Genomic DNA, 121,896 nt, shown 5'->3' on the forward strand with positions numbered 1-121,896 from the left:
GCAGAGAGCATTACTTTTTCCTACTGGGATGGAAACGAAGGCAAAGAGGGGTGCAGTAGCCAGCTGATTATCCCAAAGCAAGCCAGGAGGAAAGGTACAGTTAGAGCACAGGGGCTAGGCTGACCTCTTCCCACATGCTGGGGCTGACTGCTGCCATTTCTGTTGTCTCCCCTGGGATGGGGGCTGGTGGACAGGCAGCAGATGACCCTCTTTCCTCAGCTCCAACTGCCCATTGCAGCGTTAGCCGTGGCTGGCATGTGTGTCTGCAGAGGAATTCAAACAGTACTTGCAAGAAAACAAAGCAGAGCAAACGGCTTTTGTTGAAAAGCAGCTGGCAAACTCCAGTGGCTGGAGCCAGAAGCCCTTTTAGGGCAAGTGACGGTTCCCCTTCTCCCTTAGGGAAGAAGGATCTGCTACAACAGAGGCTCCTCTGTCATGGGAGGTTAGCAAAGGAATCTGGTGTACATTTTACCTGAGTAACGACTCAGATTTTTGGTTTGCAGCCCTGCTGTAAATCACATTTCCATGTGGGTGGGATGATCCGGACAGCTCCAGCACTGCCGAAGAAAACCTGTCCGTGCTGGCTGGCCAGGGTAATTTGGCCAATAGCAAGTCAAAGTCGGCATCCCTTGGGTGTTTGTGAGGGGGCCATTGCTGGGTCCTGCCTCAGGGGAACCCATGACCTCAGCTCTCTCCGGCTGTGTCCCCTGATCTGTCTTTTCCATCAAGGTAAAGTGGGAGTAAGATAATATCCCTAGGATTTGGTAACCATCTGTGTCAGGGCCAGCTTTAGTCACAGCAGTTGCTTTCAGGCAGGAAATTGCTGAGGACAGCAAATCATCCTGACAATAAGCATCCCACAAACCTGTTGCCTCTTCCTCGAGCTTCACCCTGCGCCTGCTTCATCTGCATCTACACAGCCGCTGCCGGTGCAGGAGGCAGGAATGCGGAGAGGGCAGCAGCAGAAAGCTTCCCTGGGCTCCCTCCTCCCCCGGCGGGGCCTCCGTGAAGAAGTGACAGGGTGCAGAGAGGGGGATCACACCAAAGAAGCTTCCAGAGTCAGGAAGTTATTTTTTCCTCATTCTTGAGAAGCAAATATCACATGACCTGTGCAATGGAAAAGCTCTTCTCAGCACACGTTGAACAGCATTGAGAAGTGAAGAGTCAGCACAAAACTGTGTTGGCAGTTGACATTTCATGAGCACATTGCCAACAGGCTCAGCTGAGAGAGCTGAGGAGACCCTGGAGCAGGACAGCCCCTTTGCCTCCCCCAGCATGGTGCCTCTGGGGGTGCAAGATATTGTCATGTGAGCAAGACAGAAAGCTGTGGACCAAAGTCACCCCTGCTCCATATGGAAACTGGTGCCTTGTCCCCAGCACGGTTTCCTGTTGGCACAGAATTTAAGGAGGTGACACTAAAGTGTAGGGGGTAAAAGCTATTCCTGGTCCTCTGGAGAGGGTTTTTGACTACATTTTGTTCTGGAGGTGTAAGTTTGCTGTTCCATCCACAGCCTGCCCTGCTCTAACATTGTAAAGGTGACACGGGGATGCTTGGACAAGCTCTTACTATAGCTCACCACAAGGAGAAGGGGCAGTGCTTACCCTGCCAGTGCACTAAATTAAATTACCTGGTTGCAGCACTAATGCACAAAACCTGTTGCTTCCTTTGGGAGACTCTGGGAGCTGAGAAGTTGGAGGCAATGAGTCATTTGCAGTGTAGCAGAGAAGCCATTCGTTGCCTGCCTGCATTGAAAGATATCTGGCTGCCTGTGCTGTGTGCTTTCAGTTCAGGCTGGAAGTGAGATAGCAAAGCCTGCTGTGTTTGGGAATGGCAACCCCTTGGAGCAGGAGATGAAATGCTAAGGGAGAAAGAGAAGAAGGTGGTGGAGGGATAAACAGGTGACCAAGTCTCGTAATGTAGCATTCAGGAACCTCAGTAGAAAGTGAGACTCCTAGGCTTTCATTCCTGCTGTCATGAATATTTCAAGGTTTCTATAATGATTCTTGAATGTAAAATGCAAAACAGTTGTGGGAGTAAGGGCATGGTGTCCTGGACTTCTCCCTCTGAGATGAATCCCAGACCATTTCATTATTACATAAAGGTGACCAACACCCACAGCAAAATGCAAGCAGAAATGCTGATATCTTCCAGTATCGGCTGCTACCTTGCTGTCAGGCCAATATTGAGAGAGGTACGAATTGGCTGCAGTCACAGAAATGAAGGTGTGGACTCTGAAACCTAATGATAACATATTTCTTCCAGAGTAACAATGAAAGTGCTTATCACAGCTAACTGGATGAAAGAAATGTTTTAAGATAAATGACAGCAGCTGAGAGACTGCTTTTTTCTTTCTTTTTCCTTTTTTTTTTTTTTTGTACAGTTGCCCAGAACTGTTTAGAAAGAATTCAGACACACCCAAAGAGTCTCACATTGTTAGATTGGGCCAAGAAATAGATTTTCTTCACTAAAAATGATTCTGTGGAATAATGGGAAGTGCAACCAGGAGCTGAAAGTCTTGGGAGATGAGAGGCTGAAAGTATACTTGGCAAAGGTGATTTCTTCTTTTGCTTTTTACTGCTGAAACACCCATTTTTTTGCTGGTTGAAAATGAAAAAATTGATAATGGAAATGTCCATTTGCCCCTTTTTCTATGTCATTTTCTTCCCAGGGTGGAAAGAAAACAAAGATAAACCCCTGCTCCATCAGTGATCATGAGGTTTGGAGTCAACCTTTTAGTCACATGCCTGATTCTGGCACTCACTGTAAGCGTGGGGAGGTCTGAATTAACTGGCAAAACAGCACAAAAGCAGGACTTGAGCTTGATTTTGGTAGGTAGAGTTAGAAAGCAGAAAAGCAGTGTGTTCATTCCTATGTGTACTTCAGGCAGAGCCTAGAGAAGCTTGGAAAGTCCCAGCAGCAGCTGCAGGTCTGGCTGGCCATGGAGCAGAGCTTACAGCAGCTTGCCAAGGAGTTACCTGGGGCCTCGCCTCTGTCATCTGGGCTTAATGAGCCCAGTCTTCTTGGCCCTGAAGGGCTCTGCCCCTGTAATTTGTGCGTGCCCATGTCAGGACCAAGACGTTTTCCCACTGCAGCACAGAACAGCCCCATGGGCTGCTTTCTGCCTGTCCTCAGAGATGAACAAGGCAACAGCTGAACGCCGCAGAACACAGCGGCTGAGAGTTAAATCAGGAACAAGCAAAGCTTTGCCTTATTGTAGCTCTTTGCTCTTGCAGAGTGCTCACCAAGCTGCACTAATGCTCCAGCTGAGTCTGGAGGGGACATGTGGGAGGACTCCTGCAGCTGTCCAGCCGGGGTTCGAAGCCAGAGCTGACTGTCAGCCCAGCTGGGCAGCACCAGCCCTCTCCCCTGCACTGGCTTGGCTCAGCCTGGGAGAAGTCCAGCAGCCAGCACAGGTGTTGGAGGACTGCAGGTATCCAGTCAGGTTGCCACCTCGCCCCTGGCCTTCTTCATCTTCAGGAAACATCTTTCACTCTGCACATACTCCAAAGCTTGAAGCTGCTGTGTGTTTCTCAGAGAGATGTTTCCCTAATGCTATTTCCCAAGGTGGTAGTATAATGTTTTTCCTCGCAGATAGATCACAACCTCAGGCGGAGTGCAACATCAGACGTGGGTTCATTTATGAAAAAAATTGGCATACTCTTCTGTCAAGCAACAGTTAAAAGAAAATCTGCAAAGGGATTAGCTGCCATACACTCTGGGGCTTGCTGACAGATGTCCCGAAAATCTGGAAATGTGTTGATCTATCTTTACACAGGGTTTTTGGTTTTTTTTCTAGTTCTCTCTCCTTCTCCCTCTCCTCATCCATCTTCCCAGGGCACACAAATGGGAATTCCTTCAAATCCACGGAGCTTCCTGGGAAGTGCCTGGATGCAATTCACGGATTGGCATACAGGTCCTAGGGTGCAATCTGGGCTCAGTTAAACCCAAAACCTCACTCTTGTTAGATGCCAGCTTTCCTGCAAAGGCAGCAGTGCTGCTTTGTGCCAGGGCAGTTAGGGTTTTCTTTCTGTTCCAACTGCAACCTCTCAGCTCATTTTAAAGGAGCTTAAATGTTGGCCATTAAATATAAATATCTTCTTTTTCCTCTGGGTGAAACTGATGTTCAAAACTTCGCGGTGTAAATAAGGTCTGGAGAAAATGTTTTAGGCAATGATTCTGTGAAAATAAATGGCTCTGGCCATTCCTCCCCACTTCAGACCAGAGCTCTGGGTGTATCTCCTCTCCCTTTCACAATGTGGCAGAGGAGCTTTGACCTAATTGTGATGTTCCCCCAAGCACACCTTCAGGCTTAAGACCCTGAGTTCTGTGGATTGTGTTGCGTGATCTTGGGCAAATCACATAGGATGATTTTTTTTAAAGTGCTTTCTGTTTCTGGATGGTTTGACTCTGCTCAATCTGAAATGCTCAGGCGGCCTCTGAGAAGAGGAGGATGTGGATACAGCCCCCTCTCTTTGAGCCATACAGTCTTTTCTGTTCTCCAGCTCTGGCCCAAGTCACTGACCTCAGGGAGACAGTCACTCCCGCAACTGTGGTTAAATCTCCCCCTCCTCTCCTCCCTCCACCATCTCTTTCCCTCCCCTACAGGAAGGAAATAATTTCTGCTAATTTATGGAGGAGTCAGGAGTCTCCTGCCTTGCTGAAAACAAGACGGGGGCCTGCCTTGCTCTGTTGAGTCCAGTCCCTTTTGTTGCTTTAGTTTGTTACCATTAGCACACAGGTTGGTGCCTGCTCTAAAATCTAAACGTTGCAAATCTGTTCTGTACCTTGTTCCCTCTCCTACCTGCTAATCAGACGAGTGGGGTAAATCCCCACTAGGTCCAGAACTTGAGGGTGTGCAGTGTTTTGTCCTGAAAAAGGACCAGCTTTCTTATTTCATAACGTACATAAGTTGCATTTCTGCCAAACCTCTTTTCTCTGAGGGCCAGACGATAGCTTAACTCCACTGTTCATCTGTGGGTCACGGGGAGCCTGTGCACATCGGGCAAGCAGCATGTTCAGAGTTTGGATGTTGATGTCACTCTGCTTCCCTCGGGCGAAGGACGCAGCTCTCAGTCACAGCTGTTGTATTACAGCAGCCTCTGGCAAGCCAGAGGTTTGGGATGCATCTACCCTGATGGCCCTCGGCCACACAGCAGCCGCCCAGTCTTGCGTCTCGCTCAGGCACCCGTTGTGCTTCTTCCAGAAAAGGCAGGAGCATGGCAAGTGCCTGTGACTTGGTACGAGCACGGAGCAGCCCAGCAAACAGCAGCACGTGGGATCACTTCCCCTTCTCCCGCAGCCCAGTCTCAAGCCCTGCCTGCCAAGGCGAGCCATGGGGAAGCAAGTCCAAGCACACTGCTGGCAGTGACCGAGCAACAAGAAAGACGGCGGTGTGGGTTGCGACCTAATGAGTGTATCATCAGCATGGCCTGAGTCATGGCCGTCTGCCTCCAGCTATTACAGCTGCCCCCTGCCAAAGAGCAGCCGCGTGGCCTGACCAAAATGATCCTGCTGCTGCTGAGGACGGCGCTCCTGAATGACTCAGTTGTGCTGGGAGTACAAGGCAGCCCAGATCTGTCTTCCTGGAAAGCTGCTTCACAGTAACCTTGTGCTTGAAACAGTTTTGTCTTTGAGGGGACTGTGGTGCTCGTTTCCATTCAGCCACATGAATAAACCACACGGACTGACAGACATCCACAGGGAGCCACAGCCCCACCACGTGAGCCTGAAACACCAGAGCCAAGCCTGAGGGAGGGCTGGCTGCCTCCTTAGGCTGGAGAAAGTGTCCTGCCCGAGCCTCAGTTTCTCCACTGATGCAGAAGTGAGGCTGATGTTTTCCCCAGAAGACCAGAAGGTGTTTGTGAAGTCCTCTGAAGAAGGGCGCTCTCGTGAGCACCAAGCTATTTTTATTATTGGGGTCAGGGAGGAGAACACACGCAAAGGTGATGAAGCTCTCGAAACACAGGTTCCCATTAATAGTCTTCAGGACACACAGTCCTTATTATAATCTAATTTGACTGGAATTGGATTAATCTTATAATGCTATAATGTCATTTCCACGGTCTTTTTATGTTTTTATTGTTACTATGCATTAATGCAGTACTCTGCAAGAGCTCTGAGAAGAGGATGTGAGTTTAGTGAATCTCTGATAACATTTTTGCAGGGCATGCTTATGCTCCTGTTAGGCTTGTATGCTATAAAGTCACATAGTGCCTGGAAAATAGCAAGAATTCACATAAATGCATCTTGAATTATCTTCCAACAGGCTCCACTGCCAAAAGCAATGTATTCAGAGCCAAGACACGAGGCTTGTCCCTGACCTGTCCCGGGAGCTCACCTGAATCATGCCAGTGTTTTCATCTCTGTTTCTTCATCTGAAGATGGAAATAATGTGTCCATATAGGAATGTCATGAATCTGAGGTCTATATCCCTTGCCATCTAGAAAAACTACCTTGTTTATCACCAAGCTTTAATACTTCCTTTTTTTGTTGAGTTTAACCTGCCTGTGCCCTGTATTTCTTAATTTGCCTTTTTTTCTTTTGCTATTATTCATTTTTCTAGTTATACATCTTTTGGAGCAATAGAGGAAATGATCTTTATCCTGCACCAATTTAAAGATGTTGGACGTTTACTTCAAAGTAGCTCCACTGTTCTTGCTCTGAATACTCATGGACTTGTCCATGAGGACTTATAATAGGACAAATGTGACAAATATTGGGTAAGCTGAGCAATATTACAGTGGATGACATTTCAGTCCTCAAATCACCTAAGAGAAAAGCCAAATAGACTAGTATTTTCTATGAACTCTTATCAACACCTCTGTTCCTTTTCCAAGTCTCACTTGAAGGCAGTGTTGATGCAATTAAAGCTTAAGGGCCAAAGCGTGAGCTTCGTTTTCAGTGCAAGTACAACAATAACCCTTTCTCTCCCAGATCTCTGGTTATTCTGTTCTTTGGTTCCTCTGCTCAGAGAGAGTGGCAAAGCTGCAAATTAAGCCTCCCACTCTGAAAATGGCATGCTTAACATTATTAGCCTGCAGAAACAGAATTTGCTGGGTCACTAGGAGCTGGCTACCAATGCATCTGCCACGACAGCCACGTTGGGAAGCAAGTCCATATGGTAATCCAGACAGCTTCTGACTTCTGCTGGGTACAGCTTCTAAGGACTTGGCATCTTTTATTAGACAGTTTGGGTTTGTGCTGTTTTCTGCCTTTCTGTGGCATAAAAGGGTTGGGTTCCTACATTTGCATCACCAACACTTCACTGGGGGATACTCCGTAGGCAGAAGGGTCTCTTGTAGAGGATCCTTGCAGGATGGGAGCACTAGGAGTGTACCTCATTCTGCTAGTGCTGTCACTTCTGGCCTCTTTCTTATTTTTGTAAGCAAACAAGCAACTGGGAGTTTCATTTGGAAGGAAATTTGAACCCCTTGAGAAGGGCTTTCTCATTCTCGTTTTATTTACAAACAACCTCAAACCCAGTCCAGTGTTGCCATATTTATGCATTTCAGAGTTTCCTGGATGTACTTTTAATGCAGTTCTGCCATTGACACACTGTGGTGTTGATTGACTGGGCAGCATCCCAAGTGCAGCAGTGCTTGCACATGGGGAGGGCTCACATCTGGCAACCTGGCATTAATACCAGCCCTGGATTCGGGTCTCGGCAACAGCACATCGCAGCGGGACGGTCACGAGTTGATAGAAACTTGCAAAGCTCGGCTGTTATTTCTGATTTGCACGGGAACAAAAGGGCGCATTTATACCATGTCCCAAGACGCCGGGTTTCCGAGGAGCGCCCGAGGACTCTCTCTTTTTTCTCCCCCCCCATAAAACAAAGGAACCCGGTTTATCCCTACAGCTCTTTCACGACCTCGGCTTCACCCCCGAGCCCCACGCCGCAACCTTTCCAAAGCCGCCGCGCTCCGCAGCCCGTCCCAGCAGCGCCGCTCGCCGGGGGCAGCCCCGGGCCGTGCGCGCCGGGCCGGGGGGAGCGGGCGGCGGCGGGGCGGGCCGGGGGCGGGGTCTGGCGGCGCGGAGGAAGCGCCGGGCACCCCGCGGCGGCGGCGGCAGCGCTGAACAGGCGGGCGGGCGGGCAGGTGAGGGTGGCGGGCCGGGGCAAGCCGTGGGGCGCGGCGCCCCGCTTATTTTTGTAACTTTGCGGGGTGGGGTCTTTTTGTTGTCGCTTTGTGGCCCCCCCACTCCCCCTTCCCGCACCTTCCCCGTGCTCTTTTTTTTCCGCCCCTTGGAGGAGACGTTTTTTCCTCGCTTTCCTCCTGCCTCTCCCGCGGGAGCCGTCGGCGCGGGGGGGAGGCGCGGCGGCCGCCCCGCTGCGGGGGCGATGCCCTCGCCTGCCTTGGCGCCTCCCCGTGCCGGCCCCGCCGCCTTCCCTTTGTGCCGCCGGGCCCGGCGCGACGCCTGCCCCGGGAGCCGGCGCCCCGCGGCGCCCCGCGGCGGGAGGTAAGGGCGGCCGCCGCCCCGCGCCCCGGCAGCCATGCGGACCCTGCGGCCGCAGCTCGCCTCCCTGCTGCTCCTCGGTAAGTGCCCGGCGCCGGCGGGGACGGGCGGGACGGGACGGGACCCCCGGTGGGCGCCGTCCCTCGCAGGGCGTCCGGGAGGATCACCCCTTGCCAGTGCCAAGCGCCTGTCCTCAGTTGTTGTCACTGCCCGCGCTGCTCCTGTGGTCGGAGGGAGGAGTGGCGGAAGAAATCCCCCGTAAATATGTGTGTGTGTATATATATATATATATATATATATATATATGTATAAAGTAAATCAGGGTTTCACCTCCATCCGCAGCACCCCGGTGACCATTCCTTGCCGTGCCCCGGGGCGCGGCGCGGGGTCCGGCCGGGGCGTGGGGGCGGTGGGAGCAGAGGGGACGGGCGGGTCCGCGCCGGGCACCGGCTGCAACTTGGGAAGGAAAGCGGCCGTCCAGGGGCTGCTGCTGCTGGGGTCGGGGAGTGTCTCGGACGGCAATCGTAAGGGTAGGGAGTTACACGGGTCTGTGCTGAGCTTGCACAATGAAAGCAGAGAAAATGCCTGGGGTAAGGTAGGCTGCAGAAACAAAGTGCTCTGCTTGGCTCTCGAAGAGCGCGTTGAAATGTAGAGGGAAGGCAGTCCGTGCTGCCGTGAAATGCAATTTGATTGCTTTGTGCTGCCTCTCAAAGTCCTCCTGTAGTCCCTTCTCTCTGCCGGCGTTTTGTACCCTGTGAACCGTTAAACGTGTGGTTTTGTCCCGTCCCACAAGTGCCTGCCCCAGGGATGACTGTATGCAGTTCTGCAAAGCCCTTTGGGATCCCAGTGCTGGGTGAGAGAGGCTGCAGGAATGCGGGATTCCTTCCTACAAATTTGGGAAAAGCAGAATACAAGACAATTGAAATGCCTCTTAGGCTTTTTGCTGCAGACCATGTGCGAGGTTTAAGTACTGATGAGTTGATAGGAACATTTGTGGAAAATACAGCTCGGCACCTTCATGCTGCTTTCTGCCTGTGTATGTACAGAGCAACCTCGGAGCTGTTTTGATTTGCCTTTTCATTGCTATGATTTTCTGCTGGCATTAATACTATTGAGAGAAGAAGCGGCAAGGCTGGCAATTTTACTGTCTTGAGAACTGTCACATACATACCTGCTCTGCCAATTTGGAAACAAGATCTGTACTAGAATTGCAGTCATGCTTCCACGTCTGTAATTTGTGTGTGTGTGGTTTTTTTTTTTCATGTGCTCTGCCTGTCTTTAGCAAAGAGAGAGCGAACTCTGAAATGGTTTTGGAGGTGGTTCAAACTTCCCCTAACCACTAGCTTGCTTCCTTGGGTTCCCTGGAAAAAAAAGCCATCTCCGAGCTAAGTTTATCCAGGGTGCCTTTGCTCCGTGAGTGCAGGGAGGCTGTCGTAGCCCGCAAGGTGGGTGTAGGCAGAGGGCACAGCGCTTGCTGCCTTGGCTTCACACGCTCCATCCCTGCTGTTGAAGAACAATAACACCATTCTGGATTAGGGATTCCTAATATGGAGCGCTCGGGTCTGTGGGTCGGTGCGCGCTCCGGAGCACGCCCAGCTGCTGCGGCGGAGGAGCAGCAGAGGGCATCCCTCCTCCTGCCGAGGGCATCCCTCCTCCTGCCGAGGGCATCCCTCCTCCTGCCGAGGGCTCCCCGCCGCTGGAACCCGCCAGCCCTGCGCTCCACACCCCGTGCTGGAGCTCACCCGGCGCCCGGCCCGCTGCCGAGGCCGCCCCGACCCCCTGCTTGCAGGAATTAGCTTTCTGCCTTTGACCTAAAACTGGCTCTAACCTGCCTTCATCCTCCCCGGGGGACGAGCTGCGAGGTGTCATCTGTCGCTTTGGAGGATCGGTTGCTTTTTAGTGGTTCCCAAATCCCATGGACGTATCTAGTTCGTAAAAACATCGTGCTGGGCTCCTTGTGCTGATTGTGAGGCTGTTTTTAAGGGCAGGATGTGTACCACGTGTATGCCTGGAGTTACTTTTCTTTTCCTTCTTTTCACCTGGACTTCTTTAGCCGGTTGGTCCATGCTTGCCAAGCTGCCAGTTTTGATAAAGCTGGGGATGTGTAATAGTGCCTCAAAGCCACGAGTCACACAGAAGTGTGACAAGGTAGCCCCTTGTAAAACTGAGACATCATTTGACTTAGTGGAGTAAAAATGCCTCTTTTGTAACATAAATCTGACAGACTAGAAAAGGAGTGTTGTTTGCTGTTAAACAAGTAAGATTAATGCTAGAATATGAGTCAAATACTATGGGTCAAATATGCAGAAAAAGAAATGCAACTCGTTCTTTCCTTTCCCTTCTGCAAACTCATTTAAAATCACTGAAGGAGGAATTGTGGTATGGAAAGAGATGGTGGGTGATTTAATATAATATATCAAGTGTTAACTACCTACCAAAATCCAAGTTAACTGTGAAACCAGGGTCTGAAAACCCACATCTGGCGTGTGGGTGTAACATTTGTAGAACTCTGCTGTTTTTTCGCCCCCCTCTTGCTGCAGTGTTTGTTACAGGGTTCTTTAAACAAGTGGCACTTCATCACAGCAAGTACAAAATGGGAAAATAGAGCAAGTGCTGTAAATAATCCTCATGCAGCAATGAGACCATTAATACTTGTGCCAGCCAGTGCTAATCCTATGTGTAGTTGCAAGATTTACCTCCTTTTTTTTTTTTTGCAGGGATGCAAAGTCTGATACTCCTCATATTTATAGTGTAATATATAGGAAACACAATAGGCTTCTAGGGAACGCTGAACTCATTCATGTCAGTGACTGGTTTATGAATAGTTCTGCTTTTGAGTCTCTTGCAGTCTCCAGAATACCACCTGTGAATGCAATTTATGACTCTTTGTGTTCAAACATTGCATATGTATATATGTACATAGACTCATTACCCTGTTCCTCTCTCTATTCATGCATAGTAATTGGTGATTTATTTGTGATTCCTAGAGGGGAGCAGAGCGTGCATAAGGTCTTGAAGCTGCAGCTCACTTGTAAATGGCACGTTGGAGTGAAATACCCATGCCGAGGTGACTCTTGGAGAATGAAGGGATGATCTTCCAGGCCTGTCCCCTGGAGGGGAAGGGGTTGGCTGGGAAGCAGCAGTGTGCACTTGGCTGCCACTCAAGAGTTCTGCTCCTGCACCTTCCTGCTCTCCTGCTGCTTGCCCAGGCACACAGGCTGAGGGGGCCAGTGGCTGACACACAAATCTAGGTGCAGTAGGGCCTGAGGGCTGCTTGGCTGGAGGGGAACATATGGATGAAACAGCGCAGTGGGTGTTTGCACACAGGGGCTTTGGGGTTGTTTTTGTTTACCACAGCTAGCGGCCCAGGGATGTTGCTGGCGCCTCATCTGCTCCTCAGTGCATTGTTAGCAGCAGTGGCCAAGATCGTGCTCTCTCCATCTGCGTCTGCCCGAAGTCCTCCGCCGCGAGCTTCGTTTTGCGAGCCAATTCCACTGCCCTCGTGCCTGTGCTTGCTGCCTCGGGATTGCTGTGGCGCGCAGTGCCGGACCGGGACTGATCCCGAGCGTGCCGGGGTGGGCTGTGACTCTGCTTCACTTGGGGAATGTGCTGGACGAGGGCTCTGCACACAGCCCTGGCCATTGCCTCATTTCTGCGTGGGGCTGAGGTGGCTCACTGGGTTTCCCCAAGGTGGGAGGCTGCTGTGGCCGTAGGAGCCAGGCTGGCAGGCTCTGCTCCTGCTCGTCCCCAAATATAATTCTGCATGGGTAAACTCCCTCTTGCAGTCTTGGTCAGACTGTCTGACATCCTGAGGCTCCTGCAAATCCTGTTTATTTACACAGGAGGTTTTGGTTTATGCGAATTGTTGTCTTTTAGTTGACCTTCCGTCAAGTTAGATGTCTTTATTAAAGCAGTCTTTATTGCAAATCGAATGTGTGCTTAGAACACTTCTACCAGACCCATTATATAAAGTGAAAGGCAGAATAAACAGTGCTGCACACCACAGGGAAGGAAGGGGGTGGGGAGAGAGATGGTCATAGGGAGAACATTGCTCAGTGTTGGGAGGTTTGTTGAGGTGTTTTTTTTAACCAGGAAATTGCCTTTTTTGGAAAAAAAAAAATCTTTTAAAGTTTTTTCTTTTGGTCTCTCGTGGTTTCTTTCTTACCCTTACAAAACTAGTCATGGGTTCTGTCATTGATTTAAAGGTTATACAGTCTAGTTTGAAGCCAGAGGTGTTTTCATTGGTTTACCTTAGGTGAATCAGAGTGCTGTAACCTGAAAGAGTGCTCTTTGCTGTCTGATAGTTAGCAATGTGCATACCCTGCCCAGGAACTTCAAGCACTAGAAAAATCACCTGAAAGGAAGAGGAGGATTTTTCAGCACAATAGGGTTTTCTTATTGTTGCTAGCGTTCCTCAGCTCATGATTTGACTTGTCAACTGGTATCAAGGGTGTTTAGGCCCTCCAGCCAGTGTCTGGAAAACTGTATTGTGATTTGCCTCTGGCTTTGAAGTTCCTAAATACTTCTTAATGATAACCTTCTAAATTGGTTTTGACTCCATTTTTATATTGGCATTTCTTTCCTAGTCGAATAAAATCTTCTTAAGGAATAGTTCTCTGCATTAGAATATATGGGGACGTTTAGCATCTGTTTCTTATCAGCCATGGAGAGGCTAAAATGGAGCCTTTCCTGACAGAGCTGGGTTTGATCACATTGCAAGGCAAAGAAATGGAGCCTGCAGCTGCTTTTGGTGAGTCTGGGGCATCTCTGTGCATCTCTGTCATGTCCAGCTCTAACCTCTTGCTCACCCTGTCTCCATCAGGAGCATGTTTCAGATGATGTAAGCCAGTAAGCTTTTTCTTGTTAGGTTTAATTAATGAATGGCAATGGGACTAGAGGAAGTCTTGCCTTTCTGGCTGTTGCTAAAGTCGCATTTCAGTAAGTAATTGGACATGAGCACAAAACCAGACCATCTCAGCTAAGTGATGGGAAGCCCTTCTTGGAAAGGGAGAGGCTTTGACACTGAGGACTTGTACCATTGCTGTACAGTACTTACACAAATGCCAAAAAGCAGGGGTGCTCCTGAAAGGAGATGTTCCAGCCTGGTTCCTGCCTGGTGTGGCAGGCAGGGGAGGGTGCAGGTCAGGCTGCTCCCGTGAGGACCCATTGGAGGGACTTGATTGATCTCAAAGCCGACGTGGCAAACCCGATAAACACCTAGAGGGACTGTGTGTATGCGTGTCTGACATGAAAGTAGATCTGTTTTTCACTTGGTCCTGCAGATATTTGTGGGGTCCCAAGGGAACGGGGTGCTGAGGAGGCAGGTGGCTAGAGGGCATGGCAAGGTCATCTGGCTGGGTTACCCCGGTTTGCTGGGGTGTGCATGCTCCGTGTCCCAGGGCCTCATTACTGTGGGTCCAAGGATGTGTGACCAGTTCTCAGTCCTCCAGTGAGTCCAGTGCTTGATCCACCCACTCCCTTAAGTGTTACCAGCTCCTGGCAGAGGCTGCCTGCTCTGTGCTGCTTGGTGTTTAATCTGTAGTTTCTGGCAGAAACCACTGCCTGAGCCCTCCTATGGCTCCTCCTTTTTGATTTTTATTCTGGTGCTGGTAGTTCCTTGGTGTTTCTAGGTCCATTTCCAGCTCTTAGTGGGCAACGATCCACAGGGAAGCAAGGCGTGGTGCACTGTAAAGTGGAGGAGTGGGAAAAGGATCACAGCCTGATGGAATGATTCGGATTGGAAGGGACCTTAAAGATCATCTACTTCCACACTCCCTCCCTGTCATGGGCAGGGATGCCACCCACTACACCAGGTTGCTCTGGGCACATCCAACCTGGCCTTGAGTGCTTCCAGGGATGGGGCATCCACAGCTTCTCTAGGCAGCCTGTTCCAGTGCCCCTGCACCCTCTGAGTAAAGAATTTCCTCCTAACATCTAATCTAAGTCTCCCCTTTTTTTGTTTAAAACTGTTCCCCCTTGTCCTATCATTATCTGGCTGTCTGTAAAGTTGTTCTCCATCGTTTCTATAAGTCCCCTTTGAGTACTGAAAGGCTGCAGTGATGTTTCCCTGGAGCCCTCTCTTCTCCAGGCTGTAAAAAAGATGAGCCAAGGGAAGGCATTAGGAGGAGAAGGAAGGTGAAGAACCCAACTGGTAAGAAAGATAGAGGAGAACAGGCTCTGAAGGATCGATCTTGCCAAATGCCAGGCTTTACAACATGCCCATTGCTTTTCAAGTGTCAAAGAATCCTGAGTACAAAAGAAACTCAGACAGTGAGGATCTGTCTGTATTTGTCTTGTTCCTGGGCAGTGTACTTACTACTCCTCTTAGCTGACTTCTTTCCAAACAAGATACTGATTCCATCTGGACTTGAAAAATCATCTAGCACTTCTCCTGTGTCTTCTGATTTTGGCAAGACTTAAGACATTGCTGGTCAGGAGGGGATGAGGTTGCTGCCGAAATACAGGAATAAGGAGATTCCAGTGCAGTTTCTGGTGACAAGGTTGGCCCTGTTGGGATCCAGAGGAGCATCTGGGGCAGCTGCACAGGCATTAGCACTGCCAAGCATTTCACTATTGCCAGTTGTTTGCTTTGGTGTTCTGGGTATTGTTTTTCTGCCCCTTGCAAAACAGCTCATCAAGCTCTGGTATGTTTGGAGGTGATTTTTGATAGCTGTTGTGGCACTGCTAAGTTTTGGGGGTTTTTTTAGCTAGTGGCATGAGTCTGGAATTGCTGTCATTTGCCTGGTGTTCCCTGCTCTGCTCACGGAAGCTGACAGTTCTGCTTCCCAGCAAATATGGGAAGAATTGCCCTCTGGAGTCCCTGTGATTACAGGGGGAATAACAGGGAGTGGTGGTGCATCTGGGGGTTTTTTGGGGTGGTTTTCTTGGTCGTTCGTCCTGCGTTGCGTTCCTGATGTGTCTGCCTGAGGCCTGCTGTCGCTTTTATGGCTTTTGGGCTTTGTATGGAAGTTGATAAGCTTGTCAAAGGGAGATGGGAGCAGGGAGTGAGGTAGATCTATTTTTCAACAGACTCTGTAGAGCTAAATGTCTGTTCTGTGTTTGAGAGGTGCTCAGCACTGACCCAGGCTGCTGTGAAATGGGTGGTTTCTGAAGCTTTTAGAGAAATGGAGGCTTGAAGATGAGATACTGAGCCCCAAAATAGCAGTTTTTGGTTGCTTCTTTGGGAAAAAAGGGCTCTGATGTCTCATGACAGCAAGGTTATTAAGATTTGGCTGCTTAGATAAATTGAGCTTTTGTCATCTTGGATTAATCATTTTGTCTCCATTCAGCATCAGCACCATGAACATAGGAATCCTCCAAAACTCTGAAAGGGAAGCTGGACCTTGAGTATGAGTATGAGAAGGCAGCCGTTTGTTGCCAGAAGTCATGCAGAAGCTCAATACTCTGGAAAATCATACTTCTGGAAGCTGGCACTTATTAACTCGAGTTACCCAGTACCTAGGATCCAGCCAAAGGGCTCTGGCTGGCTGCCAAACTGAAATTACCAACCTGGGTGTCAGGCCTTGTTGGTTCCTTCTTGATAGCTTGAAGTAGGAGCTTCCCAACAAGCATGTGTGTGCCAGCCTCTCTTCTAGTCATATTTCTCCTTACAGCTTTGTAAAGTATTTGAGGTAATTATAGTACTTACTAGTATTTATTCCGTTCTGAGCAATTATCTGAATGCCTTTATCTCCGGTGTGCTTTCAAAGTGCTCTGCCCCCCTCTCACCATATCATTTCATTTCATCTCATCTCCCTGACTCAGTGCTTTCTGCTCCTTCCCTTCTCATACAGTCCTTGGCCCTCAGCTTCTTCCACCCTCCTGAATACGCTGTCAGGGTTTGCTTTCCCCTCCTGGAGGTTCCCATACCCCATTTTCCCGCTCTGCTGTCTGATCCCATTAGGGAGGAGGGATGTGTCCCCCACATCCTTCTTGTGGGGGATGATTGCTTAACCATCCTGCCAGGTGCTAAGGCGCTTTCCAAGGAAGGACACAGATACCAAGAGAAACTGGGCTGGCATGGTGCCATCTCCCAGCTTTCTGCTGGCTGCTTGTGGCCTGCAGACAGTATCTTGAGAGCTCCTGCTGAAGGGTTTGACCTTTATGCCTGCAGTGTTATCCGGCGCCTACAGCAGGAGTCACAGCGTGCAAATTCCAGTGCTTTCTTCTAACTTGTGATATAATTGTAGGCAAGTCACTCTGTCTCTGTTCTTGACTCCTTGAAGTAGAGAGAGTGGCTGAAAAAGGTGTCATGGGATCTTTTGGGGAGGAAATACGCAGTGTTAGGGCTGAGGTCTCGCTTGCTGTCTGTAAGCAAACAGGCTGCTTTTTTTTCTTATACATGGAAGAAAACGGAAAAGATTGTTGTGCCCTCATTGATTTCACTCTTGGTGTTAGAAAAAGAAGAAAACTGATTTTTATTTTGGGCTCTATGGTGCTACATACCTGCACAAGCTCTCTTGCTTATCCTACTTGAATGAGAGCTCTCCTTGCCCACCCCATTAGGCTGGTGGGGCACAGCCCATGTGACTGTAGCGTGGAGCTGCTGTGATTCATCCCAGCCATTAGTGCTACAGCAGCACAGTTAATCTATGGGTTGCTGGCATGCCAGGAGCTGTTACATCCAATCAATCCCATGCCATGAGCTAGTTGGCAGTTAAATCTAATCTAGAGTGTGTAGCTGCCAAATGCTTGAAGTTCGCCAAGCACTTACTCCTTTCTGCTGTAAATGAGTTGGACTTGAACAAGATCAGTTTCAGGTGCCTTTCCTTCAAGTAGGACTCAGAGTTCACCCTCACATACCTGTACTGCAGAGGGGCAAAAGTTGTCCAGAGTCCAAAGGGCTACAAGGAGGGTGTAAATCTACCTGCTCGTCTTCATATTTAGATATCAAAGCATGCTTTTCTCATCTCACGTTGCTTTATCTCCCACCTCTTCCCTTTGCCTAGATGTGAGGAGAGGTGTGTTCAGAGGTGACCTCTCAGATACTGCTGTCATCATGAGAGCATGGAGGGACCTTGTCTTGGTTCTTTTATATGTATGAGTCTTGCCTGAGAGGGCTAGTTTTTATTTTTATTTCCTACTTTCTGCCGCTCTTACACCTCATCCACTCTTGAATTTTCCAGCTGTGCCTGCAGGGTCCCTCTGCAGATGCTACCCTGTGGCTGCCAAGCGAAGGAAGGCTAGCACTGACTCAGTGGTTATTCTGATTTGTGCCTGGCTCTGGTGTTTGGACAAATTTTTTTTCTTTTAGTCTTTGCAGGGAAGAATGTGTCTGCAAATGTGTGGTGGGAAGGAGGTTTGTTTTCTCCTGGAGCAGTGGGGAAAGCTCTCTGAGACTGCCCTGAGCCGCATGGGGTAGTGTAGAAGCTGTTGTCACCCTTCTTCGGGCTCTTGCCTGGATCCCATTGGATTTTTTAGACTGGCTCATTTTGGAGGAGAGTGTAGGGAGGAGAGGGGTGAGTGTGAGGAAAGATTTGCTGTGTGTCAAATGCCTAATAGCTGCTCTAGCAGATCCACTGGGATACGTTACTAAAAGCATCCTAATGATCTCAGTGTAATGGGTTTGAGCCTTGGAAGCCTGCATGCTGGGAAGGGGATCCCAGGGCCTTGTGCTTGGCTCCTGGAGGATGAGGGCAGGGTTCCTGGCAGCAGACAGGGCAGGCAGCAGGAGCTGCCTCAGAATCACAGAATTGATTAGGCTGGAAAAACCCTCTGAAGTCATCAAGTCCAACCTATGACCAACCACCACCACGTCCACCAGACCATGGCACTGAGTGCTGTGTCCAGTGGCTCTTAGACACTCTCAGAGGTGGTGACTCCACCACCTCCCTGGGAAGCCCATTCCAATGTTTAATCAGCCTCTTTAGGGTACCCATCCTTCCGAGAGGAAGTGTCAGAGGGGAGCCATATGCAGGGCTTTGGCGTGGCAGAAAAATGACTCAGTGGGAGGCTTGGCCAAGCACCAACAACTACTGCTGTTACCTCAGAAATGTAGATTACCAGAGGCTGCAGTTGTGTGGGTGCCAACTAAGTCCCTAAAGAGATGTAATCTGAGGAAAGTAATTTTCCCTACAGAGATATCTGGGTGTTGGTGGAAGGGCAAGATGTGCAGAGGAGCATGACTATAGCTGATACCAGCAGCCTCTAAACCTGGCTGCTGGCAGCACATGTGGTAAAGAGATGTGCTGGGGAATGTGGCTCCCACCCCAGCTGCAGGAGCAGCACCCAGCTCTGCTGCTCCCATTTCTCTAACCACTGCTGTTCCTCAGGTGGCATCATGCAACCTCCTTCTCCTGGCACTGGTGGTGGCCTGGGAAAGAGGTGGGCTGTTTCTTACCTGCAGAAATGATGGGAGCAAGGGTCATGTGAGAAAGGAGGGTTCATCAGTCCTGGAAGGTACCAGTGGAGCCATGAAGGCCCCTGAGATATAGGTGGGGATGATGAAGAGGGGGTAGAAATCAGGGTGGGAGACAGCAGCAGTCCAGTTTTCCAGTGGATGGATGGACAGATGTAAAAGAAATGCATGTACATGATCCTGAAAGTGCTGCAGTAGAGATTCTCCATAGTTACTGGGGTGATCAGCATCGTTTTCTAAATCATCCTCCGTATGTGGATGCGAATCTTGAGTGTGGGTAGGGTGAAGTGAGGCTTCTGGGGAAGTATGCTAGTGGGAGGCCAAAAATAAATTATCAAAAGAAAGAATTGAGAAATTAACAAAGCTAAACGGATGTATGCAGCTCTAAGAAAAGGGTGTCGTTTTTGAAAGCATATTTTTGAAAATCTATTTGCTTAGTCATCTTACAGATAACTTAGCTATTTTTGCCTTCTTTGCTCTGATGACACTTCACTGTCTATATAATAGGTTTAGCATCTGCATTCTTTTCTAGTGTAAAGGGAAAATATATCTGCTAATTTTGAGTTGGCTTTGTAGAATTGCTTTAACTCTTGGCTGTGAAATAAATAAGATACTGGTCTTAAAACTATTTTAAAGGAGAATAGTTGGCATTATTTTCCTTCTAACCCATCTTTTTGACCCATCTGCCATGTCTGCAATTGAATTTCAATAGAGAATATATACCCTTGCTGTTTCATGTGTAATAATAACTGTGCCCTCAACTGCTCCAGACATTAAAGTGGTGATGTTTGGGTTCAGCACAGTAATGTGCTGGGGAATGAATGCAAGATCAAGGGCATTTGCAGGTTTTTATTTCTCTGTGTTTGCAGGGGCTGTGGCACTGCTAGTGGGTTGCTCACAAATGGTGTCTTAGATTACTTCTTCTGCAGGCAGCAAGGTTTGCATCTTGCCATTCCTATTTGATCTGCAAGTGGTGATGAGAGCTGTATACTTGAATTCAGATTTTCTGAGTAGCAGTCTGCAGTCATTAGGGCAGCACTTAGACCCCAGAGGCTTCTTCCATGTTTTCATCCTGTTTCAGTAACCGTGTCTCTTGTTATCTTGTTCCTGAATATTTTCTCTAGTAAGAGGACGCTGTTTGTTGCAGCTGTTAAACCTCAAATGTCTTGAATCTCCCTTAGGGAAGAGAGGGGAGAGTTCCTGAGGTTTCTGTTTAAGTAGACTATAGAAACACCTACATGTCTTTCCCAAGTATACAGCCAGGAGGTATTATTGGTGCTGTCTTGACCAGCTGATGGAATCTGGCTGGTTTGGCCTGTGATTCCTCCCTCTTGCTGGCTCGCTGTGTTGAAGGGGTTTAGTAAGGAAACAGGGATAACAGGGATTCTTTTTTCTTTTTTTTTTTTTTTTTTTCTTTTTTTTGTTTTGTTTTGTTTTTGGCATGCAGTGGTACTGGATGGCTCTGGTTGCTTTTGTCAGAGCAGTGTAGCTAGGAGGTGTCAAAGGAAATTAGGGATGTTTGTTCGGTTTCCTGGCTGGATATACTATGTGGGTTTTGGAGAAATGTGCATTGAATAAACATTGGGTAAATCTCCTAGGACTAGCACCCCCTGGGAGCAGTGTTGGGAGCTGTGCTTTTCTTCATGGCAGGATTTAAAAAGAAACGTTTGTATGGGAAGAGTTTTGTGCCCCGTGTTTGGTTCCCGTTGGTTCAGTGATTTTTAATGTTCCTCCGTCTGTTCCCTTTAAAGCCAGCTGGCCAACCTTAGGAGAGGATTATCTCAGTAAAATTCTCCAAAGCCTATATTGCCGTCAGAATTCTTTGTTTCCTGCTCTTTCACAGTGCCGGAAGCGTAGCCCAGACCCAGGCCTGACCATTGCCACATTTAAAATGTTGGGGCCAGCCCTTGGGATTGCTGGAGCCCCTTGGGAGATGGGCTGTGCCCCATCCGTGCCGCTTTGCTGGGTGGCTGTGGGTGAGAGGGCGTGCCCCGGGCAGAGCCAGCGGGGACAGACACTGCCAGGAAGGGCAGGAGCTCTGTCACAGGTGGTGACAGCTCAGCACCTTTACCCAGCGTGACCTGGCCTAAGATGGGAATCGCCATGGTCCCCTCACCCCTGCTGCTCCCACGGGTCATCCTCCCTCCTCACTGGAGGATCCAGGGGATGCTGTGGTGGCAGGAAGCCCTGACCAAGTGACAGGCGCCCCAGGGCCTGGCGGGGAGCAGGCGGCTGTGTGGGCATGGAGGCACCTTCCCAGCCAGGGATGGCTTGGCTTGGGCTCCAGGGCTGGCTTCTGTGCTTTGGGACATTGACCAGGAGCAGCCAAGTGCCTGTGGTACCCAAGCCTTGCCTCACGAGCTTGTGCAGGACATTTGATTTTGCCTTCGTCTTGGGAGGTGGCGTTTCACAGCTGCTCTAGGCAGGTACTCAAAAAGCTGTGCTAGTGGGTGCAACCTGTGTCAACCCTCACCACCTGCAGTCTGCTGCCATGAGATGAGGATGGGGATGGCCTCAGCAGCTCCTTTGGGACTGCTGTCCCAGCTTCCTGGCCCTGCAGCCCTCCCTTCTCCCTGTCTTTGTGCTGGTCTCCTCCAGCTCTATCAGTCTCCGACAGATCTGGAGCGTGTGTGGTGTTTTGGTGCAGCTGCTGTATCTGTTCAGCTTGCATCAGTTGGTTGCTGTTAAGGCTTATAATCAGTGTAAAATCTCGGGGGTGCAGCTATTTACAGAAAAAAACCAACCTACTGCACCCTTCCAGACTTGCATCAAACAAGAGTTTTATTCTCATTAATTGAATTCCTCTAGAGTCTGATGACTTGGGCATGTTGAAATCAGATAAATAAAACCCTCCCTCTCTGGTAGCTGCGTAAGCCTTTCCTTAACTCCCTGATCAGAGGGGTCTAGGCTTTGCTAAGTAAGTAGCTGCAGATGAAAACTTCTGCATACATCTGCTCATTGGGGAGTGTAGGCAGGAGGATGCTCAGAGTGGTGTATCAGCAGAGGAAAGATTTACCTCATCCCCCACCTTTCCTTTTCTCAGTTGATTAGGAGAGGTTTTTTTGTTTAGTGACAAATGCTGTTTAGTCACCCTCATACATGTTGTCTGTGTCTAGAAGCTGGGACTCTGCTTTCTTTCAGACTCTCAGATAAACCTGCAGCCCTGCACAGTGGCAAGTCTGCTCTTGCTGAAGTCAGGGTGCATCGCCTTTGGAGCATCTCTTGGGCCATGCTGCCCCATCTCATCCTGTGGATGCTGAGATGCATTGCTCTGGGAGGTAGAAAGGCATTGGGGCTGGTGCCCGACATGTGGTGTTGCTGAGCTGATTCTGTAATCCTGAAAAAATCCAACTTGCAGCTTTTCCCAGACTCCATACATCAAATGAGACTTGCAGTCATTAAGGTTGTGTCCCTTTGCTCTGTTGTGTCTCTCGTGTGTTGTTCCTGTCTTGGTGCTGAAGGCTGGGGCCCCTCTTGTTCAGCAGATGTTGTTGGTTAGTCCAGAGTCATTCCTCCCTGTGCCTGGATCACCCATGCTGTAACAAGGTACCTGGCTTTGCCAGCCAGGCTTTTGCATGTCTTGATTTTCAGCCAGCACTGCTCCACCCCTTCAGGGTCTTTCTGTTTTTCTCCTCCCCTGCCACTCCTGGTTCTGCATCCTGGACTTGGATTTCCCCCCACTCCTCTTCTATCAGTATTTCTGCCCCATAGCTGTTTACACCACCAATACAGTGGCATCTCCCCCCATCCCTGGGACACTTTTTCTGCCCTCTCTCCCATCTCCACCATCTGCTGCTTCTGCTCCTGCTGTCATGCAGTGGTGTAGGGGCGTCATGAGTCCTCTGCCCATTCTGACGTCTCCACTCAGAGCTTGGCCTCTTCCCTCTACCTTGTCCCTTGTAAGTACTTTTAACTTTTTCTCCACTGAATGCTGATGGTGATATTCCCCCCAAGCTTGGATAGCCCCTTTTCCACCTTCAGATTTGCTTCTCAAACTGTAGCAACTTTATGAAGAGAACTGGCACACAAATGAGAGTCTGTCTTTACCTGTTGGTTTGCCCTGTCCTGCTTTCCTTCTCCACGCTTTTCACGAAGGTAGAATTTCTAACCTTTTTTCCTTGTCTTAAGGGTCCCAACTTGTTTTCCCTTGTCTCTGTCATTTGTTTTCCTACTCATAGCCTCTCTCCCTCAATGCAAAGCTGCTTTATCTCCTCCTCCTCCAGCAGCTGCTGTGTCCTTTGCAAGCCCCATGGGATGCACTGTCTGGAGCTTTTGCCTCCCAGCCCTCTGCCAGTTTAGTCTGTCTCTGTGATTTACTTCACAAGGGCTTTCTTAATAGCCCCCACTGCTCTACATCTGGGTTGTGATGAAATGTTACCTTTCTTGACTTTGTAATTGACCTTGCAATAACCAGTTTTGGTCTCTTTCTGGAGAGATCCTCTAAGTTCTATTGTCTGTCTTTTCCTGCCTTGCTGACAGAGCTTTTCTTATGATCTCATGAGTTTACCCTGTATACCAGCTTCAGGGCTTGTGTTTGTGTGGCTGCAAGGGGCCTATTCTGTCACCCTGTCCACCTCTTCCTGCAGTCCCTGCCTCTTTGTAGTTTTGTCCACTCATAAAAACTGGAGTGGCCTCTCTCTGCTGAGAGATCTCGTATTTCTGTTCACTTCAAAATTTTAACCTTTGTCTCTGGTGCTTACTTACATGCACAGGCACGCACCTGGGTCTTTCTGGAGTGTAAGCTACAGCATTTCCTATCCATCTCTGCCTCTGAAATTCATTCAGGTTTTTTGTTGTCTGCCGATTCCCCTGAACTCTCAAATTAGTTCCTCCTCCTCTGCTGTGCCAAATGCAAGATGTGTGTCTTCCCTTTTAAAGCCATTCTTAGCCTTGTTCTACCTTGTCTTTTTAGTGCTTCTTCCCTCCGTGGTTTTTGATTCCCAGCCTGTGCCTCTCATTGTGTTTCCTCAGGCTGGGTTCTCAGAGAAAGAGGGCTTATCTGATCATACTGCCTCTGCCACCCCTTTCCGGATAACCTGGAAGCCCTTTGGCCAATTTTACGCAAATTTGACAGGCGTAGAGAGCTTGGAAACAAACGAGTTCCTGCAAGCCTTGTGAAGAGTAGGTAGCTGAGTCAGGGCAGTGACAGGGGACTGAAGGAGACCCTTTTCTTCAAGGGCTTCAGCAGAGCCTCCAAATGACTGTGCCAGCTGTAGGAGAAGCTCCAGCTGGAGCTTGCAGTCAAGTCATTAGTCTCAGAGACAGCCTCCCTCCTGAAGGCATGGGAGGCTAGGCTTCATTAAGTCTCCTGCTTTTAGGGTTGTTTGCTAAAAGTGGTGGCTTGGAAAACTTTTATTTTACTCTGTGTGATGGGGAGTAACCTGCAGCAAGCACCTGCAGCACTTTTTCACTTGCTGCCTTTGCACAAGGCCTGTTAAGAGACCTGCCATCAGGGTCTCCCAGCAGAGAGAGACCTTGGCGCTTCCTCACACGCTTCCCTGCTCTCCTTCCCTGCCCTCTCTTGACCCATTTGCTGGCATTCTGAAGGTGCTGTCTCTCACAATGTGGCTGAGCTGGTGGAATTTCCCTGCTGCTAAATGGAAGGGTTGTTTGCTCCTGTCCCCCAAAGAAAAAAGTGTTCATGCTCTATTGGTGAAAACCAGTAACTCTTTCCTTGGGTCATTCTTTTTTCAGCTCATGTGGAGGTCAAGCATGGGGAGAGGAGTGTGTGTATGTTGCTAGGAATAAAGTGAGTGGGGAAGCAAGACTGCTTTTTTTGCCATGGCAGCTGGTAACTAGATCAGCTTAACTGCATTGTGAAACCACATTTTTAAATTGAATCTCCTGGGATGAGGGTGTTTTTGCCACTCTTCTCTCTGTAGAGAATCTGTTGCAGTGAGGCTGCTCTGAGCAGGTGCTTGGTGCTGAGCTAAGGTAACTGAGCCTACAGCAGTGGTGAATGAATGCAGTCCTTATGGAGAGTCCTTCATGGAACAGTTGAGGTTGGAAGGGACCTTTGGAGATCATCTGGTCCGAGCCTCCTGCAGGTTGCTCAGGATCATGTCCAGACAGTTTTGAATATCTCCAGGGATGGAGGCTCCGCAGTCTCTTTGGGCAGCCTGTGTGCAGTTACCCCTCACAGTTGTGGGTTGGTTTTGTTTGTTTGTTTAGTATAAAAAGTGTTTTCCTGTGCTTTCCAGCTGGTCAGTTCCCTCTGGTGCGTGGGCTTGTTCCTCCTCAGGGAGGAGAATCTCATCTGATTGTCCTTTTTACTCACTGGTAGTAGTACTGTGCTTAGGAGGGAATGACTGTACCTTTCTCCCTCCCAGCCTGGAAGAAATAGTAACATAAATGCTTCTGCATCCCCTTTTTTGTTTTGTTTTGCTCTGTTTTCCTTTCCAAATGCCAGAAAGCTCCTGTCCTCCCATTTGAAATGAGAGCCTTGGTGACAACTGCTGATAGTCTGTGTAGCATGTCAAACTAATAAATTACAGTGTATGCAGACAAGGAGTTCTAACATCTTAATTAGCAATAAAAAGGCAGCAGGTAGCTGAAGAATCTCCCTACATCTCTGTCTGTCTTTCAGGGATGCTGTCTTGACTGAATCACTGAAGTTTTGAGAGGCAGCATGTTGCTGCTGGTTAGTGAACAGGGAAGAATCCAGATGAGTTTGTGGGGAGGAAATGGAAACTGTCTGCTGTTATATGGCTGTACTTCATATTCCTGTGATCCTTTATGGTGGGATGGGTGTAGTGGGTTCAGTTTGTAACTGGGCAATTCTTATCTCATAGAAGGTAAATAAGTAAGTAATGAGTATTTTGAACCAAAACCACTACAGTGGGAAAACTATCTTGGAGAAATGCATGCTTTTAGCCAGTACACTTGACTTTGGGGATGAGTCAATTTGCTGCTTACTTGAAAGCTCTTTCTGCTGAAGGAGTGAGTACAAGATGGCAGCTTTGCCTTGCAAATTGAGTGTTCTCTCGTGCTAATGGTCACGGCTGAGGGGCACAAATGCTTCTTTAGCATGCCAGAAGGAAGAGGAAGAGATTGCCCCGGCTGCATTCTCTCCTAGATATTACACTTGTGAGCTTTTTTTTTAGTGTCATTTCTGCAGAGCTGTGTGCTCCAAAGGAGGTGAGGAGCAGGTGCAGACCCATGGCTAAGGATACAGCTGGAGTGCTGGAGAAATGGTGTTCTCTGGGAGGTAGGAGGGAATGTGCAGCAGGGCACTTTGTCACCAGCTCTTCCAGCTTGTCAATATTTAACAGATTGTTGTTAGGTTTCTCTCTCTGGAAGGTAATCAATTCGGGGTTAAGCAATTAATAAATGGCTGCCTGAGGCTTCCAGTTTGGAGGTGAAAAAGAGATGCTCTGGCCATGCCTGGAAGAACAAAGATGCAGGTCAAGGTTGTAGAGAAAATAAGGATGCTGGACTCCTAAGTGTCATCTGTACCAAAGCAAGGGAAAATCTGGAGTCACTTGGAGCAAGGGGAAGGGCAAGAAACCAAATAAACAACTTCAAGGAGTGTGGAAAGATGGGCCAAAACACTCTTTGGAGGTGGAGGGAGGTGCTTTATGTCTGTCCTTCCTCCCTGTGTTTTAAATAAAGAGAACGAGAAGCCTTGGTTTTCGTGAGGAAAAATAAATTTCAGGGAGGGTAAGAAACCAGGCTCTCCATGCATCAGAAATATTTTAAGAGATCTCATGAAAGAGAGGGAATTCCTTTAATGAAAGGCTGGATAGTAAATGCTGTTTCCTCTTGGCAAGGATAATGTGAAGGTGAGATTTGGGACTCTACACTCTTTTCTCCTGGGAGAGTATTTTAAGCATCTGGGATGTTATGAGGTGAATTACAGCAATAATAGGGACATTCTGTTCTTTAATATTGGAAGGGATTGCAGAGCGTGCAGGAAAATGAAAAAAGAAGTGACATTAAAACGTTATTGACTGTGAAACAAAATGAAGTTTCTTATTGTCTGAGAGTGAGTGATAGCACGGGGAATAATGTTTGACAATTCTTAGAGTGACCCTGGATGTTGAACATATAGGACTTGAAGACTAAAGAAGGATAATAAAAGGAAATACAGGGGCTGGAGGGCATAATGAACTATGTCAGAAATTTCCTACCTAGCTTTGAAGCTCCAAACAATTTCATTTCACCCCCTCCTTGTGATAGGCTGGGAACACATACCAGCTAAGGGTTCAGCAGTCCAAAATGCGTGTTGGTGCTTCATAGCTTTGGTACTAGAATGGCAGTGCTGAATCTTTTAGAGGTCTGGGAGCAGTACTGGAGACACCAGGATAAATGGTGTGTCCTTACATGTATTTTAAGAGCTAAAAGAACACAAGAAAAAGCACACATAGGAATCTTAGGAGACTTCACTTTTTGTGCAGGTCTGCACTAAATCTTACAGGGAGTACCTGTGGTGACAGTTTCAAAACTCAGGCTGGGGAGGTAGTAATGAAGCCATCACTGCTTTTCATTGGAAATTATAAAAGTAGGCATTGCCTTGGGCATTCCAGCAGACCACTGTAAATGGTGCTGTGTATTGTAGTGCTTAACCAGACCTGGAACCAGCAGCAGTGATACAAGTCACTAGGGCATGTATTCAGTAAGGGCTGTAAGGAAGAAGAAACTCCTAAGGATAAGGGACGAGGAGCAGTGCAAGTTAGAAGTACTGCGTGGGCACTCCAACACTTCCTGCCTGCATACTCCCAATATAAGCATAATCTGCCAGGGAGCTTCTGCTCGCGTGTTCTTCCCAAAGTGATAAGGATAGAGTATGTGAAGAACATGCTGATCTGAGAGGTGAAAAAGGGCTGCAAAGGTCATGTTCTGACCTTGGAGGAAGAGAAATAGTTGATTAAATGATTCACAGGACAAGCTCTACTTTAAGTACAGAAAAGAGCCTGTAGTGCTGTTGGAGCTTTGTGCCATTCTGGGGGGTTAGGTCAAAACTTCGGTGAGTACAAGGATTGCAGGTTATAAGGGATTCTTTTTTTCTCGGCATCTTTGCAGGAAAACAGTAAAACTGCAATAAGCAGTAGGTGTGTCGCACAAAGGTATTTGAGCCCCCAACAGTCATTTACCATTATGAATCTGAACCAGCAGGGCAGCCAGCTCAGTCTGTCCCTTGTGCACCAGCATGTGTTGTTACTCACCTTTTAAATGTGCTTCAAAGCCCTTGTGAAGTAGGGAGGCTGAGCACCACGAGCTCCAGAGCTCAGGGATCTGTGTGCAGAAGGACTGCCCAGCCATCCTCCTTCCTCTGGTTATTATGGGTATTGCTCCTTTTTTCTGACCGCAGGCGTGGCTGGCTAGCTTCTGGACGCAGAGTACTTGGACTTTTCAAAGTAAAGCTGTACTAGATTAAAGAGTAGTTTCAGGCTTCGGTGCAGCAAAGTAACTTTAAATATACTTTCTGGTGGGATAGTTGAGAATGATAGAACTGTAAGAGCAGGGAGATCTTGTATCATGCATCCCCTGGGACAGGTTCATCTCTGCCTTATGGTATCCTCGAAGAAAGTAAATGTCTATTAGAGGAAGCTGTAGTGTGAGATGCCTCAGTCTCACAAAGCAGTCTTTCTGGTGCCTTGCTTTCCTAGCTCCTGGGAAATGGGCATGTAGCTAGCTCCCATGACCAGTCTGAGTCTCTGCTTTCAAGTCCAAGCCTATTGTTTCTTGTCTTCACAGAGTCCAGTGTAGATAACGAATTATTCTTTCATCCTTTCAGCATTTTTAGAAGTTTAAAGGTTGTAGTAATACAGATGATCTGTGGCTCAAGAATATGCTGTGATGTTAAAACTAGCACATTTTAACGTGCCTAATTGTAGAACAGGGAAGGAGCAGTTAGAGGAATGTGACACCCATATAGGATGTAGTTTGCTTAAAAAACGGGGGGAAGAAATCACAATTCACACTGTGCATCTGCAGAATACCAATGCCATAGTGGGGAAAATAAGGAAGTCTTCTGTCAGTATAAGGGCCAGATCTGAGAAGAACCAAAGGATGTAAAATGGCTCTGATCTTGGCGAGGGGGTTGGATGTCTGGCTGGATGCATAATTATAGCAGAGGTACAAGACCTCTTTTACAGTCAGAACTTGGGAAGCTAGTCACAGGCCACAACAATCTATGGTGATTAAAAGAAATGTCACCTCTTTCATATTTATTGAAAACATTTTTCTTAAAAGACAGTAAACATCTGCTGTGGAAGTGAGCGGCTGTGAGACAGAGCAGCGAGCAGAGCTGAGGGAAGGCAGTGTTGTTGGAAGAACAAAGAGCTGCTTTGGCGGCTCCTGTCTAGTTTGCCCATGCTTTGATATTCCCCCACTGATTGTGATATTTCCATACCAATTATTGTATAAATTGCTCCTGGCTGACCTCGCCACTTAGCCATCCTTAGTTGGCCCAGTAGTGGGAGGAATTTGAATGAGGAATAAATAGCTTTATGAGTTGGTTTAGGAAGGATGGTCCGTGTACTGGGAGTGGCAGGATGGTGGCAGGAATGGATGAGGAAGAGGATAGGGGATCGGGTATCCTTTTGGTGGTACCATTTAAACATTAAAGCAAAAGGGTGGAGAATAGGGACAGAGTTGTTCTGCAGGTGGCTCCAGCCAGCCTTTCAGTACACTAAGCTCTCTTGGCATGACAAAAAATACACCAAACAAAACACTGTATTTTCCCAGAATGAGGCTTTACAGTCTTGGGGGGGTGGGGGGGCTTACCACATGTTTTCTTCTGATAGCATTGTTTTTGTCCATCTGGCAGCAGGTTGCAGTGTAGGGAAGATTGTTCCTGCTGTGACTCATTTATGCAAAAATTAAGCTCAAACCTAATTTTCAGTTGCGTGCCTTTAACAGGAGACTTCACAGAATAGCAGGTATGTGTTGCTTAAAGATTGTCTCTGTTTTGGCATTGCCTGGTGGGGCAGAGTCTCCCTCAGAGATTTTATTAGTCTTCAGCCTATGGGAAAAAAATAATGATGGCTTCCTGGGAGAGCGTTCTCAGTGGCAGGACAACGGTGAGCTTGGAAGAGCCTTCTTGAAATGAATTACTGTTTTGTGGGTATCAGCCCTGCTGTGGAGGCCAGAGAAAAAGCAGGGACTAAGTAATGGGCTGGGTTTGGCAAGACCTGTCTGCATCCTCCTTGGGTGACAGAAGGGAGAGAGGAAGGGCCATCCCCTGGGAGGCCTCATGCATAAGTGAGACCGAAAAATTAATCTGAATTAAGATGTAATATGAGCTCGGAGGATGATAACTGTCCCTGAGTAATCCACTGGAAGCAAAGGCCTGTGCAGGGTGCAGTGCTCCTGCTTTGGGGCAGGGGAGTGGGAGCGCTGAGGAGGGGTGATGCCACAGCCTGCAGGACACAGGGAGCAGCAGGACATGGGGAACAGCAGGGGGAAGTCTGCTGGCACTTGCCTCACCTCAGATGGCACCATCCCATGCATTGGAGTGCAGGGGCTGGCCGGGTGGTCAGCCTGGGCTCCTGCATATCCCCTACCCCCCCCAGGACCTGCAGGAGGGCAGCAGTAGCCACAGCCTGTGGTGCACTTGCACCTGCTCTTGGGTTGAGCTTGCCTGGAGCATCCCTCAAGCTTGGAATTAGACACTTTAGCATAACTGCCCTTTAGCACTTATGTCTGAATTGTCTTCGTTACTGGGGACTTTCTGCCAGGTCCTGTGGTCTGCCACAGATGCTAATTTGTCATAGCCAAGTAGGATTTATGCATGCTCCCCTTCCTTTCTCTGCATAGGGGCACAAGCTCCCATGTCAGTTCTGAGGATGTTTTGAGGGAACCCATTCAGTTGTTCAGAGCAGAAATAGTCATGCTTTTCGAGAAGAAGCTGAAATGCTAAGGTTTTTAGCTTCTGTTGTAGCATAACCAAGGCATAGTGTGCAGACCAGATGTGACCCACGTTGTTGAAGAGTACAGTCTGTAATGACATGGGTCATGAAGGGGCACAAGGACAGCTGTACCACTTCAGAGTAAATCCTGCACCTTGCTCAGCATCATGCCTCAAAAAGCTGTAAGCAGGCAGCTATGCACTTGCAGCTTGTTTTGGGAGCCTTATGAACCTGATGTCATTTACCTATTTAGTAGCCCTCCTTCAAGTGCTTGTCCCACTCGCATTTTGACCCATGTAAACTTTTTCCATACCCCCAATATCCTTTGGCAAGGGCATCCACAGATCTGCTGTGTGCAGCTGCAAAAATTGCCTCGCTTGTTATAAATCTGGATCTGGCCAGTCTTGGTTGATGGCCTTTGGTTTTTAAACTAGAAGAGATGATAAAGGGTCAAATTCTTGACTGTCCTTGCTATGGTTATGTATTTGTGAAAAAACCTTTACCAGATCCCCTTCAAGTCACCTTTTTTTTTTTCCCAGACTCCATTATTTTTTGACAGAGAAGCCATTCCCTAGTGTTTATCCTCATTGTTGCTCTTCTCTTGACACTTTCTCAGGAGCACCTGTGAGTTGAACAAACAAAAGCGACAACAACAAAACCCAGATGTGTTGCTGTGTATTTGTGAAAGGGAGAGGGATCTCTTTGGAAGTGTGTTCTGTCTAGCAACTGTAGTCAAAGGCACAAAGTAATTTTTAAAGGAAATTTAGGATTAGTACTGTCAGTTATTGACAAATAGTACTTTAGAGCTTCTCAGTGAAGGAAAGCTGCTGTAAAGCCGCAGGGGTAGAAACATCCCCTCAAACTACGTAATCCATTTGGTGTTTAGCACTATTAGCCCTGTGCTTATAGAAGATATCTATGCCAAGAAGATATTTATATGAAGACCTTTTTAGTTGCTCTCTAGTGATTAGAAACGCACGATAATACTCATAAGAGCTCAAGTTTCTCCTTTGGATTAAACAACTACTGGCAATGATTATTGATATCTAAGATAACTACAGTGGCTGTAGTGCCTTTGGATGTGGTGCAGACATGACCCGTATGGTCTGAGATGGGGAGAATATTTGTGCAAGAAGGCTCTTCGTCAGTCTGTCATGCGTTTTTATTTATTCTTTTAATCTGTCAATGCTGTGGCAGAGTTTCTGTGTGCTCAGGCATCCCCTCTTCCATTACACCCACCTGTCCCTTGCAATAAGCCATGAGTCAATGTTCTCAGGAAGATTTTGCACGCCTGTTCTTCTGAAAGGGACCTGAAGGTCCACCTTCTTCCCAGAGGGTAAGTGTTTGGCACTTTCTGAAATAGTGCATCTTCAAAGTACTTCAGCTCAGGCACCTGAAATGACCAGTTGCATGTGAAAAACCTGAGCTCTGAGCTCTGTGTGTGTCTCCGTGGAAAGGTCAGATCTTGCCCAAATTATCTGAGGTTGCTGTGAGGATACAGGTTTTGCAAAGACACAGTGTACTCAGAAGCTGAGCTGCAGCACTGCTGGGGGAGATGCCTGGCTGGCAGGGATGCTTGATGCTCCTTTCTTGCTCCTTTCTTTCTTGGAGAGGCATTGAAATCCTGGCTGTGGTGTGACAAGGGAGACTTGAGTGAGTATGTGACTCTGACATTGCATTTTTCTCTTTCCTTTTGCTGGCTTTTTGGAGCTGTTTCCCATGACATTTGCAGTGGCCCTGGAGCCTGCTGGGTGGGTTGGCATAGGGGAGGTGCAGGTACTGGGCATCTGAGGTCCCTGGGTCCTGCACTGTCCCTTGCTGCTTGAGTCCAACCACCTGGCTGCATGTCCCCTCTTGCCACTGCTCTTATCCCCCTGTGCACCTCCGGGGCCTGGGAGATGGGTGAGCTGAGAGCTGCCTGGCTGTTGTTTGGCTTGCTCCTAGCTCAAAAGGCTGTCAACAACAGCCCAGATCTGTAGGGGATAAGGATCAGGGAATGGCTTCCTCCTTATTGCATGGGATTTGCTGTCTTTTGGAAAAAAACAGATGCACAAACCTATAATTTCTTATTAATTTTAAAGTAGCACTTGGCTTGCTACCTCCTCCCTATCAGCCCTTGCGTTGTCAGTAAATTATATTGGATTTGCAATTAAAAGCCAGCTGTGTCAGTGCAGTACCAGCCAAATGCCACCATCACTGTCTCCTGGGCATCCTAAGGAAGGTGTGGAGCACACAGTTCTTCCTGCAGTGAGCTCTTCTCTCACTTTAGGAGGGAATGAGAAGAGTTTAAATGGGATCTCAGACACATTATTTTTGTTAATCAGAGCTCTTGCTCGCTAAGAAATGCAGTTCCTGTGTGTTGTGGATGTAGCAATTCCCAGAGCTTGCAAAATGCCAAACATCATGCAAAGGGTAACTGTTTGAGGACAACATGTACTGGTGGATGTCTGCCTCAGGCTGATTGTTTTTCTTGTTTCCTTTCTTGATTAAAATAGTTTCAGAGAAGTATTTCTGCTTCTGCTGTTTGGGTTTTTTTAAAGGTGTTGAAAAGCATTTGTGCCCAGCTGTGTTGGAGCAGGAGTTCACGGCCAGGCACAGGGAACAGCACTGTGGATGTGCTGCTCCTTGCCCCTCTGGAGATCTAGCCTGTTCATCCAGCTTCTGAGCCTTTGTGTCTCACCTCTGGGACAGAAACCTGCTGCAAGTGGTAACAAAAGCCTGACTGTTTTGTCTTCTATGGAGCTGGGCAGGACTTTCTCTGCACTGTCTTCCTTCTGTCCCTCAGCTTCTTAGGCTCCTGGAGCCAGAAAGGGAAACCAGGAGCTCTTTGGCTCTTAACTCTCTCTCACTTTTGGCTGCATTAGGAAGGTGCAGCAGTCCAGTGCAAGAGGGAATAGAAGAGGAGGAATGTAGAAAGTGGGTCTCTTCAGAACCTGATGGAGGACTCCAGGTAGAGTTACAATCAAGGTCCTAAAAGCTATTGACAAGGGAAGAAGGAAGCCCACATTAGTGCTGGCCATGAGGGTGGTGAGATTTGACATCTACCAAAAATCTGTGCTGTGGGTCCCCAGTGTTGTGAACTTCCAGTGAGCTTTGGAAAGTCCGATACACATCTCTGATAAAATGCTTTTTCAACCGGATAGTTGGAAAACTCCTATGTAAAAAATCCAGCACCATGGATTTTTATCAGGATTAAAAGCCTGATAAACAAAGTTGTGCACTTAGCTGAGAAATGCTTGAATGAGTGTCATGTGTGCAACTTTTAATTCCTTCCAGTGCATATTTGCCTTGTGGTGCAATTTTAATTGTCATTGCATGTGGGATATCTGTATGCTGTAGCAAGACTACATGTGCATACAAAAATTGGATTATGAGCTGTCTTTAGGTATGTAATAAAGATCTTGTCCTTCCTGCTGCTTTGAAAACAGTTTCCTTCAAAGGCTGTAGTATTTGCTTTGTCCTTTGGCATTTGTGGGGTGAGAGAAGAGGCTGTCTGCACCTTAGATGTGTTAGTTGTCTCTAGCAGTATCTTTCCCCAGGATGAAGAGATTGGTACAGCAAACAGTGGGGGAGTGTTTGCCTCTGTTGTTCCTCTCCCTGCTTGTTTCAAATGTGCTAGCTTTCCCTGTCCTCCCCTTAAATCACATTATTTCATAAAGAGTAAAAAGAAACATAATTTGGAGCAGCAGCAAGCTGAGCCCAAGTTAATAGTTTGAATTGCACTCCATCTGTTCAGCTGCATGCCCTGATGGATGTGCTGAACCTATTTTTCACAATTTGTTTTAAGCTGCTAAGAACCATCTCTCCTGGCTCCAGTCCAGGCTGGCTGTGGAGAAAAACTTCATATCTGGACATCGATGTCCAGAGGTTTATTGAATCAATAAACCCCAGATTCAAGGCTACCTCTTCCCCTGCAAGATGCCAGTTTTTGAAAGGTTAAATTCTTCTCTGGACTTGAGCATTGTTATTGAAAATTAGAGGAGAGGGGGAAGCCCCCAACATACACACACACAGAGAGGATGAAATTTGCAAACGTGATTATGCAGGACCTGCTTTAAATCGGCTTATTGCTGTTTTATGATGGCAAGCAAGCAGTCACAGAAGCCAGGATTGGCCTTGCCATGTGTGCGTGCTGCGGGTAACTCAATAACCGATGAACACCCACCGTGGTCTCCAGACCTCGAGCCTTTGATGTAGCAACAAACAAGATAGATTGCTGTAATTTATCTGGCCCCTGGAGGGCTGTGTTGGTAATGTGCCATGAGCCCAAGGGCCAGCCATCCATAATCTGTGTAAAAATACAGCGGATCGCAGTCACCGTGCTGCGCGGCTGTCTTTGTTTTGTGCTGCGCACGTTTGCGTGTGTACGGCGCACGGTGCTGGGCCCTGACTTCAGCAGCTGGGGCACTGAGCTCTAGTGTAAAGTGCCCACTCCCTCCATTAACTTTAATTGGTTTTGTTATGTACTAAATGCACACCTTTCAGACAGGCTTGGGAAGGCAGTGCTGGAAACCTGATATTTCTCTGTGTGCCTTTACAAGTGTAAGAGAGAACAGAGAAGATGTGCTGGGTTTGGGGAAAAAGAATGGGATTTTTGTACCAGCTGAGGCCTCTGGTGGGTTTGCTGATGGAGGACGAGTGCCTGGGGCATTGGAGTTGGGTGGCCCAGCAACCGAAGGGAGGGAGTGCAGCCCCCTGGCTTGCACAGGGGCCTCTCTCCATGGGGTGGTAAGAGTTGGAAAGTAAGAGTACTGAAAACAAAGACCTGTCACCTTGAGTTTCTGATTTGTTACTGTGTGGTGCATTGCCCTTTCACGCCTGGGTTCTTACTGCTTCCAAACAAGGGGTTTATGTTACCTCACTGCTGCTTCTTTCATGGGGTGTTTTTAAAACACATCCATTGAGTCAGCAAGAATTCTCCAGTGTGACTCGGGAGGGTGCTGGGCCAGAGCCCGATGTGCCAGCTGTAAAATGGGGTGTGAGGACTTGCCTGGTCCAGCATGGCCATAGAAAAGGGGTGGTAGGATGGGTGTATCTGGGTGTACGTGTGGGGATTGCCTGCTGGTCAGTAACCCTGGGCTCCTCTCCCCACAGGCATGGCATTGGCCCAGCGGCAAGTGACGGTGCAGGAGGGACCCCTGTACCGCACAGAGGGGTCCCACGTCACCCTGTGGTGCAAGGTGAGCGGCTACCAGGGCCCGGCGGAGCAGAACTTCCAGTGGTCCATCTACCTGCCCTCGGCCCCCGAGCGGGAGGTGCAGATCGTCAGCACCGTGGACCCCTCCTTCCCCTACGCCATCTACACGCAGCGCGTGCGCAGCCGGGGCATCTTCGTGGAGCGGCTGCAGGGGGACGCCGTCCTGCTGCACATCACCGAGCTGCAGGAGCGCGACGCCGGCGAGTACGAGTGCCACACGCCCAACACCGACGAGAGGTACTTCGGCAGCTACAGCGCCAAGATGAACCTCGTGGGTAAGCTGTCCTGCTCTCGGCGCTGGGCCAGTGGGGTGACAAACCCTTGAACCCCTGTGTGCACTGTGGTCTGTATAGGCTGTTAGATGAAAATCCTGTGAGGGAGAACTGGAGCGGAGAGCAGGTGGCACAGTGGTAGGAGTTGCAGGAAATCACAGTATAGAGGCACAGGAAGCAGCAAGCTTTCTTCAGTAATAAGGCCCCTCTGAAAACGAGGCATCAGGCAGCACGGCCAGGCAGAGGAATGTTTGAAGCCATAGCTGAAAGCAAGATGGATGTGGAACTGATTTACGCGGAGGGAAAGGAGCAGGGAGTCTGTATCAGATGGCGTAAGTCACAGACGAGAGAGCTGTGTGCCAACGGTGGTGAAATAGCTGAGCAGGGAAGAGAGGAGTAATAATGAGCAACACATAAAAGTGAACAGGAGAGATGGTCATCTTCAGACTCTTAGAGCAGTGCTGAATGCATCCCGAAACCAGCACACCGATCACATTGAGCTGGCTGTAGATGAGTGTGGAGAAGCTGGTTTGGGATTTTTTTTTTGCTTTGCTTTAGAAAAATCAAAAATAGGTTCTTTAAAATCTGGAGTATTTCCATGGCACTTCTCTGACTAGAAGATTTGACCTTCTCAAGCTTCAGCTTGCTTTCTGTATCTCAAAACAGGATTGTATTCCAAGTGTCTAACTCAGCTAACAGCAGTCAAATGGCTTCCATCCAACTCTTTGGCTGAAAGACCCCTAAAAGAGCTCCTTCCCAACACAGACATGCCTCTAGCAAATTTAAGCCCACAGACAGCGAGCAGGCTTGCTTTCCTTAGGTGGTGTCTGTGAGCCTGCAGCTTGGAAACCACTTTGACATTACCCAGGCGTGGTGGAGTTGCTGGTTCAGGCTGTGTTGACACAAGAAGTTCCAGTGAGAAAGGAGCCAGGATGTGATTTAAATCACAATAGCCTTCCTTTGGGTTGAGCTTCTTGCCTCCAGCTTTTGTTGCCTTGGCTTCTTTCCTTCAGGGGTGCCAGCCCAGCCACTCTCCCAGGTGAAGCTCCGCAGCATGGGTGCAGGTGCTTATTTAGGTGCCTGTTTTCCCATCTGGTGTCCATGAGCAGTCGGGAGGCAGATGCCTTGAGTATTCTATTTTTTATTTGTAGTTCTGTGATTTGTTTTAGGTGCCCAGATTTGCAGTTCCCACTGCAGTTCAAACAAGACTGAGTCAGCGCTGCTGCTGTTACAGTCACCTCGGGGAGTGAAACCCATTGAAACCGACACCTGCTGAAAAAACGTGCCTGGGAGCAGGGTGGGGTTGGAAGTTGGGTTGCTCTGCCAGGGAGCTGCAGCTGGGCACAGTCAGCACATCCAGTGGCTGGGCAGTGCGAAGCTCCTCAACTGCTCTCCAAGGGTCTGGGGAGTCAGAGCTGGGTTGGTCTGTTTTGCTCTGTCCTACCCTTTCCACAGCTACAAACCACAGTAAGATTTGGGAGTCCCTAGGCACCCGTGAGCAGTGCTTTGAGGACATTGGCTTTGGGGCTTACATGTGTCGGAGATACTCAAGAAAATTGATCTGAACTAACTTCTAGTGGATTAGTTAAATCACATTATGCCCCTTCGTGGATGCTCGCGCTCAGGATTTTGGGCCCTGATTTGGTTTAGCTTAATTCATTACTGAAAATTCACTTCAGAAATGACTTAGGGTCACTTGCATTTTGAACGTGTGCATCTGTGTAAAGTGCTTTCTGTGGGTTAGCCAAACTCTGACAGAAACTGAGTTTTTCAGAGTGCTTCCTACAGTGAGCTGTAGACAAGAGGCCCTTACAGAGAGCCTTCCTTCTGCCTCCCATTCGTGGGAACTGGTGCTGACTTCAGCCTTGTTGGACCCCGAAGTCCTGCTGGGGAAATGGGCTCCTCTCTGCAGAGCTGGGCAGATCACGTGTCCTTTATTTTCCTGTTGTTTTAGCTCTCAACTACAGGCTGGGGATTTTCAGGCTGGTTTTCTTTCTGCAGAGAGTATGTGCAAGAAGAGGTGCAGAGGAGAGTTACTGTTCTCATTTTCTCAGAAAAAGAACCAAACTTTTCTCTTTTTTTGTTCATCCAGTTATGAATTTTTAATTGACTCATTAGATTGAGTGGCTCTTTTTTGGCAGCAGCAAAGCCTGAAGGGAGACAGGTTTGTTAGCATCTCTATCCTCTCCACTTACGTGTGAAGTGGATGGGTTTGAAGCAGTGTTGATTTTAGGCTTGCTGCTCTGGGACCTTGGAATTGTTGTGTCCCATGGTTTGAGGAAAGAGCTGGAGGAGGAGTTTCTCCTCTTTTCCACCTGCATGATACAGTCCTGTGACGGGGGAGCTGGATGGACACTGGTGCAGCAGCACATGGGGCTGCTGTCTGCCCCGGGACAGCTCAGTTTACAGCAGAGCAGCTGGGATGTGTTCTGCTCCTGCCATCTGAGCATTGTTGAAGGCTGTATCTCCAGGGCTCCAAGGCTGCTGAAAAATAATCTTGTCAGCTTCAGAGACATGCCAGTTTGGCTTGAAAGTACACTTCTATCTACCTCATGAACAGCAGGTGTGGTTGGTTGTCCCTCTCCCATTTTTAGTGTCACTGCTCCAGATGCCTTTTCCTTCACTGAGACTTTGGCCATGGTCTAGTAGCACTTTGAAGACCTGATGTCTCTGATGGCCTGGAGTAAGAAGTACTCCCCAGGCACTCTGTGGGACTCTTATCTGAATTTAGGCATGCACCACAAGTGCTAATCTCACTGAAGCTAGGAATGAGGCCAGTCATGTGGTTCAAAGGCCTTCTGCCATGCGAACATGTGTATCAAGGCCTAATCTTCTTCACCACTCTTCAGTTTCCTTCAGTTGCTTCAAAAACAAGCCTTTCTGTATCGTGCTGCTCCTCTTATTATCCCCCTCTGAGCTGCACCTTTGAGAAGATGGAGTTATACCTGGGCTGCCAGGTGTGTTAGGAGAAGAATTTAGGACGTGTCAGACTGAGTTTCAGGTGCTGAGGGAGGTGGGGTAAAAAAAAAAAAAAAAAAAAAAGTGGGGTGCTGCTTTTCAGGATGTTGTGGAACCACAACCTTGTGATTGATTTATGAGAAGAGATCAGCCCATGTACAAAGTCTGCAACTCTGTTGTTTGCCTTCAGATTTCAGTTCCCTGGGGCGGACAAAAATTGCTGAGGCTAGTTCATGCTCTCTTACTTAGGGTGAGGGGAAAAGATTTTAGAAGATCTCATCTCCCACCCATTTAACACCAGGCTCACTGCCCAAGGTAGATGTTCAGGCAATACCTGCCATCAGAAGACAGAAAAGGACAAATCTGGAGAGCAGTCCATCTTTGTTTAAATCAAGTGCATCGTTCTCTATGGTGACTAAAGAGAGATCCTACGTGTTACACTCATAACTAGCTAGTGGCTGAAGACTTGGCTGCTTTTCCCCTATCAGGCTTCTAAGCAACTGATAGGAATTTTGGCTTTGTGGTTGAATTGGGAAGACACTTGAGCGTACTGAAGAGGGGAGTTACAAAACTTAAATTGGACTGATTAAATTGTGGGTCTGGGGACTATGCACACAATTGTATTGGGGTCCTGCCTGTTGCTGGCTGTGAGAAGTAGTGTGGGCTGTTCCTTCACTTTTCTAAGAAGTTAAGGACAGCAAAGGCTTTGCAGGTGAAGGAAAGCAGCATCCCAGAAGCACAGCATCACCACTGGCAGGACAGCAGTATTTTCCAGATTGTCACTGGAATTACCCTTTTCTTAGTAACTCTTAAAATACGGGCAGAAGAGGAGGTTTCTGCACAGCAGTTTAGGTGGTGAAGCTGCAGGAGTGCAAACTGAGGTGCTGGTTTGTTCTTCTTTTGATGGGCAAACTTGTGTTTTGCTGCAGGGTAGAACTGATCACGTGGCAGTTCCTTCAAGGAGCGTGAGTCACTGCAAATTTGTACTCCACTATATCTCTGCAATGAGTTGTTTGTGTGCCTGTACCCTTACTTAGATAACAGTGAAGAGGCCCAGGTCTAACCTCTTCAGAAGCTTCAGACTTTTATCTCAGTGTTTTTTCATCTGTGCTCCCAAAAACGTTGAGATCTTCTTCAGAGTAAGTGATTTGAGGGAAGAAATCAAGCTTTGAGGTTTTTCTTAAACAGGTAGTGATAGAGCGGGAGGAAAGGTTTCAAAGCTCTTGAGGGGGTGGCAGCTCTTTTAGTCTTTATTTTGGGGGAAGCAGCTGTACAGCATCAATCCTAAACAAGTTAAAGCAAAAAAATGAAAGGGGTTTGGATGGGAGAAGACCACAGTCTCCATGGTACCACAGGCTGGGAAGAAGCAATGTCAGTGCAGACTTGAGAAACAAGGAGCACTCAAACACAGCTGCCTTTGCAGTGGGCAGGAGCTGCTGTGGAGCTGGTAGTGCCTGCAGGGGTGGTCACCAGGACTTTCTTCCAGCCAGGCTTAGGTCACAGAGGGCAGAGAAGCTTTGTGCTAGCTAGGTGCTAGTCAGTGGCTGCTCTGTCAGCATGGCCACACTTCTCTCTGCCGTTTCTCCCTGGTCTCATCCTGCCCAGGTGCGTTGGTGCCTTGGCCTCTGCCCTGTTCTCCTGTGTCCTGCATTACCTGGGATGGCTCCCAGGGGTTCTGTGTGGTTTTTTGGCTGGTAGCCCCATTGTGGTGAAGTTTCTACGTTGTGCCATGCTTAGGAGTGGTGGTGGGCAAGGGCGTTGTTGGGGTGAAGAGCCATCTGCCTCTCTGCCTGACATCAGGGCTGGCTGTGGCTCTGCGTGGTGGGGTCTCATCTCCTAATGCTGAGCTGCCCGAGGCACTTGCAGCTCTCTGCAGACCTGTACTCAGTCCATGGGCACTTAGACCATGCCTTTAGGAGTTTGTCTTCAGGATCCTCTGTGCCCTGCAGCTGTGACATTTAATTATGTGGCCACCTGCAAGCCCGTAGCTGGGACAGGGAGGACATCTGTAGGGTGTGTCTGAGAGGCTTTGGTGGCACCGGAGGTGGAAGAAAGATTTATGCAGGCCAGACACTTAGCACTGGAAGGAAGGGGGCTGCATGTGTCTCAGACAAGCATTCAGGAGAAGAAAGCAGGTCTCTCTTGCTGCACTTGCCACCAAAAACCTCCGGTATCTCTCTGCTGAGATTGAAATTGTGTAGCAGGCAAGAAAAAAAAAGAACTTTTATTATCCCATACCAGCTGCTGCTGCTTGTTGCCAGCAGCTTCCCTTCTTCTTTGTCAAGTGCTGCCATACGTGATCTGTCTGTGCACAAAGTCACGTCACAGTTTGGATTTGGGAGAGCACAGTCTGCTCCTGGGAACCTGGATGAGAGCAGTCACTTCTCTCCGTGTGGGGCACGTGGACCTCAGTGGCTGCTGGTTTATTCCAGCTGTCAACAGGGCTGAAGGTGGCTTTGCTTGAGGCAGGTGTCAAAGAGAGAGATGGCAATCTCAGAGACAAGGACCTACCAGTTCTGATAGAAGTCTTTGGGGGCTCTTCTTTATGTGCTTTTTCTTCTTTGTCTTCACCTGAGAGACAGGGAAAAGTGTTTGTCACTGCACTTGAGTGGGCAGCTTGTGTCCTGGGGAGACCAGGCTTTTTGCAGATGAGCAACAACAGGGCAAAAATCGAAATAAGCAGTTCAGCCTGTCCTGAAAGGTTGCAAAGGCTTCATCTCTGGAGGGTTTCAAGACCTGACAGGATCAAGCTCTGAACGGCCTTGTCTGACCTTATAGCTGACCCTGCTTGACCCTATAGCTGCGCTATAGACCCCCAAGGTCCCTTCCACCCTGAATTGTCCTATGATCCTGTGATGAGCTACTTGGCTGCATTGCAGAAAGGAACTGCTGTTAGGCAGCATTTTGGAGGGTTGGTGCTAAATAAAGAAGTTTGGAGGCTCAGAGCTAAATAATGGCATAACACTGATGATCTCAACCAGGTGAGAACAGCAAGGACCCATTTTACATCCCCAAATTCTATTTTTTTCTGGCATATTTTTTGTATTTCTTACTGTTCTTATTTCTCTAGTGAGGTTGGAGGAGTTTGTCTCTATTGCTCTGGTGTATGAAGGTGGAACTTGGAAATCCTAAGCACAGATGTCCTGATCTCTCTGAGTGTCTCAGCGGCTTGGCTACCTCCATGAAATATGTGTATGCCTTATCTGGCCAAGCTGTGTGAGTTAACCAAAGTGAGCTGCAGGATTGGTGTTGTGCTGTGTGAGTTACATTCATCTCTGCCTGTTTGGGCTGTGCTTGTTGCAGTAATTAGCTCCCCAGAGGAGTAAAATGTCCTTCACTTTCAAATTACCCTTTAGTTGACATTAAAAAGGGATTTTTAAAAAACAAAAAATCAAATGCCTTCTTATAGGTGGTCCTTTGCAACGAGACACAGGGTATTTTGTTCTTACTGTCCTCCTTTACGTGCTTAATTCTCTCTGTAGTAACCTTCACAAAAAAATTGACCTATGCTCCTCTGCTTCTCCTTTCTGTTCCTGCGGTGGATGGAAAGGAAGTGTTTGTTAATGGGGGAGGAGTGAGGAGAGGTAAACATATTTACCTCTGGCAGTTCCTATGGCCACAGCCTGGGGAATTGCGCCCGGTTTGTGATGCTGCAGGCATCGGGCCCTATTGTGCTGCCAACTTGCTGCATGTCCCTGGATATGGCGAGCTCCATCTCCCTCACCATTTTCCAGCTGGTAAAATTAGGGATAATAGCACACAAGCCTTTCACAAAGTCTAAGCTAAATAATTGTGATGTGCTTTGAGCTCCTCAGATAGCGGGAGTTAAAAACAAAGGCTTATATTTCAGCTCTGCCTGGTAATAATGCAGAATAGGATTCATCTCCTGTCCTGCTTAGTCATTTCTGCTATCTTAGAAGTGTAGCTGCCTAAGCTCACCCAATTTTCCCCTCTCAGAAGCTGTGAGGCTGATAGGCACTGCCAGACTGGGGGGCCGGTGATCCGCAGTGCCGTGGGCAGGGGCGTGGGAGCGCGGCACAGGCAACCCTGTGCTTTAGTCATGAACAATCTGGCAGTGAATTGCATGGGCTGGTTATTCCTTGTGCTTCCTAAACCACTCTTCAGTAGATAGCAGTCAGGTTAGAACTGATGGCTTTCAACAGAAGTCTCTGTGCGTGTCCTCGCATAGCGGGGCAGGGCTCACTCGTTTTGTGTGTGTCTTTATCTCATCCCCTGGTACTGTATTTTCCTGATGAACACTTCCAGTTACTCCTGTTTTGTTGCAGTATGCCATCTCCTATTCTTTCCTGTTGGAATTGCTTGCCTGATTTTCACTTTCTTATTGTAGTATTACATGACATCACTTCTGTACCTCTGTCTGTGCAGGAGAAGTGGAACAAACTGTGGGCAGACTATGCCTAAAAAATGGATAATCCATTGTATCCACTCTTTTGTTTCTTTCTTTGGGTTTTTTTCCCCCTCCCTCGCCTTTCTGTCCTGTCCCTCAAAACCATGAGCAACTTGGTGGCATGACATGCTTTGTGGGAAGGGCTCTCAGCTGGAGAACTGATTCTTTTTTTTATGCCATCCACCTACCCATTTCTCAGAAACCTGGCATTAGACACATTTGGAACACATCGCTGTATTCCATATGTTTTTCCTGTATTGTCCCCTTTGAGGCAGAGGTACTTTTTTAAATTTAGCTAGCGTGTGGAGAACAATTACGATAAGAATATGTGTCCTTTTTTGGACTTATCTGTACACTTGTACCGATGCATTGTAAGAAAGAATGTATTCTAAAAGGCATTTCTAAAAATGTAAATTAATGTAGCCTCGGGCAATTGCACAGCCCTCTGCTCGCAGATCTAGGCTTGTCTTTAAAATGAGCCCTCTCGCTTCCAGACTTTCTATGTCCCTTCCTTGTCAGGAAGGCAGGCGTGGAATCCCGAATGCTGACTTGCCTTCAGACTGTGAAGAGCTGCAGTGTTTTGCTTGGGTGGGTTTCTGTGCAGTGCTGAGCCTGAACAGTAATATCAATACAGTCAGCTAAAATGATCTTTGGAAACTAAAGCAGTCTTTCCTGAAAAAGCCTCTTTCCTGAAGGCTCAGAGTCGTGCCCTCCGGTCTGCTCTCTAGCCATGTCTGGCTCCTCTCAGGCATCCCTCAGGTTGATAGGAATGTGGCACTTGCTCTTTGCTGAGCCCTTTGCCTCCTCAGTGTCAGTGAGGCTTGCAAGGCTTGGGATCCTCTGCTGCCCTGAAGGGAGTTGCTGAAAACAGCAACTCTGCTCAGACCATGTGCCCTTTTTGCTTCTCCTGCTGACTCTTCCCAGTTCCTGGTAAAATGTGGTAATCATAATTGTCATAATTGTTTTATAAGATGCCTCTCAGTCTGTCCCTCTGAGTAGAGGGATTGGTGGCACAAGCTGTTGGTGTATATCGACATAATGTGCTGGGAAGAGGTAAACGATGCAAAGGTTTCTAAGGAGGAGAGAAAAATCTTTGGTTAGAGATCCTGGTGCATTTGAATACCAGCTCTACCACAAGTGGGTTGCTCAGCATCCTAGGTTCAAGCCTTGGGCAAAAGGTTGCCTGGTGTTGACAACAACCTAATGATATCTCCCATCCTGAATTTAACATATTCTCCTAATGCCCTCTGGCACCCTGAACCTCTTTGCCCCCCCCATCCTCCCCCAGATGATTACTTTTTCACTATATGCACAACTAAGAGAAGCTCTGGAAGACAAAAAAAAAAAAATTACTGCGCACAAAAGGAGAGCCAGAAGGAGCTGGACTAGGTCAGGCGAGCAGGTGGTGGAGCCAGCAGGCTGTAATGTGGGATGGGCAGAGCCTGGTACCGGCCTCCTCCCTCCTGTGCACTCAGCAGCTTTCCAGGGGCTGCTTCCTCCTCGCTGGAGGGGAGCTCAGGGACACCCATCTCTTCTTCCACCTGCACCTCCCCGCCAGTGGTGGGTGCTGAGCAGCCAGCACGGCCTGGTGGCTCCCTGGCTCGGGGACCCGCTGCCAGTGCCACTGGCAGAGCCCGCTGGCATTTCTGGCAGCCTTGCCGGAGCACCGGCTGGCGGGGGAGAGGCACGGAGTGTGCAGGTTTCTGTGCTCGTGTGCCTCCACAGAGTCTCTCAGCGTTAAATGGGGAAAGCGATGGCTGTGAGCGCAGCTGGTAACATATGGCACCCGTCCCCTGCCTTAGCAATTGCTCAGTGAACTCTGAAAGTGGCGTACAGTCCCCGTGGCTCCAGCCAGCTGCAGCGCTGAGAAATCCTGCGATGGAGCGGCGCCTTATTTGATTACCACCGAAAACTTCACCTTCCACGTTGCCTATTTTTCCTGCTGTGCTTCCCTGCGGAGGTTTTTGCTGTGCTTACTCTTCCTCCCACTCCTCTTTCTGTTTGGTTTTTTTTTTTTAATTTGTTTTCCCTGGAGGATTGTTTTATTTGTTCTTTAGTTCCAGCCCCTCAGACTTGGTTGCTCTGCACTTCCGTCGCTCTGCTGCCCTGAGAGGCAGGGGTAGCTGTTTCTGCTGTTAATGCCAATGCTTTCCTTGGATTCTCTGGGAGAACAAGTAGGTCTGGTGATGAACAGTGGAGTCCCCACGAAGCAGAGGAGAAGTGCAGTGCCCATTGCTCAGCTCTGTGCCACGAAATGCTCCCTGTGTGTGGATGCATGTCTTCTTGTTGAAAAATTACAAAACCAACAGAGTCAAACTGGTGACCAGTGCTCAGGGAAACTGCAGAGCAGCACAAGCCCAGTACCTCCTAGCAGCATTACCAATCTACATCACATCCTTTTTGTCATCTCAGATAAGATGGCACTAAACTTGAAAGCGCACTGCTTCTGTCCCACCCTTAGCTCCGATGATTTGGAATCCTTATCTCTAATTTAGTGATGTTGCTATTGAGCGTCTGGGGGAGAAGGGTTGGGGGGAGGGGGAGATGCGGAGATTTATTCAGGTTTAAAGCTCCAGAGGGTCTCTGCCCTGCTTCTGTGACCCACAGGAGAGGGAAAGCAATTCTTTGGTGCTTCTCAGAGGTAGGCTTTGGGTCCCACAGCAGCCTATTCCTCCTTCTTCAGCCCAAAGCCCTGGCAGGACTGGCCTTTCTCCCTTCTCCCTTCAGCTCCAGGTGGTGCAGGGCTTTGCTTTATGTGCTGAGAAGGAAACCTGACCTGCACTGGGACAGAGCTGCCCCCTTGGTAGGGAGAAGCTGGGGAGAGAAATTTTCCATCTTGATTCTGTGGCTGCCCTGTCAGTTTAGCCCTCTAACAGTTTTACAATCTTCATCTGATATAGGTTTAAGAGGATTTCCCTGGGCGCAGTGGAATTATTATAAGTCAGAGAGCAGTCTCCAGCTGATATTCCTTCAGCAAGTATTTATTTTAAGTGGGTTTAACAGTATTTAATTTAAAAAAAACCTTTCCGGGTTTTTTGTTTCTTGTTTTTGTTTTTTTTTTTTTTTGCATGAGTTGTAAGTAAATTGTTTGTGTCATCAGAGAAGTAGAGCCTGAATAAAATGAAGAAATGTATTATTGCTTTCCAGGCTGGGGGTGGTGGAAGGAAAGCAGCAGCTGGAGGTGGGGAGGGTAGAAGATAAAATAGTAATGTGGTGGGAAATGTAACATTATTCCATGCAGCACTGATTAGTAATACTGCCAAACAGCTGTTTATAAATGGGAAACGTAATGGGAAGGAGGGCTGCAAGGAACATGAGAGTGCTGCAGGCACTGCTGGGTCATCATATGAGGAGGGGATGGCTTCTGTCAACCTTATATCTGCCCCCTGCGGTCTCAGGGGCTGTGCTGCTGCAGCCCCCAGGAGCATGGGGGGCTGGGGGTGTCCCATCCACCCTCCCCGGCCCTTGTGGGGATGGTGCTCAGCTGTTCTTACGCATAACATGCTCCCCCCAGTTTAGGAGTTTTGTGTCACCTTCAGAAAAGAGGGGCAGTGGCAACCTTTGGCATTGAGAAAGCTGTGCTTGTAGGAGAAAAATCTCTTTTTGAGCCACATGTGGGCTGTTTCTTTATCCTCTTCCCTCCCTCTGGCAAGCTTTATTGATGGCAGACGGCTCTGGGGCTGGATGTGTGTGCACACATCCAGAAGTCATGCTTAGTGAGAGCCGCCTTCTGGCCACCTGCACCCAGGCAGCTTCCTAGTCCTTGGAGTATTTCAGAGGATGCTAATGGAATGGGATTAGCCGCCCCACTTGCCCTTGCCATCAACAAGAGATGTTTCTGGAGAGCCTACAAAGAAAAGCCGGAGCTAACAGGGCAAACCCAAACAAAGGCACTTCAGAATGCAGAGAGAAGCGTGATTTTTACCCTGAGGAGGCAAGAGGTGGGGCTGCTTTGCTCCCCATTTGAAGTCTGAATGAGCCTCTGCCTTAAGGGATCGTGGATGACTGAGTTGGTACTAATGGGCTGGATGCCCTTCAGTGCCCCTGCTCTGCCCTGCTCCGGTTCCTTGACATTGTGTTTCAACATATTGCGCCCTTCAGGGCTATATTCCTTACTGCTTGCGAGTTAAAATGATAACTTAGGGCTCTCCAAGGAAATGTGGAGCTAGGGATGCCTGCCCTGGGGAAGTGTGTCATGGCAGGCAGGGTTTTCTGGACAGGAATGCCTCAGTCCTAGGCACGATGTGCTCTGAGCACTTAACTTGCTCAGACCCTGTCATCCTTCATTTTTAGCTGCCTATTCAAGAGAGCAAGATTTTTATAAAGCCATTTCTTACCAAAAGCATTTCCTGATTGTAACTTGTAATGCCGAACACACTGAGGGGGTGAGAAGGTTTAGAGAGATCAGTTTTCTTTATGGCATTGTGCTGCTGTATGGAAGCGAAGACATCCCAAAGCAGCAGGTTACTTATCAGAGGGTTAACGTTGGGCTCTCTGTCCACTGAAAAATTGCAGAAAAATTTCATCAGCATGCCACAGATGACCACAGGTGCTCTGGCAGTCTGTTGTCACCTTTTGAGCTCTCTCAGGTGTAGTGATGCCACCTGTCCACAGACAGGACTCCTTGCAAAGCTGCAGGTGATGGTTGTGCCTGACGGGTGGCCCACCTGGCGCTGCGGCTGGAAAGGGGGAGCATTGGCACAGCAATGTTCACCTATGGGGAGGGGAAAGTGGGTGGAGAGGTGGCGTTACCAGAGGCATGAGTCCATAATTTGGAGAGATTCTGTGCTTTGAAGGAGCTCCTTTGTTGTGGGTGCAGGCCAGAAGGGCTGCCCTGAGAGTGGCAGGTGCTCTGGCACAGTGTGAAAGATGGGCTGTGGCCACAGGGGTGCTTCCAGTGTCTTCCCTTCTGCAGTTGTGTCCTGGGCTGGTGTGTCACTATCCGGGGCTGCTACTCAGGCCTCACCTGTGTGCTGGCTCTGCAGAGCTTATCTCATGAGTAAAGTTAGGAGTGCTGCGCAGCATCCAAACAGCCCCTCGCAAGTACAGCAGCCAGATGAGTGTATGAGCATATCCAGAGGACTGGTACAGGGAAAAGCATCCCTTTGCATGAGGGGTTCCTGCCTCCAGGCAGAGTCCTGGGGTGCAGGGTGAGCTGAGCCAAAGATGGAGCCCTTTGGCTGCTGTGAGATAGGGGATTATGGCAACCCTGCCCTTACTGGGGAGAGGGAAGGTGCTGGTCATCCCAGTGCTGGGCAGTGTGAAGGAGAGCTAATGAAGGTTTGCAAGGCAGAGAGGGAGGGGGCTGAGGGAGATGGAGGCAAGGGAGCTAAAAACAAGCAAAAGGTGAGAGGAGGGAAGAAAGAGAGCTGAAAAGGGAGCAGGAAGAAAAGCGGGAACAGCAGCACTGGGAAGGCAAGAGGAGGAGGGAGTGTGGAAGTGGCCAGGTGTAAGACCTTGGATGGGAGTTTCTGTGCTGTTAAGAGCAGTGGGGTGTGTAGGTTGGCATCTTGGAGGTATTGAAGCAGGGAGAGCTGGAATGGGGATGCCCAGAGGAGGGACTGTGGTTGGGGTGGAAGGAGCAGTCCCTGCTCCCTCCTGCAATGGGAGGAGGCCTCAGAGCTGCCAGAGACATGGGTCCTTCTCTGTCTGGCCTCCTTCTCCAGGGCTTTGTGGGGGCTCTTCCCCTACCCTTTCCATGTGTCCTTTGAGTGCCCTAGATGCTGTTTCAGGCTTTTGACTCCAGAGCAGACAATGAGGGTTTCAGTGCTGTCTTCCATCAGGGCTGTCAGGATGCAGTAATTACCTTTGCACTGCTGCATCCTACCCTTTATTCTTCTCCCTTTGTGACTGGGATGTCAGAGGCAGTGATGGTGCTTTGAGGAGCTCCTTTTGAAGTGACTTTGTGAGTCACAGGGACTGGTGAGCAGTGGGGAGTGAGCTGCTGGTGCCCAGCACTCTCAGATCGTTTCAGCTCCCTTGTGTCTGTGGCCAGAGCAGCGTGTCCTGCATGCCCATCCTCGGAGACACCAGGCTCCTCAGATCTCATCTGCTTAGCGGGGCTCGTGGTGAGGGTTTGATGTGGATGGAAGGAAGGGGAGAGAAGGAACCAGGACACCGGAGGCGTGCTGGGCTGGGCAGCAGTGCTGTGGGTTTGGGTTGTGCCCGTGGGGCTGGGCTTAGCTGGAGCCTCTTGCTGTGAAAAGCGCAGCGCCGGCTCAGGGCGCTGCATGGGTGCTGAGCTGCCCCGTGGCAGCAGTGGGATGAGTTGCTGCAGGCAGCCCTGTCACAGACCATCAGTACAGCAAGATGGACTTGCTGTCTCCTGTGGTATGTTCAGGCCACAGGATGCTCTGGTAGGGCTAAGTCAAGCTGGGTAACTGTGGACAGTTTGCACTAATGAGATGTTTTAGATGACACATGTGCCCCCAGGAGCTGGAACTCTCCTCTCCTTGAATCTCTCACTGAAAGGCTAGAAGGTGCTTTCCATCACTGCTAAAGTGTCATGAATTTGAGCCAGGCACCACAGTCCCAGTCCTATTACTGGTCCACAGGGCCACCCATCCTGTCCCTTACTATCTTCTGGTTGAAGTTGACAAGACCAAAATGTGAGTCTTCCCATTGACTGCCAGGACTTAGCACTGCTGTTGAGCGTTCAGAGATGCTGTCTGGAGCAGTAGGACAGCCAGCCAGCCTGTCTGTGAAACCCCTGTACACCAGCCAGAGCAGAGCCTGATTAAGCTTACGAAACCTGACAAGATCACAGCCCAAGGTGGTATTGCTGGAGGCTGCTTGACTGGGAACCATGTTCCTGTTCCAGCGGCACAAGCATTAGGGATATGTCTCTTGAAGCCTGTCATGACACACAGCTAGCCCCTGAGTAGGGAGCCTGTGAATGTCTCTCACAGCTGTTCTCCTGCCAGCACAGTGCAGGAAGAGCCTCCTTCCAAAAGGAGCACTGGCTGCATCTGCTTGCAAATGAGGAGCAGTTCCTCATTCTGTGCTGGGGGATACCCCATCTTGGCTTTGAATGGATGGTCCCCTGAAGCAAATGCTGACCAGGGCACTGCTCTTTCAGCTCTGCAGGTACAGTGACCCCTCCAGCTTGGCTAGTGTGTATGTCCCCAGAATCATCAGGCTTTTTGACCTGTGAAGGATATCGCCATAACCCTGCTGCTCTATCAATGACCTGTGTCACTTTGACCCCAAACGAGGAGCTGTTGCCCATCTGTCAGGGCATAGCAGTCGGTGCCTGAGGGTGCTGTGTGCTGCCTTCTGTAGGTCTGGGAGCTGGCAGAGCAGGGACTGCTGCAGGAGGCTCTGTGGTCTGCTCACCATCAGCTAAAATAAGCTCTGAAGCAGTGCATCCTGTGGTACAACCTGGGTGGGAGACTACCTGATTCACTGCCTCTGCCTCGCAGCTATTGCAGGGATCTTCGTGCCACTTGTTGTGGATCTGCATGAAATCAGAGGCTTCTATTTCCTAGCAATCTGTATTTCTCACGCAGGCTCTGCCCTTGGATTCCTCCTGGTCGGATTTGTGTTCGTCTAGGAGAAGCAGCAGCAGCAGCAGTTTCTTAAACAGACCAGCTCTTACGCCTTTGTTTCCTTCAGCCCCACAGGGTTAATCTCCTTCTTGGCACCTGATTATTTGCTGCTGCAGGATGTGTCTTTGAAATTCTCATTTTGCTGGCTTTAATCCCCATCTGGGAACTGTGTCCAGGTCTCAGGGGCTGGGGGCGGGTTAATACCTGCCCTCCCGGAGCAGCTCAGTCGCCTCTGCCTCTCCCCACAGCTGGTGGCCCTCAGGTATCCCCGAGGGAGGTATTGAGGTGAATGGACCACTTCCCAAATGGTTATTAAGCATTTTGTGTTGCTTTGTGAGGCTGATGAGCATTGGTATTGCTGGCTTAGCAGCCGGCCTGCTGAGAGCCAGGGATGGGGGCTTGCAGGGCTGCGTGGTCAGGCGAGAGATGGAGCTCCCTTTCTGCTCTTGCCATGAGCTCCTCTCCCTTCATATCTGAAGCACATCAGGCATTGACACAGCTGGCACACAGCACTATATTCCCACAAGCCACCAGCTTCTCTCACCCTCCTGCAGCTCCAGCATTTTGCCTGGCACTTCTGCAGGTAATTGTCCCCAAAACATTTCAAGCCATTGCTCCATCTTGCTGCCTTCTCCTTCCACCTCAGAGCTGCCCACAATTACCTTTCCGGTGTTCCTCTGCCACCCATTTGTCTTGATGCCTGATCCAGGCTGTCACACTGTCCCCTTCCCCTCTTCCAGTGTCCTTGCTTCTTTGGGGCAAGACCATTCCCAGTGGAGCTCAGGGTGCTCTCTCTCCCTGCCCATGTGCTACCCCTTCTCCCCCAACCCCATGAGAAGCAGGTCTGCTCTCCCTAGCTCCTGCCCCCTGCTGTAAGTTATCCATTGTTTTTTAGGACGCTTGGTTTCCTCTCCCATTGGCTTTCCCCCCTCCAGGTGCTTCTGTCGTTGTGTTATTAGCTGGCGCAGCAGCGAGGAGTGGTTCCCCGGGGTGCTCCCTCGCTGACATGAGCAGCAGACGGTGACTAAAACAGAGGCAGCTCAGCGCGCGCCGCGCTCGCTTTGTACCTCTCGTACTCCTCGCAGCCGCCGGGAGCTCAAAAGGGATCGCAGATGTGGAATAAACGGGAGCGCTTTGAACAAGTGGCACCGTAATCCCTCCCTGCCCCCGCCCCTCTGCCCCCCTTTTTGCAGACATTAGTTTGATTAAAATTGCATGAGCCCACACACGGGTGTATTTTATTTTATTTTTTTTATTTATCTCCTCCTAGTGAGAGGCTGGTTTGAGGTCTGCTTTGTGGGAAAGCAGCTGGAGGGATGCTGGGGAACTTGGGGTGTTTTAAAAAACTATCTCTCTGCGGAGCTCACAGCCAGCTGCTGTGGGGCTGGTTGTACTGGTGAGACCTGCTTTTCCTGTGGGATGCTAAACACAAGCACCTTCTTCCCAGCAGAGCCTCAGGTCCTTGCTGGTGGTGCCTGCGTGTGTGCTGGGCAGGCAGGAGCCCCTTCCAGCGGTGCTGTAGGGCAGCAGCATCTGGAAGGGTGCAGTAGGGTTGCTCCAGCAAAACTTCACCCAGGGCTGTCCACGTTACTGAGGGCACCTCCAAGGCTGAGGGTGGGTGTAAACAGCCAGCATGAAATACAGGAATTGGTTCACAGTGTAGATGAAGCAAAAATAGTTTAATTCTTTTTCAGCCAGGTTTGTGCACCCAGACTGGCCACAAGTAAAGTCTTCATTACCATTTGAAGCAGCCTTCTGTCTCCTCTAGAAATGGGGAGAGTTAGATTACTTTGTTCTGCAGTCCTATTCCCTTCTGTAAATGCAGTATTTTTGCCAATGCTGTAGCAGTGCTATGTCAAAACTCCTTGGTGGGCATCTATAGGATAGGCTGTCTTACTGCCTCACCCAGGGGCATGCCCGGTTAAGCTTTTGCATGTTTTCCCCTGTTTCGGAAAAGGAAGATGCTGTTTCCTTCCCTTCAGGAGGGTTTAGTTTTAACGAAACGTTTGCAAAGTGGAGTATAACCCCCCAGTGAGGGCTCTGTTGCACTCCAAGCGTGGTTTCCTTGTCTGTATCTTTGTCACGCCCTCCTTGTGCCTCTGCGTTTTTCCCTAGGCAGAGGAGCGAGGTAAAGGGGCCAGCATCTCCCACCTGTGCTTATCCCAGGGCATTATGAGCTGCCTGGGGGTTTAATCTTTCTTCTCAGCCATCACTGTGCAGCAGAGGGCTCTGGGGAGATGGACTGGGGTAGCTAGCATCCCAGCTGGCTGCTCAGCCCTGAACTCCCCCAGCTCAGCCGCTCTCTCAGGTCTGCAAGCCTGTGCACTTTCTAGAAGGTGGAAATGCAGTGGGAGCTGTATGTTCCCAGCAGGAGACAGCTTCCTCTCCTCCCCCTTGCCCACAGGGATGAAGTGGTTGTGTAGTGTCTAAAGGAGAGCAAGGTTTCATGCAATAGCAGTGCAGGACCCTGATGGGTGCTCTGTGCAAGGGGTTCAGAACCCCACGGGGTCCTGCTGCTCTAAGGCAAGAGGAGCCCCCCGCAGCCCTTGCCACAATCGGGTGTCCCCTGGCATGGAGTGCCTTTTGTGACACCTTCCTTTAGGAGGAATGTCCCCTCTGTTGGGTGGTGGGACAGAGATGTGCTCCACAAGAGTCCCTGTCAATGCCTCCACCCGCAGGTGTTGCTGCAGGGCGCAGTTCCCCAGGTTTGATGGGAATGTGACCTGCAGGACACAATTCCCTGGCTTCGATGGGAGTGTGGCTGCTTGCCTTCCCCATGGACTGGAAATCTTTGCTGGCTGGTAGGGGTTAGCATAACAAAGTGTCAGGTGAGAGGGAGGCATTGAATTTCAATAAACCAGCAACTGGGGAATGAAATCTCCTTGCTTCTAATTCCAACCCAGGCGTCCCTCTTGCTTACCTTGGAGCAAATCTGCTGTAATGCATAGGAAACAGCTCAGCAACTGCAGCTCTGGCTGTCGTGGAGGTGCAGGCTGAGGTTTATTAAAGATCTGAAGAGGTCTGTAAAAAAAAAAAAAATTTATGCCCTTCTTGGGCTTAGTCATTGCAAGGTAAATATTTGAATAGGTATGGGCAAGCATTTTGCTGAAATTGGATGATCCCTTTCATATTTATGTTTGGTTACGCTTGCTCCGCTTGTATTTGGATGCTTGGCCATGGGCGGAGAGGGAGGTGAGGGATGAAAGGGACTTAGTACAGAGAGAGGAAAACAGGAGCAGGGAGTGATTAGAATGGAGAAGAAAGCAAAGGAAACTACTGAAGGTTAAAAATAATAACAATTAGGCTAGGGGGAACCAAGAAGAGGCAGAAAAATAAATCGGGGCCTTTGAAGAAAAAGGGGATAGACAGTGAAGCCTTTTATTAAACTCTAAATGGCTGACTCTGAAGATAAATGAGCTTGCAAAGAAACAATGAAAATAACAAAAAGTGGAGGACGGGAAGGAGGGAAATATTTAAAAGGAAAATGAGAGGTTTTCACGGGTGTGTGCGATTGAGCATGTCAGCAGAGATGCTCCATAATCTGCTCTAATCTAATAATGTGACAGCTACTGGGGGCTTTGGAAAAACAAACATAGCCCAAACCTTGCAATTATTTTTCAGGTTAGGTGAAGTTTCCTGAGTGTGTAAAGCTGATGGTGTCCTCTTTTTGTGCCTCTCTGGGGCTGCAGGTTATAATCCAGCCTTTCCTTTCTGGGATGTGTCTGGAGCTGCTGCATGGACAGTAAGCAAAGCCTCTCCCAGGGCACTGCTGGCTTTTGTTCAGGTGCAGGGAGGCTGGAGAGGCAGTGATTCAGTGCTTGCCTGGGGTTGCACAGCCGACAAGGTGCTCCCGCCACCAGACAGCAAAGGAAAGGGACTTTGATCATACTTTGGAAAATCCTGCCATTTTCCACCCAAAACGTTGTGCTGCAGAGGGCTGTTGCCCTGTTTTGGTTTGTTTTGCTGTGTCAGTGGAGGTGGTTGGTGATTTTGGGATAGGAGGATCATGGCACCCCACTTGCTAAGGAGGAGCCAACCTCCTGTTGGGCTACTGTGAGGGTTTGTAAGGTGGCCACTTCTTTCTCTGTAGGTCCTTGTCACTATGGGGGGTTTCTTGGCTTGGTAGGACATGCCTCTGATGGATAAAGACGTCAGACTCTGCTCCGGGGAGTTGTGATGATGTGTGCATTTCTGGGACGTCAGGTCTGACCCACAGACCTGGGGAGGAATAAGGTTGTTCCAAAGCAGCCTGGGATCTTCGGTGCTGCCCATCTCTGGGAGTAGCTGTGCACACAAAATGGGGAGACTGAGTTCATTGACCTTGCTTTTCCTCCTTTCCCAGCGGAGGAATTTCTTTAAGGTGTGCCTGACTCCCACCAGGGACAGTCTTGCTGCCATCCACCAGCCATCCATGTGTCAATCCTTCTGTGGAAATAACATTTCCAGGAGGGAGCCAGTGCTGCATAATTACATGGAAAGTCCTACCTCAAAACCTCTCTCTACAGTGTATTGGTCAGCACCTAGGACAAAACCACAGCAGTCACCATGATCTCTAGAGGTGGAAAACAGATATATGACTCTTTCCCTTAAAGGAAAAACATTGAATCAGAGGGACCTAACTGCTTGAAATAAATGCAGGAAAAAAAAAAAAAGGTAGGAGAAGACTGGTGGAGGTGAAACTCAGCAAGCCAGTGCTGGTGTAGCCCCTGTTATGCTGCACATCCACCCACTATGTCTCTACTGCTGTGTTCAGGGTGAACATGACACATTTCTTGGGGATGTGGCTGCTTCTTACCCACTCTCAGGCTGTGTTTCCACAGGCAAAATCTTGTGGGCCATAGGAAAGAGTTCCCAAGCCAGACTTACCCAAAGCCAGTGGAAGGCCGTGCTCTCAATGTTCTCAGTGTGGTGGCATGCACCTCAGCAGCTCTGTGGATAAAGGAAGAGCATTTGTCAGCCTCCTAGGAATTTAATCTTCACATTTTTTCTCATATCGTTTCTGGGTACTCTTGGGGGCTGAATTTGCATTGGTGGCATGAAAGGAATTGGCTTTTCACTTGAAACGTGTGAGGTAGTGAGTTTTGCATTTTGCCTGTGTGTCTTTTCCACAATCTCATTACCCCCACCCTTTTGTGGATACCCTTAAATTCCTGAAATTATCAAGGAGAACTGCATGGATTAGAGTCTTCTACAAATATCTGTTTTAACAGCAAGGATAAGAGGCTGCATTAGTTTAACTGAAATCGCTTTGTGTAAATTTTTCTGGCATAAACCAGACCTTAATAGATCCAGAATGTCTGAGGATGATTGAGTACTCAAATAAACTTGCAATGAATTTTATGGGAAAATAGCTTTCTGTCTCTTTTATGTTGTGGTTTTGGGGTTTTTTTTCTAGAGATGGCTAGAAGAATGAACATTTTTTTAAAACAAGGATGTTTGGGCTTTTTTCTTTTTTAAATCACTTCCCTGCTTATTTATTTTGGGGCAGCAGTGTACAATGTTGCTGTATGGTCTGTTTTGCTATAGAGGGGTGGCATTTCAAAGAACCAGGCTAAAAGAGCTGCTTGTGGAGCCTCAGGTGTGGCTGTCTCTGCTAACGGGCCCCAGGTAGAGAGAGAGTCCTTCCCAAGGAATTTCTTTCCCAGGTGTGCCTGTTAATGGGAGCTGTAAGAGTCCAGCTGAAGCTCCCTTCCCTTATGTATTGATTTCCCCCCCTCTCCCATCTGTGCTGTCATGATTCCACTAGTTCTTCAGTCACCCTTGAGTTTGCCAGGGCACAGGAGACATGAATGCTTAATGTGTTCAAGCAAGGGTTTTAGAACACAGAAAAACCCCATCAGAATAATTACGTGGAAAAAGAAAAAAACCTTCATACCCTCTTTTCTTCCTTTTTGAAAGCTGTGTTTATAGGAATTTAGCTGTGATCTGAAATATGATAGCCTTTAAAACTGTCCTGCTTTGTTACAGGGAACAAAGCAGTGATAAGCAAGAAGGGAGGACGTGTCCTAGCTATGGCACAAAACAAGGCTCTTGAGTCTACCTTCAGTGGGATTTTTTGTTTGAGTGGGTGAGTGGGTCCCCTGTGTTAGACAGGACGGAATGTTGATGCCAGTGCTAACTTTGATGGAGATTTTTGTAAAAGGAAGAAGACATGTGGGCAGAAGAACTAGTGAAGTTTGGTTTCCTGTGGGTTTTGCTTCATGGTTGAGTTGCTAAGTATCTAATAAAGTGCAGTCACTGCTTATCCTTGATTGCCATACCCCCCTGCTTATCTTCCAGGCAACTTCTTTGGTGTCTGAGGGTTGACCAAACATTTGATTGTTTCCCACAGAGAAATACTAGTATGTGGTGGGTGTCTCTTCTGCTTCTCCAGCTGTTTAATGAAACCTGTGAAACTTATTCTTGAACTGCTGTCTTATCTCTCACTTTGAGAACTTCAGCCACTCTCAAAGCAGAGGCCACTTGCTAAAGTTAGGTGGGAAACAGGTGCACACACTACCCTGTCAGGAGGTGCTGTCTCCTCTGGAAGCCTGAAAATCTGTAGAAGGAGGTCAGCCTGAGAACATTTACCAGCCAGAGGCTGGTACAAAAGGTGAAGATGGAAGAAGATACTGTCCAAGAATCTTGCAGTGCTGAGAAGCCCCTCCTGAAGACTCTTGTCTTTCATCAGTCTTAAAAGCATTACCTTCTGTCTTGCTCCCTGATTTTTCTTTCATAGCAGCCCAGGACATTTAGAGATCCCTCTTTCTGTAACTGCTGAGAACTTCCCTCACCCTCCTTCTGCTCAAGAGTCATTTCAGGCTGATAAGAGTTGGTGGTGTTTCCATTATGCTGTGCTTTCCTCCATCTGCTGAGCTGACAGCAACCAGCAGAGTACTTGCTGCTGTTCCCAGGCATTTCTCTCTGGGTGTCTCAGCCAGTTAAACTCCAGAGCCCACCTCTGCCCAGGGCATTCCTGGGAAGCAGCCTAAGTGAAATGCTTCATGCTGGCAGTTTTGCCATTTACCTACCGGGTAGGGAGAGGCAGCTGGGAAGCCGGCAGCTTGCAGAGCCTTTTGTACTCGGGTGCAATGGTGAAACAAGGACAGAGTGGGAAAACTGGAGCTGTCCGTGGCTCTGGGGGTGGGAGTGTGTCCACTGGGCTTGGCTCTCACTCAGAGGCTTCACCAGTAGAAGGGCTGCAGACCCCATAAATAAAATGCTGAATTCTGCTGGAGTCAGTGCTATTGATCCTGCACTGGAGACATTGTGGAAACTTCCTATTTACTAGATTTTGTGACTTATTTTCTTTACTGTTTTGAGTGGGTTTCTTAATGCACTGCTTTGATGTACTGTGTGCCTTTGGGTTAATGATAGGTGCTCCAAAAGCATCTTCTCCTTACTTTAATGAGATATTTATTTCCTGAACAGTTATTTTTAAATGCCCACACTCTTCTGCAAAGGATTTGGGGTATCCTGCAAAACTTGGAGCACTTTGCCCTAGGAGTGTGGGAACCTAGAATGCAGAAAATATTTCTCTGCCTGTTTTGAAAGGTTTTACCCCCCTGGACAGTACTGTTTTTGACCTTTGTGCATGGGAAAATTTGCCTAGCCTCTGGGAAGAATTTGAATCTACAATGGTGGGAATTAGGTGATAGAATATTATGTGAGATTATCACAGGGTGAAAAATCTAGAGTTTTTAGGTCTATTTGCATAGTAAATAGATAGAAGTATAAAACCTCAAAATGGAGGCTAAGTTGTAGTTAAAATCTTCTTTCTCCTTCTTCACTAACTCCATATTTTGCAGCAATAGTGTTTTGGGATGATTGGATACAGAATTCCGCAGTTCCTGTCTATGTGATTTAGGAACTTGTTGGACACTGGTAAAAAGGTGAAAATATCTTGTGTTTTAAGCTTTCATTGGGTAATTTACCTTTAAAAAGGCTGTGAGATCTTGATAAGTCATCTTCTTGCTTCATTCTCTGCTCTGTGCTATGTCTAAGCCATGCCAATGGCTTGTACTCCTTAGATAAGAATGAATAAACACCTATCTGGAGACTGAGAAGCATGAAGTCCCATTTGCCTCCTTTTCTCTCCTGGCAAAAATCTACACGTCTCCCCCATCAGGGAAGACAACAATTAATGACACGGACAGCATTATAGGAGACCTGCCTGTATTTTGGAGGAGTCTGAGCTTTCCCTTCTGACTGTAACCACCAGTGGTGTGTCTGTGCTGCTGAGATCAGCACATATAAAAATAAATACATTTATTAAAAGATTTTAATACAGAGATACCAGGCACTCTCATGCTGGTATCTCAGCTGGTTGTGCATGTCACATTAGCTTCTCCAGACTAGCTCATTGCTACACAATTGCACTTTTTGCAGTCTGCAAAGCCCAGAAGTTTCAAGGAGAGCATTTCACCTGCCTTTTACTTACCCTCTGTCCCTCAAATTACCACCACCTGAACTAGAAGAAACTTGAAGAGGAGAGATGACCATAGCCATGTAAGTAAGAGGCAAAATTGCAGAAGTACTGTAGAAAATAAACTCCTCAAGAAAACAGATTTGCAGAAGTGGACGTTACCTTGTTTTATCTATGTTACCTTGACCAGATGGCAGAAGACTGTCAACTGTTTGGCTGAATTTGCTTTATTCATCTTAATTCTGCTTTCCTCAGTCTCTAGTAAAGGAGGAGAGCAGGTGGTCCTTGTGGCTGGGGAACTTGGACTCCATCCTGCAAGAGCCAGACTGTGCCTTTCATTCATCATGAGAGTGCCAGCTTCAGAGTAACAGTTCTGACCTGCCAAAACCTTGTTGGAAGAAAGTAGCTTGGAAATATGCAAAAGAGCCACCACCCTTCCTTCCAGCTTCCAGAAATCCCTCCAGCTCTTGCTGACTTTGTGGCTCACTAGATGGTTATTGTCTGCTGAAGATGTATGTTTGTATAACATTTTATGAATAATTTCCATGCTTTAAAGAGGACTGATAGATGAAGAAAAGATTTCCACTTAATTTGTATGGGTCTGATTTTTTTCCTTAGATTTCAAAACTTCTTTTCATCTGCTTATTAGCCATCCTGTGTCTCTCAGTAATCCACATGGGAAGGATGTGATTCTCTCCTTCCCTGTCTGTGCATCAGGATGCTGGTGTTTTCTCTTTGTCTTTCCATGGGAACTTAAGACCCAGACTTGGGCTGAACAGGAATTTTGACTATAATAATAGGGAGTAAAGCCTAATTCTCTGCTTTCTTTGGTACATTGCTTGTGAGGGTTGAAATGCCCTGTTCCTGTGTGTTCAGCAGAAAAGTGGGGTTTGGACTCAGATTCTGCTTGCAAAGACCATCTCCCAAGTGTGTCTCGGTCTGTGTTGTCTTGCCCTGGAGGCAAAAATAAATCACTGCTGAGCCTAAGGAGCGGGCCAGAAGCGGATATTGAAGTTGTGGTCATGGGCTTTGCATCTCTAGGGACAGGTTAGGTGCCCAAAGGCAGATGGGAGAAAAGTGCTTGCAGGTCTCAAAACCTTCATTATTGAATAAGTGAAGGAAAAACAGCTCTCATGTGCACACCTTGACCTCCTGTGTGATCTCTGCCGAGTTCTTGAAGCGGGGGCACTAATCTCTGAAAGCAGCTCTTGCACTCTTATCTCCTGGTGTTGCTTGTATAGTCGAGGTAGAGGAGAATGAATCCTCCTTGAAAATTGATTTTTGAGAGGGGTGACTTACCTGACTACAAAGCACCACAAACATTATTATAGTCCAGGGGGAATGTGGCCTGAAATGTGTTTTGAAATGATACTACACGACTCTCCCTGTTCAGCTGTTGGTATTGCCTGCCTGCCTAAGTGCACTAGGTGGAATGAAATCAGGCTTTTCAAAAAATTGGAGAAAAGAGGATTTTCTAAGCTTCCTATTTCTGTCGTTTCTTAACTTCAGCTTCAGAGGTGTAAAACATTAAGACAGCGTTGCCTGCACAGCTTCGGAGGAGCCCAAGCTGAGTCAGCTCCATGTTTGCTCCTTTCTGCTTTCCCTGCCTGTCCTGCGGGCTCCAGGAGGCGGTGGCTTAGCAGGTTGCCCTGTGCCGGTTTAAGCCACAGCAAATTCCCACATGCCTGCTCTTAGCTCACAAGTGCTGTTAAGTAAAACACATCAGCTTAACCCTCGGTGGAAGAGTTGCGTGCTGATGCGCTCTGCCCTCGTGTTTGCAGTGGCTTAGGCTTGCCTTAAGCTGCGGTAGCTCGCTGCTGGTGCTCGGGATCAGCAGGAGAGCTAAACCCTCACAGAGGTGAGATTGTGGAAGAGGGAGGGAGGGAGGCAGAGGAGGGATTTGTGGTCTGTCTCACCTTGGCTTGCTGCTGGAGGTTATTGCCTCCACAGGTGAGAGGCCGTGTGGTGCACAGTGGTCTGCAGCCCACCACTGCCCTCCCTGGGTGTCTGCCCTGGGCGCTGCTTTGGAGGGGTCTGTGGGGTGCTTGATGGGACTGGGCTGGGCCGGTAGCCTGGCCAGGTGTCACTGAACACAGCAGCTGGGGCAGGGACAAGTCCCAGGGCCAGCGTCACCCAAGGCAGAGCCAGGGTGTGAGTGTTACCTTCGGGAGAGCTGTGAGAGCTGGGCAGTGCCACAGTGTGCCTGGGTCGTGTCTGGGTGTGCTGTGACCACAGAGCCCATCCAGGAACCACCTCCTGTCAAGTGCTGGGTAGCAGAGCAGGGACATTCAGCCTGTCACCAAGCACAAGTTTCCTTGTTGCAGAGACGCAAACATCCATGTCCTTTTGGATGTCATCTCTGCCACCTCCTCAAACCTATTTTTTACTTACAGCCTGATTTGCACAGTCCCTGCAGAGAGCGTCTACCTCTCAGAGCAGGATTGCAAAAAAAGCGTGCATGTGTGAGAGAGTAAAGGTTTTCCTTCCTGAGCTGGCTGGGAGATGGCAGCAGGGATGAATCCTGTGCTCTCTGCCGTGCACCCAGCTCATGGCACTCCTCGGCTGCCTCTCCGTCCCCAGCGTCTCTGCCCTTTGGGCTGCTGTCGTCAGGGTTCGCTCCACTGACACTCCAGATAATTTTTGCTTAATGAACAAATGATGACTCTCACTGCTGGGTGCTGCCTTGTCCTTTTACCACCCCTTTCTGGTGTCTTCTCTTTTCTTTTTTTTTTTTAAATTTTAATGAGGTCACTTGAACTTTTCCACCTAAATTAGCTGTCCTAATAACCAGATGCTCCTTGGGATGCTTTGGGATATGGGTGGATAGAGGAGAAGGAGCTTGTTAATAGAAGCCTGGAGTCTGCTGTTGCCCAGAGCAGCTTTAGTTGAGGGCAGGGGCTGGGAGTGTGCGCTCAGCAGGTGCTGAGCTGCACCCAAAGCAGTCAAGGGAAGGGGGCCAGCATTTTTGGAGGAGCATCCACTCAGAGAAACGATCTGAACAGCACTGTGCTGGTGGGGCTGGAGTGCCAGAGCAAAGCCCAAGGGAAAAGGGGAGGGCAGGTGTCCTTTTTCCTGGAGCTGAAGCACTTGTGAGAAGTTCAGAAAGCTTCAAGTCTCCCAGGTCCATCAAGCACCAGCCAGAACTGGGGCTGAGCATGTCTGCTCTCCCTGCACATGTGCCCTGGGTACACAGGGAGGGGGTTTCTGATGGGGTCCTGAGGTACCTGCTGCCAGCCCCTGTGGGTTTGTGTGGGGCTTGGGAAGCTGCAGGAGAGCGTTGCTGTCCCGTGTGCCTGGGGTCGACGCGCTGGCTTCTGTCCGTGACATCGGAGGGGTCTCACACAGGTTGGTTGTGCGGCTTTGTCCGGGAAGCGCCTCCTGCAAGGCACATCCTGGAGACACGGAGCAGGTTGTGCAGTGGGAGCCTCTGCCACTGCCTGGGAGGGAGCACGGCCTCAGCCGGGTAGACTGGCCACGTGACTAGCGGAGCCCAAAGCAAGCATGGAGAAGTTCAGGCCCTGAGTCGGAAAGCTGACCTATTTTCCACTTTTTGCATCTTCTGTCTGATTCTCTTCTCCCCTTTCTCCTACATTAGTTACTTCTGTTTCCTTTTTTTTTTTTTTCTTGTGCCCTTTCTCACTTGCTGCTTGAACTCACCCAGTTGCATTGGGAGATGCATTTCTATTGGCATAATCATTCCAGGCAGTCGTTAATGTACCAACAAGGATACCATTGTAATCGGAGGATTTATTACTACTGCTGTGAAACAACTGCCATGCTGTATAACTTAACTCTTCAGCTCCCTTCCTGCCTTCTGCCAGCAGCTGAATCAGTAGCAAACTGCCCTTTTAAAAAAGCTGCAAGCACACAACCTGGGGATGTGTTATTTTATTCTGGTTTTTTCCTGCTCTTACCACAGAATGCTTCAGTGGTACGAGTGCAAGTGAGTTCAGTGCTTCACCATCCATTTCTTGATTGTGTTCCAACTGAAAGTGACTTTGTTGTTAAACTTCTCATTTAAAGTAAGACTTAAATATTTCCATGAAGATGAAAAGTATATTTTAACTGCTTTTCTTTGGACCACAGCAGTAGTACCGCTTACCCCTGCAGGACCTGGAAGGGAATCCACTGTTTCAGAAAAGCGTATGATTTCTTTTTCAGCTTAGTTAAACAATTGCTAGTCTTTTATCTGTCTTTAACCATCCTTATTTTTCAGTGCAGATGGGGCTTTGCTGAAGGAAAGTAATCCCCAAACAACCAGACCATTAATACTTGTTTTTCCCCGTGGTACCCAGAGCCTGTGGCTATATGTTGGTAGGCAAGGAAGAGAAGAGGAAGAGTTCTGCACAGAGGCCCTGTGCCCTCAGTCACGGTGAAAATACCTCTTGGGTTGGTAGGTTTTCCTTCTCATATTCTGGTCTCAAGTAGGAGAAAAGCTTTGTTTCTATTGTTGCTGCTTGTAAGTCCGACCTTGGGCAGCGAAGGGAACTTAAAAGCAGCAACAATAGAAACAAAGCTTTTCCTTTTCTCTGCCTGCAGCCACCTGCGAGTTTCTGGCTGCTACTTACAAATTAGACAAGCTAAAGAGATGCTACCAGTGGCATGATCAGCTCAGGTATTTTTCCACTTGCAGAGGTGACATTGAGGGTCTTCATCAGTTTTGCAGCATAGCACGGTGTGTGTTTCCTCCCTGCTGAAGGCGCTACACGTGCTCGTGACTGACAGGGAGGAGTGCCTGGTGTGCTGCAGCAGGTATGGATCAGCATGTACAGCTAATTGCCAGGCACGAGGGCTCCAGAGGATTACACTGCTAATCTAGATACCGCTCCTGCCTTATCACCTCCCCCTCCCTCCCGCCGCACGCCTGCACACGTACTTGGATCCTGTACGGAATAGGAATCAATAGTGCTGTGGGGGAGGGATGGAAGGAACATGGATCCCTGAGAGCTTCCAGTAACTGGGAGACAACAGGTCCCTTCCAGCTCTTCCTGTGGCATTGGAGTGTCTCTGGTGGCAGACCCTCCCTCCTTCTCTGGGATGGCGTGGGTGGCCACAGGAGGGTTAGATTTTGCAGAGTCTAGTAACAAAGCGCTTTGTTCGTGTTCCTCACATTCCCACCCTTGCTGCTGTCCAGGTGCCTCCCAGTGCTCACCTCTGGGTTCCCCAGGGTGGCTCTGGCATTGCTGTTCCCCTTGAGCAACTTGTTTTTGTGTTGAACACACATCCAGAGGGGTTTTGGAAGGAGATTTATTGGTGCTGAGCTGTGATCCCTGCGGGGCAATGAGATATTGTGGGGCAGATGGAAACATAACTCTTGCTCTAAATCCCTGCAAAATCCAGGGAGTATGTCTTAGCCAGAAACAGCTTCTTAGGAGCATGGAATACATGTATTTGTTCTTCTTAAATAGTTCACACCTGATACTTGGTAAGCTTAGCTTTCTCCAGGTGGTATGAAGCAGGCAGCTGGGGACACAGGGTAGCACCATAGAATGTCTCTAAAGTGTATCAGTGGGTAAAAGCTACGGGGAAATCCAAGGGAAGAAGAGATTGGTGGGTTTTGCTTGCTCTGCAGTGGCCCTGAGATGGCCCAGCTGTATTGGGGAGCCTATCTAAGTTGTTTTACTCCTGATCAGCCTGAAGTGTAAAGCTGCTGTGGTGCTAAGTGATTTTCACGGCATTGTTTCACCAGCTCAAGCTAGAGAGCCTCTGGCTCCCAGCCTGATGCTCCTCCTACATCGCTTAGCGAGGAAAGGGAGTCTCAGGCAGGTTTGCTGCCTTGCCTGGGAGTAGAGAAAACCTTGGTAGATCTCTGCTTTGTTTTGGCTCATAAAAGCTTTGATAGCCTACCCCTTGGAGGTGTTTGGGGTTTTGGAGACCCAAGGATGAACCAGAGCCAGCCTGGGGAAAAGCGAGACACCTGGATCATCCTTCTGTGTGTGGGCAGAGTTCAGCACAGCACTGGGAGCTGCTGGAAATGGAGCCTGTCCTGGGGCTTGGAGAAAAGTGTGTTGAGATGTGCACACCTGGGAACTCCAGTCTCTGCTCCCTGCCTGTTTTCTGGGATACTGCAAGCCAGTTCCTTGTCCTGAAGTTAGCCATAATTAGCTCACCGAGTCCTCGTTGATTTCGTGTTATTGAGGTGTGTGCATTTGAGGTGAGTTTTACTGGAGCTGGGTGTGCAGGCTTCCTGAGGAGGGGTGCCCGGGCCAGTGGGGAGCAGCTCTGAGCTCCGCCTCCTAGTCCTGGCAGCTGGGCCCTGGGACTCTCGCTGGCTGGGTCCCTGACACCCTCTAGTGGAAATACTTATATTTAATATTTCAGGAGCTTCCAAAACTTGATGGTGGTTGTGAGCACTCTGTGCTCAGCAGCCCACCCATCACTGAGTACCCATCCAGTGCCCTCTGCAGTGACCTGTGGCTTGGGGACTCATAGGAAATGCTGTATTCCTTGCTCTGAAGTGTTGTAAGTACAAGCTCGAAGCTGTCAGCTGTGACTGGCTCAGGGATGGCGGTAGCACACTAGATTTGCTCCCAGGAATTGCTTTTCAGTCACTCCTCTCCTTGTCCAGCCTCTTGCTGCCAAACCTAACCTTGGTGCTGGAGAGAAGGGAGTTGTGCTGACACTTGCAGAGGGTTGTGACAGCTGCAGAGATGGGCTTGTGTTGGGGGATGAGGAGGAGGCAAGGCTGGTGGATGCTGGGGGAGGTGCAGAGAAGGCTGCCTGGATGGCACATTGGGAAGAGAGGAGAAACAGGCAGGAGCTGGGTGAGAAAGAGAGAGCAAAAGGATGTGTCCTGCAGCATCCCACTTGGCTCTGATTCAGATGTGGCTCTGCTCCCTTTCACACAGGGAGGTGACTCTCATCTAAGCTTGTCCTTGCTTTCAAGTGAAGCTCAGCCGGCAGAGTGTCCCCAGAAGTCCTGCTGCTTCCTGTGGCAGGTGGCTGCAGGATGAGCGTGGGCGGCTGGCAGCGTGATGGCTGGCAGTGAAGCCAGGGCTCCCAGGTGAGCACTGTGCAGACTCACTTGTGTCCTGGTAAGCAAACTGATGTCTCTGAAGCCTGAGCAGGGTGACTGGCTTGGGAGGAACTTCTCTTCCAAGAATGCACCTCCCTGCGTGCTCTGTCCTGCCCTGGCAAGCACCTCTGCAGTGTTCCCTGCTTTCTTTTCTGGCTGTGACTTCCAGCCCTAGTCTGCTCCAGCTTGATGGGCTAAGCCATGCCTAAGGGCTAAGCTAAGCCCTCCTGTTACACAGAGTCACAGAATGGGTGAGATTGGAAGGGATCACTGAAGGTTTCTAGTTCCATCTCCCTGCTTGAGCACATTACTCAGGATTGTGTCCAGAAGGCTCTTGAGTATCTCCAGAGAAGGAGCCTCCACAGCCTCTCTGGGCAGCCTGTTCCAGTGCTCTTGTCATCCTCACAGAAAAGTTTTGCCTCATGTTTCTCTCCTCCTACTGTTCAGCACTGCCTGGCTGCATCCTCCTGACACCTGCCCTTTGGATACTTGTATACACTGATGAGGTCCTCTCTCAGTCACCCCTGACTGGTGCAGGCCAGTGGAGTCTGTGCCTTGGAGCGGTGCATGAGCCCCAGCAGACTTTTTTCCCCACTGTGGGAGTCCCCAGTGCTCAGTGTGCTCTTGAAAGGAGTTGTGACCTGCTGCCATGTTCAGCTGCCTCTTGAGAATGGCATTTTCTCTTCTCCTACCAAGTTCCCCCCTCCCTGAACATAGTACCCGAGGCACGTCTTGCAGGGTAAATAAAACAGCTGTTTGTGCATTGCTGGCCAAGCGTGAGAGTGGTGGTGTGAAGCACAGAGCCTCCCCGCTGGCCCAGCCACCTCAGGGCTCTGACTTGTTCCTCCCTGATCATCTAATCCTTCAAAAACTGGGCTTTCATTTATCAAACAGGTCTCAAGTCCTCCTGGTTAGGAAGGCGGTGCTGACTATCTGGGAATATATGTGTCTGCCATGCCGATGTAAGACAACAGCCTTAAGGCTGTGTGCAACCCAAAAGGTCTCACCAGTTCCTCTCACTGGAGGATCTTGGTTGGCTCTTTCAACTAAAGTAGCAGGAGGAATGCAGCACAGTGTGTCAGGTGTTACCACAGTTAAATTACAGCTTCAACCACATGCCGACACCTCCTGATTTTCCTCCAGGAGTGCACTTTGCAGAAATCTGCCTACATGGGATAAAGGATGCTAACCCTCCAGCCGGGTTATGACCTGGAAGTACAAAGTCATGGTTCCAACTGGCAAAATTAAGTCTGTGCTAGCCTCCAACCTTCTCAGGGAATGGTGTGGCAAGTGCTTGCCTGACGCCCAGCCTTCAGACAGGCTTCCCAGCATTACTCCCAGGAAGTGGGCAGCTCCACATCCGGCAGGCCAAGTGCCTGTCCCCTCTTGGAGCATGACCTGGCTTGTCCTGCAAAGCCACACAGGCTCCTGGGGTCAGCAGCTCCCTGAGCTTACCCAGAGAGTGGCTGTGCTGCTGAGCAGGGCTGGGGGGCACACAAGGGATCTGGTGGGGTGCGCAGGGCTCTCAGATCCGGGGAGAGAGGACAGGCACGTTTCCTTCTCAGTTACCTGCTTTCACCCCAGAAGGTGTTACACAGAGGCTCTGCATTCAAAGCATCTCCGCGGGAAAGTCACTCCAGCAAGATGATGATGAGGCTTAATTTATTTAAATAACATAAGAGAAGTTGTAAGAGCCCATGGCTGGAGGGCGAAGAGAAAGGAGCTGTGCATCTGTGGAAATTACTCAGTAAGGGTTGAAATGAGAAGTTTAAAGCTGCTTGTGCCAGCAGCGTGAACTGGCAAGGTTAGTTGTGGCTGTCACCACTGTTTGGGAGTCTAGGGTAAGGGGAAAGGTGAAGCAAGCAGAATCCTGGCCGTGGTCTGCCAGAAGCTATTGCCAGTGAGCAGGGGATGGGAGCTCCAGTGAGAAAGATGAGGGGAAGGGAGGGAGCAGAAGATGTGGTGGCCACAGGGACAGAGACAATGTCTCAATATAAGCAGCCTTACAAGGTACTTTTCCTGTTGGGCAGTAACCTGGGTGGTGAAGGTGTAGTAAAAGAAAATGCTCCTATCCGGACTGGATGTGGGAAGGTTTTCCTCTCATTTACTCCCAACTTGTTCCTTTTTTTCTTTGCCCTCTTCTGATTTTGACTTTCCTGCCATAAATAATCCCAGTGGTTGTCTTCGCTGCAGCTCATTGCTCTCTGTAGCAGTGCCTGAATGAAACAGATGCAGCTTCTGGCAGCTCAGCTAATTTTGTCAAACCATCCAGTGCTGTCAATGAAACCAAACTGAGATATGTTAATTATATTCCACTGGTACGTGGCAAAACCGTGGGCATTAACAGGCTCGCTAACACTGCCTTGTGTGCAGAGCTGGGGAGAAAGTTTACTTTCTTCTTTCCACGTGATGTTTCTTGAGACAGCAAAGTCTAGAAAGGGTTCTTTATTAAAAAGTCTTATCTTCTGGTGGTAGAACCTATTGCTGAATCCAAGCAAGGTTGAGGGGGCTGCACTTTTTGGTTTTCTTCCTGATTTTAGCAGCTATACTTCCTTTCCTCTGGTTAATCATCTGGAAAAGTAGCCAGCAGTTTTATTACCAAGTGCCTTGGCATGGCTGTGTCCTGGGAGCCAGCACTGGTTGGGATGCAATTGTATTGCTGCCCTTAGAGGAGACAGTTCCCTCTGAACGCAGAAACCCCTTCCTTTGGCCTGAGGGGGTCATTAACAGATGAAATTATATAAACAAAGGAGAAGGGAATTGGATCTCCTGACATTTTTTATGAGGGAAGATTAAAGGAACTGAGTATGTTTGTCTTGGCCCCATCAGTGACTGAGGAGGTGTGAAGACCCTGCCAGGGCTAAGGAGTGGCTGAAGGATGTGGGCAAGAGGGGGGTCACAGAGCGTGCTGGAGGGCACGTGATGGAGGAGAGGCTCCTTGTGACAAAATGCCTTGTTGGGAAATGGATGTATTAAATCGTGCTGCTCTGCAGCGTGATGGAAAATCTTGTTCAGTTGCTGAGGCCCACTGAGCAGGAATTTAAGCACCACACTGGAGTTTGTGCTGCAGGTCATGGTCTTTCCCAGCCAATTTTCCTTTTCTTAGGGGCTAAATATGAGTTAACACAGCCTTGCTAATAATACTTAATGTTTAATTGCAGCTGTAAAAAGAAACCTCTCCCCCAGCTCTCTTTTAAGACGTTTGGCCTTTACACTCAGCATTTCGACATTGCTAACTCTGGGCCGTTTGTGTCCCTCTCTGCTGCAGTGATCCCCGACTCGCTGCGGGTGACAGCGGTCCCGCAGACGCTGAGCAAGGTGGAGCACGACTCCCTGGAGCTGAAGTGCGAGGTGTCCAAGAGCACAGCCCAGCACAGCCACGTGTCCATCGCGTGGTACCGGCAGCGAGGCAGCGAGGCGCCCGTGGAGGTCATCTCCCTGAGCCGCGACTTCGTCCTGCGCGCCGGCAGCGCCTACGCCCAGCGACAGGCCACGGGAGACGTGCGCTTGGACAAGGTTGGGGAGACCACCTCCAAGCTCACCATCTACAACCTCCACCCGTCAGACCAGGGCGAGTTTTACTGCGAGGCGGCGGAGTGGATCCAGGACCCGGACAATTCTTGGTATGCCATGACCCGCAAGCGCTCCCAGGGCGCCATCGTCAACGTGCAAGCCACAGGTCAGTGTCTCCTCTGCCTTTTCTCCCTTGGCTGGGCAGTGGGAGGAGATGGGAAATGGGGCTGTGCATTGTTAGGTGGCTGGGGTTTGGCTCCCTGCAGCCAAGGGAAGTGTCAGCAAAGAGCAACCAGGGGACACCAGGGCATCAAGGGGGCTTGGGTGGCAGGCGCTGTCTCCTGGCATGGTAAGATTTGGGGCTGACACAGAAGCTAAAACATAGGTCTTAAGCACTTGGTGCTGGCACAGACAGTGAGGATTTTGTTATGTGAGGAGGTAAGAGTGACACAGCAGAGAATAAAACTAAAAGTTTCAGCGAGCACTTTTGTATCACACAAGATCCATTTACAATTCTCCTCCTAGCCCACAGCACAGTTTCCTGCCAAGGATCTAAAGACCCATCTGAGCTCTTTCTTCCTCTCTGATATCTCCAAAGGTTCTGCCTCTTGACTCCAGCTGAGCAGGGCATGAGTAGGACTAGGCTCCAGGTCATATTCCACAGTGGTACTGGATGCTGGTGTCACATCAGAGCTGCTCCCTGGAGGAAAGGGCTGTGACTGAGGAAGCCTTGGCTTGCTCTTTGCTTGATGGGCAAGAGGGTGCCTCTCTGGCAGCACAGCCCATCTGGTCTCCCACAGCAAAAGCAAGTCCCTAACCTTTCACCTCTGGATGTGCTTGTCTGAGTGATGTTGGCCATGCAGGGAGTAGCAAGTTGTAAACGCCTCACATGAGCTGTGCTGGCTCTCCTGGTGGGCTTGGCCATCCTGACACGAGTCGGTGTGTCTCTCTCTCCCCAGATAAGGAGTTCAGTGTCCGGCTGGAGACAGAGAAGCGGATGTACATTGTGGGGGAGCCGGTGGAGTTCCGGTGCATCCTGGAGGCGCAGAACATCCCTGACCGCTACTTCTCCATCTCCTGGGCCTTCAACAGCTCCCTCATCGCCAGCCTGGGACCCAACGCTGTGCCGGTGCTCAACAACGAGTTTGCCCAGCGCGAGGCCCTGGGCCAGCTCAAGGTGGCCAAAGAAAGTGACAACGTTTTTGTGCTGAAGATCTACCGGCTGCGCCTGGAGGACAGCGGCAAGTACAACTGCCGGGTGACCGAGCGGGAGAAGACTGTGACGGGAGACTTCATCGACAAGGAGAGCAAGCGGCCAAAGAACATCCCCATCACTGTCATGCCACTCAGTAAGTAGAGACGTGCCCATCCCCTCCTGGGGGCATTGCTGTACTGGGCAGCTAGCTGGGGAAGCTGTGATGTACCTGGAGCGTGGCGGTACAGGAGAGGGAGGATTAGAGTACACATGCTGTGGAGGCTTGGAATCCCAAGTGGCAAGATGTATTTTTGTTGTTGGGAAAGGGATGAAAAGGAGGGATGAGTGTCAGGTTCATAGGTGGGGAGTCATGCCCCCACCTTGCTAATGACACCAAGCTGGCAGTTCTGTTCCTGAGCTAAAGGTACATGTGACAGCCTCTGACTTGCTCCTCACACCTCTCTCCTGGCCTTGCTCTGCAGGGAGCTGGGTGCTCTGTAAAGTATTCAGCAGGCATAATGGGGAGAGCAGCTTGGCCTTGGTGTATCCTAAAAGCTGCTAGGTTCCTGCAGGCTGTTATGTGATGGTGATTCAGCTGTCTTGCAAGAGAGCTGTACTGGGAGAGACCAGGTGTGCTGCTGGAGCCCCAGTGCTCTTCAGCACGGAGCTCTGTCCTGGTCACTGTGTGTCAGCCAGCTCTGGTGAAAACAACTGAAGGCTTGCCTTGCATGTCTTCTATATGTGTCAGATAAACATGATACAGAAATAACAGGTTGAGAGGAGAGAGTCCACTGACTCATTCCTTGTTTTGCTCTCTGAAACTCTGGTAGCTGTGGCATGGTGAACCATGCATGGGTTGCCTAGGCTACCATGGCAATGGGCTTTGACCAAGCAGAGGGTAGCTGCAAGAGGATTTTGTGCTATATTTGCCTCCTATCTCCTAGATTGGTAGGGAAATGCAGCCCTTTCCTCTAGCTTTTTTTTTCCCTCCTCATTTCTCCAAAAGAAATTCTATTTCTTTTCTCTCCTACCGATATTTGGTCTCATTTGTTTGGCTTTGAAAATTACTCTAGCTAGAAATCTTGCATTGGACAAACATCTCAAATGTAGTGTTTGTAGATCCAGCCACCTTTCAGACAGATTTGATTCTTGCCTTTGATAAATCACCAGCTGCAGGAACAAATGTGATGATTTTTCAAGGGTGCTAAGTGTCCATAACTCTGATGGAAGGCAGCAGGAGTAACCAGCACTCAGTATCTCTGAGAAGCCAGCCACAAAGCCTTACTTCTCTGGAAAGCTCAAGATACCATATTTTTTTTTCAATGTTACCCAACAGCGATAGCTACCTATAGTATCACTAGCAGTGGGAGTGTGGGAGAGCTTCTCCCAAAAGGTGTTGGTAGGAATGGAAGTGGCAAGATGGTGATCAGGATGACGTGAACTGAAAAAGCCACAGGGCGCTGGAAGCTTTTTTTTTTTGGCAGAGCCAGTTGCACACAGTGCGTATTGTAGCAACAGAAATTCCCTCAAGTTTTGCTGAGATCCCATCCCGGACCTGTGACCAGAAGACACGGCAATGTCTCCCGAGCCGTAGGCAGAGAGATTTCTCCCAGCTTTGGCCTACACCTGCCTTGAGTGTGCAAGTCACCAGGAGCAGCTCGCTGCCCACCAGCTGTTTTTGGATGTGGTCACGCATGAGATTAAGACGTGCCTGGACCCAAATGCGTGGGCAGTTTCCTGCACCTGGTAGAAAGCGTCTCTGGCCAGCAGCGTCCTTCTTGCAGCCCGAGCAGTGGCGAGTGTGTATCATCTGCCCTGTGTGTATGCGTTTCTCTCCTTAGAGACCAGCATCTCCTTGGAGATAATCAACAACGCCAGCAATGTCTTGGAGGGAGAGAGCCTGCGCTTTGGCTGCAACGTGCGCTCGGGCCTCGGGCCGCAGAGCCGCCTGTCGGTCACCTGGCAGCTGGTGGACAAGCTGAACCGGCGCAGCGAAATCGTGCGTCTGGACCGCGAGGGCACCCTGCACCCCGGCCCCGCGTACGCGGAGCGCAGCAGCTACGGGGGCATCCAGGTGGAGCAGGTCCGGCCCGGCTCCTTCACCTTGGAGATCTTCAACAGCGTCAAGGCGGACGAGGGCCACTATGAGTGCCGGGTGGCCGAGTGGACACGGACACTGGATGGGGAGTGGCAGATGGTTGGGGAGCGGCACACGAGCACCCCGGTGTCCATCACTGCTCTGGGTGAGTACTTGAGGCGTGGGGGGCCCTGGGGCCACGGTCCCCATGTGCCTGGCCGGCCCGCAGAAGGTCACCTGCAAATCACTGAGGCTGTTCTCAGCGTTCCTGCCTTTGCTTGCCAGCAAGATGGAGGCACCCAGCAGCCTGCCCACAGCTCCTCGTAGGTTGGTGCAAAACGCCTGCATGCGCCGTTGTGTGTGTGGGCAAAGTCTGAGGGGTGGCTGTGGCAGGAGCAAAGCAGGGGATGGCTGAGGAGAGGGATAGGGCTTCCAGAGTCCTTCAGAGGAGAGAGGCTGCCCATCCCATGATGTCTCCTGCCAGTACTGGAGCTGGGTTTTGGTCAGTGCAGTGGTGGTGCTCCATTGGCAGCCTGTGGGCGTCGAAGCCTCCTTGCCTGCTGTGGGTAAACCTTATCTCTGCTCACCGGATCAGGAGCACAAAATGCTGGGCATCTGTTGGCCCAGCCAGCAGAAATGGTGAGCATCTCTGACAGAAAGCATGAGTCAGGAATGGTCCTCGCTGCGTCTGCAGGGAGGCACTGAGCTGCTGCCCCAGAACCACAGTGTTGTCTACAACCAAGCTAAACCAGTAGCTGGGATCATCGCAGCTGGTACTCTGCTCTGCCAAGGGGCTCCTCTATTCAACCACAGTGAAACCACATCACTTTAGGAGAGGGGCAGGTAGGGAGTTTGATATTTTGCATGGATTGTGGGTTACTTTGGTCCTCTTGGTCTGGTTCCAAAAGTGATCTGCAGAAGGCTGGAGAAGGGATGAATGCTTCTGTGAGGCCACTGGTTTTCAGAATGCCAAGGCTGAGACAATCAGGCGGCTCTATTGAAAGGTCGAGATAGGAATTTTGGCAGGAGGTGGGGATCGTGTGGCTTTTCTTGGTACTCTGCAGTGTTCATCTTAAGCTTTGACAAGATGTGTGTGAGACCATACTTAAAAGTCATTTTGTATTCTGATGAAAATCTTGCTTTTTTCCTCCTTTCCTCTCCTTTACTGTTGACCTCCTTTCAGAGGCTGTTTTGTCTGGAGTTAGAAATCTTTCCTGTATAGCTTCCAAAAGCAGGTACGGATGTTCTTTTGTAAAGAACTAAAGGCAAATTCTCATCTAGTTTCAATAGTGTCTTCCTCATGAGGTCAGCAGCATTTGGCCTGCTACAAGTCCCAAGTATCAACCCTTCCCTTTACTCTGCCACTTGTAAAGGCATTGTGATTAAGCATTGGGATTTTAAAATGTGTCACTTCTACTCTTGTTAAAATTTAAGATGCTCAGAAGTGCACAGCAGTTGCAGAAGATGTGATGGAAAGGTGGTTGTCCCACCTCCTCTGCTCCTCAGTCACCAGCTGTTGAGCATGTTCTGTCAAGTCCTAAGAAATTCCTAGGTCTCTTCCTTTAACTAGCAAAGAAGTAGCTCATAAAAATATAGTAGAGAAACTGTTGAGTATTGCTTTACTGCTGAATCTGGTTTTTTTTTGTTCAGCCTAATGTTTTTGAAATGTCCTGAGAAACTCAAATGCAGGGTGCCAAGAAAGAGCAAGAGAGGTTTATGGTTTCAGAAACTGCTGTTTTAAAAAAAATGCAGTAAATTTAGTGACACATTTCAAGTTAAGGTCTCATCGTTTGCCAGCCTGCTGGGGTAAGAAACTCTAGCTGAACCACACAGATGATGTTCAAACCCATAAATCTAACCACAGGGTGCTTCAGAAACAACAGCCAGAAGTGAGAGATGTACTGTCAGAAGAGACCAGATGTTCCTGAACTTCTGAGGCTGCTGAATGCGTGGCAGGGGCTTAAGTCCCTGGCTGGCCACAGAAGGATGGGGGGGGGAGGGAGTGCTGTGTTTTTGTAGGGAGGATTTGCAGAAAATCAGTCCACTTTTGTGCTTTTTGTACCAAACCCCAAAAGAAGCGCTTTTGTTTGTTAACCTAAGTGCCATGACCATGCAGGTGGAGTTGAAGACCTGAGAAACGCACCTGGTATCTGCATGGCTTCATGAAGCTTCCTTGCCCAGGCCAGCTGGAGAGTAAACTTGATGCAGTCAGCTGGTCTTGGTGAAATTAGGTTGGCTTTCTAGGGCCTTCAGGGTTTCTTTGAGCTGGGCCTGGTAACACACTTGCTGGGAGCAGGAGGGCCGAAGGTGAGGGCTTATGTGGGGCTGAGATGCAGCAGCTCTGCAGGGGAGGCAGCCTGCGTCTCACGCTGCACTCCTGGGTAATCACTGAACATGCTGTGAGAGGCTTTAATCCCGAAGATTGACCTGTTTCCTCAGTAATTACACATCCCAGAGCTCGGGCATGGTGATGCCGTGGGGTCGCAGAGGCACTTGCTGGTGGAATTGTGCAGATTTGGTGGGCTCCATGCTGTGCCCGGTCTGCCTGCAGCAGCAGGGAGCTCCTGGCTCATCTCTTCAAGCCAGTGGCAGGCTGAAGCTCCATGCTGACCCAGAAGATGTTCCTTTTTTGCCTGGGCACTGTCTGGGGTCTCTTCAAGCAGTGGCAGCTCTGCTGAGAGCTGGGGTGGTCAGCACTGCAGGGAGAGGGAGAACTGTCAGTCCATGTGGGATGCCCCATGGAGCCTCTGAGGAGGGGAGCGCTTCTTGGGGATGTTGGCAGAAGAAAACAAGGTCCCTGCTAAGTCTGCTGGCCCACACTGAAGTGATTGGAAGAGAAGAAAATATTTCTCTGTGCAGCTTGGCACAAATGAACAATGGAAATACTCTGACTGAACATGTAAGCCTCACTGGCTTACGGTTGACTAACTGGAATATGTTATCTTTTAATTACTAATAGACTGCTGATTTCAACTCCTCTAAACAAACAAAGTGCTGGGGGTAGACAAGTCAAAGTATATTGACCAGCTTGCAGAGTGGCAGACATGCGAGAATAACTGCATAAAGCTGTCCTGGAGTTGTGACCTGGAAGAGAACAAAAGCTGTGCTGTGTGAAGAGCAGGAGCAACCAGCTTCTCTTTCAGTTTGCCTCCATGCTGGGGTTTTGTAACTATTGCCACCTCTATGGTGCATGTTTTGAAGGCTGCTGCTAGTTGCTTTCTTCATTCTTCCTCCAGCTGCAGCAACCAGACACAGACCTGGGGTGGGGGACAGGGTGGGACCCCCTGCCCAGGAGGTGGATGTGAATCCCAGGGGGCTGGTGCTGAGCAGCTGCTCTGCCAGGTGCTGCTCCCTTGCCGTTGTGCTGCTGCATTTCCAAACAGGGTTTTGGCAGCCCGCAGAGGCTTCCTGCCCTCTGGATCTCAGGGGGTCTCACTCCTCTGGGCAGAAATCAAGGGCAATCCTGCTGTGGCTGCAGCCCGTGCTCACTCAGGCAGTCACTGCTGCTCAGGCAGTCACCACTCGTGTGTTCTTGCCTCTGCTTTTCACTTGGCCGTAGCAAACGAGAAGCCGACACAGCTCGAGTGGCTGGTTGTACCACTGGATGACCACGCTCTGGCTTTTGCATGCTGACAGCAGGGCCTCCTCAGGCAGGCGTCTCTCAACGCCCTCTCCTCTCTTCCCACAGAGGCCGGATTTGCTGTCACAGCCATCTCCCGCACCCCGGGGGTGACCTACAACGAGTCCTTCGACCTCCAGTGCATCATCAAGCCCCACTACCCGTCGTGGGTGCCGGTGTCGGTGACGTGGCGCTTCCAGCCGGCGGGCAGCACCGAGTTCCACGACCTGGTGACCTTCACGCGCGACGGCGGCGTCCAGTGGGGCGACAGGTACGCGGGGTTCCGCACCCGCACCGCCATCGAGAAGGCCGAGTCCAGCAACAACGTGCGCCTGAGCATCAGCAGGGCCAGCGACACCGAGGCCGGCAAGTACCAGTGCGTGGCTGAGCTCTGGAGGAAGAACTACAACAGCAGCTGGACGAGGCTGGCGGACAGGACCTCCAACCTGCTGGAAATCAGGGTCCTGCGGCCAGGTGAGCGCCAAGGGCGCGTGCAGGGGCTGAGGGGCGCGTTGGGGGGACAGGGCGTGTGCTGGTGCTGCAGTGGTCTCCCCTGAGTTAGGACTGCTCTTTGACTGTGATCGTGTTGGTGTTCCTTTGTCCACCTCTGGGGAACTGGGCCCTCTGCCTCTTGTATGCTATCCGTGGGGTTTTCTTCTGGGAAGTGAGGTGGCTGAGCACAGTCCAGTCTCCGGACTGTTCCTGTGAGACAGGTGGTTTTCAGGTTGCCACCTCCATTCATCAGGGCAGACTCTGAAAAGAGAGAAGAATGGTGCAGACAGGATCAGGGAGAGAGACGTGTTCCAACCAAAGCTGCACATGCACCACAGGTGGGGTGCTGCAGCTCTGGTCTAGTAACTGGGTGCATCTCTCGTTCTAGGACTCCTTCCTAGGGTCTCTCCTGGTTGGGCTTTGTGTTTTTCCTGTCAGTATCCCTCTTCATACTCTCTCCACCTTCCCCAACCCTGTCTTTAGACAGCTCAGGGGATGCTGTGAGCTCCGGCCACCTCACGAGCTCTCCATCATTTTCCTCCCCTCTCTCTCCCTTGCCCTCATCTCCTGGTTAATCTTCTCCATTTATCTTGATTATGCTGCCTTGTAATACATGTTTTACTGCTTGCAAGGTCGAGTTGGTGATGTTCATCATTTTAGCTTACTTCCCTAGGAAACAGTGTTGAATGGATGTGGTCCCTGGAGTAATATGCTTCTTCCCAGCCCTGTGCATGTATATCTGTGTGTGAGACAGAGAGGGAAAGAGAAATCCTTGATAACAGCATCCGGAAGAGAGCCTGTGTGTCACAGCTCAGGGTGGCAGGCAGGACAATTAAACTGTGCTCTGGCAGCCTGTTGTTCTTTCCTGGGGCAGTAACCCTCAAGTGATGCCTTAAGAGAACAAGTTGTCTAGGTCTCCATGGTTTTCACCTCTCCCTGTCTCACAGCTGCTCAGCGAATGACTGCAACACAAATCTTAGCTGTTAGTTCAATGAGCCCTGCATAATGTTTGAGGCTTTACAGCTCACAAGCTGGGATGGAAGAGAAGAGGGACTCCCCAAAGCTCTCCGAGCACCGTGGCTGCACCCTCTCTGTGTTTGTTTCCATGTCCCAGGCAGCCTCTGGGAGCGAGTGGTTGATGTTCTCCATGAATGTGGTATTGGCAGTCGGACCAGGGACTGCTCTGGTTCTCTCCGGTTTTGCAGGTGGCAGAGGGTCGTGTTGTGTCATTCCTGGGTCTTTGGCTGGATAATCTCCAGAGAGGATCCAGGATGATGTGGGACACAACTTCCCCAGACACTTCTGAATGAATGTCCTAGAGCCTTCCCAGTCAAACCTGTGCTGTTGAAGCGGGAGCTGGGTTTCAGATAAATATCCAGGGCTTCTTCAAAAGGGATCATTCAGGACCCCAGAACGATTAAAGCACTGAGAGCACTGTCTGTCTAATTCTGTGCCTCTACAGTCACCGTCATGTGAGGTAACTTCAGGTTGCTGTTTGCTGTCTCGCTCCTAGCTTTTCCTTTCCCATTAGCCATGAGTATCTGCCTTGACCCATACGCTTGGGTCACCTATCTCCACTACCAGTCCACTAAGGGACACCACAAAGAAGTCTTGTCTTGAGGTCTTTTGGCAAATGGAGCCAGCATGTGTTTCTAGATTGTAAGATAATGTTGGGATTCTAGTTCCCTCTTAAACCCCTGCTCCTTGTTTGAGTGACTTTTCTATTTGACAGGTTCCAGGTGCAGACATGAGAATAAGTATATGTCAGCCTTTGAAGTGTGTTGAGGAGAGAAAGGTAGATTAGTGGTGACCTCCTTGCTTTGTGAATTCCTGCATCCCTAAGGAATAGGGTGCCAGAGCTTCTCCTGGTGTTGGTTTGCCATTTCAGCGCTCAGACTGCCTCTCCTTGGCACTCTTGCAGTGGGGTGGTGTTTCTAGATGTCATCTTTGCTGGGTAGTTTAGTCACTGCAGAGATGGCAGTGCTGATTTTGAATTGCATGTGTTAATGTGGCTGCAAAGTAATTTCACCTATGGCTATCTTGTGGCAAACAGGTAATGCTGAGGGAGTGCCAGCAGCTTGAAACATCCAGTCCTTCCCTACTCCCAGAAGAAATGAGCAGTATTTTGAGAAATGAAACATGTAGGGCCTGAAGGAGGGAGTAAGAAAGGCAGGCAATGGCAGCATTAAACCAGCTCTGAGTACAAGGTCTGCAGGCAGGAAGGCACAAGTGTCCTGTGTGGCATCTGAGCCAGATTTGACCTTTGAGTGTGACGTTCTGATCCCTCGGGCAGGAAGCTGTTTTAAGGACTGGCAGTGTGAGGAAGGTCCCTAGAAAGGGTGCTGGCTGTGTGAGAGCTTATAAAGAATTTAGGTATCACTAAAGTTCTCCAGCAGTAGCAGTGGGATCCGAAGCTCCCGTTCCTGGCCTGCTGCTCAGTGTCACGCAAGCCTGCACACCTTGGGTTGAAAGCTCCTGTGTGCTTTGCAGGGACAGAGACCTGCACTGCTTTAGGGCCAGTGCTGAGTTCTAACTTGTGCAGGCTGGGGCAGAAGTTCAGGCTGCTGTGTGGGGAGCTGTTGGATGTGACTGGGGACCAGACTGGCCAGATTGCCTGTGGTTATTTCATTTGCCTACAATGCAGTGCTCTCCTTTTTTACTTCCATATCTCAAGCTGCCTGTTGATTCTTTCTTGGTGAGCTCATGCTGCCGCAGAAGGGGAGGAATAATAAAAGTCTCAGCTCATGCCAGCTGCTTCCCTGAAAGCAAAGCTGGCAGGAGACCATGCAGAGTAGTGCAGCCTGAACTTTGCAGTGAGCCCCAAGTGCAGGGGTGGAGATCTCTTTTGTGTTTGGGGCTCCCCTTCCGCTGCAGTATCTGGCCTGCCTCTGCAAACCTGGGTCTTTCGTCTTATTTTTAATAAAGACAGAAGAATATACAATGATTGTTCTGCTTCTGATGAAAAAAAAGCCTATCTCTCCCTCCATCAAGACACCCTCTTTCATTCCCAAGGCCATCATCCCTTTCCCCTGGGGGTTCACCACCATTTTCCCATCTAGAGACATTGCCTGCCTTTTGCCTTCCCCCTTTCCAGGCGGAGAAGAGCATCCAGCATGCAAGACTTAGTGGGCTGGTATGGAATAGCCATGTGGTGATTCCCTGGCACTTGAAGATTTTGTGGGTTTTAGGGGAAGCAGAGGTACAGGTGGTTCCTTTTGAATCCAGGTGACCCTGGAACAGTTTGGATTCAAGCTGATCTCTCAGTACTCTCACTGAGATGCCAGCTGACCTCACTGTTCCATGTCCCCTTCCTTGCACAGCATGGAGGGGAAACCTCTGGGTCCTGCCTGAGAGAGGAAGGTGGTAGATAGATCCAGACAGGTCAAGGGGAAACCCAAAGGCTGTCAGGCAGGCTCTGTTCCCATCTCCTCCTTGGATCTTGCTTCTCCCTGCCAGGTTTCCAGGGATGGAGCACTGAGACAGCAGGTGCTGTCTGGGAGCAGTGCGTGTCCATGTGGTCTGCAGGACTCAGACAAGGGCAGCAGACAGTGCATGACGGGGGCCGTGCTGCAATCTGGGCAGGCTTGGGTGTCTGCAGAGGGCTCTCTTTTGGCAAGGAGGCTTGAGCAGATTTGTGCTGGTGTATTAGTACTGCTGTTGTCATTGTGTGAGTTACTGCACTTATCATCCCCCTGCAGCACAAGTGAGGGGTGGTTCGGCAAAGTCCTGGGGTCTGAACACTGGGGAGTCTCTCTGGCAGTAACAGAATAAAAAAGCAGGGCTTTCACATAACATCCCCACCCTGACAACACCTTTTCACCCCTTTCATACTCATGCACCTCCCCATGCTGCTCCCCACCCCTCCATCCTTGCGTTGTCCCTTGTCCTGTTCCTTGGTGACTAATCCTGGATGGGGCGTTCGGGGAGAAGCTGCAGTGGCCTCTAGAAATCTGTCTCCTTGGTGCTGGCTTTTTGACAGTAATGAACATTGGAGGAGGGGTGGGGAGGGATGGCAGGGGATGATAACTGAGCAGGCGCTGGGGTGCTGGCTCCTCGCTGCTTTTCTGCAAGTCAGTCTACAGCAGATTGATTGACCTGGAGCCATCGAGCAAACAAGGCAGTCATGCTCTTCATTAGAGCATTAATTAGCTTCCAGAGGCTCTCCAGGGGCCGCTTCTTAAAGTTTGGTTTATTAGGAGCTGTCAAGTTGAAACCATCGTGGAGGGGGAGGGTGGAGGCTCGTCAAGATGGCCTTGGAGGAGCTGGAGGTGGCCTTTGCCTGAACCTTACTTGGAGAGTAGGGTGAGCTAGAGCTGTGCTCTCCATGAAACCTTTCATTGTGGTGGGTGCAGAGCCCTCTGCTGCTTTTCTGCTGTCCACAGAAAACCACTGAGAGTGCCCTGGCTGGGCTAGCAATGGCCTGAGAAACCTAATGAGTGGAAAATGAAGGACACTTACCTCTGTCCAAGCCCATCCATGGCAGCCACAAAGAGACTATTCACTCTCATGCTCCTCCTTCTCTCTGAAGACTGACTGAGCAGCCAGGCAGTGGATGGTTGTGACTGTGGATGCTGGAAGGATGAGGAGGGCACGAGGCAGAAGAGAACTGGAAAAGGAGGCTGTTCTATGGCACACTTAATGCTGGGAGAGGAGGACTGATTTTCAAATAATTAATTACCAAGACATTTGTGGAGTATAGTGAGAAGCTTTCCTTAGCAAATGAAGCTCAGATATTACTGTTAATGCCTTTATTCCATCTCATCTTAGTAATTCTTAGTAATTTCAGTGTGCAAGGAATCCTCTCATGGATGGATGTGAAAGATGCCTTTTCTTCTACAGGTGGCCAGTGGGGTACTGACCAGACTCTTGAGTAGAGGCTCCAACAAATGTTTTCAAAGGCCACAAAGAGTCTACTTTAACCTGACACTTCTTGCTTCTGGCAGCATCCTGCAATAAAGTTAAACAAGGAAAGTTAATGAGCTGGAAACTTCCTTACAGAAGTGAAGTCTGGAAACTGAAGTTTGCTGCTTGCTTGATCCCAGAGTGGTTTTGCTCTGTAGGACGGCGCCGCTTCCCTGCTTTGGAGCTGCCTGCTCCATCTGGCAAATGGTTGTACTCCTGCTTGAGTGATGAAGGAGTCCAAGAAGTGCTCAGAAGAGTTCAGACTGTTTCTCAGCAGCTGTGGCTGTGGTGCAGAGCAGTCTCCTCTTTCCTGTATGCTCAGGGACTCACTCCTTTCCCTTCACTGCTGTTCTGCCTCAGAGGTGCTGCTCCTTCCTTCCAGCACACTGAACACATGAAATGACAACACTGGCTCAGTGTTGCATGGCCCAGAGCTGTCCCCTTGCACAGACCTGCATTAGTGACCCAGCTGGAGCCTTTTTTCTTCTGAAAATAGCAGAGGCGTGCTCGATTCTCCCACCTTGTATTCCTGGTAGTCTCCTAGTCCAGCCCATTTGCCCTGGGGAGCTCTGTTGCCACACTTACCAGGTCCTCTGGGACAGATTCCCTACATAGACCTGCTGTCACCTCCTTGGCACAGTTCCTTATCCCAGGCCAGCACCCCAGGGTGCATTTTCTCCACACTTAGCCATCACCCCCTGCTCCAAACATCCCTGTCCTCCTGAATGTAAGCAGCAGGGGAGGGAGCTCATGCTGGATGTTCTGCTGCATTCCTGATACTGTACTGGGGATAATGACACTGGCCTTGTGGGGTCGGAGCTATGATTCACCTCTTCCTGCATTTGGTTTTCCTTCTGGGAATGATGCTACTTGGATCCTCTGCAGGTTTGCCTGTGAGAGCCTTCGGTAAGAGCCAGGTGTGTTGAGCTGATTGCAGTCAGTTATGTTCAAGGTTTCTCTTGGGGCTTCAGCCTGAGAAATGCACCCAGGGGTGTGACCTGAGAAGTTGAACTTCAAGTGCGTGAAGCATCTTGGATGCATTTCACAAGGGTGAAGGGTGTGGGTATACATCCTTGCACCTAGTGGGACCTTAACCTGACCCAGCCTGCTCTGTGTCTGCCCACTGATGTTAGTGCAGGCAGTCTTTCTTTTCAGTCCCCCAGCAAGACTGACAATGCCAGGAGACCTGGGCTGTATCCAGGACATGCTGCTCTCCTCAAATTAGCTCTCTCCATGGTTACTTTTTAGGTTCAATTTTTTCACTTCCGTTTCAAAGTACTCTCTGCTTTCTCTCTTTGATATCACCTGAGCAGTTTTCCACTCCCGTTTGCAGTGTGGATATACAAAACCATGGTGTCAGCCTGTTTGCAGGCTGTGCTGCACATGCACCTTCTTTGATGTTGTCTTGAACAGCTTCTCTCCCCATACTTTAGCTTCTCATCGATTCCCTGCTTGCTCTTGTTGGACTAAAATACTCTGCAGTGAGCAGTACTTAGATGGTGTCCAGCTCTAAAGCTCTGTACCTCCTCCTGTCCTTGAAGACTTCAAAACCAGAGTCAGAAGGGGCAGCCCTTGAGGGAGACTGATGATGAGCAGCTTTCCAGCCAGGTGTTGACCACTGTTCTCCTGTCCCAGTCTCTGCGTGGAGCCCCAGCCCTGCTGATCTCCACGAGTTGAGTGGCCTTGGGGCCAGCAGGCTCAGTGCTGCAGCAGCACAATTTTTCTCTTGCTGCATTCTCAGCCCTCCAGTCAGAGCAGTGCCCAGCCCAGGGGTCCCTCTGATGCCATGATGATTTTTTGCCTTTTCTTTTATACCCCTGTTGTACCTTTTTATAACTTCTGTATTCCTAGTGCTTTTTGCCTACATTCTTGGACTTGTTTGTTCAGCTAGGAGACTAAACATTTTAGAAGCTTCGTAGTTAGGGATCAGTGTGCCTCAGACCCCAAGGTCCTCTCCAGAACACATTCTGTAAACTGAGACAGAACCATCCAGGGGAAGCTTCCTTGGGGAGGGGGACTCATTTGAGCCTCTCATTGGGGAATTTTTGATAGCTATGCTAATTAGTAACACCTATAATGTTATACCAGATCTTTTGGGGGTGTGCATTGCGGTGTGCATTTCAGTGCATTCGACCAGGACATGTGCACCTAAGGATCCGTAAAATAAATACCAAGGTAAAATCCCTTTTCCCCTTCTAACCGTGTTTGATTCTTGATTTTAAGACCAGGAAAAGGCATCGTATCCCTGTATGCCCAAGCAGCACCTTTGGCAGTCCATCCCTGTGCATGAGACCTGCACCATTTTTCTGTCTTCTGTGTCCTGCAGAACGCTTCTCCTGCATGAGAAACTGCATGTCCTGACATTGGTCAAAGACTGAATTCCTGGGTTCACTGAATCTGAGATCTGCTTCCTTACACCAAAATGGCTCCAAACATGCTGAACCTGTGGCTTAGAGTCTTTTATTTTAACATGTATACATAAAAGTTTTCTCTCAAGGCCATCTTACTTTCTTAAATAGGCATTTGGGATGCTGCTAAAGAAAATTACTATAATTTTCCTTGTCCCAATTAACAGAGAAGCGGGGAGTGCAGGTAATGATGGATCTGTAGTCCATCGTGCTGAAATCACTTCCTCAAGAAGTTCAAGAATACAATTCCTTAAGAAATGACAGAGGGCTCATTTCACTTGGTTGTTCTTCCAGCAGTAGTTGTACTCACTAGTTATGGAAGCAGCATCATCCCTGAGCACTCAGGGTGCAGGTGGAGCTGATCTAGCACTTGGCTGCACAGAAGGAGGTGATCCTCATCCCCAGTGCATGCTGCTGGTTGCATGGTCCCGTCCCTTTCCTTGTGCCAGCAGTGATCCTGCTGTGCACCAGCTCAGTTTAATACACCTGCAGAAAGCTAGCCCTGTGGAAAGGAACAGTTAAAGGTGAGTGGAGTGAGCTAATCTTGGATGGATTCAGCTGGGTCCTTCTCAGGGGACTTCTCTTTGCATGGAGAGCAGCACCTGACACTCTCAGGGCTGGTGTGGGCAGTATCCAGAAGATCTCCTGATCGTGCTTGAGGTCTGTCTGGAGAGCTTGCTCTCTGGATGGCAGGAAAATGACATTTCACACCACCCTAAGCAGCTCATCTCTGTCTGCCCAGCACTCAGTTTTTCAGCAGGAGCTGCTGAAAATGCCCGAGTCAAACACAGCGCGTGCGAAAGTCAGCCGTGCACTACAGGGTGCATTTGTGCTCTGAGCATGCAGCTGCACAAAACTGACGGGTATTTTTGTGAGGGAGAAAATGTCTCAGGAAATCCAGCCTCCAGCTTGGCATGGGAGTTGGTGAGTGGTGCTGCTGTGTGTGTTACAACTTGCTCTTCAGGTGCATTTAATTACTTTTTTTTCCTAATTGACGGAGCGCTCCTTTGTTTGAAATCTTTCTGACGAGGAGTTGATTAAATATCTCGGTATGTTATTTTTTCTTTCTTTATCCTCAGTGGCTGTAGCTTGGTACTGAATTTATCTTCCAGTGATCCTATCTCCATATTTTAATTTACAAGTGATCAGTGGGCCGTATGTTGTTTTCTGACAGCAGGCACAACTCATGCTGGGAATCTTTTATTCCTCCCTCCCCTCCTCTATCTCGTGCAGAACTTTTATGTGCATTTCAGGGTTTTGCAGGAAAGTTTCTGGTTTTAGGTTTGTGAGGCATTTTGCTTTGAGGTATATTTGTTTCTTGCTGTTCTTTACAGTAACATGGTTTCTGTTTCTTGGGGAAAGTCCTGCTTTTTTCAGGCCAGTGGCACATCCCAGCTGGTGGTCTCTGCCTTATCCTTGACTGGACCTGGGAGGCTGTGAGCTTCCCAGCTTTTTCCATCCTTGCAGCTACACACACGGCCTTTTCTGTATGTGCTGGCAGATGCATGGCTTCTGGGCTTTAAAGAGCCTTTCTGGGTCACACATGCATTCCTCCCCGAGGCCCCACTTGGTTACCTGCTACTTTGTTAGCTGCTCCACAGGCTCCAGCACGGCTGGTAATCCCAGGCTGTTCCCTGGCCGGGCAGATGTCCTTGTCACTGCCTGCAGTCTTCACATGCAGCCATGGGCTTGACCCGCTCCCCTGGTGTTTGGTGGGTCTGCAGTCTGGCTGTGCTGCTTTTGGGGAGGGGCAGGGCATGGGGCCACTTGTAGGTGCATTGGGATGATGCCACACTCACTTTCTGTGGGGCTGGAGTGGGTGTGGATGAGCAAGTGGATCCACCACAGGGTTTGAGGAGAAGTTCCTGTTTTGCTTTGCCACAGCACCCTCTGGCACCATTTTGAGAGCATCAAACTCTGCTCCCCAGACTGCAGTAGCACAGTGTCCTTCAGTCCTGTGCCTGTGTTCGGGGCTGAGTGCTGGGCAGGGCTGTTGGGTGGGAGATGGTCAGCATGGACAGGCATGGCTACTTAAATACCTGGCTGGTTTTGCTGCAGCAGCAGCTGTGAGGCTGGGGAGTGTCTGGGCTGCCTGCTGGGCTGTGGACTTTGCAGCAACTTGCTGAACACGTTGAAATGCAGGTCACTTGGTGGTGTTCAGTCACAGCCTCGCTCTTTTGTCTGGCCACGTGGGAGGGGGCTGAAGCTGAGCCTTCCTCAGGAAAGGGTTAACATTGTCTTTCCTTCCCATAGAGCTGCTCTCCCAGTAATTCAATCATGTCAGCCTGTTTGCAGGCAATAATTCATTGTTATAGGAACACTACAGTAAAGTGACAAGTTAATAATGGCAGTAATAATGGCAGGCAAAGTCTAATGCTATTTCCCTTTCTGCTGCTCCTGTTGCACCAGCAGCCTCCCATGTTGGCTAATGCAATTTGCAGCCTCACTAATCCAGTTTCAGGAGGAATTGTGTTCAGTTAAAAGAGAATAGCCGGAGTCGAGAGCTGTGCTGCCATGTTCCCGCCTTCTCTGGGGAGGTTGCCCCGGTGCTGGAAGCCTTTGTCTTTACTTTGCTGTGATTTCTGTGCCATGGTTAAGCTTAATGAGCACAGTCCTCCTAGGAGCATCTCGTTTTCTTCCCTTCTGCAAATGCCTTTCTTCTGATGCCTCTTCTCCAAAAGGGCTTGCACATCTTTCCCTTTTGAACACTGGTTTGCTTTCAACTAACCTTATAAACGTGAGTCATCCAGCTCTTGCCATGCTGAGTCAGAAGGCTGGCGTGTACTTGCTTGACTCCTTCAGTCATTAAAGCAGGAGTCCTTGCAGTGTCTGGGGAGGTGGACGAGGCTCCTCAGCCCTGCTTTGTGGATGGGAGAAGAGCTGGCAGAGGTCTGAATGCTAGTACGTGCCTAAGCCTGTGCCAGTAACGTGGACACTTGTCTCTTGAATCCCAGGCAAACATCCCCGGGAGGAATTCAGGCACTGAGTGCTTTTCAGGCCCTGGTGAGGGAATGATGAAGCACCTCTGGGCTGTGACCACAGGCTGAGGGGATGGCTGAGTTTGTGCCAAAGGCCTGGCCAGTGCCCTTCAGGGTTGTACACTGAGTGTGCTGGGAGAGATGGGTTCCTTGTAGGAAGTCACCATGGGGTTATGCTCCAGGAAAAGAATCTCTCCTGATCGGCCTGCTAAACCCACTGTATGGTGTTAAACCAGGGCTGGATTCAGGTTGGGCTGGCCTCGTTTCTGCTCCCCCTGCACACACACTTCAGCACAATGAAATCTCAGTGGAGGCTTTTAAAAGTAGGACATTCCCCCAGAAAACTTTTTGCAACACTTCACCAGTTCTCTCCAAGCAAGAGCGTTCTCTGGAGGAGCTCTCCCCAGAGAGCAGCAGTCTCCAAAGTGGGACACTACCTCCCTGCTGTGGTGACAGGGCTTTCTGGGGACTCTCTGGGGTGGTAGTGTCCATCCTCCTGCCCCCCCTTCTGTGCCACAGCTGCTGGCTCATGCGGAGCTGGCTCTTTCCCCAGCGGATGACCCCCCTCCTCCTTTGCTGCAGGAGCAACGTTCTGGGGTTTTGTATGGGGCTGTTTTGGGAAAACAGTATCTTCAGCTGCAATTAAACGTTGCCATTCCCAGGACTTGGTAATAGTGGCTCCCAGGTGGGAAGTAAACTCCTGCTGTTGTATTTTCTTGCTGCCTACAAGGCAAAAATGATGTAAGGTGTCTGAGACGGAGTATCTTCTTATCACAGCATTTTTAGGTACAGGTTGCAAAGTGCTTTGCTAAAGTTAAGTGTTGTAACCCCAGCTTGGTGATTAGGAAACAGAGGGGAGGGAGCCAAGAGGCAGCAAGTCAGCAGAAAAGCCATGAATCATATCACTGTCTCTGTCCTCCTCCTCTGATGACTGCTTTCCCTTCCCCCAAATATTTGTATAACTGTGCTTACCACATGCTCAGCTTGAGGAGACTGACTGCCTGCTTGATGGTGTGTAGAAAATCCCTACTTAGATATATCAGCTTGTAGAGGACCTGGCTGTGTCATAGCCTGCTGTGGTTGTAAGGTGTGTCTGACCTGAGCTCCCAGCCAGGGAGCAAGCTGGGAGGACCAGACATGCAAGCTTTGAGGATCAGAAGTTGCCACAGGCATCCTGAGGTAATGCATGTCCCTGAAAGTGAGCAGGGACATTTTCCTTGGCCTGGGAGTTAGTGCAGAGGGATGTGATGCTGGAGGACTGTCTCTGAGGTGAGGTGTCTAGTACGTGTGTGATCTTGTTGAGGACACTGAATATCTTTGCCAGCCTCTCCACCCCAACAAGCATGTAATATCCATCCCTCATGTCCTGGTCAGGCTCTGGCTTGAGCCACCACCCATTGAACCTCCTGGAGCTCCTCCAGCAGTTGGATTAGGATGCCCTCAGAGAGCTGTCCCTGTTCTGGTGCTGCCTGCAGGGCCCTGCCCAAGCACCACTTACAGGGCTCAGCACCTACACTCTTCACACAGGGGTTGTGTGGCTTCACAGGGGCTGGGAGACCATGCTGCCTTAAAAAAAACTAAGAGGGTTTTAACCATGACTTGTTGCCAGTGTAAATTGAAAGCCTTAATAGCCTGTGTAGGGCCAATTACAGTACATTAAGGTATGATATCCTCTTTACTGGCACTCTCCAGGGAGCCAGGAGACATTGTGGCAACAGGATTATGGTTTGCAGATGATACGCACGATAACTTCACCTAGACACAGGCACCTGTTCCTCTCACTGAGCAGCTGTTCGGGAGGCTGTTAAGAGAACATCAGCCTCTTGACAGCGCAGCAGAAAATGCCGTGTAACCGTGTCTGTTCACAGCACTGCACCCACCACCTCCACTGCCTGGCACAGGGCTGGAGCTGCCCTGCCCTGCCTCACCGAAACCCCAGCCCCTAGGGCACACCGGATCAATTCACCGTTTGAAGGCTGAGCCCTTTCCTGGCTCTCTGCCCAGGCAAATCCTCAAGCCAGGAAAGGGAGTTTCCCCCTTGTCAGTAGGGCGGAGGTTTTGCTGGCTCGGTGCCTCGGATGTCAGACTTCTCGCAACCTCACTCGTGCACCAGGAGCTACAACCATTTCCATGTCATGGCAGCATCTTTAAACATGACCTGGCAAGCTGCACATGGCATGGAGAGACTCAAGTTTGCGCTGGAATAGGCTTATACCACCAGAATGGGAGAAGAGATAGATGGACTCCCTGGTGTTTTACCATACCTTTCCCATTACCCTGGACCACGAACTTCAATATTAATCTGTTTTCCCCTTATTAAGTAATTTTTCCGAAATGCAAAATGAGCTTTGTGGATTCGTTTGCTTATCTGTGAACAGTGGCTGATGGTCAGCCCCATGGGAGAGCAGAAGTATGAGTTATCCCACAAAGCTTCCCATGTCTTAACCAGGATCTCTGCCATGCACAGACAAGCAAACCAGCCACCAGCCCTCAGGTGGTGATTGCCACAGCATTTCCAGCTTAGCAGTTATCAGCCTGTGGTCCGTAAAAGCCGTGAGTTATTCCTACAGGATCTGCAAAAGGTGATGAAGAAGAGGTGGGTGCGTGTATACTATGCAGGAGCCAGTACCAGGACGTGGAAGTGTTTGGCATTCACAGAATTGGAAAAGACTGAGAATGTCCTGTCTAATTCTGTGGGAGGGAAACAAAACCTGCACTTGCATCTTCTGTGGTGTGCCTCCCTTAGGAAAATAATTCATGTTTGATGAAAAGTGCATTGGCAGGTATGTCATTACATATCACTGATACCTCTAATCTAGAGGAAACTTCGTGCACAGTGTTATGAACCTCTGCAAGAGTGCTGTCTGGCAAAGGGAAGACCTGTAATTCCGTGCCAGGGCTTGCTGCTCCAGCTGGTAGCAGCTGTAGAAGCGCTCATCTCATCAATATCTTGGGGACTCAGTGCAAATGTGGGCACATCCCTGACTGCTGGCTGCAGTGGCTGCCAAGGACAGCTTGGAGGGCTGGAGGGGCATGTGTGCGTGTAATTTAAGATCTCATTTTTGCCAGAGTTAATAAGTTTGCATCCCCATCACTCTCAAAAAAGAATAAAAGCAGGTAAAGCTGCAAAGAGGCCATCTAAGAGTCCTTGGATGACCTCAGGGGTCCGTGCTGTTTGTACACAATGACAATTACTGTGATTACTGTCTGGGAACAAGCCCTCACTGCTTCAGTGGAATACATCTGTCATGTACAAGGTGCAGGTCTGTTGCCCCAAACACTAAGGTTAAAATTACTCCGTGTCAGTCATCCTCATTTTCATCTCCTGGAGGTGCCACGATGTGGGAAGAGCACTGAGAGGGGTGCTTGCCTCTCAACAGCTCTGGTCTGCGTGTACCCTGCCTTTGTCTGTGTGTGTGTGTTGATATCGAGCAACCCACCACACGCAGCGTGTGTATATACTGCATTTTAATAGATATAGGGCTACTGACTTAACATACACGGTTGCTATAGTAACCGAGGTTTCCGTAGTAACGGTTGCAGAAAATAATCCAGTACCAATTAAAAATAAACTGTTTGGAAAGGGGGCTGGGGAGAAAAGAAATTGCTGAGAACCGCCTTCTCCTTTATTGGTTCATCTCCCAGGGACTTGGAAGATTGATTAATACTCGAAATAACCATTCTTAACCAATAGTGAGCCAAAAAGGTGGGATGAGGGTGGGTGTGGTGGCTAAGGCTGTTGTCCTGAAGTGAGACAAAGGGGAAGGAATGCTTCTGACAGAAACACAACAGGGTGACACTGACTCTTTCCATTAGGTTAAAGTCCCTAGGGAGGAAAAACAAGGACAATTTCCCTCCTTTCCTTCCTCCAGTGGCTGCATGCCATACCACAGCCACTGAGCCTTTATTAGCATACTGATCAAAGCCACGGGCAATCCAGGCTCCAGGGGAATGTCTGATGTGATACCAGGATGCCTATCTCAGATGTGATAGAGCAGAAAGCGCTGCTGTGGTGGGAGTTCCTCCCATTTGAAGTTGTTTGTGCCCATCCTCTCCCTGGGCACCGTCACTCATCGCTTGTGCCGACAGGCATCCGAGGCCCTGGTGCCCAAGGGAAGCTGGAAGCAAAGTGTGATGCAAAGCAAGGAGCCCATGCCTTGGTGAGAGAGAGAAGACAACACTGCTTCCTCACAAACACAGGATGCGTGGGATGTGTTTGCAGGGTGTGGATGGGCACAGGTCCCCTGGCAGCCCTCAGCTGTTCATGCCTGTGGTGCCACACTTTTGTCGTGCTACTTGTACCCATGCGCTCTTTAGGTTTTATTGACGAGATTTGTAGCTTGTCAGCGAAGTCCCTTCACCTGGCAGCAAGGCAGCATTCCCCCTTTCAGAGGGGAGCAGCTGTGTGAGGAGAGGTGAAGGAGGGGAGGGCCATGGTGGCAGAGCTGCTGGGAGGAGTGGTGTGTCCGGCTGGGTGGGAGCTGCCCCTCTCCCCCGTCTGTAGCCAGAGGGGCTCCGGGGCACACCAAGCACAAGTGTCACAGGAGGGCGCTTTGTGTCCTCCCTGCCCACAGGAATGGCCTGGCTCAGGGCTCAGGTGACAGCACAGTCTGAGCGCACGCTGCAGCAGCGGAGGCTGTGTCTTGTGATCGTACAGGGAGAGGGGAATTAGGATCCGTGTGTCTCTCCTTACAGGAACTAGAGCTAATGATTCTGCTGTATCATCCTCAACACCGTGTGACCGCCTGGCTACAGCGTGGGAGCTGCACTTGTGCCTGGGAAGCCAAGGGAGGTGGTGTGCCTGTGGCTTGTTCTAGGCTGTGCAGTTTGTGATGGACTTGGAGCCAGATCTCCTTTCTGTGGGAGCAGAGCTTGCTCCCTACTGATCCCTTCCAGTCTGGTGCTCCTTCTCCTTTTCCAGTTGTGCCTGCATTTCCTCCCCTAGCTATGGGTTACATCTCTCTGAGATGGCTGGCATGTGACAGCAGTGGGGTCTTGCTTAATTCACTTTCTCAGAAGTGGTTTTCTCTGGAACTGGTCAACAGTTCATTGCCCTGAGGTGCAAGTGGTGTGATGTCACCATGAGAAAAACCACTGAGTTTGGGTGTAGTCTTCTTGCTAAGTCTGGTGCCTTAGACCACTATGAATTAAAAAGTCTTTTAAAGGTCAAACTGTGAAAAAGCCGCCTCTGTTGCTGAGGGACACAGTAGGAGGATCCAGGAGTAGATAGGCTTTGAAAGGAGAGATTTGGTAGAATATCTAAATGTCTTAAAGACAAGTGGGACCCAGGCAAGAGGGGACTCTCCGGTCCACCCCCAATCAGGTGAGTTTCTTTCCTGTGTTAACGACCCACCTCTCTTCATCCTTCTCCATTCCCCCCCCCCAGTGACCAAGCTGCAGGTGAGCAAGTCGAAGCGGAGCATCACTCTGGTGGAGAACCGGCCCATCCCCCTGAACTGCTCGGTGAAATCCCAGACCAGCCCCGACTCCCACTTCGCCGTGCTGTGGTACGTGCACAAGCCCTCGGACGCTGACGGAAAGCTCATCCTGAAGACCACCCACAGCTCGGCCTTCGAGTACGGCACCTATGCGGAGGAGGAGGGGCTGCGGGGCCGGCTGCAGTTCGAGCGCTCCGCCTCGGGCGGGCTCTTCAGCCTCACGGTGCAGCGGGCAGAGGTGCGGGACAGCGGCAGCTACTACTGCCACGTGGAGGAGTGGCTGCTCAGCCCCAACCATGCCTGGTACAAGCTGGCAGAGGAGGTGTCGGGGCGCACCGAGGTCACCGTCAAGCAGCCAGGTGGGGTCCTCTTGGCATTGCCTCCTATGCTCGGCCTGTGAGATTGCCACCCCGTCCTCATGCCTGCACATCCCTGTGTGGAAAGAGGGTTTTCGCTCCTTTGATGTGACTCTTGTCTCTCTAGGCTGAGCCTGGGTGCCTTTCAGTGTCCCCACATGAAGGTTGTCCATCCCACATAGTCCATAGGGCCCCTGCATCCAGCCAGGTTTCATTATCCTTGAGAGCATCACGTAGCAAGAGTGTCAACTAGCGGCCTGCTGAGAGAGAACCCCTGTGTGCCTGCCTGGGAAAGCATTTTTATGTCTTGCACACAGTTTAATTTTACTCTCTGCCTGTATCCTGACAGGCACAGGAAGTCTTGTCTCTTTTCCCTATGCACATGAGATGGGAATAACAAGTTTAATCAGGTGGGGAGCTGGCTGCCAGGAAAGGAGAAATCTTCTCTGTGGGTGGTTTCTGAGGCAGTGGACGACACTGATGAAGGTGAGGTGGTGGAGGAGCTAAATATGGCCCCCACAAGCTGGGACAAAGGGCAAAGGGGAGAGGCAGGCAGGCAAGTACTGTCCCACAGCATTGGTACTTCATGGGGAAGCCTGCCTTGTCCTTGCTTGCTCCAGCTGCCTGTGTCTGGAAGATAAAATCCCTCAGGCAGGATGGATGCAGTTGGATATCAGGGCTGGAGTAGGGTGCTCAGTGCATTTTCTCTATCTGGATTTGGCTGGCTAGACACAAGTTCTGTGGACGAGGGTGCAAGAGGGATATTGGATATGGTCCCCAGTGCAGCTTTGCCTGGCCACGCACGCAGACAGCGCAGCAGGCCATGGCCTGTTGCCAGTGCCAGCTCCTCGTTTCTGTCAGCAAAGTCCCGAGGTGGCTGAGGAGTGGCCAGGGACGGGAGGGCTCTGACTGCCCCCTCCTTTGCACTGCCCACCTCTCTCTGGGAAGTACAGTGCTTGCTGCAGCAGCAGTACCAGGGAAGTCCAGGCTGCCCCTGGAAAGAATGGTGAGGGATTTAGGAGTGTACAACACGTCATTTCGCATAAAAGAGCTGATTCCAGTCACCCTCCTGTATCAATGAAATTGTGGAGCAAAAACCAGGGACATTCCCAAGGCAGCAAAACACTGCATGTGATTTTGCCCTCATGCCACTTCTCGTTTTGCAGTGGGGGTTCCCTGTAATCAGCTGTCTGTTCTCCACCTTGCTTTTTTTTTTCCTTTTTCCACAACAGGGGGGCTTAGTGCTTGGGGTGTGATCAGGCTACTGCCTCATCCTAGGAGGAGAACAAGAAAAGATTGAGGTGTGATCTCCCTTGATTAGGTCTGTGTGCACTTAGGACCTCCCAGGTCCTACCGGGAGATTGTGGGTTTGCAGTTGCCTGCACTGAATGGGTCATTGTTGGTGGCTAGCCTGAGGTTTTCAGAAGACCCTAAAAAACACAAGCCCTATTTTCTTCTCCTCCCCTTTTTTTTTGTCCTCTCCTTTCTCCCTTATTTTTTCCTCTACTTCCTTATTTCTTTTGTCACACCCCAGGATTGTGGCCATGTAGGAAAGGCTTTTGGGGAGACAAAAGGACCCTTGCAGCCCTTGGTCACGTTGCATTTCTAATGGCCTTTTCCCATAGATAACCGCCTGCAGGTCAACCAGACCCACAAGAACATCACGGTGCTGGAGAACGAGTGGGTGACCCTGGAGTGCCTGGTGAGCAACCGGACCAGCCCCTCATCCCAGCTGTCGGTGGAGTGGTCGGTGTGGCGGCCGGGCCGCGCCGACAAGGAGGTGGTGGCCTGGCTGAGCCGGCAGAGCACGCTGCACTACGGGGAGCCAGCGGCGCTGGGCGACCTGCGGAGCCGGCTGCACCTGGAGAGCCCGGCCCCGGGCCTCTACCTGCTCTCCATCCAGAACTCCACCGTGCGGGACAGCGGGGCCTACAGCTGCCGCGTGGAGGAGTGGCTGCTGGACCCCAGCGACCGCTGGTACAAGCGGGCAGAGGACCTCTCCGGGCTCATCACCCTCACGGTCAAGCAGCCAGGTGAGGAGGGTCTGGTGCCATCTGCCTTGAGCAGCCTTGTGCCCTCTGGGGCAAACATGAGTCACCATTTGTCTGTGAGGGTCTGGGCGGAGGGCAGGATCACAGGACAGACCATGCTGATTCCTTTTTCCTTGTCTTCTTGATTGCACCCTTGCTTTTCTGGAAGGAGTGTAGAGCAAGTCCTGCAGACACAACTAGATGGGCCTGGGATTTTGTCACTGCATCTTGCATCTGCAATTTACTTTTTTTCATCACTTTTGGCAGATTGAATAGCACAGGCTCCTGATTTTACTCACATTTTCATTGAGAACAGGATGGAAGAAGCTACCTGTGATTCCCAGGTGTGTGCCCCAGGGGCAAGGTCCTTTCATGAAAAGAGGGCAGCAGAGGCACACTGCTGATTCTTACCGAGCTTGCTATCAACCAGCAGCACCCCCAGATAGATCCCTTTCTGCAGGGCTGCTCTCCAACCACTCCTCTCCCAGTTCTTGTGCATGGTGTTACTTTGACCTAGGTGCAAAATCCAGGCGTTTCAACTTGTGAATTTTCATTCCATTAATCAAAGTCCAGAGCTCCAATCTATCTAGATCACTTTGTGAGGCCTCTTGTCCCTCAAGAGAGTCAGCAGGAGCTCCCAGTTTGCTATGGTCAGCAAACTTGCTAATGGTGCGTTCAACTCCTGTATCCAGATCTTCCATTGTTCTTTAAATGCCTTTCAGTAGTACCCAGGATAATCTTCTCTGTAACTTTTCCAGGAAATGAGGTTAGACTAATGGGTCTGTAGTTTCCTGGGTCTTCCCTCACGCCCTTCTTGTAAATTGGAATAATACTGGCCAGCTTCCAGCCAGCAGGTGCCTTCCCAGACTCCCAGGGCCTTTGGATGATGTTCAAGAGGGGTCCTGCCATAACACCTGCCAGCTCCATCAGTATGCTGGGATGAATCCCATCAGGCCCCATGGATTTGTGGATACTCAGCTGAGACAGCTGATGCCTCCCAATGTCTGTGGATGGAAAGTGACTGTTCTGCAGTCGTGGTCCTCTGACTCACAGGACTGGGCAGTCCAAGGTCTATTATTTATTATATATATATTTTATATATATATAATTTATTATTATATAGTGTTATTAAAGACTGAGGCAAAAAACCATCGAATGCCTCTGCATTTTCTTCATCCCTATTAATCAGGTGACAATCTTCAACAAGTATCACTCCCAACATTTTCTTCAGACATCTTGCTGTTACCATCCTTTAAAAAGCCCTTCTTGTTAGCTGACACAACACTGGCCAATTTCAACTCGAATTGAGCTTTGACCTTTTGTTTCTTCTCCCTGTATATATGAACTACAGCTCTGTAATCTTCCTGCAGAGCCTGACTTTGATCATACAATTTCTTTCTCCTCTTGAGCTCCACAAGGAGTTGCTGTTCAGCCAACGTTGCTTGACTTAGGACACAGTGGAGTTGCCTGCTCCTGTGCTCCCAAAAGGTGGTTCTTAAGACTGACCAGCACTGATGGACTCCTAAACCCTCAAAAGCAGATTCCCAGAGTACTCTGCTAAGTTTTGCCTGTTTTAACAACAGATAGGATGCAAAGGCAGTTTACCTTGGCAAATACAGATTCCCTATTTTTTGAGGCATGTGGCTCAAGATTAAATGTCTTAAAGGCTGTAGGTCAAAAAACTGTACAGTACTCCACTGAGTACTTTCCAGCTTCTAAAGCAATCCCTCTGCATGTTCTGCAGTGCTTCATGCCTGCCCATTCCAGCAAGTTGTCAGCTTCGTAACTGCAGCGGAGCTGGCAAAAGCATGAGGTCCTGGAAAGATTTTAGTGGTCATTCCTGGCAGAGATTTGTACTGTGGAGGAGGAGCATTCTCAGGAGACAGCAGAGCTCTTATCTGCCACGTCTTTGCTTGGGAAGTTTTGCTGGCCAAAGTGGCTTGAGCAAAGACATTTCCCCAGGCAATCCCTGTGCCCTGCTGGGTTGTCAGTACAGCTCTCCATCCATTGTGCTAATTGCCAGGCCTGATGGAGGGGATAATGAACAGCAGGAAAAATCTCTGAGGCTCCTCTTGAATTGCAGAAGAATGTGGAGTGGGAAGAAGAGAGGGATTTGGGAGTGCGCTAATTGAAGATAATTTTTTTTTTCTAAAAGTGCTTTGTTGTTGTTTGTTTTTGTTTCATAGCAGTCAGTACTTAACAAAATGACTAATCATGCTTGTGACTCATGTCTCATTAGTGAGGATCTCCAGCCTCATCTGTCAGGGCTATAATCATCAGCAAGGGTGGGGGGGAACCTCTTAGCACCTTCAGACATCAGTTCTCCTCTTTCTGCTTAACCTGCTGAAGGTGAGGGAGGCTTTGTGTTAGTTTTGACCAGCCATTTCCTTCCCTTCCTTCTTCTTACCTTAGTAGTCCCCAAAATCTCAGGACTTAACTCATTCCTGTTTCTGCTCAGGAGTCTTCCTTGGGACGATGTGAACTGAAAATACTTACATTGCTTATGGCCTGAAGAGCTCTGGCCTTAATGAAGGTTTTCCTCATGGGACCATTTAAAAAGTGTTGGGCTGGTGCTGTAATGAGAAGCCCACTAGGCACAGCAGCCCTATGGCTAACGAGCTGGGGGACAGCAGCCCCCTCCTGCAGGGAGACCCAGGGTCTGCACAAGGGAGGGCTTGCCCAGCTCTCCTTGCTGGAGGAGAAAGTGCTTCTTTCTTTGGTGAGCTATCGACTTGCCCTTCCTGCTCAGCTCCTGCCTTGGAAAGGGCTTTTTAATCTTTAAAGGAAAGCTTAGACCCAGATTGATTGTGATGCCTGGAGTATGTGCTCCCTGGCAAGATGATTAAACCAAATGTTAATTGCTCTTGAAGTCAGCCTTTAATCAACTCATCGTGGGTTCTGGCCACTCTGTCTCAGTTAGGTAAAAACATCTCTTTAGCCTTGCAGCAAGCACTAGAGGGAAAAAAAAATTTAAGAGGAAGACTTGGAGTGTCATTGCTGAATCAGTGTTGAGGCCACCTCCATGGAGGAATCTCTTATCTAAATAACTTTCCAAGCTGCTGGAAAAGGTCTTCTTCTCTTCTGTCATAATGATTTTCAAGTCCTTTGAGCACTCTCAAAGAAATAAAAAGCAGTGAATGCAATGTTCCGTACAGCAGTAGCTGAGGAGGAGTAGCACATTGCTCCTCAGCACATGCATCAAACCTTGGTATCCTGACACATTCCCGTAGCACATCTGGATGAGCTGCAGCAGCTTTCTCCTCTCGTCCCTTAGTTGGGGTGAGGGTGGGCACAGGTAGGGTGGTGCTTGCGGCCAGCTCCTGTTTGACCCTGTGCTAGACAGTGTGTGGTGAGGTGTGGATGCTGTGCCTGCAAGGTTGGCCACAGAGGTACCTGTGAGTCTTGTCAGGCTGCATCAAGCTTTGGGTTTTGCTTGGATCATGCCCAGCACCAGAGTCATGACAGACTGTGCTGAAGCACGATGGTTTTGATCATAGCATTTTGCTCAGTGCTCACCTCTTAATTTTTGTCATCTCAGATCCTACCTTGCAGGTGGACACCACCACCGCCAACCTCACAGTGCAGGAGAAGGAGTCCTTCCCGCTGGACTGCAGCATCCTGTCCCGCTCCAGCCCCGAGTCCCACTTTGCAGTGACGTGGTACAGCCTGCGGGCCAAAGAGGCGGGCGACCGCGCGGAGGAGGGGGAGGAGGAGGAGGAGAGGGAGGCAGTGCTGAGTGTGGGCCCTGACGCCATCTTCAGCCCCGAGGCTGGTCGCTGGGAGGGCCGCCTGCGCTTCCAGAGGCTCTCGGCAGTGCTTTTCCGGCTGACGGTGCTGCAGGCTGGCGGTGCCGACACGGGCAACTACTCGTGCCGAGTGGAGGAGTGGCTGGCAGATCCCAACGGCCTCTGGTACCGGCTGGCCGAGGAGGAGTCGGGGGTGGTCGCTGTGCATGTCCAGGATGCAGGTGAGGAGAGGTGACGACTGTCTGGGGCCATGGCCTGGCATTCCCTGTGTCTTTGGTTTAACCAAGGAGTGAATGGCACTGGGGCGAGTCTGTGGTGCTGGTACTTTTCCAGTCAGCTCGATGGCTCTCGCCAGCTCTTGCTTTGCTGGAGTATCTACACTGCACTCAGCTCTGTGCTGGGGCTGCTCACCCACAGCATTTACCAGTTGGTGTGTCTCAAGTCAGTGAGGACAGACCTTGCCACCCACTGGGATTTAACCCTCCCATTTGGGAGTAAGTTGGATTAGCTCTGCACAAGGGTGCAGGCTGTGGCAGGCAGGTCTCCTCACAACTCTTGAAGCTGTTGGATGGTTTAGAGGCCCCGAAGGTAACTGAGATCATGAGATCTAAGGGAGATAGAGGTTCTGGGGTGCTGCTGCCTTTGTGTAGCACCACTGAGAGAATGCAGGCTTTGCAAGTCTCCCTGCTTTATAAGATACTATAAAATCTCCACCAGGGAGGACTCTTATCACTCATGAAACTCTTGGGGGGATAAAGCTGAAATGTGCCCTGTTATAACTTTCTTCTGTTCTAACACTGGTACATTTTTCCCAGAGCTCCACCTCCTGCACTGACATAGAATAATGAGCATCTGAGGTTTTTTATGTTTCTGACGGAGTTTGCATGCCCTGATTACAGAGAAGCCATGAAATGTGACCACCCTGTGTCTCTTTCCAGGCTCCACCCTGCAGTCTGTCATCTGCTCCAATGATGCCCTCTTCTACTTTGTGTTCTTCTACCCCTTCCCCATCTTTGGCATCTTGATCATCACCATCCTCCTGGTGCGGTTCAAGAGCCGAAACTCCAGCAAGAACTCGGAGGGCAAGAACGGGGTCCCCTTGCTGTGGATCAAAGAGCCTCACCTCAACTACTCTCCCACTTGCCTAGAGCCACCAGTCCTCAGCATCCACCCAGGAACCATAGACTAAAGAGGCAGAGACACCTGTAGGGACGCACAGAGGGAGAGAAGCAGATACACCGGGAACCCTGAGGAACACAGTGGGGTTTGTTGTTCTTGTTTCTTTTGTTTCAGTGTTCTGTGCTTTGACACAGTGGCTGAGCTCTGCCCAGCCAGCGGGAGCAGGAAGGTTCAAGGCTTCTTCCAGCACCTGTGGGAACGTTCCCCCTCACCCCCCATGGACAGAGGCACTTGCTGTACATAGCGGATGTTCCTCTTGGACTAATTTGACTCACATCAGTTCCTGTCTTTTGGGCTGTTACTTTTTTATTGTTTCTTTTTTGGTCACTTAAAGAACTGTAGACTTCCCCTACCCTCCACACAGTGTGGAGTTCCCAGGGGGTAGCTGGTCCTGGGATGATCTCTTTGGAAGTAAATGTATATGTTTTCCAAAACAAACTGGTTTTCCTTCTCGGACTCAGTGCCAGAGTGAAGAAGGTCTTTTCCTAAGGTGCACTGAGCTAGCTCCTTCCTCTTCCAAACCAGACAAAGCCAGGTCTGTCCCCAGAGGGGTTAACTGGGCTGTCTCTCAGGAGGTCCATTTCAAAGACTGGCTGTAGCCTCAGCATCTTCTTGCCTCCATCTTGTTTTCTCAGGAGGGAGCAATTCACCTTTTGGGAGTGTTCCCAGGTCTTGGAGAGACTGAATATTGAGCATGTTTGTGGTCAGGACAAAAGCAGTTTAGTTTGTCTCAAGGAACTGAAGGGGGGAAAGGAAGGAGGACACCTGAAAGCCCTGACTATGTTGTAGCAAAGAGGGTCCTTGTGTGGTCTCACCAGAGTCATGCTCCTCCCTGGTGTCCATGCTGCCACCTCTGACAAGGCGGATCTCCTCTGTGCCCCAGTCATTTGGGAATGGGAGGCTTGATCCAGTCTCTGAAGGCTTCAACATGACCAAAGTAATGACTCTAAGAAGGAGGAAAGGATAAGCTCCACGGGTCGGGTTCACAGTCCCTGGATGGTTCAGCCACAGAGCCCAGTAGCAAACATGCCACATAGGGGGAATGTGCAGTTATAACCACCACGTGTCACGAGTTTTCCTGTGGCTGCACTACTTCCCAGTGTGAGCCTGGACAAAGCAAGGAACCTGCTGCACATCAGCACCCTGGGGACTTCCTGTCCCCTTGGCCAGGAGAAATCTTCCCCCTGTGTGTGTGTATGTGCATCTGCCTTTTGTTTCTGAGACTTGAGGAAGAGAATCCATTTCTCCAGAAGCTCCCACTCCTGGCAAAGTCACCTGCTCTTGTAAGAGTCACTGTGGCAGGAAATGCTGTTCTTTCTGTGAAAGATATGGCTCTCGTGAACCAAACCAGGGCTCTTGCCACGTGGGGCACCTGACCTCCTGCACCCCCTAATGCCAAGAACCCCTGCCCTGTCCTGTGGAGGAAACCGCCTCCTCCCCCACAAGTGTTATGTCTGGCGGAAGAAAATGTTTGCCAAAAATGGCCTTTTGTTGTCTTCCTTGATGTCTTCCTGGCAAATCCGGCCATTTCTTTTTTTGCAGCGTGGCTGAAGCCAGCCAGGGGCAGATGGGCACAGCCGCAAGACCCCCCTGCCTCACGTGTGAGAGGTGCCATACCCACAGCCGTTGTCCTCTCCGGAGGGTCAGACTGCTCTTTGGGAGCAGAGGGGACCTCAGCAGATGCTCTGTAGCACTCAGTCAGTTAGACCCTGATGCCTTGATGTTTCAGAGGTGGTGAAGCTTCAGGTAGGAGATCTGCACCATGAAGCCTTGCTCCTGTCTGGGAGAGGACCCACATGGCTGCAGATAGTCTCGTGCTAAGGCATTTGAAGTTGGCCACCTCTGCACCTCCACCAGAACAGCACTGGTTTCTTCTTCTGCTGGGAAGCCCCAGTTTCACTCGTCCCTCTGTGAAGTCTGCCTCCTCAAGACATAACTGCTTACTGGCCCCAGCATATGCATAAAACCACACTCCTATATCTGTATGTATCGCACACCCGCACACTTGTCTTCCCTTTCTGGCTAAGACGTCTGCAAAGAGAGGAGTGGGATGACGAGTGAATGGAAATGAAGAATCGAGGTGCAAACAGCTGCAGCTGCAGCCAGTGGGTATTGTTTCCTGACTGTGCTATCTCCTGTATGTACTGCTCCCGGGCAGGAACCACGACTCACTTCAGCTTTAAGGAAGAAGAGAAAATGAAGTCAGCGGGAGCCGTTCTTTCCTGGGAGAGCTCTGCTCTGCACCTGAGCCACGCTCCTCCTCACCACCCTGTCTGCCTCAGAGCAGGGCTCTCCTGGAGGCCTGCCCCATGGCCCTGTCCCTCTGGGTGGATGGGGTCCCTTCCCAGCCCTGCGGTTCCTGCACAGAGCCCAGGCTTTCCTGGGAAGTGGCTCCCGTGGTGGTCCCTGAATGTACTTTGCTGGTGACATTTCTCCATTGCTCTGGCAGTGTGTTGCCCAGTCTCAAACTTCTCTCCGTTTTTATAAGGCAGACTCTTCCTGTAACGAGTTTTAACACAAAGCTTTTCAAACCACTCTCTCTGCGGTAACTTTCTGTAATGAATCCAAGAAGAAAGAGAGAGACCCTGTCCATGCATGATGTGGAAATAATGTTTGGGATTTTTAAAAAAAGAAAAAAGAAAAAAAAACCAACAAAAACTTTGTACTATGTTGCACTAAAACATGTTTTATACAACACACCCAAGAGCTGTAGTAAACTGTGTTGAAATTGTGAATCCTATTGCTGCTGGTTTTTGTCAGATTTGGGCTTTTATTTTGCCTTTATCTGCACTCCCTGCATAAGGGTGTGCTGAGGCCCTCTTCTTGGGAAGCCTCTCCCACTGCCCCTATTCCTGGATGCAGTAACTTCTTTCCCTACCATTGGTAGCACATCTCCTCTTTCTTGCAGCTGGAGCTTGTAGACACCTGGCACTCTCTGATTTCATAGCCCTTCCATCCCTTAACCCATGCCATAATAGAATATCCCATTTAACAGAGGCCTGTCAGGTCTTTTTATTGAATGGGAAACACTGTTTTTGAAATTGTTCTGCAAGCAGTAAGTACTTTACTGTGTCATCGTCTGGATTTGAAGAAAACCCTTATTTTAATAGAATTATGCATAGCAAATGTTAAGCAAATTACCTTTAATAACCTTGATGAAAGCAGAATATAATTCACTACTGAAGCTGATGTAAAATGCAACCTGTTAATTCTCATTACCCACTTTTGCCTTAAGTAAGGATTTGATCAGGAGTCTAGAATTCCCACATTCCCTGGAATAGGGAAGTAGCATGCTGCATTCCTACCTGTATCGCAGAAGTGGTGTGGAACTGGGCGAAATGTGCTGCTTACGCACCTTTGAGGCTGGATTTGGGTTTTTTTTCCACATTGATTTAAAACAAAAAATATCCTCTGCTAAAATAATTTTGTAAGAAAGGTTTGTTGTCCCCAAACACAACGGGCTGCTTGTGCCCCCTGATCCCCTTGCAGGGGGAGGATGCTAGTTTGGGGCAGCCTGAGTGGGGTTTGCTGCCTGACTAGCAGGGCTGCAGTGGGTGTGCTCCTGCTCCACTTGAGGACCAGACAATGTGCAGCCACCCTGCAGCACAGGAGGGATGCCTCAGGGGACCATTGTGTGCTCCCATCAAACCACCAGCCCCAAACTAACGCCAATGTGGCTTCCCCTGAAGCCAACACACAGAGAAAAGGTTCTGGCTCACACTCATGAGATTTAATCCAGTGGGTTTGCAATCCAAGCGAGAGAGCATGGCACAGCCGGTGGTAAGTGTGCCCGTGGGCTGCCCTGCCATCTCCTGCCTAGATGATGCTGTACAAGCCCTTGGCTACCTTTTCCAGGCGGTCCTTGTACTCCAGGTGGGTGTAGAGGGAGGGGGGAACGCCTTGGAAGCCGTGAATGATGCCCCACCAGCTGGCGGCGATGGCAGCAGTGGAGTCGCTGTCGCCCCCGTGGAAGAAGGCGCGGTGGGCCAGCTCCGTCCAGGAGTCCCCCGCACCCAGCAGGGCGTCGTAGGCGATCATGGGCGCGTCGTGCCCGCTGCTGCCCGCCCAGCCGCTGTAGCTGAGCGAGGTGTAGAACGAGTCTCTCTCTTCCACGCCGTACTTGGGCGGGAACGTGGGCGGCGAGACCCCGTCTGCGATGCCTCTCTCCTCCAGGTATTTTCTCCACTGCTCTTCGAAGTAATACCTGCCAAACAGGGGATGGGATGGAGCGGCTCTAAGTTGTCCCAGGGCAGCAGCACACACCCGAGCACCACGCAGGCACCAGCGGAAAACGCGCCACGTCAAGAGCCCGAAGCGAGGGCTCAGCAAAATGGCAGGTGGCCCCCATTTGTCAAAAGGGACATGATTTACAGTAAGAGGCACAGGGACATGTTTCAGTGAGTTAGATTTCCCCTCCCTCCAGCCACATGGGAGAAGGCAGCCCAACACCTGCAGGATTCAAAGGCTCAGAGTGAGAACTGAGTCATCCTCCCAAATTCAGAGCAGTTCTACCTCTCTGTGTGTGCCCCTGCACACAGAGCTGCAGTGAATATGCAGTCACATTTGGTTATAACTTTCAAACTGAGCTCAGCCCTAAGCCTAGTACTGTTCCCCAGCCCTGCTTCCCATCTTTCATAAGATCAAAGTTGTGTGAGATGACCAGTCCACCCACTTCATAGTGGATCCAAAAAACGGTCACAACTACAAGACCCAAACACAACTTGCCTTTTTTTTTCACCCAAGCTAAGGTATTCTGAATTGATTTAATCCTATGGCAGGCGAGTGCTGCCCTAGGAGTTTACCATAATGTGATTACTGAAACTTTAGTATGAGCAGAGCTCGCCCTGTCGTACGACGGCTTTAAGAAATGGCAGTGCAGGGAGTGCAGCTCACCAGTGCTCCATGTTCTCCTTCACGAAGAAGCCGGAGTCCTGCACGTAGGCTTTTGCCTGGGGCAGCACGTCCATCAGCCCCTTCCCCCAGGCCGGGGGGGGCACGCTGTTCACTGCATAAGCCATGAAGAGGGCCGAGGCCAGGGCCCCCAGGTAGCCCGTGGGGTGGTGGTGGGTCATGCGGCCGCTCTCGATGCTGACTTTCACAAGGGTTTCCAGCTGAGCGGGGTCGTAGAAACGCAGCCCGATGCACATGGCGCGCATGGCACCCCCGCAGCCTCCCGCCTGGGGGCTGAACGGGATCCTCCAGCCGTCCGGCCGCCCCGGGTCCAGCTTCATGGTGCTTTCCAGAGACATGGCGCCTGGAGACAGCAACCACAAAGCCCAAGAGAAAGAAGAAACAGAAACATCAGCAGGAGACAGCTCGGGAACTGGGGAAGACAGGCAGGGCAGTGGGGAAGAAAGCACTGCTCTGCATTGGAGCTTCCCTTTAAAAGCATAAGTTGTCTGCTCACATACATATCCTGCCTGAAACTGCTGGAGCATCCTGCATCCTCCCCAGCAGACCTGATAATTTTTGTTTGTGAAAATAATTAAAAGGTCTAGGGGGTAGGAAACACTTCGCTGCTGAGTTACTGACATTATTTATATTTACATTTCATGTTATCCATAAAACATATATACTAATAGATATATACACATATACTTAGATATCTCCCTGTAAACAGAAAGGTTTGTAGGATCTCTGACAAAAGGCAAGTCTAGGTAACTGCTTTTTCAGTTTAGCCTTTTTACAGGACTTTTAAAGGCAGAGACCCCACAAACTCCTCAGGAATCTTTCTATTGCCTCACTAATAGAAAATGTACTGACAGAAAATGTTTTCCAGCTCTCCCTTGCTGCAGTTTACGTTTGTCAGAAAGCCTCGAGTGTAGCACCTCCCTCACCTCAACATGGTCTGCATAACTGGCTTTACTGTACTCCTCTTCCATAAGCTGAAGAACAAGCGTACTAGGTGACACCAAAGGTTTGTCCAGCCCATTAGTTCATCTCCAAACACTGCCACTAAAGGGTAACTACAGAAAGACTATACAAAATGAGGCAAGCCCACCTCCATCTCTTTCATATTTCTGCTATTTACTTTTTGAAGAAATTACTCTGCTTCTTCCAGTGCTGCTGCTTCAGACTAACACTTGTCCAACACATTCATAGGACAAAAAAACACACCCAAATTTCAGAGCCCAGCCAAGACAGTGGAATGTTTTGAGAGTTAAGCCCAAATTCTCGTGTGTGAAGAAGAAACAGATTTGGAACATTAAATTACCTTTGATTCTCTTCTACCTTGCCTTTTTCTCCTAGTCTTCCCTTCTGGCCCAATCTGAAATACTTCTTTTCCAAGAGGAGGGTAAATCAAGGCAGGTTTCAAGCAGCTTCATTAAAGTTTTGACGTGTTGGACAACGGCAAAGGTGGACCCCACAAACCCCAGTGTGCTCAGTCCTCTCTCAGACAGACACACAGGGTCAACCAGCAGCTGGCTGTTACCACACCCCCAAAACTAGACTGTTGCTCCTACACTTTGTTCCCTCACTGGCACAGGTAGCTGATGAACTTGCAGGTGCTCTGTTACTTGGGAAGTCAAACTAAATAGAACAGAGTAGCAAGGAGGAAGCCTGGTCAAGCAACTTCACCTCACTTTGGTGCAACTCAGTCACCATGATCCGTGACCTTGCTAATCACAGCAAGGCACTGCACTAAGTCCCCTGCAGAGCTCTTGGCTTCTGCACTTTCGTGTACATGTTTGGCAGTAGGGTTTGGTTTATGGCAGCCTGTTTCACCTGCATGTACAGCACCCTTGTAAGTGAAATATCTCCAGATCCATGCACAGCTTTAAGACTGGCTTCTGGACATACACGGAAAATAACTAGCAGCTGGCCTCTGTCAGGAATAATGTCACGTGCTGGGCCAAGTGTCTTTAGCTCTACTGGGACCAGTCTCTGACTGAAGTACCTGTGAGTTTGCTTTTAGGATGTCTCAACGTGGGAACATGTTCAGGCTTCTAAATCTGCTTTTTGTGTAGTTTACTAATTCAGCGCTGGCTGCTGTGTATCAAAATTGTTAAGAGGGATATCAGTATCATTTCCAGCTTCATGATGACTAAAAGAAAATTGAGGCAATTTTCTAAAAATCTCACCTTACCAAGCATTGTACTTAATGACCTGTAACAGGACATTAAAATGAACCTGTCAAACAAAGCCACATTCTTAAAAAGATGTGCTAACTACTCCATTTGTATATTCTGGTAAAAGAGAACTTCCAGGAAGACAGGGAGGAGGGGAGAGAGCACAGGGACTAAGGTAGCTTAAAATCAAAATCTGCATAACAAAACCAAAGATTACTCTTGCTGAAACTTCGAGAAAAACATTTCTTCAGGACATGTATGGGCAGGATGAGACCACACACCTGAGTTCTTCATTAAAAAGTGAGGTTGTTCTTGCACTAATTGTAGTTAAAAGAAAAAGGAAGATGACAAGGCTTTAAATGGAAAGAAAGACTGGTTATTTTGCAATACAATTTGCTTGCAGCTTTACGCCTGTGCATATTATTTTAGGAGATGACTACTGATAAGTTGGAAGTGGAAAAAATTGTGTAAAACAAACCAGTGTATAACAGCTAAGACTCCTAGCATTTATGAAGTATTGTAAGTATTATCCTCAGGCTTTGAAACAGTTAAAATATTAAAACATTGGAAAGCCAATTTAGGAAGACAAAGCTGGAATCACACCAGGTCTTTTTTTTAAAAAACTGCTGTAGGGAGTTTTTGAATTAGGAAATTGTTTTGGAAATCCTTCACATCCTGGTTAGGAATCCTTTGTACTAACAACAGGAAACTAGAAGTCACCTAACCATGGTACTGGTCTAATGTTACAGCGGGGATACTGTAACACGCCTATACCAAACCAGGAGTCCGGTGGGAAGGCAGTCTCTAGGGAGGGGCTGTTGGTAGGTGTTTGAGCGCTGCTCATTTCCCCAGCCGCGGCCGGGGCTCTGCCCAGGAACTCTCCCAGTGCCGGCCCGAGGGCCCTTCCCGCGCAGGGAGCACAGAGCAGCCAATGGGAGCGAGGCTGAGCAGGGGCTGGGGAAACCCCGTGCCGCCCTCACGGCCCCGCGCCCGGGGCTGCGCCATGGCGGCGGGACGGGAGCCCGACGGGCTAAGGGAAGAACAAATACAAGGAAAAAGTCGTGTGTGAATTCAGGCAACCTGAAAAAGTTTCAAGAACAGCTGGACCCTATTTTTGGAATATTCCACTTCTCTAGACTCTTCATGAACACAGACAGTAACAGTTGCTGGGGATGAGATAAAGGTGAGATAAAAAAACTACATAGTGGTAAATAATTCCAAAGGGAGAGAACTTGGACCAAAAGAGTTTTGAAACAGATTTCCTGGAGAGGCACTGTAGTTATACTGTGAAAAAAGACGCGTGTCTAAGCTTGAGTAGCTTAATTCAGTGGCTTTGTAGTCTGCAAAGAACAATGAATTTGGGGCTGTGGCACATCACGAATAGCAATAATAGATGTAGGGGTTACCTTGTCATTGAATTACCGCGGTGAGTTCTCTCCTGGGGCTGCGTCCCTGAGGGACCCTGCTGCGGCTGTCCTGTGACTCAGAACGTTGTGGGAATCCCTTTGTTACCGCACCTTTGCGCTTTCAGGTCTGGACTCCCTCATGTGAGCCATCAGTGTGACTTTCCCCCACTGTTCTAAGGAAATCTCTTCTGTGTTGGGTGAAAAGTTCCAACAATAACTTTCCATTCTCAGCCTTCAGGGCTGCAATTCCCTGGTGAGTACTTAGGCCGGAACAGCACGACCCTGGGTTACGTTCTCAGTTAAAATCCATTTATTCTGAACTGCCAAAAGAAGTTAGTGGCATGCAGCTTTTATCATTAGGACTTACCAATATGGCATGGAGACTCCAGACAGCAGACAGCTTTTCAGGGTATGGATTAGGTATTCCCTTCAGTGGGAATTAAACTTCTAAGGGTCAGGATTTAAGGTCTCAGAGCTAGCATACCTTTCCTGTGGCTGCAGCAGGAGCAATTCAGATTTTACGACGTTAAATTGTTTTTGGACCCTCTAAACAATGGGTGTTTCTTTTTTTACCTAGACAATCTGACCTTTCCTTGTCACTCCTCTTGGCATCCATAGCAAATTTGCTTTCAAATTCTTCACTTCAAAATGGGAACTTCTTGTGGGCATATTACAGCTCAGTCACAGAAGGAATGCAGCACTAACATTTAAATTTACTAACATTTAAAATTTAGGTTCTTCTCCTTTTCATCTTAGGTTTTCGTCACCAAGCTTAGAGGGTGAAAATACCTTCCAGGTACTGTCTTACTGCCAGCTGTGGTTAGTCCACCTTGGCTGGGGGAACTAAACGATGCTGCTTCACCAAAACTGCAGTGAATCTCTTGGAAGTGTGATCTGCCAGCTTTTGCTATCCTGACAAGTATCATTACTCCTTCCTAAATATTTTATTGATTAGGCCACTTCAACAACTGGGATTTATGGGTGTTAAAGAAGACTGGTAATTTAGTTCTTGACACAAGGATAGGAGACCACTATGGAAAGGTATGTAGAATAAATTCCTGTTCAGGTTTCCAACCTGGTTTGCTTTGGAAATGCACAGCTCTAATACACTATGCTCAGTGGCAAGACTTGGCCTTTCCCATGTTTAATGTCAAGACAGAACACTCCTGACATACTCTGGCCACTCCAAATAAGCACGTCTAAGCCTACATACAATTTTAATGTATAAACTTTGCACAAGACTGCTGAATTTGAGTGTTTCCTGGATACTTCACACTTCCTGCACTGGTCAAATTAGAGGCCCAGCCAAAGCAGCTCCAGTTTAAATGTAATCCAAGCATCCAGAATGGCCTGGGCCACGAGCACAGAGACAGATGGAATCCTCGGGGAAGAGCTGGGTGAGGAGGGCTGGGTGAACTAGGAGCCAAAGGGATCTGTTGTACATGTCTTGGCTACTGTAGCCATCAAGGTGCCCTTCCTGAATACTGCCAGGCCCCTGCCTGTGACACAAACTCAGCGCCACTGTGTCTGTGCAGAGAAAAGAAAGATGGTGGAAGTACAGGGTTCAGAATAGAAGATTGTGGCCTGACTGTCCTGTTGCAGAAAGCAGGCATGCAGAGCTAACCACAAGCAGACTTTGGGTTTAATATTTAATATGTAATTATTCCAAGCAAGGATCTCTGTGCCTTTAAATATATTTTACATGTAATTTGTTGCATTTATGATGAGAAATTCTGTATTAATTCTGTTTAAATGTGTTGCTTTAACACAGCATCTCGGTGCATTATAATCAGTGCATTATACTGATTGAATGTGCATTTTTTATGCACTGAATGTAGGAATCCCAAGTGCAAAACCCATCACCCTTCCCGAGTTCAAGGCCAGGCCTCAAAAACACCTGTAAGAATGTTTTCTAAATGTGGGCAAAACAGTATCTTTTTCATCTAGTTCAGAGAAGCCCAAACCAGTTCACCTTGCCGCCTTCTGTTCTCTTTAGCTCATCCTGAAACAGGCACTGAGTGTGGTTTTGCTTTTACATAAAACACAGTTAACACTCTGAACAGCCAAAAGCAGAGCCAGGGCCAACCCCAGCTGCAAGCTGCAAGAGAGACACGAGCGCCAGCACAGCTCTATCCAAACAGTACGATGGATGGAGGGGTTACCTGGAGCTCTGCCCTCCATGTCATTCATGCACTCCTTGTAGTTCTTTGCAAGCAGAGTGTAGAGATGTGGTAAGCTTGGGTTTTTCCCGGCAGCTACCAGGGCTTCGGCCGTGGCCAAGTGCATCACGGTATCATCGCTGACTCTCCAGCCTTGGATGCTGAAGTTGCCCAGTCCCCCCATCTCTGCCAGCTCCTTGTGGATGACTGGGCCGCTCTTCTGGAACTCCCACCTCCCATTGTAATAGCCCAGCGTGTCACCAACTGCACTCAGCACTAAGGATGCCACATAGTTTTCTATCTCCTTAGGACATATTTTTTGTCCCATGACTACTTCAATGTAGAAGACACTACAAAAAACAAAAAAAAAAAAAAAAAAAAAAAAAAAGGAGAAGGAGAATAAAAATTAAATTTTTCCCAGTCCAGTATGGGCTTGTACTGCTAAGCTCCAGCAGGCTGGACACCCTGCCTGGCACACGAGTCTCACTCAGACGATGTGTTTCTTCATAGCGCATGGACCCTGTGCACCTACCATGAGTAAGTGTGTGGCAGCTCCCGTGCAGCCCAGCCCCGGGCCAGGGGCAGCTGGACATGTCCTGCTGGGACACTGGCAGCAGCCCGGGACAACGCTGCATACTGTACCCGGTTCAAAGACCAAAACCCAAGGGCTGAACCATGTGCAGGGTATGTGACCACAGCCATGTTCTCCACCCTTCTGAGTGCATGAACAAGCTCAGATCAGCGCCCAGAGGCTTTTGTACCCTGGGCTAAGGCGAGGCTGACCCTCAGAGGTACAGAAGTAAGGGGTATGGGGTAAGGTTTGGCTGAGCTGCTCAGCTTTGGCAGGGCCAGGCAATGGCGGTGACACCTGGCCCTGCTTCTCGGGCAGGCTACAACAGCGTGTGCTCGCACAGGCAGCGCTCCCACCCCGCGGCTACTTCAACCATGAAATATCAACCACGCCCTCGCCCAAAAACCCTCCCCAACTCTGGGTGTGCGTCTCCCTTTCGCTTGTGAGAAGCGGAAGCGGGGAAGGCCGGCGGGCCTACCCGAGCCGGGGCCCCGCGGGTACTTACACGGCGAGCCCCCCGATGGCTGCCAGCCCGGCGAGCACGGCCACCACCTCAAGCAGACTGCGAGGAGCCCACAGGGGCCCGCCCCACGCCATGGGGCGCGGCTGGGCCTCCGCAGCCGGGGGCCCGGCCTGTTTAACCCGGCCCGGGCCGCTGCCCTCGGCCCGTCCCCCCGCGGCCTCCCGGGGCGGTGTCACCGGGCACGGCTCCTCCTCGCCAGCCCCCCGGGCCCTCTTTGGCGGGCCCTTCCTGGCAGCCCCCGAGCCCTCCCTGGCAGCCCCCGGCCGCGGCCGGCTCGGCGCGGCGCAGGCGGAGGCGGCTCGGGCTTGCTTTCATTTTCGGGGCTGCCTTGGGGCAGGGAGCGCCGGGGGGAACCCTCGGAATCGAAACGGCCACGTGGGAAATGAAGGCGACGCATGGAAACGAAATGTTTCCTAAAAAAAAGAGGAAAAAAAAGGCGCTTTCAGCAGTTCCTTTGCGTGAACAACCCCCCCTGCCCCCCTCCTGGCTGAGCAGGGTCCCACTCAGTGTCTGCGCTGCAGACAGATCTTGGGAGAGTTTTGCTTAGCCTTGGTTTATATTTCCCCTCCTTGCTGCAGCCTGAGGAGAGGCTCCAGCCTTTTCCGGGGACCTTTCCCCCATCTGCCTGCCCCCTTAAAGAACCATAGAATTGACACTGAAACTGCAGGAAAAACAGAAACTTCCAACAACATCTTTTCAATGTTAGAGAATCACGGCATTCCTTTATTCTGGCTGGGATGTTATTTCAGCCAGGATGTGCAATAGAAATTATTTCATCCACACTTTCCTGTGTTGTGCAGTGAAAATCATTCCACCATACATGGTTCTTTACTAGACTTTTCACCTATTTATACATAAAAATCTCTAAATAGACATTCATGTTCATTGGTCCTTAATTACAAAATTCTTAGTATTCGATCTCCTGTTGGTTATTGATCTCTTTGCCTTCGATGCTAATTAGGTCCTCACTCTGGTTTTTTTCCCAGCCCAGGTGTCTCCAACCGCACCAGGGCATAATTTTCGTTAATGCTCGTTTATCTCCTCTATATCTTCTGGCTACTCCCAATCTGTAGATGTTAACTCATCATGCCTCACCCAACTTCAGTGAGCAGAGTCTTTTGAAGAGGAGCTTCAATTCCCTCTCCCTGGGCAAAGGCAAACAAATCCCTGACTAAAGTTACATTAAAAAAATTTTAAGTTGTATAATTTCCAACAGAATCATCAGGGTTGGAAGAGACTTTCAAGATCACCAAGTCCAACCATTCACCCAGCACTATCACTTTAACCCCTAAACCACTGAACCAGCATCCAGCACCACATCCAGACACCTCTTGAACACTGCCAGCAGTGGTGACTCTACCACCTCCCTGGGCAACCTATTCCAGTGCCTGACCATCCTAACAGTGAAGAACCCTTTCTGATACCTAGTCTAAATCTCCCCTGTCTCAGATTAAGGCTGTTTCCTGTAGGCATGGTAGAAGAGACTGTGGAAGAGGTAGCTGTGGAGACCAGTGAGGTCACCCCTGAGCCTCCTCTTCTCTAGACAACTTCCTTCAATATTTCGGGACAAAGCTTTCCTCACAGCCCCAGCATGGCCCAGATCAGCTCCCTGGTGACCTCAACCCCTCCCAATCCAGGGCTGACCTTTGCTTTGTCCAGCAGTGCTGTTTTACCTAGTGTCCTGAGGAGCCTGGTGATCCCATTGCCTTGCTTTATCCTTTATTTTTATTTTTTGGTAGTGGTTAGGCAGCTGAAGGAGTCTAGTCAGTGGATGAGGAAGGGATAGGAGCATGACACAGGAGCAAGAAACAGGACTGAGCATGGCTGGGATTGCACTTTGTGGAAGCTGAACATTTTTACCAGCTGGCAGTCACCTGCACACCAGGTCTCCAGAGCCCTCGTTCACTCCAGAAGGTACCAGCACCTCTTACATGGAGGGAAAACAAAAATTCCCCCCTTGATGCTTATGGGAGAAAGCAGTGGTAGTTTTTGAGCTGCAGCCCTGGGGGATTTCAGGGCAATCACAAATGTAGCTCTGGGTCAGAGCAGAGTCCCTGGGGAATTTGGGGGCAAGTCAGAGTGGGGGGCTGGAGGGGGCCCTGGGGGAATTCAGGTAGCTGTGAGAGTGCAGGGCTGCATGGGAACATCAGCTCTGGTGGCCTTGGTGGTTCATCAAGCCATGCCCATTCCTAGATCTACTCCCCCTCTGCGCCCCGCTGCAAATGTGGAGTTTGAGAAGCATTGAGCACAGAAAATAGCAAAAGAAAAGGAAGTGGTAAAAGAAGCTGCCAATGTTCCAACACTGCCAGCAGTGCCTGCTGACCTTTTCTGCTTCTCTGCTTCATTTTGTTTTCTGTAGAACAGCTCTGAATTTACCCAGGTTGGTGCAGTGCTCAAAAGCAAAGCGGGGTTTTTCTCTCCTAAGGTTTGAGCCTGTGAGAGGGAAAACCCCTCCTGCTTTTGTCTTGCAGTCTGTGAGGAATGGCTTCTGCTCCAGCCTGAAGGGCAGAGGAGTGGAGAGGAAAGTCGCAGGGCTCCTCAAACAGAGAAGGAAGATGGGACAACATCTCTAGGTTGGCAAAAAATTGCCTGTGGCACTGAGATGTTTGGTTCTCATAATTTCTTCCAGTTCCCTGAATTCTCAGCTCCCTAAAAAATGAAAACAGGATGTGTAATGCAGTTAAGTGACATCCAAGAGATGTCAGAGAAAAGTGTTGAGGACTCCTTGCAGACAGAAAGCAGAAGACGACAGCAGGAGGAACCTGCAGGACATCAGCAGGAGCCTGCAAACCAAGGGTGGGGAGAGCAGCAGTCTTCAGGCTCAGAGGGATGCATTGATCCCAGAGGGATCTCTGTGTGTGAGTCCCATGGGATGTCCACAAGTGGGTGAGGAGAGCATTCTCCATCAGGGAGCACCTCCATCTCCAAGATGTTGCAGGGAAGCATTGCCCTGGCTCAGACTGCGGCATGGGGAGGTGGGCACAATTCTCCTCCTTTGCAACAATGGCCTTCTGATGCTGAGCACTGCAAAGAGTTAAAGACTCACCATGCTGCACCATTCTGGGGGGTTTGTTGTATCTTGTATTAATGAAAATTTAGGCTTCTGTGGACCAACAGCCAGGTTATGCCTTCTGGAAAGTACCATGTTGGAGCAGCTTGCGGACCTGCCCCTGCTGTGTGTTGGACACTGTGGTTAGCACTCACTTAGACTCAGAATTTTCCTTCACCTTCATCTGGAAAAAAAGGGTAATTCTTTCTGACTAAAAAAATTGGCCTTTCTAGATGAGCTCAGGGTTGAGGGCTCCTGTTCGATGGGGCTGTGAAGGGTAGCACTGCAGCCCTGGAGCTGCAAACTGGTTGAGAGCCTTTAGGACATTTCCTCAGAACTACATGAGGCCTTCAGGCCCAGAGTTGGAAAAAAGGTGACCATTAAAAATGTGTGGTGCTTTTAAACACAGAAGTGTCCCTGTTCTGGATCCTACAGCTCTTCCCAAAACGGGACTGCAAAGGCACGTCTGGAATTCTCGTTTTTCACCTCCCCTATCCATCTTCGCTTTCTCCCCCCCAGACTTCCCACAGGATCTTTTGGAGCCCTAAAAATATGTTCATTTTGGACCAGCGTCAAACTCTTACCAGTCTCTCATTCTTTTAATAGCACCTTTTTCTCTGTAACAACAGCAGGCTTTTTTTTTTCCATTTTGTTTTTGAGTGGGGAATATTTCTGGGCTTGCCCAAGTTCTCAGTCCCCACGTGCATTTCAGTCACTGGCCGGTACATAACAATGCTCTGTGACAGGGGCATTCAAAGCAGGGGCAGCAAGTGCCATGTGAGGTCTTCTGGGGACCCATCTGGATGTCTGTGGTGAGCCCGGGCAGAGTCCCGGCAGGGCAGCGGTGCGTGACCCCGCCTGCCTGTGCGAGGGAAGCACTCACCCTTGCAGGATGCCCTGGCACGATCCTCAGGGCTCCTGTGCTCCCTCGGGCTGGATGTTTGCAGCAGGGAACGGGCAGCAGGCTGGCTCTGTGCTTCCTTTGCCCCGGGCAGGACAGGGCTTTGCTTTCTCCACCTGGTGGGGTGGTGACCCTCACTTCTTGCCTGACTTCCTGTGGTAATGAAGGGGGGGCTCGCCTCCCTCTATGCTGTCTTGGGTAGCACAGCTGAAACAGGTGCTGGGAGCCTTGGCTGCAAGCACAGCCTATGCCTGGACGATGCCAGAAGGTTTTGCCTACACATGGGATTGTGTGGGGAATAGTAATAGAGGTTTTGGAGTGCTTGGCTGAAGCAAATTCTGGACATGGCAGCAGAAGAAGAGGTCCCTCTGGGAAACTGGGCTCTAGGGAATACTGGATTTTGGTCTCTTATTGAAGAAACCAGAGTTCTTTGCAGAAATATCAGTCTTGTTCTTTCCAGGTTTGTCTTCTTCCACAAACTGTCCAAGAGGAGGCCCAGCTCACTCTCCAGGGCGAAAGGGAAATGGTGGAAAATCAGTGTGAGCCGTTCATTGTGGCGCCTACCGCTCTCCTTGGGATGCTTCCAAAAGCCATCTTTAACACGGATTTAAAAACAAAAATTTTATAAATACAACAGAGTCTAACTGTTTCAAATCACCATAATTCTGCAGGGTAGAAGATAAGCAGGGTAATTGCTTTACCACAGAGAGAGGCACTGCAATGCCAGCTTGGGACAACCAGCAAGGTCAGGGACACGGGGAACATCTCCTGGGGTGTGATCACCTTTCCCATAGTCCCCATCGAGGAAAGGGAACTGCAAACTCATCTTTACTGCCCCTTCATCAGGTTCATAACTGACATGTTGGTAAATGGGAGAGCGTGGGCAGGGACCCCCCTAGTACACTCCAAATCCTGCTTTCAAGCCTGGGGACTTGATCAGTGACTGATCAGTGAAGCAATCCCAGACAGCTCTTTTGGAGCTGGTATTTGGCTCCAGTGGTGGATCTGAAGCTCCAGGGCTGACAGGCTGGTTGTTCCTTGCTGTGAATCAAGTGACATTTTCATTTTGGATTGTGAGCTGGCACTGTGTTCCCCACTTGCATGGTGGCAGTGTCTGAGTGCCTTCATTGTTGTCCCTTCAGGTGCTTTCTTTGCAGGAGCTGCTGGCAATTGTGTCCCCATCCTTTCTGAGAGTATCAGGGTGGAGGGGAGCCCATCAGAGGTGTGCCGTGCCTGCAAGCAGAGGGGCCCATCAATCCTGCCTTACAACCCCTCTCAACTCACCCTACAGCACCAGCAGGCTAAACTTGGAGGTCCTTGGTGCTTGCCAATGAAAATAAACCCTAATGGGATGTGGTGCTTAGCAATGGGAGGGGAGAAGGTTTCGTCATGCTGTAGGTTTTGAAACAGTGATGCTCTTCCTGCATTGTGCAAGCAGTGAGGTTTGAAGTGTTAAATGTGCTTTCCGCTTTGAGAGCAGGTTTCTCCTTTCTGTGGGAAAAGAGACAGTCTGGGAAACATAATTGCAGTCCACAGTGTACAAAAGATGTGCCAAGTGTGAGGAATATGAAGAACAGCTGCAGGAGAGGGAGCTCAGTCTCCTAGGACAGAAAGCACAATCCCAGCCAAAGCTCTGCTGAGGCTCCTGGTTTTGCAAGGATAGAAGTAGTATAAAAATAAGGATGAGAAAGGAACAAGGTTGGTGAGTAAGGGTTTCTCTTCTGCCAGCAAGTTGCAAGTGTGTTCAAGATGTCTAAGGAAATCATGGGTTGGGTACAGGCACAAGAGCTAAGCTTGACAGAGGGAGAGTTGGAGGCAGTAGTTGAAGTCTGGGAAAGCAGGTGGATGGGAATGATACTCAGAAATTCCTATTAGCTTATTGGGGAGGGCTTATAGTACCAGGACCTGCCAGGCTGCAGGATGACTTTCCTCAGCTTGAATGATTTAAACTGAGAGTAGGCAAAATTGTAGCTATGATAGGTTAGGAAAAGCCCTGTGGTAGCTTTGAGTTACTTGATGGGGTGGTTATATTCCACCATGAGGGATTTCTTTGATGCTGGGTTGTGACCAGGGCCTTCTTTCTTGTCTTTCTCTTGTGGCTATTGCTTCACCAGCTCCCTCTGTAACAGTGCTGTTCTTGGGAATGACTCCTGTTTTTGAACATACACCAAAAGAACAAAGGAGTATGAGAATTCATGAAAAAGGGCTTAGGAACAGCAAAAAACTCAACATTTGAAAAGTTACTTCTGCATTTGGTTCTTCATGAGTTGAATTTCAGAGAATTGGGAAGTACAGGTTTGTGACGGAAGGGGAACATGGGAGCAACATCACTGAATGTTCTGTTTCATCCATTGGTCTGACAAGGCTTAAAAATATCTGGTTATGTTTCCTTTCTCTATTTATGTGCTTTGTGTGATGCAATTCCATGGTGACATTGTTTTGATGCATGGAAAAGTCCTCCTGGAAGGAGGAGCAAGGACACTGACAGTGGCATCCGCTCTTCCAGCTTAACCCTCACCCTGTGCACGTCCCCGACCCCGCAGGGCAATGAAGGCTTTAGAGGAGGCCACCAAAGACACTGGTGCTGTGGTCAGTCCCCTGGTGTGTTCCCAGGATGAGCCTGGTCCAGCAGAAGGGACAGGCAAGCTCCCGACAGCAATCACTAAGCGAAGGAAGCTGCTTACTGTGAACCTCTTGTTCTTAAAACTGAGACAGCGCTTGAGGTCTAGGAGGACATGGTCCATCACTGATCTGCCACATATGTGGCTGCACAAAGCTGCAAGACAGTGTAAGAGAATCTGGTTTGGGGAAAAAAACAAGCATATTTGATGTGGTGTCAGACCACATGTTGTCGAAAGTTAAGAAAATAACTCCAGGAGACAGAGAGAGGCATGGGAAATGCGGATGCTGCCCTTCTTGTAGGTTCAGAATTGCTGTGATCCCTACCTCTCCGATGGCAGTGGCTCTGCCCCACCTCTGAGCTGTCACTTCTGCTTGGAGCAGAGGAGAAAATCACACTGGCGCTTTCATCCTGTATCAAAGACCCCATCCCTGTGCTCTACCCCAGCCCCAGAGCAGCAGGAGCACAGGACAGCTCCTTGTTTGACATGGATGTGACAAGAGCATGAGCCCAGGGCTCCGGCTTTGTGTCAGCACAGGCATTTGCTGGGTGTGGGCAGTGTGTTGGTCTCCGGTCTGTCAGCACCGCCACCACACCGGAGTAGCTGGGGAGCTGTAAGAGGCAGAGGAGTGTGAGATCTTTTTGCATGCTGTTCATGCTGTTCAGTCACCTGCTTGCACTGGGACCAGCGCTTAGGAAGTGAAATGTTGCTTATCCTGTCCTCAGTCCCCAGAGCCTTCTCATTTTCTTCCACTGAGTATCCCTGACATGCTGACCGCTTTGATGTAACCTACTCATGCGTGGCTGGAGTTGTTTTGGCTGTGATAGTGAAACCTGTGAGGCCACGCTTGGACTGGCATTACTGTGTCCAGCCATAAACAAGGCTGGGTATGAGGAACCCCTCAGAGCCTTGGGCTGTGGTCAGGAGGAAGCAAACCAGAAGAGCTGCTCGTGCTCCTTGCTGAAAAGGATGTGGGTGGTGGTAAGGGGAAATGAGGGGCAACATAATTGCCCCTTTCAGGAACTGGCATGTGGAAACACAGTCCAGTGGTGAGACTTTCTACAAGTAACAAAGGTCATTGCCATCATTAAGAAATTAAGGCTGGAGAGCCGTGTAAGCTGGGATCCCCAAGCAGCCAACTAGCTGACCTCAGTAAATGGGAAATGAGATCAAGTGCAAAATGAGTTTACCAAGGCTATCTCATGCCTGGATATCTTAGTAGGTTTATTTTGATAAGATAATTGACTATGTAGACAGTGGACTTCAGTAAGGCAGCACTTTCAGTGCTACAGGCAAAGCCATTAAGCTGGAGAGCCAGGGGATTAATGTGAGCATTGTAAGGATTTACCTAAAGAAAGGATGTCAGGATGTTGTGCCTCAAGAGAAGCAAGGTGGCTGGAAAGGGGTTATTAATGATGCTTCTCAAAGGGGTGATCTTGTTTACCCAGCAGGAAAACAAGCTGTAATCAGATTCGGTCAGATTTGAAGGGCTAAGTCACTGCAAGGATTTCTCCAGCTACAGGAAGAAAAGAACTGATGGCACCGAGGACTGGAATAGGGGAGATAGGGTAAGAATCAGCAGCACAAAGTGCAAGCTTGCATGTGCAGACAGTAGCTATAAGATGTTTTGGTCCCAGCTTTTCCTCTGCCATTTGAAAAATACGGAGTAAGGCGAGTTTCATTGATGATGAGTTCTCACCATAGTGTAGCCAAGAAAAAGAGGAAGGTGAGCACATCTGCTGAAGAGGCCAAGCACAGCACCGGTGCTGCTGTGGCATTGCTTTGTCTCTCCTGGCAGCTTTTCATGAACACATTTAGATCTCAGGCCTCCACCCAGTCTTTGTCCTAAGTGGAAGACAAGGTACATTGATGGAGGAGCTGAATTCACCAGACAGCCTCACCTGAGCCTCACAGATAGTAAATGTGGCCTCTGAAGAAAGGCAGATCCAAGTCAAAGGCACCCATGCCCCAGCAGTCTGAGGGTTTCCATAAAAAAATTGTGATATCCATTTAAAAGGGGAAATCCCATGGCTCACACTTACAGAAAGTTACTCTCTTTATGTTCAAATGGAAAAGAAACAAACTAAAGCTGGACACCACATTTAGGTTTGAGGTTCTGAGTGTTTTCAGGTTTGGTTCTTGTTTTAGGTATTGGGGGCTTTTGCTTTTGTTTGTTTTCTCCTGAACTCCCCCTCCCACCTTCAAATGTCAACCTGGCAGGTTTCTGGAATTGAGTCCTTCTGAGCTTTGCTTCCTGAAAGCCCTGGATTTGCACTTCCCATGTTACTGTCTGATCTGTGTGTACACTACAGTGAGCTGTGTCTGCTGATGCATCAGCAAGGGCAGATACATAGCTGTCTCTAAGAAAGCAAATCTGCCAAGAAATGTTGTGTTTGGCAAGAAAACTGCTTCAACGTGAAGAGTGGCCAGTCCGTGGGTTGCCAGCACAACCTCTCTGCAGATGGAGGTTTTGGAAGTTTTCTGTACTGATCCCTCTCCTGAGCACATGCAAAATGAAACCAGCTAATGCTTCCTAACACACACATGGGCATTATTTTTCAAAGGGTTGGAAAAAGCAGGGGCCCTGGCAATGCTCTTCTGGCCATTGAATTCCTTGTTCTAACACAGAAACAAGCCAGAGCCCAATAAAGATATACAAGCACAGCCTCAGCATAAGCAAAAAACCCTTTATTTTCTCACTGTTAGTGTAAGAAATAGATGTTTCTTTTCTTCTTTTTTTGGTGGATTTTTAATAGATCCATCTAAACCATATCTGATGTAAAAAAAAAAAAAATTAATCCCAGCAGGTTAAATTGTTTAAATGAAGCCTAACCACAGCCCAAGCAGAGGACAACAATGCTAGCAGCACTGATTACAGGTAGTGCTTTCAGCTCTGCTTTTAACAGAGCGTGTAATTCTGCTTTTTGAGCATGATTTCCACTGAACACAGTGTTGCATTATATATGCATATCTGTGTCAGAATGGTATTCACACTTACAAATATGGTACTTGTCCATATGGGAAAATTGCAGGTAGGAAGCTGCAGCATGCTCATTGGTTCTAATTAATTCCTTGATTACATGCTCCTGTGGGCACCAGGGGTGATTTACCTTGCTTCACGCTTAAAGGCAGGAGAGGTTTGAACACAATGATTTGGGGGAAATTATATATAGCATTTGGAGCTGATTTAAAGCCTAT

The 121,896-nt window shown here is 49.5% G+C and overlaps 2 protein-coding genes across 3 annotated transcripts; one reads left to right on the top strand and one right to left on the bottom strand.

Annotated features, from left to right (window-relative positions):
• Positions 1-8,433: 8,433 nt before the first annotated feature.
• Positions 8,434-103,133, top strand: IGSF3 (immunoglobulin superfamily member 3). Of its 2 annotated transcripts, XM_032096479.1 has the most exons (10): positions 8,434-8,535; positions 35,759-36,136; positions 69,734-70,144; positions 70,938-71,327; positions 73,015-73,416; positions 76,939-77,343; positions 93,036-93,446; positions 95,069-95,476; positions 99,012-99,440; positions 100,158-103,133. In XM_032096479.1, the coding sequence occupies exons 1-10, from the start codon at positions 8,493-8,495 to the stop codon at positions 100,406-100,408; spliced, it is 3,528 nt and encodes a 1,175-aa protein (XP_031952370.1). In that variant the 5' UTR covers positions 8,434-8,492; the 3' UTR covers positions 100,409-103,133. The 2 variants fall into 2 exon arrangements, with proteins under 2 accessions (XP_031952370.1, XP_031952375.1); XM_032096484.1 differs by lacking the exon at positions 73,015-73,416.
• Positions 103,134-103,395: 262 nt separating this feature from the next.
• On the bottom strand, positions 103,396-118,821 carry ADPRH (ADP-ribosylarginine hydrolase). Its single transcript, XM_032093772.1, has 5 exons — positions 118,762-118,821; positions 112,110-112,435; positions 111,037-111,383; positions 105,292-105,652; positions 103,396-104,602 (listed from the first exon to the last, which is right to left on the bottom strand). Exons 1-5 carry the CDS (start codon positions 118,819-118,821, stop codon positions 104,215-104,217), a joined length of 1,482 nt encoding a protein of 493 aa, XP_031949663.1. The 3' UTR covers positions 103,396-104,214.
• Positions 118,822-121,896: the final 3,075 nt, after the last annotated feature.

This window comes from Corvus moneduloides, chromosome 2 (genome assembly GCF_009650955.1).
Source record: "Corvus moneduloides isolate bCorMon1 chromosome 2, bCorMon1.pri, whole genome shotgun sequence".
In the NCBI taxonomy this organism is placed as follows: domain Eukaryota; kingdom Metazoa; phylum Chordata; class Aves; order Passeriformes; family Corvidae; genus Corvus; species Corvus moneduloides.

Bases quoted from the DNA above. Each gene is read 5' to 3' on its own strand.
- IGSF3 (XM_032096479.1), top strand. From the start codon at position 8,493: ATGCGGACCCTGCGGCCGCAGCTCGCCTCCCTGCTGCTCCTCG. The intron at 36,137-69,733 runs GTAAGCTGTCCT...TCTCTGCTGCAG, and splicing joins CGCCAAGATGAACCTCGTGG to TGATCCCCGACTCGCTGCGG. The intron at 71,328-73,014 runs GTAAGTAGAGAC...TTCTCTCCTTAG, and splicing joins CATCACTGTCATGCCACTCA to AGACCAGCATCTCCTTGGAG.
- ADPRH (XM_032093772.1), bottom strand. From the start codon at position 118,821: ATGGACCATGTCCTCCTAGACCTCAAGCGCTGTCTCAGTTTTAAGAAC. The intron at 111,384-112,109 runs GTAAGTACCCGC...TGTTTTTTGTAG, and splicing joins GCCATCGGGGGGCTCGCCGT to TGTCTTCTACATTGAAGTAG. The intron at 104,603-105,291 runs GTGAGCTGCACT...CCTGTTTGGCAG, and splicing joins AAGGAGAACATGGAGCACTG to GTATTACTTCGAAGAGCAGT.